At 44.3% G+C, this 109,324-nt stretch overlaps 1 protein-coding gene across 1 annotated transcript; it reads right to left on the minus strand.

Annotated features, from left to right (window-relative positions):
• Nucleotides 1-17,248: 17,248 nt before the first annotated feature.
• Nucleotides 17,249-67,553, minus strand: mideasb (mitotic deacetylase associated SANT domain protein b). Its single transcript, XM_041215034.1, has 12 exons — nucleotides 66,502-67,553; nucleotides 58,009-58,308; nucleotides 44,177-44,516; nucleotides 42,545-42,611; nucleotides 36,813-36,955; nucleotides 35,270-35,373; nucleotides 34,186-34,261; nucleotides 32,551-32,639; nucleotides 31,876-32,025; nucleotides 30,038-30,220; nucleotides 24,863-25,053; nucleotides 17,249-19,632 (listed from the first exon to the last, which is right to left on the minus strand). Exons 1-12 carry the CDS (start codon nucleotides 67,207-67,209, stop codon nucleotides 19,467-19,469), a joined length of 2,517 nt encoding a protein of 838 aa, XP_041070968.1. The 5' UTR covers nucleotides 67,210-67,553; the 3' UTR covers nucleotides 17,249-19,466.
• Nucleotides 67,554-109,324: the final 41,771 nt, after the last annotated feature.

Raw genomic sequence — 109,324 nt, forward strand, 5'->3', positions numbered from 1 at the left:
AGAAGCCCAACGAAATCTACAATGTAGAAGAGCCTGAAACAACAAACTCAGACATTTACCTGTTGTTTAATCTGAAAGTTGGAAAGACAGAACCAATATTTGTCAGTGAAAGTAAATGGCAAACCTGCTAGAATGGAAGTGGACATGGGAGCTTCCACTACAGTAACTGGGGAACATACCTTCAGATGTTTGAAAAATGGTGAACATCAATTAAGTTTAGAAGAAGCAACCGCCAAGCTAAAATCATATACGGGTGAAGACATTCAAATAAAAGGCACAAGCAGAGTAACTGTCCATTATAGAAGCCAATCAGCAAAGCTACCCTTGATGGTGGCAGCAGGTGAAGGGCCAAACCTCCAGGGGCAAAATTGGTTAACGGAGATTAATTTAGAATGGGCCGAAATTTTCCAGTTGAGAGCAAGTGGGCTACCAGAGCTGCTTAGAAAGTACAAGACCATTTTTAAGGATGAACTGAGGAAAACCCAGGGCCTGCAGGCCAAGATTCATGTGGATCCGGAAGCAGCCCCTCGCTTCATGAAGGCGAGACTGGTGCCATTTGCCCTGTGAGAAAAAGTCAGCATTGAACTGAACAGATTAGAGAAACTAGGTGTAATACAATCTGTTCAGTTCTCAGAATGGGCAGCGCCCATAGTCCTCCGTCCTTAAACTAGACCAAAGCATTCAAATTTTTGGAGACTACAAACTGATAGTTAATAAAGTAGCTAAGCTAGACAGGCGCTCCATTCCAAAAATCAAAGACCTGTATGCCAAGCTGGCAGGAGGGATAATGTACACAAAAGTTGATATGAGTCATGCTTATCAACAACTAGAGTTGGATAATGCCTCCTGGGAATTTGTCACAATTAATACCCACAAAGGGTTGTACCAATGTACATGATTGCCTTTTGGTTTCTCCTCTACTTGTGCCATATTTCAGAGAACAATGGAAAGCTTACTGCAGGGACTGCACCAGGTTGTAGTCTATTTAGGCGATGTAGTCTATTTAGGCGATGTATTGGTGACAGGATTCACTGAAAAAGAGCATTTGGCCACCTTAGCAGAAGTCTTAAAATGTTTCTTGCAGGTAGGAGTGCATTGTAAAAAAAGAAAAGTGCACGTTTCAAGTGAGGGAGGTAATCTATTTGGGTCACCGGGTAGATTCACAGGCTCTCCACTCGGTTGAGGAGAAAGCAAGAGCCATAAGAGAGGCACCTGCACCAAAGAACACCTCAGAACTCAAATCATTCCTAGAAACGATCAATTATTATGGGTGGTTCTTACCCAATTTGTCTACAGAAAGAATTGGTGTTCACATGTGATGCAGTGTTCTCTCATCGGATGGACGATGGCACGGAACAGCCAACAGGTTACGTATCAAGAACGCTCTCCATTGTGGAAAAGGGATACTCGCAAATAGAAAAATAAGGCCTGTCCATCATCATTGGTGTCAAGAAATTTCACCAGCACTACACAGCTGCCATTTTACAATCGTTTCAGGCGAGAAACTATTGCTAGGATTGTTTAGTGAGGACAGAGCTATACCACCCATAGCCTCAGCAAGAATACAACCATAGAACCATAGAACCATAGAACCCTACAGCACAGAAAACAGGCCATTTGGCCCTTCTAGTCTGTGCCGCAATATTATTCCACTAGTCCCATTGAACTGCACCTAACCCATAACCCTCCAGTCCTCTCCCATCCATGTATCTATCCAATTTATTCTTAAAACTTAAGAGTGAGCCCTCATTTACCATGTCAGATGGTACCTCGTTCCACACTCTCACCACTCTCTGAGTGAAGAAGTTCCCCCTAATGTTCCCCCTAAACCTTTCCCCTTTCACCCTAAAGCCATGTCCTCTCATGTTTATCTCTCCTAATCTAAGTGGAAAGAGCCTAGTCGCATTTACTCTGTCTATACCCCTCAGAATTTTGTAATCTTCTATCAAATCTCCCCTCATTCTTCTACGCTCCAAGGAATAAAGTCCTAACCTATTTAATCTTTCCCTGTAACTCAACTCCTTAAGACCCGGCAACATCCTAGTAAATCTTCTCTGCACTGTCTCAATCTTAATGATATCCTTCCTGTAGTTAGGCGACCAGAACTGCACACAATACTCCAAAGATAAAAACAAAAAAACTGCGGATGCTGGAAATCCAAAACAAAAACAGAATTACCTGGAAAAACTCAGCAGGTCTGGCAGCATCGGCGGAGAAGAAAAGAGTTGACGTTTCGAGTCCTCATGACCCTTCGACAGAACTTGAGTTCGAGTCCAGGAAAGAGCTGAAATATAAGCTGGTTTAAGGTGTGTGTGTGGGGGGCGGAGAGATAGAGAGACAGAGAGGTGGAGGGGGTTGGTGTGGTTGTAGCGACAAACAAGCAGTGATAGAAGCAGATCATCAAAAGATGTCAACAACAATAGTACAATAGAACACATAGGTGTTAAAGTTAAAGTTGGTGATATTATCTAAACGAATGTGCTAATTAAGAGTGGATGGTAGGGCACTCAAGGTATAGCTCTAGTGGGTTTTTTTTTATTTTATATAATGGAAATAGGTGGGAAAAGGAAAATCTTTATAATTTATTGGGAAAAAAAAAAAGAAGGGGGAAACAGAAAGGGGGTGGGGATGGGGGAGGGGACTCACGACCTAAAGTTGTTGAATTCAATATTCAGTCCGGAAGGCTGTAAAGTCCCTAGTCGGAAGATGAGGTGTTGTTCCTCCAGTTTGCGTTGGGCTTCACTGGAACAATGCAGCAAGCCAAGGACAGACATGTGGGCAAGAGAGCAGGGTGGAGTGTTAAAATGGCAAGCGACAGGGAGGTTTGGGTCATTCTTGCGGACAGACCGCAGGTGTTCTGCAAAGCGGTCGCCCAGTTTACGTTTGGTCTCTCCAATGTAGAGGAGACCACATTGGGAGCAACGAATGCAGTAGACTAAGTTGGGGGAAATGCAAGTGAAATGCTGCTTCACTTGAAAGGAGTGTTTGGGTCCTTGGACGGTGAGGAGAGAGGAAGTGAAGGGGCAGGTGTTGCATCTTTTGCGTGGGCAAGGGGTTGTGCCATAGGAGGGGGTTGAGGAGTAGGGGGTGATGGAGGAGTGGACCAGGGTGTCCCGGAGGGAGCGATCCCTACGGAATGCCGATAAGGGGGGTGAAGGGAAGATGTGTTTGGTAGTGGCATCATGCTGGAGTTGGCGGAAATGGCGGAGGATGATCCTTTGAATGCGGAGGCTGGTGGGGTGATAAGTGAGGACAAGGGGGACCCTATCATGTTTCTGGGAGGGAGGAGAAGGAGTGAGGGCGGATGCGCGGGAGATGGGCCGGACACGGTTGAGGGCCCTGTCAACGACCGTGGGTGGAAAACCTCGGTTAAGGAAGAAGGAGGACATGTCAGAGGAACTGTTTTTGAATGTAGCATCATCGGAACAGATGCGACGGAGGCGAAGGAACTGAGAGAATGGGATGGAGTCCTTACAGGAAGTGGGGTGTGAGGAGCTGTAGTCGAGATAGCTGTGGGTGTCGGTGGGTTTGTAATGGATATTGGTGGACAGTCTATCACCAGAGATTGAGACAGAGAGGTCAAGGAAGGGAAGGGAAGTGTCAGAGATGGACCACGTGAAAATGATGGAGGGGTGGAGATTGGAAGCAAAATTAATAAATTTTTCCAAGTCCTGACGAGAGCATGAAGCAGCACCGAAATAATCATCGATGTACCGGAGAAAGAGTTGTGGAAGGGGGCCGGAGTAGGACTGCAACAAGGAATGTTCCACATACCCCATAAAGAGACAGGCATAGCTGGGGCCCATGCGGGTACCCATAGCCACACCTTTTATTTGGAGGAAGTGAGAGGAGTTGAAGGAGAAATTGTTCAGCGTGAGAACAAGTTCAGCCAGACGGAGGAGAGTAGTGGTGGATGGGGATTGTTCGGGCCTCTGTTCGAGGAAGAAGCTAAGGGCCCTCAGACCATCCTGGTGGGGGATGGAGGTGTAGAGGGATTGGACGTCCATGGTGAAGAGGAAGCGGTAGGGGCCAGGGAACTGGAAATTGTTGATGTGACGTAAGGTGTCAGAGGAATCACGGATGTAGGTGGGAAGGGACTGGACAAGGGGAGAGAGAAGGGAGTCAAGATAACGAGAAATGAGTTCTGTGGGGCAGGAGCAAGCTGAGACGATCGGTCTACCGGGGCAGTTCTGTTTGTGGATTTTGGGTAGGAGATAGAAGCGGGCCGTCCGAGGTTGGGCAACTATCAGGTTGGAAGCTGTGGGAGGGAGATCCCCAGAGGAGATGAGGTCAGTGACAGTCCTGGAAACAATGGCTTGATGTTCAGTGGTGGGGTCATGGTCCAGGGAGAGGTAGGAGGAAGTGTCTGCGAGTTGACGCTCAGCCTCCGCGTGGTAGAGGTCAGTGCGCCAGACAACAACAGCACCACCCTTGTCAGCGGGTTTGATGACAATGTCAGGGTTGGACCTGAGAGAATGGAGTGCAGTAAGTTCAGAGAGAGACAGGTTAGAATGGGTGAGAGGAGCAGAGAAATTGAGACGACTAATGTCGCGCCGACAGTTCTCAATGAAAAGATCGAGAGAAGGTAAGAATCCAGAGGGAGGGGTCCAGGTAGAGGGAGAATATTGAAGATGGGTAAAAGGATCCGTTGAACTGGGAGAGGACTCCTGCCCAAAGAAGTGAGCCCGGAGACGAAGACGGCGGAAGAAGAGTTCAGTATCATGCCGAGCCCGAAATTCATTGAGGTGAGGGCGTAAGGGTATGAAACTAAGTCCTTTGCTGAGCACTGAACGTTCAGCATCGGAGAGGGGAAGGTCAGGGGGTATAGTGAATACACGGCTGGGGTTGGGATTGGAAGATGGGGTGGGGACGGAGGGACAGGCAGGGGTGGAGGGTCCTAGATGGGTGTTGGTGTCGATGAGTTGTTGGAGCTTGCGTTCCTTAGCACTTGAGAGAAAGAGAAAAAGTTTCTTGTTGAGGCGTCGGATGAGCCGAAGGATAAAATGAAACTGGGGGCACGCGCAGCTTTGAAAAAGGGTACGGCGGTGCTGCTGGAGGGAGAGGTCGAGTGTGTTCATATGGCGGCGCATGGCACTGAGAGTTTCGAACCCACCCAGGATTACAGGTATCTCCGGGACATAAAACGTTTCTCGGACTGCTGTTCCCGTCACATTCTGAAATCCACTCTCAGTGCCATGCGCCGCCATATGAACACACTCGACCTCTCCCTCCAGCAGCACCGCCGTACCCTTTTTCAAAGCTGCGCGTGCCCCCAGTTTCATTTTATCCTTCGGCTCATCCGACGCCTCAACAAGAAACTTTTTCTCTTTCTCTCAAGTGCTAAGGAACGCAAGCTCCAACAACTCATCGACACCAACACCCATCTAGGACCCTCCACCCCTGCCTGTCCCTCCGTCCCCACCCCATCTTCCAATCCCAACCCCAGCCGTGTATTCACTATACCCCCTGACCTTCCCCTCTCCGATGCTGAACGTTCAGTGCTCAGCAAAGGACTTAGTTTCATACCCTTACGCCCTCACCTCAATGAATTTCGGGCTCGGCATGATACTGAACTCTTCTTCCGCCGTCTTCGTCTCCGGGCTCACTTCTTTGGGCAGGAGTCCTCTCCCAGTTCAACGGATCCTTTTACCCATCTTCAATATTCTCCCTCTACCTGGACCCCTCCCTCTGGATTCTTACCTTCTCTCGATCTTTTCATTGAGAACTGTCGGCGCGACATTAGTCGTCTCAATTTCTCTGCTCCTCTCACCCATTCTAACCTGTCTCTCTCTGAACTTACTGCACTCCATTCTCTCAGGTCCAACCCTGACATTGTCATCAAACCCGCTGACAAGGGTGGTGCTGTTGTTGTCTGGCGCACTGACCTCTACCACGCGGAGGCTGAGCGTCAACTCGCAGACACTTCCTCCTACCTCTCCCTGGACCATGACCCCACCACTGAACATCAAGCCATTGTTTCCAGGACTGTCACTGACCTCATCTCCTCTGGGGATCTCCCTCCCACAGCTTCCAACCTGATAGTTGCCCAACCTCGGACGGCCCGCTTCTATCTCCTACCCAAAATCCACAAACAGAACTGCCCCGGTAGACCGATCGTCTCAGCTTGCTCCTGCCCCACAGAACTCATTTCTCGTTATCTTGACTCCCTTCTCTCTCCCCTTGTCCAGTCCCTTCCCACCTACATCCGTGATTCCTCTGACACCTTACGTCACATCAACAATTTCCAGTTCCCTGGCCCCTACCGCTTCCTCTTCACCATGGACGTCCAATCCCTCTACACCTCCATCCCCCACCAGGATGGTCTGAGGGCCCTTAGCTTCTTCCTCGAACAGAGGCCCGAACAATCCCCATCCACCACTACTCTCCTCCGTCTGGCTGAACTTGTGATCACGCTGAACAATTTCTCCTTCAACTCCTCTCACTTCCTCCAAATAAAAGGTGTGGCTATGGGTACCCGCATGGGCCCCAGCTATGCCTGTCTCTTTATGGGGTATGTGGAACATTCCTTGTTGCAGTCCTACTCCGGCCCCCTTCCACAACTCTTTCTCCGGTACATCGATGATTATTTCGGTGCTGCTTCATGCTCTCGTCAGGACTTGGAAAAATTTATTAATTTTGCTTCCAATCTCCACCCCTCCATCATTTTCACGTGGTCCATCTCTGACACTTCCCTTCCCTTCCTTGACCTCTCTGTCTCAATCTCTGGTGATAGACTGTCCACCAATATCCATTACAAACCCACCGACACCCACAGCTATCTCGACTACAGCTCCTCACACCCAGCTTCCTGTAAGGACTCCATCCCATTCTCTCAGTTCCTTCGCCTCCGTCGCATCTGTTCCGATGATGCTACATTCAAAAACAGTTCCTCTGACATGTCCTCCTTCTTCCTTAACCGAGGTTTTCCACCCACGGTCGTTGACAGGGCCCTCAACCGTGTCCGGCCCATCTCCCGCGCATCCGCCCTCACTCCTTCTCCTCCCTCCCAGAAACATGATAGGGTCCCCCTTGTCCTCACTTATCACCCCACCAGCCTCCGCATTCAAAGGATCATCCTCCGCCATTTCCGCCAACTCCAGCATGATGCCACTACCAAACACATCTTCCCTTCACCCCCCTTATCGGCATTCCGTAGGGATCGCTCCCTCCGGGACACCCTGGTCCACTCCTCCATCACCCCCTACTCCTCAACCCCCTCCTATGGCACAACCCCTTGCCCACGCAAAAGATGCAACACCTGCCCCTTCACTTCCTCTCTCCTCACCGTCCAAGGACCCAAACACTCCTTTCAAGTGAAGCAGCATTTCACTTGCATTTCCCCCAACTTAGTCTACTGCATTCGTTGCTCCCAATGTGGTCTCCTCTACATTGGAGAGACCAAACGTAAACTGGGCGACCGCTTTGCAGAACACCTGCGGTCTGTCCGCAAGAATGACCCAAACCTCCCTGTCGCTTGCCATTTTAACACTCCACCCTGCTCTCTTGCCCACATGTCTGTCCTTGGCTTGCTGCATTGTTCCAGTGAAGCCCAACGCAAACTGGAGGAACAACACCTCATCTTCCGACTAGGGACTTTACAGCCTTCCGGACTGAATATTGAATTCAACAACTTTAGGTCGTGAGTCCCCTCCCCCATCCCCACCCCCTTTCTGTTTCCCCCTTCTTTTTTTTTTCCCAATAAATTATAAAGATTTTCCTTTTCCCACCTATTTCCATTATATAAAATAAAAAAAAACCCACTAGAGCTATACCTTGAGTGCCCTACCATCCATTCTTAATTAGCACATTCGTTTAGATAATATCACCAACTTTAACTTTAACACCTATGTGTTCTATTGTACTATTGTTGTTGACATCTTTTGATGATCTGCTTCTATCACTGCTTGTTTGTCGCTACAACCACACCAACCCCCTCCACCTCTCTGTCTCTCTATCTCTCCGCCCCCCACACACACACCTTAAACCAGCTTATATTTCAGCTCTTTCCTGGACTCGAACTCAAGTTCTGTCGAAGGGTCATGAGGACTCGAAACGTCAACTCTTTTCTTCTCCGACAATACTCCAAAGTTGGCCTCACCAATGTCTTATACAACCTCACCATTACATCCCAACTCCTATATTCAATACAAAAACAGAATTACCTGGAAAAACTCAGCAGGTCTGGCAGCATCGGCGGAGAAGAAAAGAGTTGACGTTTCGAGTCCTCATGACCCTTCGACAGTTCTGTCGAAGGGTCATGAGGACTCGAAACGTCAACTCTTTTCTTCTCCGCCGATGCTGCCAGACCTGCTGAGTTTTTCCAGGTAATTCTGTTTTTGTTTTGGATTTCCAGCATCCGCAGTTTTTTTGTTTTTATTCCTATATTCAATACTTTGATTTATGAAGGCCAGTGTGCCAAAAGCTTTCTTTACAACCTTGTCTACCTGTGAGGCCACTTTCAGGGAACTATGTATCTGAACTCCCAGATCCCTTTGTTCCTCCGCACTCCTCAGTGCCCTACCATTTACTGTGTATGTCCTACCTTGGTTTGATCTTCCAAAATGTAACACCTCACACTTTTCTGCCTTAAATTCCATCTGCCATTGTCTGGCCCATTTTTCCAGTTGGTCCAGATCTCTCTGCAAGCTTTGAAAGCCTTTCTCGCTGTCCACAATGCCTCCAATCTTAGTGTCATCAGCAAACTTGCTGATCCAATTCACCAAATTATCATCCAAATCATTGATATAGACATCAAACAACAATGGTCCCAGCACAGATCCCTGAGGCACACCACTAGTCACAGACCTCCAGTCTGAGAAGCAATCATCCACTACCACCCTCTGTCTTCTCCCACACAGCCAATTTCGAATCCAGTTTACAACCTTTCCATGGATACCAAGTGTCTGAACCTTCTGAACTAACCTCCCATGTGGGACCTTGTCAAAAGCCTTACTAAAGTCCATGTAGACAACATCCACAGCCTTTCCTTCATCTACTTTCTTGGTAACCTCCTCGAAAAACTCTACAAGGTTTGTTAAACATGACCTATCACGCACAAAGCCATGCTGACTATCCTTAATCAGCCCTTGGCTGTCCAAATAATTATATATCTGATCTCTCAGAACACCTTCCAATAATTTACCTACTACTGACGTCAGGCTCACTGGCCTGTAATTACCTGGTTTACTTTTGGAGCCTTTTTTAAATAATGAAGGGCTTTAATTCAAATACACTTAAGAATACACTTTCGTGCATAGGCCGGACAATCAAATCGCAAATGCCGATGCCCTTAGTCATTTGCCTTTACAAGAAAGTGATGAGCATGTCCCAGTTCCACAGGAACTTGTTTCTCTGTAAAATTTCTTGGATTCCTCACCAGTATGTACTCGACAGATCAGAGACTGGACAAGTCGGGACCCAGTCCTATTTCAGGTATGAGAACAAGTGCTTCATAGTGGGTCACAGGAGACCGTATCTGATGAAATGAAACCGTACTTCAACAGAGGACATGAAATAACCAGCCAGGATGGCATCTTATTGTAGGGAGCACGAGTGATAGTTCCTCTAAAGGGAAGGGAGCCACTTTTAATTGAACTACACAGTGCCCAACCAGGAATTTTCTGAATGAAGACCATAGCACGCAACTATCTATGGTGGCCTGGGATGGATGGCAAAGTCGCGAGCTTATTAAAGCACTGTGTGCAATGTCAGCAACTGCCAGTGACAGCTCCGTTAAGGGAGTGGCCAGGTAGACCCTAGGTGCGGTTACACATCGACCACTTTGGACCTTTCCTGGGAACAATGTTTCTGCTCATCGCCAAAGGGGGGAAGGTGGAAAGGAATCAGGGAAGCCAGAAAACTAGACATGACTGGAACAGGCACGAGAGGAAATTTACCATAGGAGAGCCAGTATACTTGAAAAACTTTGGGGAAGGACCAAAGTGGTTACCAAGTGGAATAAGTGCAGTGACTAGACCTCTATCTTACCACATGGAGGGGGAAGGCCGGATTATCTATAAACATGTGGACCATTTAAGGAAAGAGAGACAAATCACAAAGATATGGTTCCCCCAGTGATCATGGCCATGTCTGCGTTTCCTGTAGAAGATATTCAACCCATGACTGACATGTCTGATGTTCCTGTAAGAGTTGAGGATACAGAACTGCAAGTATCCACCGAAACACCTGATGTTCAGGCAACTCCAGAAAAGGAGGTTACTGAAAAAGAATCTGAAGATGTGGAGTTGCGACATTCCACACGTATGAGGAAACCACCTGAAAGACTGAACTTGTAAATTCCTTACCCAGTGTAAATATTATGTTGTCTTGAAAAATATGTACTTGTAAATATAACATGTATAGCTGAGTTAAAAAGGGAGGAATGTAGTAATTATGGTTTTATTTAGTGTGCAATATACCTTTAAGAATAATACTTGTTAGAGAAGATCACATGATCTGTAGTAACCAATAGGAGAGTAGCTTGGGCTATCTCACCTGTCAGTGTATGGTTAGAGTTGGAGTTGAAAGTACATGTGTTGTTGCTGCTGAGTATATTGTAAATAAACTTAATGTTTCCACTCAAGAAGTGTCTGCTGGTGAACTCTATCTTTAATAGCACAACTCGGCCACCCCACAACAGTGGGGCACTTGAGGGAAATAAACTTGCAGGGCTACTGGGTTTTGGGGGATGGGGAATGGGACTGAGTGGATTGGTCTACAGGGCGCCAAGGCACTCCTACCAAAATAAATCACATTACACATTTCTGCATTAAATTTCATCTGCTATGTTTCTACCCATTTCTCTAATCGGTCTTCTCCTGAAGTCTGTTACTATCCTCCTCACTGTTTGTGTCACATGCAAACTTTGAAATTCTGCTGGGCATTAATATATATCAAAAATAGCAATGACCCCAACACAGCCCCTGGAAACATCACTGCACATTTCCCTCCAATTTAAAAACAACCATTCACCACTACTCTTGGCTTTCTGCCTTAGCCAATTTTATATCCACGGAACCACTGTTCCTTTAATCCTATGGCTTCAATTTTGCTAACAAGTCTATTTTGTAGTATTTTATGAAGTGGCTTTTCAAAGTCCATATTCACCACATCAACCACACTACTCTCATCAACTGTTACTTCATCAAAGAACTCAAATCAAGTTAGTTAAACAGGACTTGCTTTTAGCAATTACTGTAATCTAGGATAATACCTCTGAAAGTTTCCCCTTCACCATTGGACTGGTTGGCCTGTAGTTACTGGATTTATCATCATTCCATTTTGTCTTGTCCCAGTTCTTTGACACCAACCTCGTATTGAGGGAGGTTTGGAAGATTGTGACCAGAACCTCCATTATTTCCACCCACATTTCCCTCAGCAACCTAGGATGCATCCCATCTGGACCAAGCAACTTTGCGACTTTGAGTGATACCAATGTTTTAAATGCATCCTCTATTTTTATCCGAGCCTGTTTTTCTACTGCCTCTTCTGTTATTGTGATATTGGCAGCATCCTTTTCAGTGAAGACAAATGCAAAATACTAATTTAGCCCCTCAGCCATGCCTTCTATGTACATAATAGGCCTATTGAAGGTCAGCCTTCCTCTGACTGCTTGGGTTTATACAAGACTTTTGGTTTCACTCTTATGTTATCCACTAATCTATTCTTATACTCTCTTACTTCCCTTTTCAGGTTTTCCCCTATTCCTTGTGTATCCAGCTTACTTCTCATCTAAATTATGAACCAAACATTTTATCATAGATATTTTTCTGTTTAATTTTAACTTCTATATCCTTCGAAACAGGGAGCTCTAACTTTGGGTTCCCTTCCTATCCCCCCTTGTAACTAATCTGTACTTGAACTAGTTCCTCTTTGAAACCTCCCCATTATTAATTTACTGTTTTACCTGCTAATCTTTGATTCCAATTTACCGGGGCTAGATCCATTTCCAACTCACTGAAATCAGATACCCTCCAGTTGAATAATTCCACATTTGATCTCCCCTTGTCCTTTATCATAACTACTCTAATCCTATTACTCTGATGGCTATTTCTACACTACTGTTACTATAGGGATAGTGGATGCACTGGTAGTAATCTTCCAATAATCCTTAGATTCTGGGAAAGTTCCAGAGGATTGGAAAACTGCCAATGTAACACTGTTATTCAAAAAGGGAAGGAAACAAAAAACAGGTAACTATAGGTCAGTTAGCTTGACATCTGTCATTGGGAAAATGTTTATTTTCTATTATAAAGGATGTTATATTATAAAGGATGTTAAAGCAGAGCATTTAGAAATACATAATATAATCAAAGAGTCAGCATGGCTTCTTGAAGGGGAAATCATGCCTCACAAATTTATTAGAATTCTTTGAGGAGGTAATAAGCAGGGTAGATAAAGGGAAACCAGTAGATGTAATATATTTGGATTTCCAAAAGGTGTTCGATAAGGTACCACACATAAGGCTACTTAATAAGATAAGAGCCCATGATGTTTGGGGTAGTATATTAGCATGGATAGAGGATTGGCTAACTAATAGAAGACAGAGAGTTAGGATAAGGGGGACATTTTCAGGATGGTAAACTGTAACTAATGGAGTGCCACAGGGATCAATGCTAGGGCCACAATTATTTTCAATATATATTAATGACTTAGTACATTAACTTCTCTCATCTATTGCCATGCTTGTGGATGACACAAAAATAGGTGGGAAGGCAAGTGGTGAGGATGACACAAAGAATCTGCATAGGGATATGGACAGGTTAAGCGAGTGGACAAAAACTTGGCAAATGGAATATAATGTGGGAAAATGTGAGGTTATGCAATTTGGTAAGAAGAATAAAGGAGCTGAGTATTATTTAAATTGAGAAAGACTACAGAAGAGATTTGGGGGCTCCTCGTACATGAATCCAAAAAAGCTAACATACAAGTTCAGCAGGTAATAGGGAAGGCAAACGGAATGTTGGCCTTTATTTCAAAGGGAATGGAGTATAAAAATAGGGAAGTCTTGCTAAAACTATAAAGGCACTAGTTAGACCACACCCAGAATACTGTGAACAGTTTTGGTCCCCTTATCTAAAAGATATTCTGGCATTGGAGGCAGTCCAGAGAAGGTTCACTAGGTTGATCCCAGGGATGGAGGGATTTTCTTATGAGGAAAGGTTGAGTAGGTTGGGCCTGTACTCATTGGAGTTTAGAAGAATGAGAGGCGACCTTATTGAAACATATAAGGTTGTTAGGGGGCTTGACAGAGTAGAAGCTGAGAGGTATTTTCCTCTTGTGGGAGCATCTAGGACCAGAGGGCACAATCTCAGAGTAATGAGTTGCCCATTTAAGACAGAGATGAGGAGGAATTTCTTCTCTCAGAGGTTAGTGAATCTGTGGAATCCTTTACCATAGAGGGCTGTAGAGGCTGGGTCAAGGCTGAGATTGACAGATTTTTAATCAGTCAGGGAATTAAGACAGGAAAGTGGAATTGAGGATTATCAGATCAGCCATGATCTCATTGAATGGTGGAGCAGACTCGATGGACCAAATGGCCTACTTCTGCTATGTCTTATGGTCATCCCAAAAGCCCTCCCAATGTAACATGCCCCACTTCATTCCATGGAACTAGATAGCTTCCTTCAGCACATACTCTTGCAGTGAAAATTCACTTCTACATGTCAGGAATTCCTCCTTTTTCTCCTTTATTCTTTTATGGGATGTGGATGTCGCTGGCAAGTCCAACATTTGTTGCCCATCCCTAATTGCCTATGAGCTGGGCCATTTCAGAGAGCAGTTAAGAGTCAACCACATTGTAGTGGAGTCAGACGTAGGCCAGGCTGGGTAAGGACAGCAGATTAATGAACCAGATGGGTTTTTATGACAATTGACAATGGTTTTATGGTCACTGTTATTGAGAGTAGATTTTTAGTTCCAGATTTATTAATTAATTGAATTTTAAATTCCACTAGCTGTCATGGTGGGATTTGAGCCCATGTCCCTGCAACATTAGCCTGGGCCCTGGATTGCTAGTCCAATGACAGTACCATTATGTTACTGTCTCCCCTTTGCGATGTTATTTTCCCAATTCATATTGGGATAATTGAATCCCCCATTATCACTATTGTAAAGCTCATGTACCTGTCTGCAATTTACCTGCAAATTTTCCCTTCTATCTCCTTCCCACTATTTGGCAGCCTTTAGTATACATTCAACAGCTTAATAGTTTCTCTATTGTTCCTTAATTTTAACCAAATAGATTATGTCTTTGAACTTTCGAGTATATCATCCCCTTGTAGTGCTATAATAGAAGAATTTGGAGCTTGGTACCACACAGTATAATTAAGGTGAATAAGGGGAAGTTGGATAAACACTTGGCAGAGAAAGGTGTGATTCTGTGATATGATAAAGGTGGGATGAAGTACAGTGGGAGGAGGCTTGTGTGCAGCACAGACAAAAAGCACAGGCCACTTGAGCTGAGTAGTCTGTTTCTGTGCTTGTACAGTTCCTAATAATGTGGGAAATTTGCAGTCTTAAAAATACTTAACGTTGCAAAATCCTTCAGGTTAGTTAGGGAATATTTAGGATCTAAATGTTCTACAGCAGAGTACCTAGTTCAAACAGCTACACCCTTCTCTAAAGCTTTATTCTGCTGAACACTCTGGAGTGTCTCCTGAAGACTCTCCTTAATCAATGGTTTATTTGGTTGAGATGTAGAGTCATAGAGATCTACAGCACAGAAAAAGGTCCTTCGGCCCATCGAGTCTGTGCCAGTCAAAAAAGTACCTAACTATTCTAACCCCATTTTCCAGCACTAGGCCCATAGCCTTGATGCCATGGCAGCACAAGTGCACATCCAAATACTTCTTAATGTTATGAGAGTTTCTGTCTCTACCACCCTTTCAGGCAGTGAGCTGTAGATCCCCACCACCCTCTGGGTGAAAAAATTCTTCCTCACAGCCCCTCTAAACCTTCTGCCCCTTACCTTAAATCTATGCACCCTGGTTATTGATCCTTCCACCAAGGGAAAAAGTTCCTTCCTGTCTACCCTATCTATGCACCTCATAATTTTATACAACTCAATCATGTACACCCCCCTCAATCTCCTCTGCTCCAAGGAAAATAACCCCAGTCTATCCAATCTCTTCTCTTAACTAAAACTCTCCAGCCCAGGCAACAACCTGGTAAATCGCCTCTGCACTTTCTCTACTACAATCACATCCTTCCTATAATGCGAATTCCAGAACTGCACACAATACTCTAGCTGTGGCCTAACCATCATTTTATACAGTTCCTGCCTAACCTCCCTGCTCTTATATTCTATGCCTTGGCTAATAAAGGCAAGTATCCCATATGCCTTCTTAACCACCTTATCTACCTATCCCGCTACCTTAAGGGACTGGCGGACATAGACACCAAGGACCCTCTGATCCTTAGTACTCCCCAGGGTCCTACCATTCATCGTGTATTCCTGTGCCTTGTTTGTTCTGCCCAAGTGCATTGCCTCATGCTTATCCGGATTAAATTCCATTTGCCACTGATCAGTCCATAGCTCCATACCTGGACAAAGAAAACTCTTCTCTTCTGGATAAAAGGGATCACTTTCAAAAAAAATGTTCATGGGACGTGAGCATTGCTGGGAAGGCCAGCATTTATTGCCCAACCCTAGTGGCCACCTTTGAGAAGGTGGTGAGCTTTCTGCATATATGTCTAGTCATTTCTTTACTATGCGGGACATGCTTCATTTATTGCCTCCAGAAGTTTGAGACCAAAAACCTTGTTAGTTTTTTCTTCCCACTGGTTCAGGAGAGTTCTGTGAAATGACCTGCAGGAAATCAAAGCTGCAAGGAACTTTTCCTGTGCTTCCAGTGCTGCTAGGTGGATACAAATAATAAAGGCTTGCAAAATCCTTCAGCTTAGTTAGGTAATTATCCAAATGTCAGAGTAGGAGAATTACATATAATTTTATGTAGAAATGACACAGGCTGAGGAAGATTAACCTTCCTCATAATTACATAGAATTTACAGCATAGAAACAGACCATTTGGCCCAACTGGTTGATGATGGTGCTTATGCTCCACACAAGCCTCTTTCCATGCTACTTCATTTAACTCCATCAACTATCCCTTTCTTCCTCATGTGCTTATCAATGTTATTGGGGAAGATGGTGGTGTAATGGTAATGTCATTGGGCTAGTAATCCAGAAGCCCAGGCTAATGCTCTGGGGTCACAGGTTCAAAAGGAGTTTAAATTCAATTAATAAAATCTGGAATTGAAAACTAGTCTCAGCAATGGTGATCATGAAACTTTCATTGATTGTCATAAACCCATCTGGTTCACTAATTTCCTTTAGGGAAGGAAATCTGCCATCCATACATGGTCTGGCCTACATGTGACTGCAGGCCCACATCAATGTGGTTGACTCTTAACTGTCCTCTGAAATGGCCTAGCAAACCACTCAGTTCAAGAGAATGAGCGATGGGCAACACATACTGGCCTTGCCAGTGACACCCACATCCCCTGAAAGAATAAAAGAAAAAATTCATTACCCCATGGAGTAGCTGAGGCAAGTTCCACATTCTAGCCATTCTCTGGGTGAAAGGGTGCTCTTCTCCTTTGTAGACAGTTAAGAGCAAATTGTCGTCATATTTTATGATGCTTGTACATCCTTACAAGTCAGTAATGTGTTTTTTCTCTTCCAAACATTGCATTGTTTTGACTGCAGTGTCAAAATTCTTTTGGTTCAACGCTTCAACAAAATTATTTGTTTAAAATTACAGAGTAGGCTTATCATAGGGAGAACTACTTGAAGCTGAGTTGCTCTCCTCTTTCCCGCAGCTGCCAGCTGTGGCTCAGTGGGTAGGATTGTCACTTGAGTCAGAAAGTTGCGTGTTTAGTCCCAATCCAGGCCTTGAGTGCAAATTTTAGGCTAAAGCTCCCAGTATAGTAGTGAGAGTGTGCTGCACTGTCAGAGGTGCTGTCTTTTGGGTGAGGTATTAAACGGAGGCCCCGTCTTCTTTCTCAGGAGGATATAAAAGATCAAATTATTTGAAGAAGAGCGGGGAGTGTCCTGGTCAATATTAATCCCTCAATCATCACCAAAACAGATTGTCTGGTCATCAACACATTATTGTTGTGGATCTTGCTGTGCACAAATTGGCGATAAAGCAGCTTGGGACATTCTGAGGTCGCCAACAACTATAAAACTTCTTTACTTTTCTTGATTGGAATAGAAAACAACTTTTTAAAAAAAATCCAACTGCAGTTACATTTAATAATGGTATATTTACAATTTCTTTCTTTTGTAAAACAAAGCTTTGAATCATTGATATAAAACAAAATACAAATATTACATTGTGGAAAGACTGATGTGTTCAGTGGGTGGTGAGCGGTCCCGACCCACTGCTGCCTGGTTTAAACTAGCGTTAAAAGGGCAGGGGTAGAGGGGTTGTTGAAAAGAAACAAAAAAATGTACAAAACCATTCACAGGAAACATTGTACAGGCCAGCCTTACTAAAATCAATCACATTATAAATCTTATGAAGTTTATACAGAAATCAAATAAGCATAGTAAGAATAAATAATGTAATCTTTTAATATATTTACAAGGCCCATGGTAAAACAGGCTGGTAAATTCAGTGCCAACAACGTTAGCTGTAGCTCTGGATTAGATAGTTACTCACTCCTTGTGCTGTATATACAGTGGCAGAATAAGCAAAAGCAGCTTTAAGTTGAAGAAATTGTAAGGTTAAGAGGATCACAGTTTCCCAGTTTCGGGGCTGAACACCCAGGAATCTCAAAAGTGATCCTATATAATTTTTTTTAATATTAAATAACAAAAATTGTACACTCGTGCTAGTGTCAGTCTCTCATACAACGCATGGACCAAGGCCCTTCAGGATTGTCCTGAACTCTCCAGAAATTAATCTCGTAGGTGCTGCTGCTATAACTCTGGGAGAAAACTCCTAGGGGCACTAAAAAAAGTGGATTATTTCCCCATTTTTTGAGCACTTTTATTTACAGTTATAAAAATATGGGTGGAGGGGATATTTGACATGCGATGAATTCGCCAGGAACACGCCCAACCAGAATTGACAATGGTACCGGAGCACAGCCGCTGCTGTAATTTTTTGTAATTCACTTCAAATAAATTCAGGAAATGTGATTTAAAAGAGGTGGTGGCATGGTAAATTCAGTATCTTCTGTGGCTTTTGACAGGGATAGGGCCAGCCTGAAGATTTCCAACTTGCAGTAACTGCAATGGGCACAGACACAATAGACAGAATGCCCACCATCTGTGCTGTAAGATTCTCTGACAATGGCATGGTGCAGGCCAGGACAAGGCAGCCACATGGTTGATGACATCTGTGGAGCTGTCTCATGGCAAGTCGTCAGAATGGCAGGCAGGCAAGCCCTGAGCAAATAGCTATGAGTAATTTCCTGGATGAAGTTACAAGTCCAGGACACTTCCTCTGCAAACTTTACAAAGTGTTTGGAGAGGAAAGGATGTAACAAGATTCAGGGCCTCAGCATTTTATCACATATGGCAAACTGATGTCTCGCACACTGCCACATTCTGCATTCCTAGGGTGACACTTCACAGTTAGAGAGGACAGCAGTGTTGATTTGGACTGTCCTGTGCCTGGGCACTATTGGAGCTGAATGATTTGAGTCCATATACTATAATATAACCATATTCTATGAGTCAAAAGTGTTGCAATCAAAATACATCCACAATCGGAAGAGTTCCAGTGTGTTTCATAAACACTGACGAGCGCATATAAACAACGGGATAGATAATTGGAGACAGCTTAGTGATGAGCAAGGCAGCTCTCAAGACACCAGAACCCAGGTCAATGTGTCAGAACATGATTTCACATGACATACCAAACTCAAACAGCCCAACTGTGTAAATGAGGTTGTATTAAACTGACAAACAGTTTATCATGTCCAATTTTAATACTGCAGCCCAAAGTCATGCAATGGAATTCTATCTAGTGTGATGTAAAGATACAATCCTTTAAGTTGAATATATGTTTAAAGCCTGTTTCTGCTGAACAACAATAAGATTTGCCTATCAACACAATGAATGTGCAACACTTTGTTCCCGAGCAATCTTTGCATCTGTGCAGGAAATCTTGTTGTGCAACTGTAAATAAAAAAAAAGGGGAAAGGTGAGTGACCAAAATAGAGAAAAAAAAGTGCATGCTATTTTCCAACATGTAACCTCCGTTTGCTAGTATCGCTGCTGCTTTAGTCCACCATCCATTGTGCAATCAGCCTGGGATGAAAAACCACCCAAAAACCCTCTACACCCCTCAATTATCCGTTTGAGGGGCTGAGGGTGGGGAAGAGATGATGATACAGAAACGCTGTCAGCACTTCCCAGAGGAGTTTTGTCCAGCACCGTCCATGTTGACACTCATAGCTGAGTCCAGTCAAGACGGCAGATTGTGAAGGGGAGCCTGATCTCTTCACCTACTCTACACGTCCTGGTAGCAATAGGAATAGTCATTGTACTTCTCATGCTCTTCAGCTTGCTCTTCCTCTGCTGTAATACGGCTCTTTAGTTCCGCCTCCCGTTGCTTCTTTTCTTGGACACTGTGACTCTTCATGTGCGCACTCCGACTCTTCACTTTGGAGAAAACCCTGGAATGGAAAGATCAGGTCGGAGGTCAGACTCAGATAGTGCTCCTGACCAAGTTGCATCATTTCTTTGGGGCTCCCTTTAGAGTCAGCCAGGAATCCCCCAGACTTTTTCCAAAAGGAAAATCTGGAACACTCACCCTCAAAAGGCAGTGGATCAATTGGAATTTTCAAGACAGACCAATGGATTCTTGTTAGGTAGAGCAAAGGCAGATAAATTGAGGGGAGGTATAGATCAGCCATGAGCTAACTCAACAACAGAACAGACTCGAGGGGCTGAATGGCCTTCTGTTCCTGCGTTTCTATTATGATCGATAATTTGTTTTTCCTTTTTTCTCATGTCTGAGAAGACCGTGTTCTGAGGTAAACCTTGTTGCTCTTGCCCTTTCTGAATATTCTTAATCAGGGATTCACACAAGGTAATAGAAGAAGTGCACCGGCATGAAGTGAAGGGGTGGGGTGGGGGAGGGGAGGGAACAAAATACATGCTATCTTGAATTAAAGGGGGAGAGGGAGAGAGAAGAATGCCAGTGTCGAACTAAGGGGGAGATAGATCAAAGGGCCAGCATCAGGGGAGGGGTAGAGTTCCTCCAATTTAACAATGGTTAAACAATTTCGAACAATTTATCTGACCTAATAAGACAAAATACATCATATATCCACAACAGCCAACAATTTCTCTGGATGAAAGAAGAGTGAATCCCACAATCTTTTTCCATACAAGCAGTGGCATGTTGACGTACACCTGCATTTTAACTTAAATTTGACACTGTGGCGCTGCATTTTCAGTGTTACTCTGTGAGCTGGGCTGATACTCAGGCTTCTTTGTTTCAGAAGAATTAAAAATCTGAAAATCGATAAGAGAGCTAGATGTCCACCCCGGAGGTCCTCAGGGAAATAGGACACATGTTGTACAAGCCCCTAACCAATATTTTTAAGAGCTCACTGCCCCCTGGGATGGTACTTGACACTGGAAGGTTGCTAATGTAGCCCTCATCTTTAAAAAGGATGACAAGATGGACCTAGCTAAGTATAGCCCATTAGTTTGACATCAGTAATAGGAACAATGTTTGAGGGAATTATTAGGGACGCAATTTATGATTGCAATAGAGGAACATATTAGGGACACACAACATGGTTTCAAAAAAAGACAATGGCTTACTAATCTAATCATATTTATGGAGTCATAGAGTCATGATGGCACAGGGGGCCATTTGACACATCAGGTCCATGCCAGGTTCTGAAGACCAATCCAGTCAGTCCCATTCCACCTCCCACAATCCCGGTAGCCTTGCATGTTTATTTCCCGCAAGTGCCCACCAAATTTCCTTTAGAAATCATTCATCATCACCACTTCCCTCCAGGGTAGCAAATTCCAGGACATTGCCACTCGCTACATAAAAACGTTGTTCCTCACATCACCACCCCCCGCCCCCCCCCCCCCCCCCCCCCCCCCCACCCCCACTTTCTTCACAAGATAACCCCTTCATCCCAGGAATCAATCACGTGAACCTTCTCTAAACTGCTTCTAATGCAATTATATCCTTTCTTGAGCAAGGATACCAAAACTATGCACAGTACTCCAGAAGTGGCCCTATACAATTGGAGCAATTTACATTCCATTCCCCCTGCAATAAAGAGCAACATTCCATTGCCTTCCAAATCACTTGCTGTACCTGCATGCCAACTTTGTGATTCATGTACCAGGACACCCAGGTCCCTCTGTACCGCAGAGTTTTGCGATCTCTCTCCATTTAAAGAATTTATTGCTATCCTATTCTTCCTGCCAAAGTGGACAAGTTCACATTTTCTCACATTATATTCCATCCACCAATTTCTTTTCCCATTCACAAGTATTTATATAGATTGTAAATAGTTGAGGCCCCTTTGGCACTCCATTGGTTATAGCTTGCCAACCTGAAAATTATCCATTTATCCTTACTCTGTGCTTCCTGTTAGCTAACCCATCCTTCATCCATGAAAATACGTTACCCCCTATATCATGACCTCTTAATTTGTGTTGTAAACTTTGATGAGGCGCCTTATCAAACATCTTTTAGAAACCCAAGTACACCACATTTACAAATTCTCCTTTATCCATGTGACTTGTTACTTTCTCAAAGAACTCAAATACATTAGTCAATCATGATTTCCCTTCCCCAAAATCATGTTGACTCTGCCTAATTGCACTATGTTTTTCTAAGTGCCCTGCTAGAACCTCCTTAATAATAGATTCTAGCATTTTCCCCATGACAGATGTTAGGATAACTGGCATGGAGCTACCTGTTTTCTGTCTCCCTCCTTTCTTTAACAAAACTCTTTGATAAAAGGGTTGCAGTTGCTATTTTCCTTTGATATCAGTATTGAGCTGGATTGAAACTGGCTAGCAGCACTTAGGCAGAAAGTAGTTATAGATGTATTTGGATCTGTTTGGAGACAGGTCACCAGTGGTATCAGTTATCAGTGATAGGACTGTTGCTTCAGTTATATTGATGTAGGTATAGGGGCACAATCTCAACAATGCTCAATGGTCATGCATCCTTCAGGGAAAGGCATTAAAGAGGGTGTGGGGAGAAAGATCTGGACATTCTAAAGCAGAAATGATTCATGAGCAATGCCGTGAAATATCAGATGGAGTGAATACAGTTTTGGTATGCATTCTTAGTTTAGGACAACTGAGTATAAGACAAAGCATGTTATTTTATCCTTGTACAAGACCTTGAGCATCCCAGTTGGAATGTTCTCAGTTTTGGTCATCTCACATGGTGGGTGATATTGAAGCTTTGGAAGCACAGGGCTAATTTGCACTTTAAAGCATCTTATTGTCAATACAGGGTTAAATGGCTGTGACTCTACACTTTAGAAAAATATATACCTACAGGTGATCTGAGGTTAGTGAGGATCAGGGTCACAATTTTAAAGTTGTGTAAAATCAAATCTGGGTTAGACATCAGGAGGTGGTCTTTTCCCAGGTCCAGGCTGTAGGCTTATGTAGTGGATGCTGATTTCCTGAATTGCTCTAGGTGAGAGCTGGCCCTTTTATATAGCAGCAATAGATATCACCTCTTACAAAAGGTAGTGGCTGCAGGGAATCAGCAGGGGCTAGAGAGATCTCCTGGTCAAAGGTCAATCATCTAAGACAGGTCAGAGAGGAACTTCAGATTTATTTTCTCCCCCAATTTGGTCTGGGCTTTTCTCCCTTCTCAGGAGATTACCTAGTTTTGGCTGGGCTGGGGCTCTACATATTGAGAGACACAAAGTTTCACAATTGTGTGCAACAGGCTGGATGGAAGAGGATCTTTACCCCGTCCATCATTGCTCATATGTTCATAGGCTTATTGTTAAGTGGTCAGCTTTTATGAGTCTGTGCCAGCTCTGTAGTTAGACCCTGCATTCTGCTCTGGACACTTCACCTCAAAGGATACACTGGCTTTGTAGAGGATGCAGCACACAGATTCAGAAAAATGATGCCTGTCTTAAAGTGTTAAATTATGAGGATCGATTGCATAAACTTAGCTTGTATTCCCGAGCTTAGAATATTATGGTTTTCTCACTGAGGTATTTAAAATGATGAAAGTTCTCAATAGAGTAGATACAGAGAAATGGTTTCTTCTGAAATCCAGAATGAGGGGGCACAGTCTTAAAATTAAAGCAAGGTTATTTAGGAGTGAATTCAGGGTGGGCAAGTGGAAATCAAAAGCGTGTGGATGCTGGGCATCAACTGAAGTTTTCAAGACAGATTGATCAATTTTTGTTGAGTATGGGTATTAAGGGATATGGAGCAAAGGTAAATGGAGTTGAAGAACAAATCAGCCATCACCTAATTGAACAGTGGAGCTGGCTCGAAGGGCTGAATGGCCTCCTCCAGTCACATGTCATAACCTATGTCTACCACATGGGGGCACTGTGACTACAAGTCAGGAAACTGGAGTATCCAGTTTACCACTGCAGGATATCAAATTCTGTGATATATTTTTCCAGTGTACCAAGTGTATATATTTAGGATTTATACAAAATGCATTTTAAATAACACATTTTTAAAAACTGTGTCCTTCTATGCATTGCAGCTCTCTGTTAAAACCAAGTGAACATAGTATCATGCAACAACACGCATTTATATGGTGCCCTTAACACAGTAGAACACCTTGAGGTGCTTCACAGGAGAGTTTTCAAACAGAAGTTCACACTGAACCAAATGAGGGTACTTTAGGATATAGAACCAAAAGTTTGGTCAAAGAGTTAGGTTTATCAGGACCCGAGGCAGCACCAATGGTGGAGTGATTAAAATTGGGGATTTGCAAGAGTCCAGAACTGGTGGGGCACAGGGACCTTGGAGAGTTATAAGGGTGGAGAAAATCACAGAAATAGGGAAGAAGCACAGGAGGAGATGTTTCAGTCCATTTTGCCTGTGCCAGTTCTCCGAAAGGGTGCAGTTCTGGGCATAACACTACAGGAAAGATATTCGAGTCACAGAAAGGGTGCAGCAATGATATTCTCGCAATGGTATCAGAAAGGAACAGGTATAATTATAAAGAATAGGACTTTTTAATTCATAAAAGAGAGAAGATTAATGAAGGGGGATATAAAGAACTTGTGAAAAATTATGAAAGTTCAGTTCTACACTTTGCCAAATTTGTCAGAAGGGTGCACAGAATGGTAGGATCATCAGTTGAAGAATGAAGAGGGAAGTCAAGATAACTTCGGAATATTTTAACATAAACAAATGCTGAGACAAGAGATAAAATTTGGAACTGAGGAGATTGAAACTGAGCTGGGAAAGTTAAGGTTAGATCACCCTCCCTTTCTGCCTAAGGCAGACTTGTGCCAAGAGTATGGCAATTGGCCTTAGTAACTGTGGCCAATAAAGGAAACCGTGGTTGATAACCAAAGGCCAATTTAATCTCAGACAAGCTTCAGCAAATCATCAAATTTATAGCAGATGAGGCCATTTGACCCATCAATCTGCTGCTGGTGCTAGCTCTTCCATTGGAGCCACCTACCTTCCAGTTGCTGGAATGGTGCATATGAACAATGAAAGGGGACGGGGCCATAATTAGCTGTAATGCAACATGCAGTTGATTAGTTCACCAGCATGTATTGGCAAAATGACCACTTGACTGAAGTGCCAAGTGAAACCCAGTCTCAGCACAACTATATCCCGCCTTCAGGGAGCGAGGATTGCCAAGTGTGTGCCACCAAAGCCTCAGCCTTCAACCCGTAAACCTCCACTTACTTTCCACACTTCTTGCAAGGGAAGATGTTTTCTTGACTCTGCTTGGCATGTTTGGCCGAGGTGCCCGACTGTGTCTGCTCGCTCCTGGATGGCATGCGGGGCGCTGCCGTGCCCACTGCAGGTTGTCGTGGTTTGTAGCTGCATCGGTATGTGGGGTCATGATTCTTACGCGGGTGAACACCTTGGGAATGCTTCAAACAAAAAAAAAAAGAGTAGGGTAAGGTTAATCAGCATGGTGTAATTCTCCTGGAAAATATGTAAAGAAAAGGACTTCCATCCTTTCACGACTTCAGGAAGTAAATATAATTTTGTCTATTACATAAAAGCACTTCACAACTAACAAAGCACATTTCTGAAAGGTAGTTATTACTATGTAGGAAACGCGGCAGTGAATTTACTTATAGCAAGGTATCATAAACAGGTACCAGAATGTGAAAAGGGCCAGATAATCTGTTTTAGTGAAATTGGTCAAGGGATGTTTATTTGCCAGTGCACTGGGGACAGTTCCTCTGCTCTTTTTCCAATAGTGCCTTAGACCTTTTGCTTTCACCCAAGAGGACACGAAGTCTCAGGTTTGCAGCACACCCAAAACATGACACCTCTGACAATGCAGCACCTCCTCAGTACTGGAGTGTCAACATTGATTTTGTGCTCAAGTCTCTGGACTGGAACCAGAACCCACAACCTCCTAACTCAGGGACAAGACTTTAATGTAGATCTTGATGCTGAAAACTGCACATAAGACCTTGTAAAAATCAGTTCCAGGTCAACATGAAATGTAGTTAGATAGGTTAACATGGCCAATCTGACATTCAGAAGGTGCAGACATACACAGAGTAGATAGATCAAGCTGGATATTTAATAGCTATGCAGTGCACATAAATTCAACTGTAAATAATAATGCAAATGATCTTATGCTTGACAGTGGAACCTGTTCCATTTCAGACATCATGTCTCACTGCCAGGTGAGATATTTAGGACAGGCCAAATGTAGATTGCACTCTCAACCACAATCTGTAACCTCATGGCCCAGCATATCCCCTACTCTACCATTACCAGCAAGCCAGGGGATCAACCCTGGTTCAGTGAAGAGTGTAGGAGAGCATGCCAGGAGCAGCACCAGGTATACCTAAAAATGAGATGTCAACCTGGTGAAGTTACAACATAGGACTACTCGTGTGCCAAACAACATAAGCAGTGAGTGATTGACAGGGCTAAGCAATCCCACAACCAATGGATCAGATCTAAGCTTTGCAGTCCTGCCACACCCAATCGTGAATGGTGGTGGACAATTAAACAACTCACTGGGAAGGGGGCTCCACAAATATCCCCATCCTCACTGATGGAGGAGCCCAGCACATCAGTGCAAAAGATAAAGCTGAAGGATTCGCAACAATCTTCAGCCACAAGTGCCAATTCAATTCACTCCATGTGATATCAAGAAACAGCTAAAGGGACTGGATATTGCAAAGGCTATGGGTGTTGACAATATTCCAGCAATAGTACTGAAGACTTGTGCTCCAGAACTTGCTGCGCCCCTAGTCAAGCTGTTCCAGTACAGCTGCAGCACCAGCATCTACCCGGAAATGTGGAAAATTGCCCAGGTATGTCCTGTACACAAAAACCAGGACAAATCCAACTTGGCCAATTACCGCCCCATCTGTCTGCTCTTCATCATCAGTAAAGTAATGGAAGGGGTCATCAACAGTGCTGTCAAGCAGCACTTGCTTAGCAATAACCTGCTCACTGACACTCAGTCTGGGTTCCATCAGGGCCACTCAGCTCCTGACCTCATTACAGCCTTGGTTTGAACATGGACAAATGAACCAAACTCCAGAAATGAGGTGAGAGTGACTGCCCTTGACACCATGTCCGCATTTGACTGAGTGTGGCATCGAGGACCCATAGCAAAACTGGAGTCAATGGGAATCAGGGGCAAAACTCTTTGCTGGTTGGAGTCATACTTAGCACAAAGGAAGATGGTTGTGGCTGTAGGAGGTCAGTCATCTCAGCTCCAGGGCATCACTGCAGGAGTTCCTCAGGGTAGTGTCCTCGGCCCAACCATCTTCAGCTGCTTCATCAATGACCTTCCCTCCATCATAAGGTCAGAAGTGGGGATATTCACTGATGATTGCACAATGTTCAGCAGCATTCATGACTCCTCAGATACTGAAGCAGTCCATGTTCAAATGCAGCAAGACCTGGACAATATCCAGGCTTGGGCTGACAAGTGGCAAGTAACATTCACACCACAGAAGCATCAGGGAATGACCATCTCCAAGAGAGAATCTGACCATCGCCCCTGGAAATTCAATGACATTACTGTCACAGAAACTGAGCTGGACTAGCCATATAAATACTGTGGCTACAAGAGCAGGTCAGACGTTATGAATCCTGCATGAGTAACTCACCTCCTGACTCCCCAAAGCCTGTCCACCATCTGCAAGGCACAGGTCAGGAGTGTGATGGAATACTCACCACTTGCCTAGATGAGTGCAGATCCAGCGACACTCGAGAAGCTCGACAGCGTCCAGGACAAAGCAGCCCTCTTGATTGGCACCACATCCACAAACATTCACTCCCTCCACACACAGTAGCAGCAGTATGTACCATCTACAAGATGGATTGCAGAAGCTCACCTTAGGCAGCACCTTCCAAACCCATGACCACTATCACCTAGAAGGACCAGGGCAGCATGAGCCACTCACCATCCTGACTTGGAAACATATTGTTGTTTCTTTACTGGTCACTGGGTCAAAATCCTGGAATCCCTCCCTAACAGCATTGTGGGCGTACCTACACCACATGGACTGCAATGGTTCAAGAAGGCAGCTCACCACCACCTTCTCAAGGGCAACTAGGGATGGGCAACAAATGCTGGCCCAGCAAGTGATGACCACATCAATTAATTAAAAAAAGATTCTCTCTTCTCCTCTTCCACCAATGGACCTTAGCCCCAGTAAAAATATATGAGGAGCAGGAGGAGGCATTCAACCCCTTGAGCCCATTCCTCCCTTCAGTTAGACCCTAACTAAGTTGTGTCTCTACCCACCTGAGCTCCCATACCCTTAATACCCTAGACAACAAAAATGTGTCCATCAGTTTTGAAAACTCCAACTGATCCCCAGAATCCACTGCCTTTTGGCATAGAGTCTTCCAGATGTGTGTGGCCTTCAGGAGTCAGTGGACCATGTATATATTTAATGAGAGAGGTTGCAGCCTCTGAAGGGGCTGCTCCTTAACATTTGGTTAAACTTGACTCCCTGGTGTAGAGTGGGTTGGACAAGTCAGAGGATCTTCTTGAGGGCCTGCCTGAAACAGTAGGTTGCGGCTGCATTTCATATATAATAAAAGGATCATTACGTTGTGGAAGCCTTTTATGGATACAGGGAAAAGCTAAGCTTATAAATAATGTTAAATAGTAACTGTAAGGCTAACATAGGCTAACTTCTGCAAATTAATTAATGGAGAAACTTCATGCTGTGTTCATGGTTTTGTGCTAATATTAGGAAGGTGACTCGTTAAAGGCCAGGCAACAATTGTTCTTTTTCTCCCAGTTTGAGACATTTTTGATTACAAATATAGCATAAAGTTGCTTGCTTAAAACTCAAAGTAAGGTCAAAAAGGTATTGTCTTAATGTAATGCAACTGATGATTACTGTTTGTTTAGAATATCATTGAAAAAGTAGAAATACAGCAGTTTGTAATCATCCTTATGCAATGGTTGCTTGGTGGAACCGGGGACAGGTGGGGGAGGTGCTGAAGCAGATCTAGGAGGAGATTGACCAGACTTGCTGAAGGGACCTTCCTGCTCTAGGGAGGGTTGCAGGGGTGAAAATGAGCCAATCATGGACCAGCGCTATCAGAGAAAGGAGCCAATTAGGAAGTGTGTACATGACAGGGCAGGAAGCAGAGGCCTATTTAAGCAGAGTGTTCGTTAAGCTCGAGGCCATTGCTGCAGCCAGACGAGGAAGAGGATAGTCTGGTCAGCTATCTGAACAGAGAATGCACAAGGACGGATCAACCACCCCATCCTGTCAGTATCTCAGGGAAACCAAGCAACTAAAGTAGGCACTGGTATAAGTACTATTGAATTATCTGTAACAAAAATCAAATAACAAAGTGCGGTTGTTCTGGGCGAAGTCTCGAGTTTTGGGTCATTGATAGCCAGAGTAAACCTCCGAACCCAGGTGGCAGGAATAGCCTACAGGTCCAGGATGGGTGGAGTGCATTGGAGGTCACTCTGGCTGCCCTTAGCAGTCTTGTCCGTGATGTGATGGAGAGGGAACATGTGCTGTCCACTTGATATCTCCCATTACCAGTGGACACCTCAGGACATATATAGTGTCTCAGACTCGGAACACTATGACTTAGATGAGAAGATTTCCTTTGCTTTTGTTGAGACTTTATTGCTCATTTTATTCAATTAACCAGATAGTGGTGCTTTAGAAGGGGCACTTGCATTGATGTTTGATGACTTTGGGGCAACCTGATTGTCACTGGGCTCCTCCACAGATCGGAGCAGATAATCAGGGCAGCCATTCCAGTACTGAGTAAATGCTGCACTGTCAGAGGTGTTGTCTTTCAGATGAGACGTAAAACCAAAGCCTTGTCTGCCCTCTCAGGTGGACATCAAAGATCCCATGGCACCATTTTGAAGAAGAGCTGGGGAGTTCTCCCTGGAGAACTGACTGATACTTATCCCCCAAATCAACATCAGAAAAGCAGATTATCTGGTCATTTATCTTGCTGCTGTTTTTGGGATCTTGCTGTGCACAAATTGTCTGCCACGTTTCCCACAATGCAACAGTGAGTACATTTCAAAAGTACTTCTTTGGTTGTAAAGGGCTTTGAGAGATTGGAGGTTGCGAAAGGTATGCAAATCTTTTGTCTCTATTTTATCACACCAGTGTAACAATTTCCCTTCTCACCACATTATCCATCATAGATCCATCCCCAGAATCCCAAGGATGATCCTTATCTTTATCACCTCAAGGCATCACAGTCATTAACTGAAATGAGGGCAATATAAATAAAGGCTTCTTTATAAAACACTGTTTAACCACAACTGATAAGTGCCATCTAATCTAACACTCCAAAACTCCCTCAAACCAGAATTAATAAACGCCCTCTTAGTCTAACACTCCATAACTCACAGGAACCAGGTTAACTTACAACTGCTGCGTCCTGTTCATTCTTCACAACCTTAGCCTGGGTCAGGATCTGTTTCTTGTGATCTGGGCTGTACTCCTCCTCCTCCTCCTCCTGCTCCTCCTCCTCTTCCTCATCCTCCTCCTCAACCTCCTCCTTCTTAACTTCTGTTATGAAAGGTACTCGGGCTCTACGAGGGAGAGAATCCTGCAAAATAAAAAAGTGCAGTATTAAGGAGCCTGTAGAGGCACTGAGTCTGTGTGCAGATGAGCTGGAGTTTCTGAATTCACATCTGTGTCATCCCCAAGATCAACTTACTTCAACCTCCATAATATTGTCCACCTCCATCCTTGCCTCAGCTCATTTGCTGCTGAAACCCTCATCCATGCCTGTGTTATCTCCAGACTCGACTATTCCAATGCTGTCCTGGTCAGCCTCCCCTCATTTAACCTCCAAAAACTTGAGCTCATCCAAAACCTAGCTGCTCATGTCCTAACTCACACCAACTGTTTACCCATCAACCCCTGTGCCCAGTGACTCCTCATCTCCCCACACCTTGATTTTAAAATTCTCAATTTTGTGTTCAAATCCCTCCACGACATTGTCCCTCCCTACCTCTATAACCTTGTCCAGCTCTACAACCCTCTGAGACCTCTGCATTCTTACAATTCTGGCCTCTCCCACAATTTCCATTGGCCCACTACCAGTGGCCATGCCTTCAGCTGCCTAGACACTAAGATCTAGAATTCTCACCCTAAATCTCTTTCCTACTTTGAGAGATTCCTTAAAATGTACCACCCTGACCATGTCACGTAGCACTTTGACCACGTGTCCTAATGTCAGCTTCTTTAACTCAAAGTCAGTTTTTGTCTGATTAAAACCTGTTTGCAAACTGGCTGCCAGGTTTCAAACATTACAAAACTTCACAGTCCTTCATTGGCTGAAAAGCACTTTGGAATATCCCAAGGTCATGAAAGGTGTTATATAAATGCATGGCTTTAATGGCAAATGTAGTGATCACAATTTATGCCTCATCTTAGCCCCAAGAGAACCAAAGGTAACTGTTGTTGCTTCACGGTGCGAGCTGAGATCAAAGGCTGGAATCTTTTGCCTGGTGTGGCTTAATATATTTTCACTTTAGCTGCTAGCTCATAAGAGGAAGTCAAGCCCATTCACTGGTTTCTATGTAGCCCATGCCTCCATGCAGCAAGACATGGACAACATTCAGGCTTGGGCTGATTAGTGGTGGGAATATCCATCCCACCACAAGTGCCAGGTTATGAGCATCTCTAACAAGGGAAAGTCTAACTGTCTCCCTTTGACACGTAATGACATTACCATCATCAAATCCCTCACCAACATTCTAGGGGTCACCAGTGACCATAAACTTAACTAGGTCAACCACATAAATACTGTGACACTAAGAGCAGGTCAGAGGCTGGGAATTCTGTGGCAAGTAACTTGCCTCCTGACTCCCTAAAGCCTGTCCAGCTACAAGGCACAAGTCAGGAGTGTGATGGAATAGTCCCCACTTGCCTGGATGAGTGCAGCTCCAACAACTTACAAGAAGCTCAACACCATGCAGGACAAAGCAGTCTGCTTAACTGGTACCCAATCTACCACCTTAAATATCAACTCTCTCCACTGCCAACACGCAGTGGCCCTGCCCTGGCCCCATTTAGACTCGTTTTACAAGAAGCACATAGCCCCCTTATTTAACCTAACAAAATACATCATGGAGACCAGAACTGTCCACAATATTTTCAATGTGGTCGAGACAAGAAATAATTGTATTCCTTTAGTGCCTTTCACAACCTCGAAGTTCCAAACCCTACACATCCAATGGGGTAATCAGGCCTTACCTTTCTGTCAATTTCGACCGGCTCATCCTCACTCTTGCCATTGTTGTCAGAAGCATCGCCAAATATTAGCACTCCATTCCTGCCGATTTTGACCTGTTTCTTGTATGTGTAGTAAAACTCAACACACTGGGCCACTGTCTTTGTCTTCACCTGCAACATACAAGGCGGCATTTCATATAGTCTCCCAGCACAGAAAAGACAGCCATTGTGTCTTCTAACTTTTTAAAAGAGCTATCCAAATAGAGCCGCTCTCTTGCTCTTTCCCCAGAGCCCTGTAACTTTTGTCATTTCAACTATGTATTCCCTTTTGAAAAATATTTTTGAACCTGCTTCGATTTGCTTTCAGGCAGTGCATTCCAGAGCACAAGTCATTGTATAAAAAAAAATCTCCTGTCACCTCTGGTTCTTTGGTCAATTATATTATATTTGTGTTGTCTGATTACTGATACTCCTGCCACTACTTACTTCAGCAAAACCCTGCATGATTTTGAAAAATCTTTTCAAATCTCAACTTAACCTTCACTTCTCTAAGAACAATCCCAGTTCTCCAGTCTCTCCACATAACTGAAGCTCCTGGTACCATGTTGGTAATCCCCACTTAACCATCTCTGTACACTCTACCAGCAGCATCTCCACATATCCTCTGTAGTTGGCATGCAGCGCATTGGGTCTTACCAATTTCTGAACAAGAAAGAAATCCTTCTTGTGTGCTGCCAGCCCTTTGTTGAACATCTTCCTCTCTGTAGATGTCCATTTATCTGATCCTGTTAATGATAAAAGGAGAGTCAGACATGTTGTGTTTAGTTGAAAGGCTTTGGTTGCTCACTGGGGCACGATTTCATCTGCACAGTTGATCCTCTCACTCTGAGTGACCGTTTCCACACACGCAGTCACCGAGTGCCTTGAGAGTCATTGCAAACTGGAGCGGACCCCTCCCCCTCCTTCCAGCAGGTACCGGCACTCAGGGGAGCTTGAGGGGGCACCACCCCCCACCATGGGGGAATCCTGGCTAGTATTGTTCACCAGCCTCCTCCTTTTCCCCAGCTGAAGCCAATTGCTGTGACCATGGATAACCCAGCACTGCATCCAGGTGATTGTGGACAGGTCATTGCCCAGGTGATCTCACACTCCTCCCTATCTCTGTAATCCCTTCCAGCCCTACAACCCTCATCCCACACACAGATCTCTACGCTCCTCTGAATCCTTGATTTTAACTTCTCCGCCATTGGCGACCATGCCTTAATCTGCCAAGTCTTAAACTCTGGAATTCCCTCTCTAAGCCGCTCTACCTCCTCTCAGATGCTCCTTAAAATCTACCTTTTTGTTCAAACTTTTGATCACCTGTCCTAATATCTCCTTATGCGGCAGTGTCAAATTTCTTTCATAATGCTCCTATGAAGTGCCTTGGGACGTTTGCTATTTTAAAGATATATGAGGGGAGACCTCAAGATCAAGAAGGCAGTGAAGCATCAGAAAAGCCAGAATGTCCTTTTTATTCCTAATGCCCTGCTAAAAAGGTTGGTCTGGGCCCTGCACTGATGAACTGGTATCAAATTCTGGCCACTACACCCTAGTGCTGACGAGAAAAAGATGAAAGGTTTGCATTCATTTGGCACCTTTCGCAACCTCAGGACATCCCAAAGGGCTTTAACGCCCAACTAAATACTTTCAAAGTGTAGTCATTATTGCAATGTAGGAAAAGGAGCAGCCAATTTGCACACAGCAAGCTCCCACAAACAGCAATGTGATAATGACCAGATAATCTGTTTAGTGATTGAGGGATAAAGATTAGCCAAGGCACCAGGCAGAGCTCCCCTGCTCGCCTTTGAAATGATATTGTGGGATCCTTTACATCCAACTGAGAGAGCAGAAGGGACCTTGGTTTAACATTAACTCCAGAAGGCCAACAGTGCAGCACTCCTTCAGTGTTGTAGTGGGAGTGTCAGCCTGGAACATGTGACCATGTCTCAGGAGTTGGCCCTGAGCCCAGTACCTTCCAACAGAGATATGAGCACTCACACAGGGCTGTGGTGACTTCTCTGTAACTGGATGCCAGATTGTAAGTAGTGCAGCATTGTCTAGTTGCTGAAGCCTCACAGTAACAATCAGTGACATCATTGTCTGATCCACAAGTATTACTGATCCTGCACACAACACAAAGGATGTCTGACATTTCCTAAGTTGCCTCTATGGTTTTGGTTTTCACCCAGAGTTCTCCCAGCTGGTTGGGAGTTACTGGACCCAAAAGAAGAGAATTGCAAAAGCAAACAAGTAGAGACTCAGAAGCTGAGGCTAAAGGCTCCCACTTACCTGCGTAGTGGTAATTCAGTAGCGCCCTACTCCTGCCCCGTGGAGTTCTTTTAATAAGAAGCATGTTTAGAGCTGCCTGATGGGGACAAGGAGAACAACATGAGTGGTAGGGACAGATATGGATGGACGGACACACGCACACAGACACACACACACACACTTGCGAACTGTGCAGAGGATGGCAATAGACTTCAAGAGGTCATAGACAAGCTAATGGAATGAGCAGATATGTGGCAGGTGCAATTCAATGCAGAGACATGAAGTGTGATGCGTGATACATGTTGGGAGGGAGAACGAGGAGAGGCAATGTAACATAATAGATACAATTCTACAAGGGCAGAGGGACCTGGGTGTATATGTGCATAAATCATTGCAGGCGACAGGACAGGTTGAAAAAGTAGTTGGTAAAGCATACAAGATCCTGGGCTTTATGTAGAGACAGAGAGCACAAAAGCAAAGAGGTTATGGTTCGGCCTCAGCTGAGGTTTTGTGTACAGTTCTGGGCACCGCACTTTAGAAAGGACATGGACACTTTGGAGATGGTGCAGAAAGGATTCACAAGAATGACTCTGGGGATGAGAGACTTTAGTTGCGTAGAATAAAATTGGAGACGTTAGGACTGTTCTCCTTGGAGAAGATCAAGATGAGATCTGACAGAGACATTAAAAATCATGGGGGCTCTGGGCAGAGTGGATAGGGAGAAGCTGCTCCCATTGGTGGAAGGGTCGAGTGCCAAGTGAAGGTGAATGGCAAAGGAAGTAGAAGTGACCAGAGGAAAAACTTTTTTCACGCAGCAAATCGCAAGGATCTGGACTGCACTGCCTGAGAGGGTGCTGGAAGCAGCTTCAATCATGGCTTTTAAAAGAGAATTGGATAACTATCTGAAAAGAAAAAATTTGCAGGATGACGGAGGAAGAGCCAGGGAGTGAGACTATTTGAGTTGCTCTTACAGAGAGCTGGCACAGACCGACAGACCTAATGGCTGTCTTCTATGATGTAACTGTTCTGAGATTCTATCTATTCCATACAGCTATACTATATATAAGATGTAAATATAAATTGAGAGAGATTTAGGATAGCTTACCAGCATGCTGCCCTTGGACTCATGCAGACAGTGTAAGGCGAGCTCCTGGTTTGTACCTCCTCCTGGTAAAATACTGGAACAGGCCAGCGTCATCAGGTCATCCACTGCAGGGGAAAACCAAACAAGAGTATGCGTCAGCTATGGGAAACAACGACACGCCACTAGGTGACTAGGCTTTCTCTCCTCCACTCCCCAACTTCATTGCCTCCTCTCCTGAAGATGGTGACTGGTTCTTGGGTGTTCAGCCCAGGTCACCTCAAGAGGTAGGTGAGGCCAGGAAGTGAATGGCAGAGGCTTATCCGACTATAAAAGAGCGTCAAAAGCTGGACCATTTCTCTCATCCATATATTTTCTATCTGGACATTGATCAGGAGCAAGTTGTCTTTCTTCCCCAGTAGACCTGGCCAAGCCTATTGTAGTGGGGCTATTTTTAGCCCCGCCACCCCACCCTACAATGCCAGGGGTGTGAAGTTCAGCTCAGTTTGGAGATTAAACAACAAGTTATATTTACAGAGGGCCTCAAACATGGTAAGAAGGTCTAAATGTGTTTCATAGGAGCGCAATCAGACAACAGGTCTGAAAATAGTAGGGGTGCTGAACAAATGCTTGATCAAATAGGTAGGTTTTAAGGAGCTTCTGAAGGAAAGAAAGAGAGATGGAGGGGTTTCGAGGAGATTCCAGAGCTAACGCTGAGGCAGCTGAAGGCACAGCTGCCAGTGGCAGAACAATTAAAATTGGGAGAATGCAGATTATCTCAGAAAGTTTTGGAGTTGGAAGAGGTTAAAGAGAAAGGGAGGGTGGAACATGGAGGGATTTGAAAATGAGGAGGAGGATTTTAAATCAATGAGATTGCGACCAGTGTAGGTCAGCACAGGGGTGATAGGGAATGGGGCTTGGTGTGAGTTAGGGTATGGGTGACCTCTTGTGGTCTGTTTGGCCTAACATCACTGATACAATGCTCAGTGTGTCATTATTAGCCTAACATCACATTTAGCCACTCCAGCTGCTGGGCGGCATCATCCCCAGAATACAAAATTCACTGGCAATTTAATGGCACCAGTATCTGAGGGTACAAAACACAAGAAATGGAGTAATTGTTGCAAAGTGGTACATTTAATAACAAAACAAGTATCTGCACACTACGCCAATTAATGAGGTGGGGGCAGGACAGCACTTACAGAAACAGAATTAGACAGTAAATAAAGTCTATTTTCTCTGCACTTAACAGCACAATAATCAAACTGTCTGTTTACTCAGGAAACAGAATCTATTTTTTAAAAAGTCTCTACGAACTACAGCAAATGGACATGATAACTGAAACTATAGCAATGTCTCCCTATAAAAGCAGGATTACTTCTTCAGCAAAAAGCAGTGAGTGGAGGATAGTTGTATCATATAAGTGGCGTGTGCCAAATCAATCCTAGTCATTTACAGCAAGGCAGGCACCAGGAATGATTGACAGGTCCATTCTGGCCAGGATTTGTTTTATAACTCAGATTTTATTTTTATGATTTGACTAAGTAAATTTAATGTATTGTCTCACCTCTCTGCTGGTTAAGCCGATTGGTTTTATGACCCTCCCATGGCTTGAACACCAGATCAGCGTGGTTGGCATCTAACGCAGCCAGAGGCCTGTCACGCAGCCCAGGTATTTCAGCCTGGAACTGTGGGCCGATGTTGATCCGCCTGAGGCACAAACAGGATGGAAAAAGCTGTAAAACGGCGAGACATCTCTCCACCCCCATTCCCCACCTTTCAACTCTGGCCAAATATTAAAGAAATCGAATCCTGGTAATTAGCAACCTGTTAGGAGTTTTCTTTTTAAACAGTGACTTTTAACAAAATTTCGCATTGATGGGTTTGTATTATAAACCGAATTCCTTGATGCTTTGGGAAAGAAAACATATTTGCTACCTAGGTACTTTACATAGGAACTGGAGTAGGACATTCAGCCCCCCAGGTTTGCTCTATTAGATCATGGCTGATCCATACTTCCACTCCATTTACCCACACTTCCTTAACATCCTTACTGACAAAAATCTACCACACTCAGTCTTGAAAACTCCAACTGACCCCCAGCATCCATAACATTTTGAGGGATAGAGTTCCAGCTTTTCACTACACTTTATGTGAAAAAATACTTCCCAACTTCAACCCTAAATGGGTTGGCTCTAATTTTAAGGTTGTCCCCCAGATTCCTCCACCAGAGAAAACCATTTCTTGTTATCTAACCAACTGAATCCTGCATAACTGCCGACATCAACAGGCCATCGGTTATGGGGTTACCAGTTCAATTCACATGAGGACTAGACCATGTTACTCCCTCATTCCTCTTCCCTCCTATCCACAGGATCCTGCCAGTTTCTGGGCTGGTCATACGCTCTCTTTCCTTACCCCCGCCAGTGGCCATCTTGCACATAGGGCAGAATTTTGTAGGCGGGAGCTGCCATAAAATTTGTCAAGTGGCCTTCCCAATGGTCGCCTGTCTGCCCCAATCTATCAGCAATTTTACGCAGGGGTGGGTGAGGCCTAGGTTGGCCTGCGCCTGCCCTTGCCCAAATTGAGGCCCTTAAGTGACTGGCAGGAGGCGTTCAGGGACAGTGGGGAGTGGAAAGTGCCTCCATCAGCAGCCTCCTTTTAACATTGGGGCCTCCCCCCCCGCCCCACCAAAAAGAACTGGTCCCTGTAGGCCCTCCCTCTCCTCCAGCCTCTCTACTGACACCCCACCCCCACCTCCCCAGATTGTCCTGGACCCCCAAAACATTACCTGGTCCTGGAATCCCAGGGCCTAGGCTCTGGGGACTGCTTGCAGTCCCAGTCCTGTCCACTACTGCTTCAGGCACTGCAGGAACTAGAGAGCTGCCGAGCAATCATATTGGCTGTTAGCTCTCTGAGGGGGGTCTTCCTCTCAAGTGAGGGGCAGAAGTCCCACCTGCAGCCAATTATTGTTTGTTGGAACGTTAAACTGCTGCGGATCAGGCAGTATCCACAGGGATGTGTTCTCCGCCAACTCCTCCGATAGCAGGAAGGCAAACCCTGCCATCCTAAAAATCCTGGCCATGAGCCTTTATGGCTGTCAACTTAACCACGAAAGGATATCAGCACCCAACATGTTTGCCTACACTGGGTGCGGAGTTGCCTGAATTCCTGCCCCCAACCCAGTGAGGCCAGGCTGTAGCTTGGCTCCCACTTTCCAGCCTGACAATATTCAGATCAGTATAGATGTTACGGAGCCTGCACCTGCGGCTGCTCATATGACGATGGTAGTCAGAGAATCAAAGCGGTTACAGCACAGAAGCAAGCCATTCAGCCTGTCATAGTTCTGCTAGCTCTCTGAAGGAGCAATTCACCTAGTGCCACTCCCCGAACTTCTGCCTAAAGCCCTGCACATTCTTGTTTTTCAGACAATAATCCAATTCCCTCTTGAAGCCTTGATTGAACCTGTTTCCACCACACTCACACAGCACATCCCAGGTCCTAACCACTTGCTACATGAGAAAGTTTCTCCTCAAGTCGCCATTGCTTCTTTTGTCAATTATCTTAAATTTGTGCCCTCTCGTTCTCAATTAGTTGGGCAAAGGTAGCCTAGGTGAGGTGTACATAGGGTGTTTTAGGTATAGTTTCTGAGAACAGCAAACAGGAACAACTGAGGAGCCAGAGAATAGGCTCTACTAGACCTGATATTGTGCAATGAGATGGGATTAATTAATGATCTTATAGTGAAGGCACCCCTAGGTAGCAGCAAACATAATATGACTGAATTTTACATTCAGTCTAAGGGTCAGAAGGGTGGGTCCAAGACTAGTATCTTAAACTTAAATAAGGGTAAATACAAGGGCATGAAAGCAGAACTGGCTAAAGTGAATTGGCAAATTAGGTTAAGGGATATGTCAATAGAGAGATGCAGTGACAGAAATTTAAAGGGATATTTCAGAATATACAGAATAGATACATTCCAAAGGGAAAGAAAAAATCCAAGGGGAGGAGCCACCATCGGTGGTTAACTAAAACAGTTAAATCAAACTTAAAGAAAAAGCATATAATTGTGCAAAGATGGTGGCAGGTCAGAAAACTGACAGAATATAAAGAATGACTAAAAGAGTAATAAGGAGGGAAAAATTAGAGTACAAGAGAAAGCTAGCCAGAAATATAAAGACAGATAGTCAGAGTTTTTATAGATATTTAAAAAAGAAAACACGAAACTACAGTTGGCTTAACATCTGCCATCGGGAAAATGTTAGAAGCTCTTATTGAAGAAGTTATAGCAAGGCACTTGGAAAAATTCAAGGTAATCAGACAGAGTCAACATAGTTTTGTGAAAGGGAAATTATGTTTAACCAATTTATTGGAGTTCTTTGAAGAAGTAGCATGTGCTGTGGATAAAGGGGAACCAGTGGATGTGCTGTACTTAGGATTTCCAGAAGGCATTTGATAAGGTGCCACATCAAAAGGTTATTGCGGAAAATAAGAGCTCATGGTATAGGGGGTAAAATATTGGCATGGATAGAAGACTGCTCAGCTAACAGGAAACAGAATACACATAAATGGATCATATTCTGGTTGGCAAAATGTAATGAGTTATGTGCCACAGGGATCAGTGCTGGGGCCTCAACTTTTTACTGGTTATAAATGACTCGAATGCAGAGACTGAAAGTATGGTTGCTAAATATGCTCACAACACAAAGATAGGTAGGAAAGTAAGTTGTGAAGAGGGTATAAGGGATATAGATAAACTAAGTGAGTGGGCAAAGATCTGGCAAATGGAGTAAAATGTGAGAAAATGTGAAATTGTCCATTTTAGCAGGAAGAATCAAAAAGCTTATTATCTAAATAGTGAGAGATTGCAGAGCTCTGAAACTTAAGAGGGATCAGGGTGTCCAAGTGCATGAATCACAAAAGGCTAGTATGCTGGTAAAGTAAGTAATTAGGAAAGCTAATAGAATGTCATCGTTTATTGTGAGGAGAATTAAATACAAAAGTAGGGAGGTTATGCTTCACTTGTACAAGGCACAGATGAGATCACATCTGGAGTACTGTGTACAGTATCAGTCTCCTTATTTAAAGAAAGATGTAAAAGCATCAACAGTTCAGAAAAGGTTTACCAGACTAATACCCACAATGGACTGGTTGTCTTATGAGGAAAGGTTGGACAGACTAGGCTTGTATCCACTGGAATTTAGAAGAGTAAGAGGTGATTTGATTGAAACATACAAGATCCTGAGGGGTGTTGACAGGGTGGATGTGGAAAGGATGTTTCCTCTTGAGAGAGAATCTCAAACTTGGGTCACTGTTTCAAAATAAGGGGTTGCCCATTTACTACAGAGATGAGGAGAAATGTTTTCTCTCAGAGGGTGGCGAGTCTTTGGAACTCTCTTCCTAAAAAAGGCAGTTGAAGCAGAGTCTTTTAATATTTTTAAGGCAGAGCTCAATGGATTCTTGATAAGGGGGTGAAAGGTTATCAGGGGTAGATGGGAGTGTGGAGTTGAGGTTACAATCATATCGGGCATGATCTTATTAGACGGCAGAGCAGGCTCGAGGGGCCAAGTGGCTTATTCCTGTATGTTTGTATATATGTTTGTATGATCCTTCCGCCAATGGGAACAGTTTCTTCCTATCTAATGTCAAGGCCCCTCATGATTTTGAATACCTCTATCAAGTCTCCTCTCAATTTTCTCTTCTCTAAGGAAAACAGTCCCAACTTCTCCCATTTATTCCATGTAACTGAAGTCCCTCATCCCTGGAGCCATTCTCGCAAATCTTCCCTGCACCCTCTCTAATGCCTTCACATTCTTCCTAAAGTGCGGCACCCAGAACTGGAAGCAATAGATGCCGAACTAGTGTTGAAACAGGTTTATCATAACCTCCTTGCTCCTGTACTCTATGCCCCTATTAATAAAGCCTAGGATACTGCAAGCTTCATTAACCGCACTCTTAATCTGTCCTGCCACCTTCAATGATTTATAAACATATACACCCAGGTCTTTCTGCTCCTTCACCTCCTTTAGAACTGTACCCTTTATCTTATATTGTCTACCCACATTCTTTCTGTCAAAATGAATCACTTCACACTTCTCTGCATTAAATTTCACCTGCCATTCGTCCACCCATGCCACCAAACTGTCTATGTCCTTTTGAAGTTCTACACTATTCTCCTCACAGTTCACAATACTTCCAAGTTTTATATGGTCTACAAAATGTGCTCTGTACACCAAGGTCTAGATCATTGATACATATCAGGAAGAGCTGGGGTCCTAACACTGACCCCTGGGGAACTTCACTGTAAACCTTCCTCCAGTCTGAAAAAGCAAAAATTAACCACTGCTCTGTTTCCTGTCACTTAGCCAATTTCATAACCATGTTGCCACCGTTCCTTTCATTCCATGAATTCTAACTTTGCTCAAAAGTCTGTTGTGTAGCACTTTATCAAATGCCTTCCGGAAGTCCAGGTACACCACATCAACCACATTACCCTCATCTACCATCTCTGTTACCTCATCAAAAAACTCAAGCAAGTTAGTTAAACACAATTTGCCCTAAACAAATCCATGCTGGCTTTCCTTAATTAACCCGCATTTGCCCAAGTGACTATTAATTTTGTCCCGAATTATTGTTCGGAGAAGATTCCCCACCACCAAAGTTAAACTGACTGGCCTGTAGTTGCTGGGCTTATCCTTGCGCCCATTTCTGAACAAGGATGTAACACTTGCAATTCTCCAGTACTCTGGCACCACCCCGCAGTCTAAGGAAGGTTGAAAAATCATGCCCAGTGCCTCCACAATTTCCGTTCTCTCTTCCCTCAGTATCCTTGGATGAATCCATCCGGTGTCTGGTAACCTTATCAACTTTTAAATACAGACAGCCTATCCAATACCTTCACCTTATCAATTTTAAACCTTCAAGTTTACCTTCTCTTTCACCATGACCTTCTTGTAAAGACAGATTAATTTAATGCTTCAGCAATTCCCCCTGCCTCCATGCATAGATCCCCTTTTTGATCTCTAATCAGCCCCGTTCCTCATTCTACTATTTACATGCCTATAAAAGCTTTAGGATTCCATTTTATGGTAGCAGCCAGTCTCTTCTCATACTCTCTCTTTGTTTCTTATTTGTTTTTTCAATTCCCCTCTTAACGTTCTGTATTCAGTCTGGTTCTTGGTTGTATAATCCACCTGACATTTATTATAGGCACGCTTGCTGGCTTGTTATTATGCCACCTTTCAACAGGAAACCTGTGTGTGTAAAAAGGAAAAGACAGCACCTTTTGCGGTTACTTACGGTTCAATGCTTGCCGGTGTGGCTTCACTCATGAGGGAGAGAACTGGAGGAGGGGTCTCTACACTATCTAGAGGAGAGAGAAAATAATACAATCGTCAGCCACCTTAAAGGCCCAGAGCAAGAGGCGGTAGGCGGGGGCAGCCACGTATGAAATCTCACAACCCTCTTCACCTTAAAAATGCAAGTTGAAGTCTGTATATAGTGCCTAGTAAAATGTCCCAAAGTGCTTCACAGGAGTGTAATTAGACAAAAATCAAAATGGAACTGCATAGAGCCTTGTCCCTTCCGAGCTCTGTGACAGTCTGTCACCCTACAAGCCTTTGAGATTTCTGCACCGCTCCGATTCTGGCCTCTTGCACACCTTCCCAATTTCCTTCACTCCAACATTGGTGGCTGTTCCTTTAGATTTCAGGAATTCCATCCCTAAGCCTCTACCCTCTCTCTCTTGCTTAAAGATTCGCCTTAAAATCTACATCTTTGACCAAGATTTTGGCCACCTGTCCTAATCCCTTCTCAGGTGGCTTAGTGTAAAATTTTGTTTGGCAATGTTCCTCGGGACATTTTACCACTTCAAAGACACCATATAATTGCAGATTGTTGTTGTAAGGCCGTGAAGGGATTTGAACACAAGGCTGTGAAACACACATTTCAGCAGATTGTATAGTCATTACCCTGTATACAATGAATCACTGCCGTTGTACCAAGTTTTGCACTGTGACTCCCTGTTGAGGGAGGAGGGGAAAGCGCCGAGAGAGCACAAGTGAGTTAAAGGGTGGAAAGAACACAAGAGGGGTGGGGAGAAAGGTTGGAAGAGGCAAGGAGGGGATAGAGAGGAAAGGAGAGAGAGAGGGAGGGCTGGGAGAAGAAAGAGCCAAAGGGGAGGGTAAAGAGAGGAGGGGATGCAGAAAGAGAGGAGGGGAAAGATTAGGAGAGAGAGAGAGAAAGAGAGATAAGGACAGAGATGGGATGAGAGCACAAGAGAATGTGAGAGAGAGAGAGAGAGAGAGAGAGAGAGAGAGAGAGAGAGAGAGTGTGACAGACAGAGAGAGAGAGAGAGAGAGAGAGAGAGAGAGAGAGAGAGAGAGAGAGAGAGAGAGAGTGTGTGTGTGACAGAGAGAGAGAGAGAGAGAGAGTGTGTGTGTGTGACACAGAGAGTGTGACAGAGAGTGTGACAGAGTGAGAGTGACCGGGAGACCGAGAGAGACCGAGAGAGACCGAGAGAGACCGAGAGAGACACAGAGACACCAAGGATCCAGAAATAGATTGTCTGGCCACTTTAAATTGGGATGTGGTTTATAAGGACATTCTGAGGTTGTATAAGGTACTATATAAATGCTAGTTCTTCTTTCTATACTATAGCTCTGACCCCCATTTCATCTCACTTTCTGCATAACACACAATTCAGTTTCAGATATACAAGAATCTAAAATAGTAACATGCTTCTGGGATATGGGGATATTTGTGCAGGTTTGATTTAAAAATTCCACACTGCCACAACCATGAGTCCCTAGAATATATGTGTCAACACAGTCATGGATAAGGAGAGCTTGTTTATGGGAGGTTTAATATATTGTGCATCTATCCACGTATCTCAGCAGGGGAAGGAGAAAAGTCAATTGACAAAGAACTCACTTGATTGGCTTAAACAGGTTTTAGGTGTAGACCTTGGGGTGACTGGTTGGGATGAATTGCTTGAAGAAGACAGGAAGGCATTGAAGTAGAGTCCTGAGCCCTCCCGCATGGGGCTGAGGATAGGTGGGGGAGTGTAGGGCGGAGGCTGGAAGTTCTTGTCCATGGGATGGTCCAGCAGCCTGACTGGCGAGCGCAGGTTGCTCTGGTAAAGGGTGCCAGGTGGGTAAGTGATGACAGAGACATGGTTGAGAGGCTTGGGTGGAATGAAGAGGGGCTCTGGTCTGGGCCGCCGTTTCAGTTTGGCTGTCAGGTTCACGTGACCTCTGGAGCTAGCATCCTCCTGCAAAGATAGGCATCATATTTTATTCATATACACAACAGACTGTACTGTGAAACCTGTAAACTATAGACATCTTAGGGACTGGCATCAGCTGTCTTTATTTTCAAAATGGTCACTATATAGACACTGTAAATTTCTCAGTAGAATGGAGAGGCTTTTATCAAGCACCGTTATCAGCAGAGAAAACGTCCTATGCCTGGGTGAGAGCCTTGCAAGCATTCAATCCCAGAGATAGGATGGTTTCTCTGCCACTGTGCATGCTGGGTAAAGAGCTCGCCATTCCACAAAAGGAGTTTCTTTTCCAAAACCAACTGCTGCCACACACTGACAGGCATACACTGATCTCATGAGAATATGGAAACAAAGAATAGGTGAGCTGCAAAAAGCGCCAATGTTCTCAACTTGGTGAAAAGTTCAGATCCAGTACCTTTGCAACACAATATGTTCTGTGCTTGAAGTAATTATATGGGACTTATGACATGGAAACAGGCCATTTGGCCCAACCAGTGAATGCTGGTATTTATCCTCTGCTCGAGCCTCTCCTTTCTTTATTTAAATCTACCATTGTTGCTCTCCATTTCCTTCGCCCTCACATGTTTGCCTAACTTCCCCTTAAATGCATCTATATTATTCACTTCAACCACTCCCTGTAGTATCGAGTTCCACATTCTCAGCACTCTTTGGAAAAAAAGAAGTTTCTCCTGAATTCCCCATTGGATGAATATCTTGGTGACAATCTCATATTGATTGCCTCTAGTTATGCTCTTCCCCACAACAGGAAACATTCTCTCTGTATCCACTCTTTCAAAACCTTGCATAATTGTAAAGAACTCTATCAGATCACCTTTCAGCCCTCTTTTTTTAAAGACGGGAAAAAGAGACCCACACATTTCCAGTATCATCCCTGTAAATCTTCTATGCACACTCTCCAATGTCTGTATATAATATGGTGACCAGAACAGCACACAGTACTCCAAGTGTCGTCTGAACAAGGGCTTGGTACATTTAAAACTGCCCATGGTTTCTAATTTGCAAATGTCTGTGGCATCAGACTCCCTTCACTATATAAGTTATTTGGGTCTCTCATTAAGTGTCTGTTCATACAGGTTGCACTGTACTTACTCCCTGCACGAACTCATCTGCAACACTTTCCAAACCTATGACCGCTACCAACGAGAAGGACAAAGGCAGCAGAGAGATGGGAACACCACCAGCTGGAAGTTCCCATCCAAGCAATCACCATCCTGACTTGGAAATATACTGCAGTTCTTTCACTGTTGCTGGATCAAAATCATGGAACTCTCTCCCTAACAGCATTGTGGGTGTACCTACATCAAATGGACTGCAGCGGTTCAAGAAAGCAGCTCACCACCACCTTCTCAAGGGCAATTATGTTCAATAAATGCTGGCCTCGCCAGTGATTCCCACATCCCATGAATGAATAAAAGAAAAAGCATAGCTCTGTCTGTAACTGAGCCATAGGTTTGTATTATTCTCTTGTACATGGAAGCTTAAGAGGCGATCTAATTAAGTGATTTAGATGAGTAAAGGATTTCATAGACTAGGTAGTAAGAAACTATTTCCCTGGTGGGGTAGTTCAGAACAAGAGGGTATAAAATTAGAGTTCAGGGGTAATGTCAAAAAGCATTCACACAAAGGGTAGTGGAAATTTGGAACTCTTCTCCAAAAAGCTGTTGAGGCTGGGGGTCAATGTGAAAATGTCAAACTGAGATTGACAGATTTTTGTTCATTAAGGGTGATAAGGGATATGAAGCAAAGGCTGGAAGTGGAGTTGGGATACAGATCAACCATAATCCAGTTGAATGACAGAACAGACTTAAAGGGGCCAAATTGCCTCCTCCTGTTCCTACATGCCAAGCAAACTTAATTAGCAAGGAACATGAAGGTGGATTGTAAAAGCTTCTTTAGGTACCTGAGAAGGAAAAAGATCAGCAAGGACAAATGTGTGCCCATTACAGGTAGGGACAGGAGAATTTATAGTGGAGAGCAGAGAATTGATAGAGAAACTAAACAGTTATTTTGCATTTGTCTTCACAGAAGAAGACATAGAAAATCTCCCAGAAATACTAGGCCACCAAGGGACTTGTGAAATTGAAGAACTAAAAGAGATTAGAATTAGTAAAGAGGTAGTACTTGAAAGGTTAACTGGGTTGATAAATCACCAGGACCAGATGAGCTTCATCCCAGAATGTTGATGGAGGTAGCTAGAGAGACAGTGAATGCATCGATGGTTATCTTTCAAAATTCAATAGATTTTGGAAAGGTTCCTGCAGACTGGAAAGTAGCAAATGTAACCCCATAGTTCAAGAAGGGAGAAAGAGGGAGAATAGATAACTACAGACGGGTTAGTTTGATGTTAGCAGTAGGGAAAATGTTAGAATGTATTAAAAAGGGTATGATAACTGGACATATAGAAAAGAAAGGTAAAATTAGGCAGAGTCACCATGGATTTATGAAAGGAAGTTGTATTTAACCAACTTGGAGATTTTTGAGGATGTTACTTGTAGCATAGATAAAGAAGAACTAGTGGATGTGGTGCATTTGGATTTTCAGAAGGTTAGTAAATAAAATTAGAGTGCATGGGATTGGGGGAAATATACTAGTATGGATTGAGAATTGGTTAACAGACAGAAAACAGAGAATAGGAATAAACAGATCATTCTCAGGATGGAAGGCTGTTACTAGTGGGGTACTGCAAGGATCAGTGCTAAGTCCACAGTGGTTCACAATCTATATAAATGATTTGGATGTGGGGATCAATCATAATATTTCCAAATTTGCCAATGACACCAAACTGGATGGGAATATAAGTTGTGAGGAGGATGCAAGGAGGCTTCAAAGGGACTTGGACAGGCTAAGTGCATGGGCTAGAACACGGCAGATGAAATATGATGTGAATAAGTGTGAAGTTATTCACTTTGGTAGGGAAAACAGAAAGGCAGAATATTTCTTAAATGGTGAGAGGCTGTGAAGTGCAGGTGTCCAAAGGGACCAGGGTGTCCTTGTTCATGAGTCACTAAAAGTTAGCCTGCAGGTGCAGCAAGTGATTAGGAAGGTGAATGGTATGTTGGCTTTCATTGCAAGGGAACTTGAGTACAGGAGTAAAGATGTCTTGCTGCAGTTGTGTGCTGCTTTGGTGAGACCTCACCTGGAGTATTGTGTACAGGTTTGATCCTCTTATCTAAGGAAGGGTATATTTGCCATAGAGAGGGTGCAATGGAGGTTCACCAGATTAATTCCTGGGATGGTGGGATTGTTTTATGAGGAGAGATTGGGGAGACTGAGTCTGTATTCTCTTGAGTTTCAAAGAATGAGGGGTGACCTCATTGAAACTTGCAAAATTCTTACAGGGTAGATGTAGATAAGATGCTTCCCCTGGCTGGTGAGTCTAAAACTAGGGGACAATATCAGGGTAAGGGGTAGCCCATTTGGGACTGAGAAGAGGAATTTCTTCATGCAGAGGATTCTCTATCCCAGAGGGCTGTGGAAGCTCAATCGTTGAGCATGTTCAAGACAGAAATCGATAAATTTCCGGAGACTAATGACATCAAGGAATATGGGATAATGCGGGAATGTGACATTGAGGTAGATGATCAGTCATGATGTAATTGAGTGGCAGAGCAGACTTGACAGGCCAAATGTCCTATGTTCCTAACTTCAATCTTCAGTTAGCGTTGAGTTAGCTGATCTCAACTAGGACAGAGCACAAGCATTATAACTGGCCTCACTACCCCCGAGCTAAGGAGGGGTAGGGGGAATCAGGGAGTGTTAACACCCAGAATCACTATGCAGTGATTGCCCACTGGAAAATGCATCATGTAAGGCCCAGGGAAAGAGAGGATGAGGCTCAAAGGTGATATCCCCGAGGGAGAATTAACTACTGGTGCTCGTCATCTAGGCTTCCACATAGAACAGTGGTCACAGAGACTAGGTACTGGAGTGTGCCTCAATCATCTGAATTCACTTTGGGCACTATGATTTGATGGCTATGGTACTTGACTAGAAGCCTGCACTAAAATCCAGAAAACAGGAGTTCAAATCCCACTGATTTGAAAACAGGGCAGAAATGGGGCAGAAATTTTAAAAAGGAACCACAGAGCTGTAAGCTTGGCAAAAAAGATTAACCTGGTTCACTAATTTTTTTTAGGGAAGGAAAACAGCCATCCTTACTTGTTCTGGCATGTGACTCCAGACACACAGGTGGTTGAAAATGTAGTTAGAAATAGGAGGAGTAGGCCATTCAGCCTGTTGAGGTTGCTCCACCATTCAATAAGATCATGGTTGATCTGATTGTGGCCTTAATTCTACCTTCCTTCCTGTCCCCCATAACCCTCAACTACTTTGTTGGTCAAAAATCTAACTCAGCAATGCTTTGAACAAATTCAGTGACCCAGCCTCCACTGCTCACTGGGGAAGAGAATTCCAGAGACCCTTGAGAAAATAAATTTCTCCTCATCACCGTCTTAAATACAAAACCCCTTATTTTTAGTACAAAAACAGAATTACCTGGAAAAACTCAGCAGGTCTGGCAGCATCGGCGGAGAAGAAAAGAGTTGATGTTTCGAGTCCTCATGAGCCTTCGACAGAACTTGAGTTCGAGTCCAAGAAAGAGTTGAAATATAAGCTGGTTTAAGGTGTGTGTGTGGGGGGCGGAGAGATAGAGAGACAGAGAGGTGGAGGGGGGTGGTGTGGATGTAAGGACAAACAAGCAGTGATAGAAGCAGATCATCAAAAGATGTCAACGACAATAGTACAATAGAACACATAGGTGTTAGAGTTAAAGTTGGTGATATTATCTAAACGAATGTGCTAATTAAGAATGGATGGTAGGGCACTCAAGGTATAGCTCTAGTGGGGGTTTTTTTTTATTATATAATGGAAATAGGTGGGAAAAGGAAAATCTTAATAATTTATTGGAAAAAAAAAGGGAAGGGGGAAACAGAAAGGGGGTGGGGATGGGGGAGGGAGCTCACGACCTAAAGTTGTTGAATTCAATATTCAGTCCGGAAGGCTGTAAAGTCCCTAGTCGGAAGATGAGGTGTTGTTCCTCCGGTTTGCGTTGGGCTTCACTGGAACAATGCAGCAAGCCAAGGACAGACATGTGGGCAAGAGAGCAGGGTGTGTTAAAATGGCAAGCGACAGGGAGGTTTGGGTCATTCTTGTGGACAGACCGCAGGTGTTCTGCAAAGCGGTCGCCCAGTTTACGTTTGGTCTCTCCAATGTAGAGGAGACCACATTGGGAGCAACGAATGCAGTAGACTAAGTTGGGGGAAATGGCGGAAGATGATCCTTTGAATGCGGAGGCTGGTGGGGTGATAAGTGAGGACAAGGGGGACCCTATCATCTTTCTGGGAGGGAGGAGAAGGCGTGAGGGCGGATGCGCGGGAGATGGGCCGGACATGGTTGAGGGCCCTGTCAACGACCGTGGGTGGAAAACCTCGGTTAAGGAAGAAGGAGGACATGTCAGAGGAACTGTTTTTGAATGTAGCATCATCGGAACAGATGCGACGGAGGCAAAGGAACTGAGAGAATGGGATGGAGTCCTTACAGGAAGCGGGGTGTGAGGAGCTGTAGTCGAGATAGCTGTGGGAGTCGGTGGGTTTGTAATGGATATTGGTGGACAGTCTATCACCAGAGATTGAGACAGAGAGGTCAAGGAAGGGAAGGGAAGTGTCAGAGATGGACCATGTGAAAATGATGGAGGGGTGGAGATTGGAAGCAAAATTAATAAATTTTTCCAAGTCCTGACGAGAGCATGAAGCAGCACCGAAGTAATCATCGATGTACCGGAGAAAGAGTTGTGGAAGGGGGCCGGAGTAGGACTGGAACAAGGAATGTTCCACATACCCCATAAAGAGACAGGCATAGCTGGGGCCCATGCGGGTACCCATAGCCACACCTTTTATTTGGAGGAAGTGAGACGAGTTGAAGGAGAAATTGTTCAGTGTGAGAACAAGTTCAGCCAGACGGAGGAGAGTAGTGGTGGATGGGGATTGTTCGGGCCTCTGTTCGAGGAAGAAGCTAAGGGCCCTCAGACCATCCTGGTGGGGGATGGAGGTGTAGAGGGATTGGACGTCCATGGTGAAGAGGAAGCGGTTGGGGCCAGGGAACTGGAAATTGTTGATGTGACGTAAGGTGTCAGAGGAATCACGGATGTAGGTGGGAAGGGACTGGACAAGGGGAGAGAGAAGGGAGTCAAGATAACGAGAAATGAGTTCTGTGGGGCAGGAGCAAGCTGAGACGATCGGTCTACCGGGGCAGTTCTGTTTGTGGATTTTGAGTAGGAGATAGAAGCGGGCCGTCCGAGGCGCACTGACCTCTACCTCGTGGAGGCTGAGCGTCAACTCGCAGACACTTCCTCCTACCTCTCCCTGGACCATGACCCCACCACTGAACATCAAGCCATTGTTTCCAGGACTGTCACTGACCTCATCTCCTCTGGGGATCTCCCTCCCACAGCTTCCAACCTGATAGTCGCCCAACCTCGGACGGCCCGCTTCTATCTCCTACCCAAAATCCACAAACAGAACTGCCCCGGTAGACCGATTGTCTCAGCTTGCTCCTGCCCCAAAGAACTCATTTCTCATTATCTTGACTCCCTTCTCTCTCCCCTTGTCCAGTCCCTTTCCACCTACATCCATGATTCCTGACGCCTTACGTCACATCAACAATTTCCAGTTCCCTGGCCCCAACCGCTTCCTCTTCATCATGGACGTCCAATCCCTCTACACCTCCATCCCCCACCAGGATGGTCTGAGGGCCCTTAGCTTCTTCCTCGAACAGAGGCCCGAACAATCCCCATCCACCACTACTCTCCTCCGTCTGGCTGAACTTGTTCTCACACTGAACAATTTCTCTTTCAACTCCTCTCACTTCCTCCAAATAAAAGGTGTGGCTATGGGTACCCGCATGGGCCCCAGCTATGCCTGTCTCTTTATGGGGTATGTGGAACATTCCTTGTTCCAGTCCTACTCCAGCCCCCTTCCACAACTCTTTCTCCGGTACATCGATGATTACTTCGGTGCCGCTTCATGCTCTCGTCGGGACTTGGAAAAAATTTATTAATTTTGCTTCCAATCTCCACCCCTCCATCATTTTCACGTGGTCCATCTCTGACACTTCCCTTCCCTTCCTTGACCTCTCTGTCTCAATCTCTGGTGATAGACTGTCCACCAATATCCATTACAAACCCACCGACTCCCACAGCTATCTCGACTACAGCTCCTCACACCCCGCTTCCTGTAAGGACTCCATCCCATTCTCTCAGTTCCTTCGCCTCCGTCGCATCTGTTCCGATGATGCTACATTCAAAAACAGTTCCTCTGACATGTCCTCCTTCTTCCTTAACCGAGGTTTTCCACCCACGGTCGTTGACAGGGCCCTCAACCATGTCCGGCCCATCTCCCGCGCATCCGCCCTCACGCCTTCTCCTCCCTCCCAGAAAGATGATAGGGTCCCCCTTGTCCTCACTTATCACCCCACCAGCCTCCGCATTCAAAGGATCATCCTCCGCCATTTCTGCCAACTCCAGCATGATGCCACCACCAAACACATCTTCCTTTCACCCCCTTTATCGGCATTCCGTAGGGATCGCTCCCTCCGGGACACCCTGGTCCACTCCTCCATCACCCCCCGCTCCTCAACCCCCTCCTATGGCACCACCCCATGCCCACGCAAAAGATGCAACACCTGCCCCTTCACTTCCTCTCTCCTCACCGTCCAAGGACCCAAACACTCCTTTCAAGTGAAGCAGCATTTCACTTGCATTTCCCCCAACTTAGTCTACTGCATTCGTTGCTCCCAATGCAGTCTCCTCTACATTGGAGAGACCAAACGTAAACTGGGCGACCGCTTTGCAGAACACCTGCGGTCTGTCCGCAAGAATGACCCAAACCTCCCTGTCGCTTGCCATTTTAACACTCCACCCTGCTCTCTTGCCCACATGTTGTCCTTGGCTTGCTGCATTGTTCCAGTGAAGCCCAACGCAAACTGGAGGAACAACATCTCATCTTCCGACTAGGGACTTTACAGCCTTCCGGACTGAATATTGAATTCAACAACTTTAGGTCGTGAGCTCCCTCCCCCATCCCCACCCCCTTTCTGTTTCCCCCTCCCCTTTTTTTTTCCAATAAATTATAAAGATTTTCCTTTTCCCACCTATTTCCATTATATAATAAAAAAAAAACCCCACTAGAGCTATACCTTGAGTGCCCTACCATCCATTCTTAATTAGCACATTCGTTTAGATAATATCACCAACTTTAACTCTAACACCTATGTGTTCTATTGTACTATTGTCGTTGACATCTTTTGATGATCTGCTTCTATCACTGCTTGTTTGTCCTTACATCCACACCACCCCCCTCCACCTCTCTGTCTCTCTATCTCTCCGCCCCCCACACACACACCTTAAACCAGCTTATATTTCAACTCTTTCTTGGACTCGAACTCAAGTTCTGTCGAAGGCTCATGAGGACTCGAAACGTCAACTCTTTTCTTCTCCACCGATGCTGCCAGACCTGCTGAGTTTTTCCAGGTAATTCTGTTTTTGTTTCTGTTTCCCATTAGTTAGCCATGCTAACATATTACCCCAACACCATGAGCTCTTATCTTATGCAGTAACCTTTTATGTTGCACCTTATTGAACGTCTTTTGGAAATCCAAGTACACCACATCTACTGGTTCCCCTTCGGTCTCATTACTTTTCCTAGTTCTTTTTCTCTAGTGATTGTGATTGTTTTAAGTTCCTCCCTCCCTTATGGCTTTTGATTTTCTACTATTCCTGAAATGCTTTCTAGATCTTGGACTGTGAAGACAGATAAAAATACTTGTTCATAGTCTCTGCCATTTCTTTGTTTCCCATTATTAACGCCCCTGCCTCACCCTCTAAAGGGCCAACGTTCACTTTAGCTACTCTCTTCCTTTTTATATACTTGTAAAAGCTTTTATCATCTGTTTTTATATTTCTTGCCAGTTTTCTCTCATATTTCAATTTCTTCCTCTTGATAAGAACAGAAAATGCTGGAAAAACTCAGCAAATCTGGCAGCATCTATGGAGAGAGAAACAGAGTTAATGTCTCAAGTCCATATGACTTTTTCAGAACAGGACTCTCATATGGACTCGAAACGTTAACTCTTTCTCTCTCCACAGATGCTGCTAGACCTGCGGAGTTTTTCCAGCATTTTCTGTTGTATTTCAGATTTCCAGCATCGAAGGTATTTGGCTTTCTTCTCTTGGTTTTTGTTTTAATCATCCTTTGCTGATTTCTAAAATTTTCCCTATCTTCTGATATCTTTTCTTTCAATTTGATACCATCTTTAATTTCCTTACTTAGCCATGGAAGGTGTATCCTTCTTGTAGTCTTTGCTGTTGGAATGTATCTTTGCTGAGAGTTATGAAACATTTCCTTAAATGTCTGTCACTGCTTCTCTACTGTCTTACCTTTTAAGCTATTTTCCCATTTCACATTAGCCAACTGTCTTTGTGTACTTGTAATTACCTCTAAGACAGTAGTTTCAGACTGAATTTTCTCACCCTCAACCTGAATGTGAATATCTATCATGCTATGATCACTTTTATCTGGGGAATCCTTTACTATTGAAGTCATTAATTAATCCTGATTCATTACACATTACCAGATCTAAAATAGTCAGTTTCCTGGTTGATTCCAGAACATATTTCTCTAAGAAAACATCCTGAACAGACTCTTTGAACTCATCCTCCAGGCTGCTTTTGTCAATTTGATTCATCCAATCTATATAAAAATGAAAATCTCTCACATATATTGCAGTACCTTCCTTATAAGCCCCCATTATTTATTGACTGATGCTCTGTTCTACAGTGTAAACCACTGTCAGAGAGCCTATAAACCACTCGTACCAGTGACTTCTCTCCTTTGTTATTTCTTACCTCCACCCAGACAATCAGAATCACTATATTTTGATCCTCAGAACCAAGATCGTTTCTCATCATTGCATTGATCTTACCCTCTATTAACAGAGCCACCCCACCTCCTTTTCCTTTCTTCCTGTCTTTCTGAATTGTCAAATGTCCACGAATATTCAAGACCCAGCCGTGGTCACTTTGCAAACATATCTCTGTGACGGCTGCCATATCGTACTCATTTATTTCTAATTGTGCTTTCAGTTCATCCACCTTGTTACAAATGCTGTGTGCATTCAGATAAAAAGCATTTAATTCTGTCTTTTTACTATTTTTTCCAATTCTGACCTTACTTGCTGGTGCGCTCTTACGTTTGTACGCTCTGTCCCTTCCTGTCACGCTTTGGTTATCATTACCCACATTGCTATGCTGCACTATTGCCTTGTCCTTTCTCTTAAACTTTCTAAATCTGTCTTCACATGAACCCTCCCCACTGCCACCACTCCCCCATTACTTAATTTAAAGCCCTCTCTGCAGCCATAGTTATATGATTCACCAAGACACAGTGGTTCAGGTGAAGGCAGTTGCAATGGTACAGCTCCTTCTTTCCACTATGCTGGGCCAGTGCCCAATGAATCAAAACCAATTTCTCCCACACATTCAGCTCTCTGATCTCATTTACCCTATGCCAATTTGCTTGTGGTTTATGTAGTAATCCAAAGATTATTACTTTTGTGGTTCTGCTTTTTAAATTTAGCTGCTAGCTACATATGTTCCCTCAGCAGAACCTCTTTCTTAGTCCTGTCTATATGCTTTTGGTACCCACATGGACCATGACAACTGGATCCTTCCCTTCCCGGTCCAAGTTCGTCTCTAGCCCTGAGGAAATATCTTTAATCTTGGCTCCAGGCAGGCAGCACAGCTTTCAGGACTTGTGCTGCAGAGAACAATATCTATTTCCTTAACTATACTGTCCCCCACTGTAACTACATTACTTATTACTCCCCCACTTGAATGGGTCCCTGCATCATACCGCTGTGGTCAGTTTGCTCATCCTCCCTACAGTCCTTGTTCTCATTCAGTTGCTAGAACCTTGAAACAGTTGGACTATTGCAAGGGCTGAGGCTCCTCCATTGTTACCTTCTGTAACCGCTTTCCTGCCTCACTCTTAGCCACACGCTTCTGTCCCGGACCATGGACCAAATCTGAAGTACCTGGTCTAAGGGTTGTGACTGCCTCCTGGAACCAAGCGTCCAAGTCACTTTCCCCCACCCAGATGTAGTGTGGTGTCTGAACCTCGGACTCTAGCTTATCAACTCTGAGCCAAAGTTCCTCGAGCTGCAGACACTTACTTCAGATGTGGTTGCTGTGAATCACACTGGTATTCACCAGCTTGCACATCACCTGCCCTGCCATCTTTATTGTGTCCAATTTAAATAATTGGGTTTCATGTTTAGAAATATTACTCAACTGCTACCTGTAGTTATACAGAGTAGTTTAACTATAGTTAAGCTATAAATAGTTGATCTATTTATAGTCAAGCTGTAAATTTAATGCAGTACTTAGATCCTCCAGTACCAGTTTAACCACTGCCTGTGTTTTAGAAGGATAAAATCTTAAAACTTGACTCTTAACTGCTCTCCGAAATGACCAAGTCAACCACTCAATCTACTGATTCAAGAAGCTGCCCAGCATCACCATCTAAAGGCAACTAAAGGATGGGCAACAAATGCTGGATTTGCCAATTGACCTGCAAAAAGAATATGATTGATAGGCCAAGTGGACTGTGTTTATTGCACTCCAGCAAGTGTTTACTGCTGATGAGGTTGTACACAACCAGTCTACCTTTGTTCTTTTAAGACTAGGCCTGATGTTTCAAACGGTTCATCCAAAACCCAGCATAGTGTCAAGTGAAGTAAATCAGGTCTTTACTGAAAAGATTAGGACAGTGTCAGATCAAATGTGGGGGAAATGAATTGCCTAAGTGAACCTCAAAGCATTTGGTCACTTTCCTGAAATCACTCGTCTCTGCCCCGGTTCAGCGCATCTGCTGTTGAGAACCCCATCCATGCCTTTGTTACCTTTAGACTAAACTATTCCAATGCTTCCCTGGCTAGTCTCTCACCTCACCCCCTTCATAAATTTGTGCTCATCCAAAAATGTGCTGCCCAATCCCTAACTTGCACCAAATCCCATTCCCCCATGACCCCTGTTTTCGCTGATCTACATTGGCCCCCATTCCAGCAATATCTTAGCATTAAAATTCTCATCCTCGTGCTTAAGTTCCTCCTTGGCCTCATCCTCCCTACATCAGTCTCCTCCATTTCTGGCCTATTGCACATCCCTGATTTTAATCGCTCCACCATTGGCCGCTGTGCCTTCAATTAAACAGTTCTGGAGTTCCTTCCCTAAACCCCTCTGCCTTGCTATCCTTTAAGACACTCCTTAAAGCCTACCTCTTCACCTATCCTAATATCTCCTCCTTTGGCTCAGTCAGATTTTTCTCTGAATAATCTCCTGTTAAGTTCCTTGGAGGAGTGGCAAACAATAAGGGTGATACCAATCGACTGCAATAGGACATAAATAGATTAGCAGAATGAGCAGACAAGTAACAGATGGAATTTCATACAAAGAATTGTGAGATAATATTCTGGTAAATCCCCTTTGCATCTTCTCAAGAACCCTCACCTCCTTCCTAAATTGTGGTAACCAGAACTAGTTGTGGCTTAACCAGAGTTTAAATGAATGTTTAGCATCACTTCCCTGTTTTTGCAGAAGAGATAGGGAGAGGCAATATATACTTAATGGTACTGTTCTAAAGAATGTGCAGGGCCAGAGGGATATAGGGATTCGCATGCAAACATTCCCGAAAGTGGCAGGACATATTGAAAGAGTAATTAGCAAAGCATTTGGGATTTTGGGTTTCATAATTAGAGTATCGAATACAAAAACAGGGAAATGATACTAAATATTCATTAAACTCTGGTTAGGCCACAACTAGGGTATTGTGCCCAGTTCTGGTCCCCACAATTTAGGAAGAAGGTGAGGGTTCTTGAGAAGATGCAAAGGGGATTTACCAGAATGATTCCAGGGGTGAGAGATTTTAGCTACAAGGTTAGGTTGGAAAAACTGGGATTATTCGCTTTGGGGCAAAGGAGATTGAGGGGAAGTTTGATAGAGATATATAAGATTATCTAGCTTATCTAAACCTGAGATAAAGTAAAGATGTTCCCATTAGCTGATGGTACAAGGACTAGGGGACACAGACTTAAGGCTTTGGGCAAGAGGTGCAGAGGGAATATTAGGAAGAACTTGTTTGCACAGCGAGTGGTAACAACCTGGAACTCGCTGTCTACGAGATGGAAGTGGGGACAATCAATGATTTCAAAAGGAAATTGGATGGGTAGTTGAGGGAAATAAACGTGCAGGGCTGTAGGGTTAGAGCGGGGAATGGGACTGACTGATTGCTCTAGACAGCCAGCATAGACTCGATGGGTAGAAAGGCCTCCTCCTGTGCCATAATGACTATGTCTCTCTGGTTACATTAAAAATTCTATATAGATGCATGTTGTTATAAAGGGACATTACCTGCACTGAGTGCTCTGCTCCTGAGCCTCTACTCAATCTACGCCGGCGGGTTGTTAATAAGGATAGATTCAGCTCAGATAGATCCTTTTCATTGGAGTTCATCTGGGATTCCCCATCCTCTGTCCTGTCAGTGTTTGTTTTAACAGAGTCCACCTTTCGAACTGGCACTGATACTGGTATTACAAGCGGCATTAGGCAGCTGTCATCAAGCCGAGCCCTAGGGACTGCGGGTTCCGCTGTGACCTGCGAGGGTCCAACAGTCCTTCTCTTCCTTTCTTCTTGGGAGTCATCTTCCTGAGTCTGAAAGAAAACAACAGCGTTGGATTTTCACCTTCTCTTCCCAAAAACACCATGCAGGAAAAAGGCTTAGATAAGAAGTACATCACACAAACAGGAAAATCAGTTAACTAGTCCACACTGATGTTTACACTCTTCTCGAACCACCTCCCACTCTACTCCATATTACCAAATACTCCGTTACTTTCTCTCTCATCTGTTTATCCAGCTTGCCTTTAAATGCCAGTTACCTCAACCATTCACTATAGCAGCAAGTTCCACATTGTAACCTAAAAGCAGAAAGTGCTGGAAATACTCAACAGGATTGGCAGCATCTGTGGAGAAAGAAACAAAGTCAATGCTTTGAGTTAAATATCACTCTTCTTCAGAACTGAAGGATGGGTTTTATGGTGCTGAAAAGCAGAGTAAGTGGAGGAAGAACAAAAGGGAAGGTCTGGATAGGTTAGAAGGCATGAAAGAATAAATGACAAACATGGAACAAAAGGCAGAGTGGTAATTGTTGTTGTAAAGAAACAAAGCATTTGTCCAGAGCAAGTGCAAATAGAATAATAAACAACTGTCCAAAAGCAAATTTAAGACCAGCATATGGCAAAAAGAATCAAAATGATGGACAGAGTTTATGGTCTGAAGTTGTTGAATTCCGCATTGAATACTGCAGGCTGTAAAGCGCCTAATCAGAAGATGAGATGCTGTTCCTCCAGCTTGCATTGGGCTTCACTGGAATATTGCAGCAGGCCAAGGACAGAAATGTGAGCATGCGAACAAATTGGTGAATTAAATACCAAGAAACCAAAAGTTTAGGGCCACACTTTCAGAACGTGGACTGAATGAAGGTGTTCCGTAAAGCGGTCACCCAATCTGCTTTGGTCTTTCAATGTAGAGGAGTACTCATTGTGAGCAATGAAGCTTGAAAGTAGTACAAATAAATTGCTGCTTCATCTGGAAAAAGTGTTTGGTATCTTGAATGGTGAGGAGATAGGGGCTAAAAAGGCAGGTGTTACATCTTCTGCAATTACACGGAAGATACTGTAGGAAGGGACAAGGTGTTGGGGGTGACTGAGAAATGGACCATGGTGTCACAGAGGAAACATTCCCATTCAAAATATTTAGTGGTGGCATCATGCTGGAGGTGGTGGAAATGTCACAGGATGATCCTTTGAATGTGGAGGCTTGTGGAATGGAAAGTGAGGGCAAGAGGAATCCTACTGTGGTTCTGGGAGGGAATGGGAAGGGATGAGAGCAGAAGTGCGAGAAATGGGTCAGGCATGGTTGAGGGCCCTGTCAACCAGAGTTTGGGGAGTCGTTAGTTGAGGAAAAAGGAAGACATATCAGAAGCGCATTGTGGATGGTTGCAGTATAACAGATGCGATGGAGATGGAAAAACTGGGAGTACGGAATAGAGCCCTTCCAGGAGGCAGGAAGAGAGGAAGCATAGCTGGTGGTAGCTCTGTGGGTCAGAGGAGTTATAATGAATATTATTAGACAGCCTATTCCCAGAAACAGAGACAGAGAAGTTAAAGAAAGGAAGTGTTGGAGATGAACCATATAAAAGGTGATAAGGGTGGAAATTGGAAGCAAAGTTGATGAATTTTTTCCGTTCCAGACGAGAACAGGAAGCGGTACAGATACAGTCATCAACATACCAGAAAAAGAGTTGACGCAGGGTTTGGGAGGGACTGGAACAAGGAATGTTCCACATATCTCAGCAAAAGACAGGCATAACTAAGACCCACCTGGGTATCCAGAGCAACACCTTTTATTTGGAGGAAGTGAGACAAGTTAAAGGAGAATTTTTTCAATGAAGTAGCTCATGTCCAAATGCAACAAGAACTGGACAACATCCAGGCTTGGGCTGATAACTGGCAAGTAACATTCACGCCACACAAGTGGCATGGTCATTGCCCCTTGACATTCAATAGCATTACCATCACTGAATCCCCCCCCACTATCAACATCCTGAGGGTTACCATTGACCAGAAACTGAACTGGACTAACCATTTAAATACTGTGGCTACAAGAGAAGGTCAGAGGCTAGGAATCCTGCGGCAAGGAACTCACCTCTCAACTCCCCAAAGCCTGTCTACCATCTATAAGACACAAATCAGGAGTGTGATGGATTACTCTCCCCTTGCCTGGATGAGTGCAGCTCCAAAAACGCTCAAGAAGCTTGACACCATCCAGGACAAAGCAGTATGCTTGACTGGCACCACATCCGCAAACAATCACTCTCTCCACCACCGACGCACAGTAGCAGCAGTGTGTACCATTTACAAGCTGCACTGCAGGAATTCACCAAGGCTCCTTAGGCTGCACCTTCCAAACCCATGCCCACTACCATCTAGAAGGGCAAGGGCAGCAGATAGATGGGAACACCACCACCTGGAAGTTCCTCTCCAAGCCTTTCATTATCCTAACTTGGGAATATATTTGCTGTTCCTTTGCTGTTGGTGGGTCAAAATCCTGGAACTCCCTCTCCAACAGCACAGTGGGTGTACCTACACCACATGGTCTGCAACAGTTCAAGAAAACGGCTCACCACCATCTTCTCAGGGGCAATAAATGCTGACCCAGCCAGCAATGCCCTCGTCCCATGAATGAATAAAAAAAAGAGACAACACATTCAGCCAGGCAGAGGTGGTGATGGTGGATGGGGACTGTTTGGGCCTCTGTTCAAGGAAGGACTAGAGAGTGGCAGGGGCGGGGTGGGGTCTTAGAGAGGTTGGAGAGGCGGCGGTTAGGGCCAGGAAACTGGAAATTGTTGAAATGACATGGATGTCAGAAAACTCACGGTTGGAGGTGGGAAGAGACTGGACAAGGGGGAAAGAAAGTCAAGATGAGAAGAAATAAGCTCAGTGGGGCAGGGTCAGGTTAAAACGATGGGCCTACCAGGACAGTCCTGCTTGTGGGTTTTAAGAAGGAGATAGAAGCTGTATGTTCAAGGTGGGAGACTGTGAGGTGAGAAGCTGTGGAGGGAAGATCTCCAGAGGAGATGAGGTCAGTGACAGTCCTGGAAACAATAATTTGTTGCCCTGTGGTGAGGTCATGGTCCAGGGCAGGTAGGAGTAGATGACCGAGAGTTGGTGCTCAGCCTTTGCAAGGTAGAGGTCAGTATGCCAGACAACAACAGTATCACCTTCGTCAGCAGGTTTAATAACAATGTCAGGGTTAGACCTAAGTGAACTGTTGTTCATAGTTGCAGATAGTGAAGAGGATTGTCAAAGGATACAATGGGATATAGATCGGTTAGAGACTTGGGCGGAGAAATGGCAGATGGAGTTTAATCCAGACAAATGCATTTTGGAAGGTCTACTACAGGTAGGAATTATACAGTAAATGGCAGAACCCTTAAGTGCATCGACGGGCAGAGGGATCTGGTTGTACAGGTCCACAGGTCACTGAAAGTGGCAACACAGGTGGATAAGGTAGTCAGGAAAGCATATGGCATGCTTGCCTTCATCGGCAGGGAAATTGAGTATAAAAGCTGGGAAGTTATGCTGCAGCTGTATAGAACCTTGGTTAGGCCACACTTGGAATATTGCGTGCAATTCTGGTCGCCACATTACCAGAAGGACATGGGGGCGTTGGAGAGGGTGCAGAGGAGGTTTACCAGGATGCTGCCTGGTCTGGAGGTTATTAGCTATGAGGAGAGGTTGGAGAAACTCAGATTATTCTCACTAGAGCAACGGAGATTGAGGGGCGACTTGATAGAAGTTTACAAAATTATAAGTGGCATGGACAGAGTAGATAGTCAGAAGCTTTTTTCCAGGGTGGAAGAGTCAATTACTAGGGGACATGGATTTAAGGTGAGAGGAGAAAACTATAGAGGAGATGTGCGGGACAAGTTTTTATGCAGAGGGTAGTGAGTGTCTGGAATTCGCTGCCAGAAGGGGTAGTGGAAGCAGGTACGATAGTGGTGTTTAAGAGGCAGCTTGACAAATACATGATTAGGATGGGAATAGAGGGATATGGACCTCGGAAGTGCAATGTGTTTTAGTTTGACAGGCAATATGATCGGCGTAAGCTTGGAGGGCTGAAGGGCCTGTTCCTGTGCTGTACTTTTCTTTGTTCTTTGAATAGAGTGCAGAAAATTCAGAGATAGGTTGTGGTGAAAGGAGCAGAGAAATTAAGATGGCCGATGTCACTCCGACAGTTCTCAACAATAAGATCAAGAGTGGATAAGAGGCTGGTGGGTTGGGCAGGGAGGTAGGTGAAAGGGTCTGCTGGTTTAGGATGGAGACAAATCATTCAGTGTCAGAGAGGGGAAGTCAGAGATATTGTGAATACACCGCAAGAGGTGGTATTAGAAGGGATGGGGTCCGAGAGAAGTGAAGAGAAAGAAAGATCTGGAGAGAGATTGGCACCCAGACCTTCCCTTTTATTTTTCCTCCCCCTCTCTCTTTTCAACAGCACAAAACCCATCACATTTCTATCTTCTTTCAAGAGTCAGATTCCACACAAACCATTAACTCTGTCTCCCTCTCCCTCCACAGATGCTGCCAGACTTGCTAAGTATTTTCAGCACCTTGCTTTTATTTCAGATTTCCATCATCTGTAGTATTTTGCTTTTATTTATCCACATTCTGATCATTCTCTGGGTAAAGAAATTCCTCCTGAATTGCCTATTGGATTTATTAGTGACTATCTTATATCTATGGCCCTTCATCTGGATTCCCCCACAAGTAAAAATATCTTCTCTACCCTAGCAAACCCTTTCATCATACTCTTAAACACCTCCATCAGTTTACCCCTCAGCCTCCTTTTTTACCTGAGAAAATATCCTCAGCCTGTTTAGTCTTTATTGATATGATCCCTCAATTCTGGTATCATCTTTCAAAATCTCCACACTTTCTCCAGTGCTATTTCATATTTTATTTTACAAGATGGAGACCAGAAAAGTGTCTCACACTCCAAATGCAGTTTAGCCAAGAGTTAACATCTTGCATTTCTACAGCATCTTTCACATCCTCAGGACACTTTCCAGCCAATTAAACACTTTTGAACTGTGGTCACTGTTGCATTGTAGGAAGTCAAAAGCCAATTTATGCACAGCAAGCTCCCACAATCAGCAATGTGACAATGGCCAAATAATCTGATTTAGTGATGTTGGTTGCGCAATAAATATTGGCCCAGGAATGACCACACAGAAAGTTAAGATTTCAACTTGTCAAACTGTTGAAAGAGAAGGAATCCATCGGTCAGAGTCACCTGAGACATCACAGGATGTTTTTCTTTGCAGGACTATACATACTTAAAGCCATAAAGAACCAGAAGAGCAGATGAGGAGATTTTTTTTTAATGCAGCAAGTGGCTATGATCCAGAATGCATCAATTGAAAGGGTGGTGGAAGCACATTCAATAGTAACTTTCAAAAGGGAGTTGGATAAATACTTGATAAAATAATAAGCTTCAGGGTCAAGGGGAAAGAGCAGGGGGAGTGGGACTAACTGGATAACTCTTTCAAAAAACCAGCAGGAGCATAAGCGGCTGAATGTCTTTCTTCTGTAAATGTAATATGTACACTGTACGTTGTGACTGCTGTGACACTGGAAGTTGTGCTTTGGGAATGGATGTGCCTGAACAGATGGCATTGAATGTTTTAATCCTCAAAAAATTTGGTTTTGGTCCTGGCATTTCAAAGAAGCAAAGGGGTCAGAAAGGGTTTTGTCTGCACCGATTACTGGTGTGGATCTGTTAGGCTTTGAATTACTGTGGATATCCTGAAGTCGCGAAAGGCTCTATATAAATTCCAGTTCTTTCTTCTTTGGTTGTGCCCCTTCAGACAGCAAGGTGGCAGAGGGCACCTCACTTACATCACTAAATCCTCTATAAGGCAAACCCATCCACCAGCCCCCACCTTGACAGACCACTGCCCTCTCTGGAGGAAGCCTATTGTTAACTCCAATAATTGTATCCAAGGGAAGAATGAGTCTGAAGCTGGTCTTTAGCCTCAAGCAGGTTTATTCTTCAGCCAGCTCAGAGTGACAGACTCACCAGTTCCTTTCCCTACTGGAGCTCTACAGCTGTACCCATTTATGGGTGCACCAATGCACATCACCCGTTTTAACAATGCAATTGTCTTAACAACGTTTGCTATAAAATGTAATTATTATTGGACCATGACAATGTAATTGCTCTCACATTAACACCAGTGGGTCATACAGTCAGGGGTCATCTCTTAATCCACAAGAGCAATGATCAGCCTACTGTTATCCAGAGCAGTATTCAAGGAGGTCCATTGTCCCTATCCAACACATCATTCCGCACCCCCCCCCCCCCCCCCCCCCCCCCCCGCCCCCCCCCCCCCCCGGCTCTCTCCAGCCAAGACAAAAAAGGGAAGAAGTTGTGGCTCAGTTAAATCTCACTCTCTCCTTACTCATAAGGTTGTGAGTTCAAGCCCCACTGCAGAAACTGGAGCATGTAGTCCAGCTTAACACTCCCAGTTCAGTACCAAGGCAGCAGTGCAGCGTCAGAGATGTCAACTTTCAGATGAGATATTAAACTAAGGTTCATCTCAGGTGGATGTAAAGGATCCAAGGGCACTATTCAAAGGAGAGCGAGAGAGTTAACAAATTGCCAACAGTAGGATCAGTTCATAAAGCCCCTTGATTCTGCTCCACCATTCAATATCATGGCTAATCTTCTAGCTCCACTCCGCTTGTTCACCCTATCCCAATATTCACTGATCCCCTCAGTGCCCAAAATCCTATCAATCTCAGCCTTGAAAATACTCAACAACTGAGTATCCAAAACCCTCTGGGATACAGAATTCCAAACATTCACAAACCTTAGTGAAGAAGTTTGTCTTCTCAGTCCTAAATGGCTGACTCCTTATCCTGATTACAACTTATAGCTCTTGGCTCTACAGCCACAGGAAACAACCTCTGAACATCTAAACTATCATGCTAATTTCTTCTCAGAATTTGAAACATTTCAATCACATCACCCCTCATTCTTCTAAACTCCAGAGATGATAGGCCCATTCTACTCAATTTCTCATCATAGGACAGCTCTCTCAAACCAGGTATCAATCTAGTGAACCTTTGATGTACCCCATCGTAGATCTTTCTTTAGGTAAGGAGACAAAACTGTGCATAATACTCCAGGTGGTCTCACCAAAGTCCTCCACAGTTCAAGCAAGACTTCCTTACTCTTGTACTCCAATCCATTTGTAATAAAGGTTAACATACCATTTACCTTCCTAATTGTTTGCTGTACCTGCATGGCAACTTTCTATGTTTTGTGTGCCCCTAGTTTCCTCTGAATGTTAACATTTACTAGTTTCTTGCCATTTTACCATTCACCAACTTTACCATTCTACCTAGCAAAGTGGATAGTTTTACACATCACTACATAATACCCTAGCTGCCACCTTATCCCTGGTATAAAAACAGAAAGTGCTAGAAAAACCCAGCAAGTCTGGCTGTATCTGTGGAAAAAGAGTTAACATTTCAAGTCCAATGTGACTCTGCTTTGGAACTGAAGAGACATAGGAATATGATGGGTTTTATGCTGTTGAAAGGGAGGGGGGGCAGGGACAGGTGGAGCAAAAGTGAAAGTCAGGGAGAGATTAGAGGGCAGGAGAGATTAAATGACAAAGATGTCAAGGAACACAAGGCAAAATGGAGTGGTAATGATAGTATTAAAGATGCAAAGCATTGGTCCAGAGTAGGTGTTCAGAGCAGAATAAAAAGGTCAGTGCTGTTTGAAAGCAAAAACATGAGAACAAGATACAGACTGGCACTTGGGGGACAAAAATTCAAAATGGAGGAGAGAGCTCCTGGTCTGAAATGTTGAACTCAATGAAGAGCCCAGAAGGCTAGTAAAGTGCCTAATTGAAAGGTCTTGTCCCTGGTACCCTGTCCAATATTAACCTTCAACTAACATCGTTACAACAGATTATCTCGTCATCGTGGAATCCTGCTGTGTGTGAACTTGCTGCTGTATTTCCTACGTTATAACAGTGATTATATTGCAAAATGTATTTAATTGGCCGCACAGCTTTTAGATTGTGAAAGGTGTTATTAGAAATGCAAGTTCTTTCTATGTAGATGGAGAGGTAGCGATCGGGAATTGTTGGCTTTTCAAAGCTTTCAAGAGAAAAATTGGAAGGCTGGAGGAGATGAAAGCAACACAGCTTTGAAGTGCTGAGAGAGGTCGAGTAGGAACTGGAATGTTCAGCAATAATTAAATGCTTACCTCAGCTGAGGAGTTCCAGCTGGACAGGGGCTCCATCGATACTTCTTGTGGCTCTGGTTCATTAGTTTCATTTGAAGTTCTCCCTTTTCTTGTTGTGCTTTGCATAACCCTAGAGGCTGGCTCTTCAACCTCTGAAGCAGTTTCTTGGGCAGGGACCTGAGCAGACTTTCTACTGTCTTGAGACAGCTGGGCCTTCTCCTGCTCTTTCTGACTCCAGTTGTCCATCTCAGTTGCCTGTGCATTTTTTGACTGAAGTGAATCCACCTCAAATAGTTTGAGCTGGTTCTGTGTGCAATGGTTCGATGGCACGTTCAGGAGCTTCTGGAGTTCTGGCCCATAGGCTTGCGGCCAGTGCTGCCTGACATTATCCCCAGGGCCCGGTGGATTCCCAATTCTCTGCAGCTCAAACAGAGAGGGCTTCGTCTTCCTTTCCTTGAAAGAGTATTGTGCCTGTTTTGCTGAGGGCGCTTGAAACTCAGTCACCAGCTGATGCGATGGGTGTTCTTGTTTGTGGCTGACCACAGTGGACCTCTGAAGAAGGCCTTTGCTGACCTGAGCCTCAGAAGGTTGCTGGAACTGAGCTGCAGTTGAAACCACATGATGCGTTGATGGATCTGACCCATGGCTCATCTGAACCCGTTGCAGACCTAGAGACTGTGGTGGCTGCTGGTGAGGGAAGAACTGCTGGAATATGTGTTGTTGGCACATGCTTTGTGCTTGATGACTGTAAAGGGGAAGGAGTGATGGCTGATGAGCTTGATGGAACACATTTAATACTGTTTTTGGAGGCAGCTCTTGCTTCTGACTTTGGCTATATGAGTACTGGAAGAACTGATGTTGAGGCAAAGCTTCATTACTTTGTTGCTGATGTTGGTGTTGATGCAGCAGTTGGGTCTGCTGGTGTTGGAGTTGATGCTGCAATTGGGTCTGTAGTTGGTGTTGGGGTTGATGCTGCTGTTGGGTCTGCTGGTGTTGCTGTTGGAGTTGATGCTGTAGCTGGTTCTGCTGTTGATGTTGGGGTTGATGTTGCTGTTGATGTTGTTGTTGCTGTTGCTGTTGCTGTTGCTGTTGCTGTTGTGGTTGATGTTGCTGTTGATGTTGCTGTTGATGTTGCTGTTGATGTTGCTGTTGATGTTGCTGTTGATGTTGCTGTTGATGTTGCTGTTGATGTTGCTGTTGATGTTGCTGTTGATGTTGCTGTTGATGTTGCTGTTGATGTTGCTGTTGATGTTGCTGTTGATGTTGGGGTTGGTTCTGCTGTTGATGTTGGGGTTGGTTCTGCTGTTGATGTTGGGGTTGGTTCTGCTGTTGATGTTGGGGTTGGTTCTGCTGTTGATGTTGGGGTTGATGTTGCTGTTGAAGTTGTTTATGTTGCAGCTGGTTCTGCTGTTGGCGGTGTTGATGCTGTGGTAGTTTCTGCTGTTGGTGTTGGGGTTGATGCTGCAGTGATGTCTGCTGGTGTTGCTGTTTCTGCAGCTGAGTCATGGCCCCTTGCTTTGTCAGAGTGTGAGAGAAGGGACCTGCGGCATTGGAATCGATGATGCTCATTGTCCCGACGCTAGCACCGAACGGGGTGGTGCTTTGAGTCCAAGAGCAGGGTGTCTGCCAGTTGAGGCCCCCCTTGGTGGGCAGATGGTCAATCAGAATGGAGGCAGCCCAGTTTGGGGGCATTGCACTCTCTGCGGCTGTACTACTCTCTCGATTCATTCCCAGATCAGAGGCGACAGACTGGCAGTGCCCACCCCTTGCAGGGGCCTCAGGTACCATAGGGGGCTGCGGGCCACCCGGGACCTCTACTTCACTGCGGATCATTCCGTTCTTCTTTTGGCGAGATGGGCTTGGTTGAATAATGCCAGTGTTCTCACCGAAGAACGAGATCTGCTTGCCTTTTCGTTTGGCTGAGCTTTTGCCCGGGGCCTGGACGTTCATGCTTAGAGCAGCATCTAGGGGAGTAATTGCTTTCCTGGCTCTTTTTCTTGTTTTGCTGTCCACCCCACCAACCACCAACCCACCCACCCCACCCACCTTTCACTTTGAAACTTGTCTCTTGTGAGAACCTCAGTGTTTCTGGTCTAAAAATAAGGTGTCAGAAAGCTGGGAATGAATCATGGATGTTTGCTCTCCACCAATATATCAGATGACCACACCACCAAGGCGAGCTGTGCTGTTGACTGATGGCCAAGCAGGCAATTTCACACTTGCTGTTCACACATAGCGGCCCAGAGCAATTGTGTCAACCTGGAAGAACAATCGAGGTTAAATATTAGCAAGAATCACCATCATCATCCTCACCAGCTTCATCCTGCTCTTTATGAACGAAAAGGGGCACCTTAACCAAAACAAATATTGATGGTGACTGCCCAGAGGCACAGTACAAAGCTATTAGTGATCTGTGTCATAATAAACATATAAGAACCATGCTCTTGCAAAATCTTTTCCAGATCACAAGCTCCATGACTTGTGCACTATAGTTTCACGTGTTCAGATCACCCCTCCTGTTACCACTGCAGTGCACCCAATTCCTGCCTGGGTATTCCAAAATATTGACGAGGAAATAAAAAAAATTGTCCTGTGGCTTAAGGCTCCCCCCCTCTCAGCATGTCCGCTTTCAGGCAGCCTTTGCAGTTAGCCAGTCTTGGGAGCTCTGAGCCTTGCTGAAAAAAGTTCCACCAGTCGAGAGCCAAATCAACAACTGCTGCCAGATCCTCTCCAACCTGCTCATTCAGCCAACAGATGGGAGGAGATTTCTGAGAGGCTAGTGTCGCTTGTGTGATTGCTCTGGCCTGTCACTGCATGTACTCTGGAATGTTTCACCATGCCACAGCACTGTTGTAATATCTTAAAAAGATAGTTCTAAACATTAAATGAAAGCAAGCTCACTTCCACCAAAGTTAAAGAGTTTGCAGTGTACTTAGAAAAATAAAACTGCAGCACAAAGAAGTCAGTGAGTGTAGCTGCAACTCTAAGCCACGATTTGGAAACCCAGGTTTGAGTCCTATTCTGACTTGTCATTTGCACTCAGCTTTCCCTCACATGATAAGGCACAATTCCATTCCATGGGAATGAAGGGGAGGGAACTGGTCATGGAGAGCAGGGATTCATTTCTTCTGGCCTTTGACCTCCACTTGGTTAGTCACCCAACCAACATTTAGTTAGTTAACGATATCTGCAATTTAACCCTCAGCTAATAGTATCTGCAGTGCAAAACAACTCTCAACTCATGGTATGTGTAGATTAACTCGGTTTACAGTACAGTGTGGAGATCTATTTCACTGCTGCAAAATACTGTAACACTTGCTTGAAAACTGCAGACTGAAATCATTGAAAAGATTGCACTCTCTTATTTCAATATTAAGCTTGCTAATGCCTCGTTATTTACATTAAGATTTGTTTATTTAAATTACATTGTTACAGTTAAGAGAAACAGCTGATGGGTCTTAATTGTCTTTGAGCAAATATAAATAGGAAATCCCTACCCAGGGCTGTCACCGCTCATTGATTTTAGTTTAATTTATTGATTTTGTTTTAAAAAAAGTCTATAAATAGGAGATGGCTAGGACACAGGGTGGAATGGGAGGAGAACTAAGAGACGGAGCAAGTCAATAAACTCAAACTCTGTCTCGGTTTCAGCAATCGGATTGGATCCTATAAACAAGAAGAAGTGATGTTCATATTACTACAGTAAATAATAAGTCTACAAGTTGTTGGCTCAGATCTGTGGTTAACATGCTATCACTCAGAGCAAACATTATTACAAAAACAGGTCATCTGACCATCTATCACACTGCTGTTTCGGGAGCTGGCTGTACGCAAAAAGCTGACCCCTTTCTGACAATAAAACAGTGGCAACTGCAAAAAGTACTTCACTGGCTGTAAAGCGCTTAGGATGTCCCAAGGTCGTGAAAGGCATGATAGAAATTAGTCTCTCTTTTTCTGAAGTGTAGATAAAGATAGGTGCAGTGCAATCATGGGATTTTGGTGCCTGTTTCAGAAACGGGTGCAGGATGTACTCACAAGCAGCTTTTAAAGAAAGGAAGAAAGACTTGTATTTAATGCCTTTCATGACCTCTAGATGTCCCAAAGTGCTCTGCAGCTAATGAAGCACTTATGAAGAGTAGTCATTGTTTTGATGTAGGAAATGCAGCAGCCAATTTGCACATAGCAAGCTCCCACAAATAGCACTGGAGTCTTTTATACCCACCAGAGGGAACGGGCAGGACCTCAGTTTAATGTCTAATCCAAAAGACAGGACCTCCGAGAGCCCAGCATTCCTTCAGTACTGCACTGGATTGTCAGCCTGGATTTTTGTACTCAAGACTAGTCCTGGAGTGGGACTTGAACCCATATCTTTATGATTGTTAGACAAGAGTGCTACCCACTGAGCCATGGCTATTTTACAATATGTTAGCACTGTAATATAAGAGTCTGGCACATATAGGGTTAATGTGGGACTGAGTACAATACTGCCCACACATTGATGTGAGAGAGCACATGAATCAGACCCAGGATTAGCTGAGTGTTGGACAGAGCTGTGTACCAGCAAGCATGGAGACAGCTTTGTGCTTATACCCTTTACTATATATTGTAAATAGTTCTAGGAGTCAGTTAACCTACATTATGACTACAAAGACTTCTTCAGACCTACCAAACTGTATCCAACACCCAAAACAAGCACTATCCTATCATTGCCAATATTTTCACCAGCATACAAACAGCACTTTTGACAAGTAACATGCTTCATACACACTGCTGATCAATTTTGTACACAATATACTTTTGTGAGACCTCTTATGAAGAGGACAATTATAGGCTGGTGCTTGGGGAAACAAAAAAATTACCACTGGCTAGTGGACATACCTGATAAGGAGCCGTTATGAGATAAGAAAGTCACATGGCCCATTTTAGTTAATTCATCTAGAAAAGCCTACTATTCTTCACCCCCATCCCCCTCAAACAAAACCCATTCCCAAATGATTCCAGGATTTTACAGTAATTTACCCAGAAATCCATACTGCTGGCAGACTGATAATGCTGGGAGAAAAACTTCAAGTGGGATTTTGACTTCCTGCGAACCATGACTTACAGTCATGGCAACTTATAAAACTATGGTCCACATCGGTCTTGTGTTCTACTCCACAGATACAGCACAATTTCTCACCAATGCACTTCGCCCGGAGCATTTTGCAATCTCTAGAAAGCCAAATAAAAATCAACACTTTTTAATCAAAGTATTTACCAATCACTAGGGAGAGAAAAAGCTCAATGTATCAATTTTACTTAATTTAATGCAAAACAAACCCAAGCTTTTATGCTCAGTTTTGTGAAGAAATACTTCAGCCAGTCCCACCCACTTCCAGCATTCCCCACCCCTCCACACAAATCACAATAGCTCAAGCCAGAAAAGCCAATAAAGATAATGGTAGAATCTCCAGCCATTATTAAGTTTGTTGAAAAGAAAGATTTGCATTTAAATAGCACCTTTCATATGCTTGGGCCATGCCAAAATGTTTTTCAGCCAATGAAAATCTTCTGAAGTGTAGACACTGTTGTTATGTAGGAAACGTGGCAGCTCATTTTGCACAGCAAGCTCCCACAAACAGCAATGAGGCAAACACCTAGATAATCTGTTTTATGCATGATTTAAAAGATAAAAATTGGCTAGGAGCCAGTGAGGTGGTTGGGAGGTGGGGGGAACTCCCCTGCTCCTTTACAATTAATGCCATGGAATCTTTTACATCCAACTGAAAGGATAGGTGGAACCATGGTTCAACAGCTCACCCAAAATATAGTATCTTTAACAGTGCAGCACTCCCTCAGTATTGCACTGGAGTGTCAGCCTGGATTATGCCCTCATCTCTGGATTGGGACTTGAATATATGACCTTCCGACTCAAAGGTCAGCAGAGTGCCTGACATTTTTAATTGCCTGTGTTGCTGCCCTAAGTTAATTCAAGTACACTGACATGGGAGGGTGGGAGAGAGATGGACTGAGAGAGATGGACAGATAGCAATCAACTAGGATTCTCCTTCCTGATAACCATCCAGCAATTCCTGCTGAACAGCTGATGGAAACAGGATCAGACTAAGCTGTGACTCCCACCTGGTCAATTAGCCAACACTCACTGCCTAAGCTCAGAGACAAAGTACAGCCACTTGGATGAGGTACCAGAGAGGAGCTGGTATTCATGGAATCTACAGGAGAGACTGGGAGAAAAGTTGCAGTGGTGAGGGGAGGGGAGGGAGTAGGTGGATGAAAATCAGAAATAGACAATAACTTGCATTCATATGGCACCTTTAACTTATCAAACTTCTCAAGGCACTGCACAGGAGAGCTATCAAGCGACATTCAACACTGAACCACATAAAGTGATATTAGAATATTGAACCAAAAGTTTGGTCAAAAAAGTGTGTTTTAATGAGCTTTTTAAAAAAATGAGGCGCTGGATTTGGAGAGGTTTAGAGTGGAAATTCCAGGGCCTGAGGCCTAGGTGGCTGAATGCATAGCCACCAACTTTGAGACAAAAGAAATATCAGAGACCAAAGTTAGAAGAAGGGTTGTCAGAGTAGGTGACAGAGATAGGGAAGGGCGAGACCATGTAAGGATTGGAACACAAATGGGCATTGTCCTACATCGTCGCTAAGGGTTTAAAATTACCCAGAATTGCTACACTTTTATTTTCAAATTACCCTTTTACAAGGTCACCACCAGGTGACTCCCCAGTACTGCAAAACAGCCACGTTCAAAACTCCATGGGATGAATTGTGAATGATTGAGCGGGAGGGATAATACCAGTAATTCTTTCATGCACAACATGCAAAGTTTGGCTGTTTAATAAATGCTTTTCATATCACAGAAAGGTATAGAGGCCCTGGAGAATGCAAAAAAAATTTGAGGATGCACCCAGAACTGAGAGGTTATACCTATCTGGAAAGAATAAACAGGCTTGGGTTATTTACAAAAGAGATAACAGAGAAGACCTGATAGACATCTTAAAACTTATGAAGGGATTTGATAGAGTAGAAGAAAGAGATGTTTCCACCTGTGGGGAAATAAAAATTAGGGGTCATAAATATAAGGTGGGCACTAATAAATTCAATCAGAGTTTGTGAGAAATTGTTTATCCATAGGATGGTTAGAAAATAGAGCTCACCACCACAGGGAGTTGTTGAGGTGAATAATATTGATGCCTTTAAATGAACCTGAATTAACGCAAGGGAAAAAAGGAATAGGAGGATATGCTGATACAGTGAGATGAAGTAGAGCAGGAGGAGGCTCGTGTGGATTATAAACACCAGCATTGGATACTTGGGCAAAATGGCCTTTTTCTGTTAAATCCTATTTAAAATGTCTCAAGGCTCTTCACAGAAGGGCAATACTACAAAATTTGACATCAGCCACACTAGCAGATATTAGGATGCTTGGTCAAAGAGGTAGGTTTTAACCTGCATCTGAGAGGATAAAGAGAGGTTTAAGATAGGTTATTTCATCACCTAGGACCTCGAAATCTGAAGGAACATCCACCAATGTTGGGTCAAAAAATGTGGAGGGTGAACAAGAGGCCAGAGTTGGTGGAACACAAGGTTTTAGTGACAAGTATGATTAACAATGCGAGTGAAAGTAAACGCCCTGCTTGCACCAGCTGTAACCAGTCCAACATTACAATCCAAAATATCTGACGCAATATTATTGGATAATCAATAACCTTCATGCCGTTTGACATACACATTCATCAATGAATGCACTGGTCAGCTTGTTGGGTCAGCAGGTCAAAAGGTTAAAGTCCACACTGTTGTGTGGCAAAGTTGAAACCAATGTGTGTCCTTTCAAGCAGTTTACAGGGAGCAGGAGGGACGAAAGGTGAAGGAGCACAGCACAATGTGGATATTAGTGAGGGACTGCCAAATCCAGAAAAAAAAAACCTGATCCCATTCCAGCAATCTCAACCATTTCCCGGCACTCCCAGCATACAATATTTCTGATTCGAACACCAAGAACATGAGAAACCTGCCCTGAGAATCTTACACAATTAGCTGCTGCTCCAATTTAAATTTAAGTGCTTGTTGCAATCAGGCCTGTCAAGCTAGGACAGCAGAATTTTTTTTTGCCCCAGGCTAATTGCTTCTGTAGAACTCCAATGCTCCTGTTTAGTGTTTAATGCTGTTATTTGGGCTGCTTCATTCAGTGAATGATTTAAGAGTGAGAGCGTGAGAGAGCTGATGCCTCTGATTTTCTCCACACAGTCCTCTCTCCCACTCTTCAGAAAGCTCTAACATCATGGGTAGCAGCAGCCCTATGGTGCCCAATCTTCATGCATGAGCCTTGTTAGTGAATGTCACCAAGCTATTTGACCATAGGGGCCTCACAACTGCACACAAACTTGCTTGTAAATGGGAAACACGGGGCAGAAGTTTTCACTCAGCGTATGGGTGGGTGCCCGACACACACGAGTTTAAAATAGCGTGCGATAACGTCAGGCGAGTGTCCCGATGTCACGTGCACTCGTGCGGTATTTTGGTCGGCAGGCGCATGCCAAACTCGGAAGCGTGCCCACCAACAATTAAGAGGGCTATTAAACCCATGAACGGCGCAATTAACTGGGATTTTTCACTGCCATCCAACCTTATAGATGGCGGGTGGGCAAATTGGCCAAGCAATCTTTTCATTTCTCAGGAAACCTCATCCAAGGGCAGGATGAGGTTTCCATTGAGGTTTCCATCATTAAATTAAAACATAAATAAAAATGTTTGGACAGAATTTTCATGTTATATACATTCAGGTGACACCTTTTCCCGGTTTTTAAAATTTTCATTTTTTGTATTTAAATTCTTCAGCTTCCTGCCTTCAGGGAGTTTTCATTCAATGCTTCCCTGTGCCAACTTCAGCACACACCCTCCTCCCGCCCCCAACCCAGGCAGTGCTGATCATATCAGCGCACACTTCACACTGGCTGGCCGTTAATTGGCCCACCAGAATGAAATGGTGTTCGGGGGCCGATCACAGTCAGCGCTCTGCTCCTGGGCCCGCCTGCCAAGCTGAAAATTCAGGCTATGAAGTTTTTACTGAAATGTTTTCTCCTCCAGGCTTGAGGAGATGCGGTTGTGGCCCCTTCATTCTTATTTACCTCTGTCTGATTAAAGACAGTTCCTCAGTTGAGTATCCCATCCAAATACATTGCCACCATTAATATTCATCTCTTGATAAGGAATAAAGAAACAAACTTCTGCAAATACTCAGCAGGTCAGTCAGCTGTATGGCAGTAGCTGTTTTTCAATGTTTCCCCTCTTAGGTGGATGTAAAAGATCCATGGCATTATTTTTAAAAAAAGTACAGGAGAGTTCTCTCTGGAGAGCTGGCCAATATTTTTCACTCAACCAACATCACTAAAACAGGTTATCTATATTATCACATTGCTGTTTGTGGGGGCTTGCTGTGCACAAAATGGCTGACACATTACAACAGTAAGTGCTTTGAGAGGTCCCAAGATTGTTAAAGGTGCTACATAAATAGCTAAATTCTTTCCGTGTATCTGAATGGAAGTTAACTTTTTGGGGTTCAAGGGCCGTAACTTTGAGCGGCAATCAGCATCGGATTGCCACTTCATGTCCACTTACCTATGCCAAATTTCTTCTGTACCTGTCTAACCCAACCTTCCAGCTCAGGCTGGGTGAGATCCGGGCAACGCAGATGTCTCCAAGGTCCAGCACCGTCAAATTGAAGGAGGGTACGCCCTCTTTTTTACGCACTAGCTGCCGTAAAGCAGGTCAGTTTAAAGGTCCCATTGAAATTGACAGGCCAGGGAGAAGGTAAGTGCCTAAGGTAAGTGGAAAGGATTTGAGGGGTGGGAGTATTTGGAGGTCAGGTGGGGATGGGGGGGGGGAGTCGGACATTGGGTATGGATGCAGTGGGCCAGGCAGTCAAGGGGCTGGAGGTATTGGAATTTTGGGGGGAGGTGTGTGGTTAGTCAAGGGTGGGAAAGTCCCCTGGAGGGAAAATCAGCCTGGGTCTTTACAATAGTTACCAGAAGTTAGAAGAGCATTTAATTCTTCTCATTTTTTTTTCTAGGTAACAATTGGTATAACCCCAACAGAGCCATTCGAAGATTGTGATTTAAACCACATTTTCAGATGGTTCCCAGCCCAGTGCAATTGTCCAGAGGAAGTGTGCACTTCTGGGCAATTGCATTGAGATTCCTCAGCGCACCTTTGGATACCCCCCAAATCCGACACTGGGGAGCTCGGAGGTTATGGTCCAACACCTCTGGTCGAGTTCTGCTGAAGGTTTACACCAGAGACGTTAACCCCTCATTTTTGTTAACAAACTTGATGCATGTTTCTGGCAGCTTTTGAATTTGTTGCAGAATTCCTACATTTCTTTGTATTTTTAAAAACTATGTTGTGTTAGATTTTTAAAAATCTTGTGTGCACAGTTTTAAAACTTACCAATTGAAGGGTCAACCCATCTCACCTACATTTTCTTTAATTATTTCTGGGAAGCCTTTCAGCCCTTCCATTGATCAGCAGCACCATGTGTCCTTTCTTGGACAGTATTTGTTTGTGTAAAATCTATTTTAAATGCACTGCTGTTTGGAGCAGTTGGCAGTCAGCAACAGACCAGTGATTCTCAGAGGAGCCTGCAGTCAAATCCACTCATAGAACTCTCTCTCTCTCTCTGTTGCCAGAGATAGGCACACACGCAGACAGGCACACAGTGGGGATCAGGCTGACTGAGTCATATCCCCTCACCTCACCAATTTGCCAACTGCAGTGACCCTCAAGCTCAATGGCTGAACTAACTCAGCACAGGTAGGAATTGAAACAGGGGCTTTCCAGACCTATATAGTTGAACTGCTTGATAAACTAAACTTTCTGAGCTGCCAGCCTAGTTTTTGCAAAATCCCCAACAAACTTAGCAGTTTGATGAAGTCATGAAAACTGGCCTGCTCCTCTTTGATGTTCTCCCCAGTGGCCAGGCCAACAGTTAACTCTCAACAATCACAGAGTGGTTACAGCAAAAGAGGCAGCCATTCGGCCTATCATGTCTATGCTGGCTCTCTGAAGAAACAATTTACTCAGTGCCACTCCTCACTTTCTCCCCATTGCCCTGCACATTCGGCCTTTTCTGATAATAATCCAATTACCTCTTGAATCCCTCGACTGAACCTGCCTCCACCACAATCTCAGGCAGTGCATCCCAGAACCCAACCACCCAGTGCATGAAAAAAGTTCTCCCTCATGACATCATTGCTTCTTTACCAATTAACTTAAATCTGCGCTCTCTGGTCCTTGATCCTTCCAGCAATGGGAACAGTTTCTCTCCATCTACTCTGTCCAGATCCCTCATGATTTTGAATACCTCTATCAAATCTCCTCTCAACCTTTTCTTTTCAAAGGAAACAGTTCCAACCTTTCCAATCTATGTAACTGGAGTTCCTCATCCTTGAAACCATTCTCGTGAATCTTCTCTGCACTCTCTCTAATGCCTTCACATCCTCCCTGAAGAGAGTGACTCCCAGAACTGGATGCAATACTCCATTTATCTCATGTTGTTTGAGAGCTTACTGTGCATATCGGCTGCCACACTTCAGTAGTGCTTGGCTATACATTCACTCAATGAGGGTTGATGACCACAGATACAGTTTAGATCATTGGTAAAAATACCAGAGAGGGGATGGGGGAGGCGGGATTGGTGGCCGTGGCATGTAAAAGTATTTAAATTGCAATTTGCTGTGATCTGCAATGCACTGCCGAAAGGGTGGTAGAAACTGACTGTTGATTCTGTTTCTGAAAGGAAAAAAGCAAAACACTGCAGATGCTGGAGAAAATGCTGGAAAAACTCAGCAGGTCTGACAGCATCTGTGGAGAGAGAAACAGAGTTAACATTTCGAGCCTGTATGACCCTTCCTCAGAGCTAAAGCTCAAAACTTTAACTCTTTTTCTCTCCACAGATCCCATCAGACCTGCTGAGCTTTTCCAGCATTTTCCGTTTCAAAAGGGAATTGGCTATCTACATCAAAAGAAAAAATATTGCAAAGCTATAGGGAAAGATCATGGGGAATAGGACTAATTGGATACTGTTTCAAAGAGCCCTTCCCTATCTCGAAAACCTCCTCAAGCCCAACAGGTCTTGGAGGCATGTAGAGATCTCAAAGTTAAGCCATTTCCCAATTTTCGTCACTCCACCATTGGTGCCAGTTGAGGTTGCCAACTGGGATTAAATGTATTCCTGGGGGTTTCGTCACATGACTTGCCCCAATGTTCCAGCCATTAATCTGCCAACACACCCAGCCTCGTGACGCACTGCCCTCCAAACTAATTAGAAAGCAAAAAGACTCAATATCTCAATTAGATGATGCTTCACTGGCAGCCACACAGCCTCTTCTCACCTGTTTTCAATATTTTTTATATCTGGTAAGAAGAAGTTTTCAAAGAAAATGACCAAAAAAATAGTATTTTTAATGTTCTTATGATTTTTCTCCAGGGTTGCATACAGCAGTGTTCTGGAGATTGATGTTCAATTCCTGGAGACTCCAGACCAAACCTGGAGGGTTGGCAATCTTAGTGGCATGTGCCTTCAGCTAGCTGCCTTGGTCTTAAACTCTGGAATTCCCACCCTAAAGCTCCGCCTTTCTACCTCTCTCCCCCTTTAAGACGTTCCTTAAAATCTGCCACTTTGACCAAACTTTTGGTGACCTTAACTTTGGCCTGGTGTCAATCTTGTCATATTTCTGTGATCTGTCTTGGGATGTTTTACTATACTGAAGATGCTATAGATGGGGAGACAGTGGCATGGTGTTAATGTTGCTGGACTAGTATCCCAGAGGCCCAGGCTAATGCTTTGGAGTCATGAGTTCAAATCCCACCACAGCAGCTGGTGGAATTTGAATTCAGTTAATAAATCTGGAATTGAAAGCTAGTCTAAGTGATGGTGACCATGACAATTTTCATCATGTTTTTAAAAACCCATCTAGCCCTTTAAGGAATGAAATCTGTCTCCTTGCCTGGTCTGGCCTACATGTGACTCCAGACCCAGAACAATGTGGTTGACTCTTAAATGGCCTCTGAAGTATTCAGTTCAAAGGCAGTTAGATATATGGAATAAATGCTGGCCTTGCCTGCGAGGCCCACAACCCATGAAAGAATAAAGAAAAAAAAACTGGAAATGCCAAAATGTATTCCTTAACCAACTTTATTTAAAAAATGATTATCCACTGCTATTCACAAATCAGCTTCCGTGTTTCCTATGTTACAACATGGATACCATTCAAACGTACATCATAAAGCACTTTGAGACATCCTGTGGTTGCGAAAGGTGTTATAGAGATCCATGTCAGTCTTTCTTTAATGGCATCTACCCACTGAATCACCTATTCAATAAGTTTCACATCGGAGGGAGTTGCAAAATAACACACTGAGCAATGAATTCAGTCTTAAGGCCCACAACAATTTGCACAGAGTGTACTCATTACATTCCTGGACTCAGACCTGTTCCTGCTTCCAAGGCGACACACTGTGGAAACAAGGCATCACAAAGTTGCTATGGTACCGGCTGTAACCACTTCAGATGCTTCTCCAATTGCAAGAATTCTATTTCCCCGTTCTCGCTTGCCTGATACAGGGTATCAGGAGAAACTGGCATGTGGATTATTTTGCAGCCACAGACAATAGTAACTTGAGAAGCGCTTCAGACAGACAGGTAGGACTACTGTTAGTTTCTCTTTTTAACGTTACCACTCCCACCCCTACCGCTCAAATTAATAGCGCAGGAACAATAGAGACCTGAGTGAGCTGTGGGGTCAGGTGGAATCAACAGCTGACGATAGAATTGAAACCCATGAATATCTGATCAGAAATCAAGTGTCTAAAGTCCCACTATATGCACCACCCCCCCCACTTATCTCATTCTACATTACAGCAGTAACTAACTTCTAAAGCACTTCATTGGATGGAAAACAAAAATATTAATATTTTTATAGCACTTTTAACGTAGGAAATATCCCAAAGTGCTTCAGAGGAGCATTATAAAAGTATGACACTGAGCTGCATAAGGAGGTATTAGGTCAGACGATCAAAAAATTGGTCAGAGAGATAGGTTTTTTGTTTAAGGAGGAAATTGAGGTCACGGCGTGGAAAGATGTATGGAGGGAATTCCAGCGCTTAGGGCTGGAGCAACTGAAGGCACGGCCACCAATGGTGGAGCAATTAAAGTCAGGGATGCTCAAAATGCCAGAATTAGATGAGTGCAGATATCTTGGAGGAATGTGGAGCTGGAAGAGATTACAAAGCTAGGGACGGGGTGAGGCCATGGAGGGATTTGGAAATAAATGAGAATTATAAAAGCAAGATGTTGTTTGACCAGGTGCCAAGGTCAGTGAGCACAGGGGAGATAGGTATACAGGACTTTGGAATGTTCCAAGGTCAGAAAAAGCACGGTATAAGTGCAAGCTCTTTCTTCATTACCTCAACTGCGTGGGCTAGAAATTTATCTTGGGCGGTGGTGCAGAATGGGATGGGTTTGACTGCCTGTTCTAGACAGCTCCTGACAGTCAGTCAATGGATTTAAATATAAGGCACTGGGTATAACGGGCACCAGATCCTATATCACATGCCGAGATGGCTTTCTATCGTTGTAGCTCTTATCTCAGTCAGTATTAGAAACATAGAAACAAGGAGCACGAGTAGGCCATTCGGACCTTCGAGCCTGCTCTGCCATTCATTATGATCATGGCTGGTCATCCAACTCAATAACCTGCTCCAGCTTTCTCCCCATACCCTTTGATCCCTTTTGTCCCAAGAGCTATATCTAACTCCTTCTTGAAAACATACAATGTTTTGGTCTCAACTACTTTCTGTGGTAACGAATTCCACAGGCTCATCATTCTCTGGGTGAAGAAATTGCTCCTCATCTCAGTCCTAAATGGTCAACCCCATATCCTCAGACTGTGACCCCTGGGTCTGGACTCCCCCACCATCGGGAACATCCTTCCTGCATCTACCCTGTCTAGTCCTGTTAGAATTTTATTGGTTTCTATGAGATCCACCCTCATTCTTCTGAACTCCAGCAAATATAATCCTAATCGACTCAGTCTCTCCTCATATGTCAGTCCCGCCATCCCAGGAATCAGTCTGGTAAACCTTCGCTGCACTCCCTCTATACATCCTTCCTCAGATAAGGAGACCAAAGCTGCACACAGTATTCCAGGTGTGGAATCACCAAGGCCCTGTACAATTGCAGCAAGACATCCCTGTTCCTGTACTCGAATCCTCTGGCTGTGAAGACCAACATACCATTTGCCTTATTTACCGCCTGCAGCTCCTGCATGCTTACCTTCAGCTTTGTTCCTATCATCTCTAAGCTTCTTAAACCTATTTACTTCTCCTCATCTCTACCTCTTGATCTACACGACCTCTCCTCTTACTCATTTCATCATTGGTGATGTTACTTACTGTGGCTCATTACCAAACATTTTTCCTGGTGTATTTACAACCTTGACTTTGTACTAATGATTAATGGTATTTTGTAAACCTAGTGTCAAGGCCCAACCTGACTCCAGAGTGAGGTAGAGGAAGTAGTCAGTCTTGCCTGTCTTCTTTTTAATATTCTCCCTCCTCTGCCTAAAAGTACTAGCTCACGTGGGAGAAGATACACTGGACGGGTGTCAGGAGTCCATGAATTTTATAGCACAGACAGAGGATATTTGGCCTGCCACGTCTTTGCCGGCTCTTTCAAAGAGTGGACCAATTTAGTCCCACATCCAAACTCTTTCCCTTACTCTGCAAATTAGTTCTTTTCAAGTCTATGTTCAATTGCCTTTGAAAGTTCATATGGAATCTGAATCCACCACCCTTTCAGGCAATATGTTCCAGATCTAAACAAACCACAGTGTGGAATAATTTCTCTTTAGCTAGAATGATTTTAAATCGGTGACCTCTGGTTATTAACCCATTTGCCAGAGGAAACAGTTTATCCCTACTTGCTTTACAAACCACCAGCCCCAGATCTCTATTAAATCTCCTCTTAACCTTCTCTGCTCTAAAAGGGAAACAATCCCAGCTTCTACAATCTCTAAAGTCATATAACTGAAGTCCCTCATCCCTGCATCATTGTGGTAAAACCTCCTCAATAACCTCTCCAAGGCCTTGATGTTCTTCCTGAACAGTGGTGCCCAGAATTGTACACAATATGAGGACTAACCAGAAATTTGTAAAGCTTCAGTTTGACTTCCTTGCTTTTGTATTCAATGTCTCTACTTATAAAATTAAGTATCTCATACACTTTCTTAACCAACTTATCAACCTGTCCTGCCAGAGTCATGGATTTATACATATACGCATCAGGTTCACGACCTTCACCCATCCCAACACCCCCACCACCTAAAAATTGGATTTTTTGCCATTTGAATTACACTGCCTCTCCATATTGTTTCACACAAAGTGCACCACTTCACCCTTATCCACATTTAATTGCATTTGCCTTATGTCTGCCATTTCACCAGTCTACGTTCATGCTCTCGTCAGGACCTGGAAAAATTTATTAATTTTGCTTCCAATCTCCACCCCTCCATCATTTTCACATGGTCCATCTCTGACACTTCCTTTCCCTTCCTTGACCTCTCTGTCTCAATTTCTGGTGACAGACTGTCCACCAATATCCATTCCAGTGAAGCCCAACGCAAACTGGAGGAACAACTTCTCATCTTCCGACTAGGCACTTTACAGCCTTCCGGACTGAATATTGAATTCAACAACTTTAGGTCTTGAGCTCCCTCCCCCATCCCCACCCCCTTTCTGTTTCCCCCTTCCTTTTGTTTTTTTCCAATAAATTATATAGATTTTTCTTTTCCCACCTATTTCTATTATTTTTAAATATTTTAAAATCTTTTATGCTCTCCCCACCCCCACTAGAGCTATACCTTGAGTGCCCTACCATCCATTCTTAATTAGCACATTCGTTTAGATAATATCACCAACTTTAACACCTATGTGTTCTTTTGTTCTATTATTGTTGACATCTTTTGATGATCTGCTTCTATCACTGCTTGTTTGTCCCTACAACCACACCAACCCCCTCCACTTCTCTCTCTCTCTCTCTCCGCTCCCCCCCCCCCCCCACACACCTTAAACCAGCTTATATTTCAACTCGTTCTTGGACTCGAACTCAAGTTCTGTCGAAAGGTCATGAGGACTCGAAACGTCAACTCTTTTCTTCTCCGCCGATGCTGCCATACCTGCTGAGTTTTTCCAGGTAATTCTGTTTTTGTTTTGAATATCCATTACAAGCCCATCAACTCCCACAGCTACCTCGACTACAGCTCCTCACACCCCGCTTCCTGTAAGGACTCCATCCCATTCTCTCAGTTCCTTTCCCTCCGTCGCCTCTGTTCTGATGATGCTACCTTCAAAAACAGTTCCTCTGACATGTCCTCCTCCTTCCTTAACCGAGGATTTCCACCCACGGTCGTTGACAGGGCCCTCAACCGTGTCCGGCCCATCTCCCGCGCATCCGCCCTCATGCCTTCTCCTCCGTCCCAGAAACATGATAGGGTCCCCCTTGTCCTCACTTATCACCCCACCAGCCTCCGCATTCAAAGGATCATCCTCCACCATTTCCGCCTACTCTAGCATGATGCCACCACCAAACACATCATCCTTTCACCCCCCCGGCAGCATTCCGTAGGGATCGTTCCCTCCGGGACACCCTGGTCCACTCCTCCATCACCCCCTACTCCTCAACCCCCACCTGCGGCACCTCCCCATGCCCACACAAAAGATGCAACACCTGCCCCTTCACTTCCTCTCTTCTCACCATCCAAGGGCCCAAACACTCCTTTCAAGTGAAGCAGCATTTCACTTGCGTTTCCCCCAACTTAGTCTACTGCATTTGTTGTTCCCAATGCGGTCTCCTCTACATTGGAGAGACCAAACGCAAACTGGGCGACCGCTTTGCAGAACACCTTCGGTCTGTCCGCAAGAAAGACCCAAACCTCCCTGTCGCTTGCCATTTTAACACTCCACCCTGCTCTCTTGCCCACATGCCTGTCCTTGGCTTGCTGCATTGTTCCAGTGAAGCCCAATGCAAACTGGAGGAACAGCACCTCATCTTCCGACTAGGCACTTTACAGCCTTCCGGACTGAATATTGAATTCAACAACTTTAGATCTTGAACTCCCTCCTCCATCCCCACCCCCTTTCCGTTTCTTCCCCCTCCCTTTTGTTTTTTCCAATAATTTATATCGATTTTTCTTTTCCCACCTATTTCCATTATTTTTAAATCTATACCTTTTATGCCCTGTTAGTCTTATTCCACCCCACCCCCACTAGAGATGTACCTTGTGTGTCCTGCCATCCATTCTTAATTAGCCCATTCGTTTAGATATCACCACCTTCAACACCTCTTTGTTCTTTTGCCTGTGACATCTTTTGATTATCTGCTCCTATCACTGCTTGCTTGTCCCTACAACCACCACCCCCACCACTTCTCTCCCCCCAACCTTAAACCAACTTATATTTCACCCCTCTCCTAATTTTACTCAGTTCTGTCGAAGGGTCATGAGGACTCGAAACGTCAATTTTGTTCTTCTCCGCTGATGCTGCCAGACCTGAGTTTTTCCAGGTCATTGTTTTTGTTATGTCCATTTGGAGTCTGCTACTCTCTTTACTCACTGTTATTTTAATATCATGTGCTTCTATTTTCCAGATATGTCTGTTATGTGATACTTGAAGTTCATATATACATCTGCTGCACTACCTTCATCAACTTGCACTACCTTCAACAACCTGCTCTGTTACATCAAAGAATTCGATCAGATATAGTCAAGACGTGATTTGCCGTTAGCAAATCTATGCTGTCTGCCTGCCCCTTATTAACTCATACTTCCCCAGGTGAAAATTAATGTTGTCCTTAATAATAGCCTCTAGTGATCTTCCCAGCACTGAAGGTAGACTGACTTGATGGTTCAGGTTTATCCTTTTTCCCCTTTTTTTTTTGAACATGAATGTAACATTTGCAATTTTTCAGTCCTCTGGCACCACTCCGCTCCCTCGACAGGTTCTCTTTTCACAGCTCTCCATTGGCCAACATTCAAAGAACAGCCAAAGGAAAAGGTAAAAGGGTACATACAAGGCCGCCCTAAAGCACAGAGGCATTAACACCACTAACCAGGAGGAGAATGCTGCGCCGATCGCTCGGCATAGCACCACCTGGTTCATCAAGATGCAAGCCACTTTGAGACTCCAACTCGACAGCGAGGCAGAACGACAGCAGCAGAGGAAGAAGGAAGCCAACCCAGGGCTGCGATTTCCACAACAACGTGTCCCCACTGTGGAAGAACATGTAGATCCAGGATTGGGCTCCTCAGTCATCTGAAGTCTCACCATGCCTGAAGGACATCATCCTCAATCCCAAGGGACTGCTGATGATGACAACTATCCAAGGAGGATTGAAAGATTGTGGTCAGAGTTTCTGCTATCTCCATTCCCTCAGTATCCCACCTGGACAGGGTGCTTGTTAACTTTGAGTGATGCCAATGTATTTAGACCCTCCTTTCTATCTACTTATATCCAAAATCACTACTCCCCATCCTCTACTATGACGTTAACTTCATCCTCTCCTTTTGTGAAGACAGATAACAAAGTATTCATTCAGTATCTCAGTCATGTCCGCTATCTCCACAATATTTCCTTTTCTGTCCCCAGTTGGCCCATCATTTTAATTTTTATATTATTATAAAATATTTCTGGGTTCCTTTTTACGTTACTTGCTAATCTTTTCTCATACTCTCTCTTTGCTGCTCTAGTATCCTTTTTCAGTTTTGCCCTGCACACTTTGCAATCTGCCTAGTTTTCGATAGCATTCTGTACCTAACATCTCGCAAACTTTTCCATGGAATATTTTAACCTTTATCTACCAGGATTCCCCATCTTTTTTACTTTTGAGAACATGCTTGGTTTGTACCTGAATCATCTCTGCCTTGAAGGCCTGGCTTTTCTCATTTACTGTCTTCCTGGCCAACCTTTGTTTCCAGTCCACTTGTGTTATATTCACCTTCTCATGTCATTGAAATTGGCTCTCTATTTTCACCATTGCTTTTTCTTCATCCCTTTCCAGAGTTACTTTAAAAAAAATGATATTATGGTTACCGTTATCTAGATGTTCTCCCACTGAAACACATTCCACTTGTCTTTGGTACCTCTCATGGGTATTAGTAGCCCTGTGATAAATTCCCCAGATGGACTGTTCTTTATGTTGAGCTCTAGGGTTACATTATCCTGTACAATAGCCTGCTTGTGCCTAAATGATACCAGAACAGAGAGGCTATAACGGTCAGGAAAGGCTGGTCAGGCTGGGGTTCTTTTCTCTGGACCTGATACAGGTCCTTAAAATTATGATTCAATAGGCTAAACACAGAGAAGATATTTCCATTTGAGGGGAAGCCACATCTAGGGGCCATAAATGTAAGGTGTCACTAACAAATCCACAAAGGAGAAACTTCTTTATTCAGAGAGTGGTTAGGATGTAGAGCTCACCAACACAAGGAAGTGACAAGGAAGCTTGATAAGTATACGAGGGAGAAAGGAATACAAGGTTATGCTGATAGGATTAAATGAACTAGGGAGAGAGAAGGTTCATGTATAGCATGAATACCAGCAAAAGACCTATTGGACCAAATGGCCTGTTTTTTGTGCTGTAGATTATATGTAAAGCCTCCCAAAGCACTTCACAGGAGTGTTGCCAGACAAAGTTTTACACTGAGCCATGTAACAGAATCTTAGAACCAAGACCAAAACTTTGTTAAAGAGGCAAGTTTTAAATGAGCCTCTTAAAAAGGAGAGTAGGCGTAGTTTAGGGTGGAATTCCAGGTTATAGTCTAGACAGCTGAAATATGGCTGCCAATGGCACAGCAAAGAAACTGGGGATTGCACAAGAGGCCAGATTTGAAGAAATGTAATCATCTTAAGACGGCTGGAGCTGAATCAAAAAAAATAATGGGGGAGGTGCACGGAGGAGGGGTGCGAGGCCATGGAGGGATTTGAAAATAAAGTATGAAACTTTTAAAATGGAGGTGCTGTCAAACAGGGGGCCAGTGAAGGTCAGCAAGCACAGGGGTAATGGGTGAATGAGATTAGGGGTAAGCTAAGGTAAAGGCAGCAGAGTTTTTGGATAAATTCAACTTTACAATGAGCCCACAGTGGGAGGCCAGCCAGGGGAGCATTGGAATAATCAAGCTGAGTAAGCATGGATGAGGGTTTCAACAACAAATGAGCTGAGATGGCAGGGGTGGTGGTGGGAGGGGAGACAGACTTCAACTGGAATATTAACATCCTTCCTAAAATGGATATAAAACCTTGGAGAGGAAGCAGAGATTCACTAGAATGGTACCAGAAACGAGACTTCAGTTATGTGGAGAGACTGGAGAAGCCGGGATTGTTCTCCTTGGAGCAGAGAAGGATAAAGGGAGATTTTTGTAAATCTGCTCAAAATCTTGCAGGGTTTTGTTAGCATAAATAAGAAGAAACTATTTCCACGGCAGAAGGGTTGGTAGCCAGAGGGCACAGATTGAAGAAAATTGGCAAAAGGACTAGAGGGGAGATAAGTAAAAAAATGTTTTTATGCAAGTGTGATCTGGAACACATTGCCTGAAAAGAAACAGATTCAATAGTAACTTTCAAAAGGGAATTGGATAAATACTGGTAAAAGGAAAATGTGCAGGGAAAAGAACTATTTGAATTGTTCTTTCAAAGAGCTGGCACAAGCACAATGGGCTGAATAGCTTTCTATTTTTTTTTTAAACCTTATACTTTCATGGGATGTGGACATCACTGGCAAAGCAGTTGTCCACCCTAATTGCCCTTGAGCCGAGTGGTTTGCTAGGCCATTACAGATGGCAATTAAGAGTCAACCACATTGCTGTGGGTCTGGAGTCACATGTGGGCCAGACCAGGTAAGCTTGGCAGATAAAGGGCATTAGTGAACCAGATGGGGTTTTACAACAATCGATGATAGTTGTCATGGTCACTGAGGCTAGTTTTATAGTTCAGATTTATGAATTGACTTTAAATTCCTCCAGCTGCCGTGATAGGATTTGAGCCCATCTCCCCAGAGAATGAGTTTGGGCCCCTGGATTACTAATCCAGTGGCATTGTCACCACGCCATCATCTCCCCGCAATGTATGATTCTATTTATACAATATAGACATACAGCCATGCACATGGAAGCATACAAGTGTACACATAAATACATAGAGATCCATAAATACACAGACACTATGCCTCTGTTCCTTTAACAACAACTTGCAATTATATAGCGCCTTTAACTTGTTAAAACGTCACAAGACGCTTCACAGGAGTGTAATCAGACAAAAAATTATATACTCCTTCAGAGTAATAAATGCGGGTTTCCTGCTACATAAATTAAGGAGATGGTGTATTGGAAATCACGATCCCTTCAATGAATAGTGCCAGTGCCAAATTAATACTGCGATATACAAAATGTTGTCAATTTTCTTGTGATCGTGCAACAGAACAGGGATTTCTTAGAACCTTACTGCACCAAAGGAGGCCACTCAGCCTTTGGTGCCAGCTTTTTGAAAGAGCCAATTAGTCTCACACCCTGCTTCGGCCCCGCAGCCCTGCAAGTTTTACCTTTACAAGTATTTATCCAATTCCCTTTTGAAAGTTGCCACTGAATCTGCTTCTTCCACCCTTTCCGGCAGAGCACTCCAAAATCACAACAACTCGCTGCTTAAATCTTTCTCCCCCCATTCATCTCCCCTCTGGTTCTTCTAAAATTATCTATATCTGTGTCATGTGGTTATGACTCTCCCGACAGTGGAAGTATCGTCAAGTACTTTAGATGTGTACCCATTGTTGGAATGTGGAATGTAGTAGCCAATTTGTACATAGTAATCTCCCTCAAACAGCAATTTAACCAGATAATCTGTTTTAGTGTTGTTAGTTGAGACACAAATATTGGTCAGGACACCAAGGAGAAATTTCCTGCTCTTCTTCAAATAGTGCCATTAGATCTTTCACCTTTACCTGAGGGGGCAGATGAGGCCTTGGTTTAACCTTTCATCCAAAAGGCATCACCACCAACCAAGTGGTGCTCCCTCAGTACTGCATTAACATGTCAGCCTGGATAAATGTTCAAATCTCTGAATTGGAACTTGAACCTATGTCCCTCTGACCCAGAGTCAAGAATGTTAGCCAGTGAGTCACACCTGATGACTCACTGTACTAACTGAGGAAGCCTATTATGTCAAGTTGCATGGCTCTTAATACATCTGGGGAAGTTTATCCCATTAAGACCATAAGACCATAAGACAAAGGAGCAGAAATTAGGCCATTCAGCCCATCAAGTCTGCTCCGCCATTCAATCATGGCTGATAAGTTTCTCAACCCCATTCTCCTGCCTTATCCCCGTAACCTTTGATTCTCTTACCAACCAAGAACCTATCTATCTCGGTCTTAAATACACTCAATGACCTGGCCTCCACAGCTTTCTGTGGCAATGAATTCCTTAGATTCACCACTCTCTGGCTAAAGAACTTTCTCCTCATCTCTGTTCTAAAAGGTCTTCCCTTTACTCTGAGGCTGTGCCCTTGGGTCCTAGTCTCTCCTACTAATGGAAACATCTTCCCCACGTCCACTCTATCCAGGCCTTTCAGTATTCTGTAATTTTCAATCAGATCCCCCCTCATCCTTCTAAACTCCATCGAGTATAGACCCAGAGTCCTCAAACGTTCCTCATATGTTAAGCCTTTCATTCCTGGGATCGTTCTCGTGAACCTCCTCTGGATCCTCTCCAGGGCCAGCACATCCTTCATGAGATATGAGGCCCAAAATTGGTCACAATATTCTAAATATGGTCTGACCAGAGCCTTATAAAGCCTCAGCAGCACATCCCTGCTTTTATATTCTAATCCTTTCGAAATAAATGCCAACATTGCATTTGCCTTCCTAACTATCGACTCAACCTGCAAGTTAACCTTAAGAGAATCCTGGACTAGGATTCCCAAGTCCCTTTGCACTCCAGATTTATGAATTCTCTCCCCTTTTAGAAAATAGTCCATGCCTCAATTCTTCTTACCAAAGTGCATGACCTCACACTTTCCCACGTTGTATTCCATCTGCCACTTCTTTGCCCATTCTCCTAACCTGTCCAAATCCTTCTGCAGCCTCCCCACCTCCTCAATACTACCTGTCCCTCCACCGATCTTTGTATCATCTGCAAACTTAGCCAGGATGCCCTCAGTTCCTTCATCTAGATCATTAATGTATAAAGTGAAAAGTTGTGGTCCCAACACTGAACCCTGCGGAACTCCACCAGTCGCCATCCTGAGAAGGACCCCCTTATCCCCACTCTCTGCTTCCTGCCAGACAGCCAATCTTCTATCCATGCTAGTACCTTGCCTCTAACACCATGGGCTCTTACCTTACTGAGCAGCCTCCTGTGCGGCGCCTTGTCAAAGGCCTTCTGGAAGTCCAAGTAGATAACATCCATTAGCTCCCCTTTGTCTAACCTACTCGTTACCTCCTCAAAGAATTCTAACAGATTTGTCAGGCATGATCTCCCCTTGATGAAACCATGCTGACTTTGACCTATTTTACCATGCACTTCCAAGTATTCTGAAATCTCATCCTTAATAATGGACTCTAAAATTTTACCAACGACCGAGGTCAGGCTAATCGGCCTGTAATTTCCCATCTTTTGCCTCACTCCCTTCTTAAACAGGGGGGTTACATTAGCTATTTTCCAGTCCTCTGGGACCCCTCCCTGACTCGAGTGATTCCTGAAAGATCACCACTAACGCCTCCACTATCTCTTCAGCTATCTCCTTCAGAACTCTGGGGTGTAATCCATCTGGTCTAGGTGATTTATCCACCTTCAGACCTTTCAGTTTTCCTAGCACCTTCTCCTTGGTAATGGCCACCTTACTCACCTCTGCCTCCTGACTCTCTTGAACTTTGGGGATGTCACTCGTGTCTTCCACTGTGAAGACTGACGCAAAGTACCTATTCAGTTCCTTCGCCATTTCTTTGTTCCCCACTACTACTTCTCCAGCGTCATTTTCCAGCGGCCCAATGTCCACTTTTGCCTCTCTCTTACCCTTTATATATCTAAAAAAACTCTTGCAATCTTCTTTTATATTACTGGCTAGTTTATCCTAATATTTAATCTTCTCCCTCCTTATTTCTATTTTAGTTGTCCTCTGTTGGTCTTTGTAGGCTTCCCAATCCACTGGTTTCCCACTGCTCTTCGCTGCATTGTATGATTTCTCTTTAGCTTTTATACTGTCCCTGACTTCCCTTGTCAGCCATGGTTGCCTCCTCCTCCCTTTAGTATGCTTCTTCTTCCTAGGGATGAATTTTTGCTGTGTCTCCCAAATTACTCCCAGAAACTCCTGCCACTGCTGTTCCACTGTCTTTCCTGCTAGGCTCACCTCCTAGTCAATTCTGGCCAGCTCCTCCCTCATGCCTCTGCAGTTGCCTTTATTCAACTGTAACACCATTACATCTGATTCCAGCTTTTACCTCTCAAATTGCAGGGTAAATTCTATCATATTAATGGTCACTTCCTCCTAAAGGTTCCTTCACCTTAAGCTCCCTTATCAAATCTGCCTCATTACACATCACTAAATCTGGAATTGCCTGTTCCCTAGTGGGCTCCACCACAAGCTGCTCCAAAAAGCCATCTCATAGACATTCCACAAATTCCTTTTCTTGGGATCCACTACCAACCTGATTTTTCCAGTCTACCTGCATATTGAAATCCCCCATGATCACTGTAACCTTGCCTTTCTTACACAGCTTTTCTATCTCCTGGTGTATCTTGTGCCCCACATCCTGACTACTGTTCAGAGGCCTGTACATAACTCCCATTATGGTTTTTTTACCTTTGCGGTTCAACTCTACCCACACAGATTCTACATCACCTGACCCAATGTCGTTTCTTGCTATCGATTTAATTAAATTTCTTACTAACAAAGCAACCCCACCCCCTCTGCCAGCCTGCCTATCTTTTCGATAGGATGTATATACTTGGATATTTAGCTCCCAGTCCTGATCCCCTTGCAGCCATGTCTCCGTAATGCCCACCACATCATACCTGCCAATTTCAATCTGCACCACAAGCTCATTTACCTTATTTTGTATACTGCGTGCATTCAAATACAACACCTTCAGTCCTGTATTTCCTGTCCCCTTTCTCATTGTTGTCACTTTATCCGATGTGCTTGAAGTTAGATTCCTAGCCCTTTCCAAACACTCTGTTCTATTTTGTGTTCTGGAGACTTTAATAGCCTCTCCTGGGCTCTCCTTTCCTTTCAGTTTTTTCATAATTTTCCATGAAGTTGAATCCACTCCACTCCACTCCACTCCCCCCCCCCCCCCCCCCCCCCCCCCCCCCCCCCCCCCCCCGCTAACCTGCTGCTTTGTTTCCCATAGGTCATACTTCTTGGAGTTTTACCCTTCCCTCCCCCCCCAACTTTCTAGTCCTGTTGACCACCCTATTTACCCTTTTCGCTAGAACATTGGTTCCAGATCGGTTCAGGTGGAGACCATCCCAGCAGTACAGATCCCTCCTGTTCCAATACTGATGCCAGTACCCCACGAAATGGAACTCCTCTTTCTCACACAACTTCTTCAGCCATGTGTTTACTTCCCTTATTCTCGTGTCCCTATGCCAATTTGCATATGGCTCGGGTAGTAATCCGGGAGATTATAACCCTTGAGTACTTGTTCTTTAATTTAGTTCATGATAATCCCCAAACAGGTCTCTTTCCTAATCTTACCTATGTTATTTGTCCCGACGTGAACCACAACAACTGGATCCTCCCCCTCCCTCTCCAATATCCTTTCAAGCTGGTCAGAGATGTCCCTCACCCTGGCACCGGGCAGGCAACATATCATGCAGGACTCTCGATCCTGCTTACAAATGAAGCTATCAATTCCCCTAATTATAGAATCCACTACAACTACCACTTTTTGCTCCCCCCTCTTGAATGGCCTCCTGTATCACGGTGCCGTGGTCAGCTGGCTCATCCTCCCTACAGCCCTCTTCCTCATCCACACAGGGAGCAAGTACCTCGTACCTGTTGGACAAGGTCAAGAGCTGAGGCTCCTCTGTTCCTGAACACAGGATCCCTCTACATGCCTCACTTGCAGTCACACCCTGCTGACCCTGACCGGACTTGAGGTACTTAATCTACCGGGTGCGACCGCCTCCTGAAACAAAGCGTCCAGGTAACTCTCCCCCTCCCGGATGTGCCGCAGCGTCCGGACCTCGGACTCCAGCTCATCAATTCTGAGCCAGAGTTCCTCCAGCAACCAACACTTGCTGCAGATGTGGTCACTGCGGCTCACAATGGGATCTGTCAGCTCCCACATCATACAGCTACAGCACATCACCACTTAGATAATTAAGTAATTAGCTTTGCAGTGTTTTTTTTTCCAATTTGGTGCAGATTTCCTACCAACCAATCAGGTCACAGCTTTCCTGTGACGTCACTTTTTCAGTTTTGGCTTCAATTACTCTGTGCCCTGAGGTCACCGCTCCAGTGCTCCTCCCTCTGAGTCTGCTCCCTAGAGACTAGGCTGCGAATCCCCGAGGTAAGCTAGATTTATACTCACCGCTCCGGTGCTCCTCCCTCCAAGTCTGCTCCCAGGATTTACTCACCAATCAGCTGCTTTTTCTTTAAAATCCACTTTCAGAAGGCACATCTGGTGCACCTCTGAAGGCACTGCCTCTTCCTCTCTTTTTTTTAGGTTTGAGGAGGAGGGAGGGATAGAAACACTACAGCAATGTAATGTTTGGGGCTATTTCGTTCTTTGACAGTGGGTCCTCCTCGATTCCCTCCTGAGTCGCGGTGGCTGCGATGACTTCTCACAGAATGCTTCAGTCACTTCTCACTAGCACCCTCTGTTGGATGTTCTTCCTCCTGTTGAATGCAAGAGTCCTTCTCCTCAATTCCCTCCTGAGTCGCAGTGGCTGCGACGACTTCTCCCAGAATGCTTCAGTCACTTCTCACTAGCACCCTCTGTTGGATCTGCCCAGTCCCCCTCTCTGGTAATCTGAGAATCAACAACCCACCTCCTCAATCCCGAGACTCCATTACTCCCAGACCCACCTCACCTCTCCAATGGTCTCCATCCCAGCATCATCCACTCAAGATTACCCAGTGCCGCTAAACCCAAGGCCTGCAATCCTATCTAACCTGCCATCTGCCTCTTAACTATGTAAAAATATAAAGTTAACTGCATAGTTAAACAAATATGTAATAATCATTCAGGCCACTGATGTACGGTTTCCCTGCAAATGGAAACATATCTGGGTAACTCAAAAGCGAGAAATACCACAAACATTTCCACAATACTATGCTATAAAAAGACAGTTTCTCCTGTCACTCATCATGAGTCAGTGAGCCACTGTACATATTGTACAATAAAACAAAGCATCTTCCATCTCACTGTGAACCAACCACAGGAGATCACAGGCATTACATAACGTTACACATGCATCTTGTAATGCTGGGTGCTGCTGACCCACACTTCTGAATTCCACCTTGAAACAGACAAGCAGAGTCGAAGCTGTGAAGCTTCCTGACAAAGCAACAACTGAACTCTGAGTAGCCTCTGCCTCTTTTCACTTAATGACAATAAGACTCTGAATGGCCTTAAAGGGACATAGTGCAACCTCAGTGGCAAAATAATAAATCATGCATGACATGGTATAACACTCCTGTCATTGTAAAACAGTAGATAATCCAATGAGTAAATACCATTAGTAATATCTAAAAAAGTACATGTCATAGATGCTTGTTACAGATGCAAAGCAATAGTAACAGACTAGGTCCTTCTGAAATTCAGCTTGAAACTGACAGACATCTTCAAATTTGTAAAGTTGACTCACCAACACCAGCTAAACTCAGAATAACCTCAGGTTGTTTACTTATTGCCTTACTTGCACCAAGTCATGTTCACTCATCACTCCTGTGCTCACTGACCTACGTTGGCTCCTGGTTAAGCAACGCCTCGATTTTAAAATTCTATTCTTCATTTTCAATTCCCTCCATGGCCTCGCACCCCCCCCTCCCTATCTCTGTAATCTCCCCCAGCCCCACCACCCTCCGAGATATCTGCACTCATCTAAATCTGGTCTCTTGAGCATCCTGGATTTTAATTGTCCAACCACTGACCACCAAGCTGTCAGCTGCCTAGGCCTTAAACTCTGGAATTCCCTCTCTAGCCTTTAAGACACTCCTTAAAGCCTAACTTTTACAATGTTTTTGGTCATCTACCCAAATATTTCCTTATGAGCTTTATATGCTTTTTAATGCTCTTGTGAAGCACTTTGGGGACATTTTATTACATTACTGGCACTATACCAGTACAAAATTGATGTTTTTGCTGCAATTAAGGGCTTGCATCCTCAAGAGAGGGACAGTTGTCACCTTAGCAGCAGAATAATATCGTACAATACATGGTGCAAAGCCCCATCCTTAGGCCAGTGCTAATCACATGATGCATGAGCAAGGCCACTGGAGATCTGCATTTGTCTTGCATCTAGCCACCTCCAGGTATCACACATGCAAGTGTCTCACTTGTACATGCCATTTTAGAGCTGCTAATAGATGGTTCAGTTGCTAAGTCAGAAGGATGTGACTTCAATTTTGGAATTTAGTATGTAATCTTGTCTAACAGTTCAGTATTTAGGGATTGCAGCATTGGCACGTACCACCACGTTTCCAATGAAACAATGAAACCAAGGCCTAGCCTGCCTGTTCCAATTGGTTGGGTGGATGTAACTATTCCTCAGTACTTTGTATCTGTCTCTCAACTACCACCCAAATTAAAACTGATTAACTGTTGTTTGTAAGGCCTTGCTGTGCACAACAAGATCACTCACATTTGCCTACCTTTCAATGCTATGAGATTTGTGTGAAATGCATTTAAATCATTTCCAAGGAAGGTGGTATAGTGCTATGTAAGGGTAAGTCTGACATTCCTTTTTCATTATCATAAAATTCGAGTTAGGATATTCAGGCGTGAAATCAGGAAGCACTTATTCACACAATCATAAACTCTCTCCCCAAAAAGCTGTGTGCACTGAGGGTCAACTAGAGTTTTCAAGGCTACAGTCGATCAATGTTGGGTAAGTTTAGCAATGGATGTGGAGCAAAAGGTGGGTAAATGGAATTGAGGCACAAATCAGGCATGCTAATTGAATGGTGCAATAGGCGCGATAGTCTACAAGTTACTAAATTACTAACAAACAACCTTAAAAACACAAAAAATCTATAAATAAAACCTTCTGATCTTGCTAACCTGAGCTGCACTCCAGATTTATAAGGAATTGCCAACCTAAACAAATTTCCCTCAACAGGAATTAATCTCTGATTGACATCAGGATGTGACCTTTTACAACAAGGCCCTGAGCAATAGCCTTATAGCGATGGGCCAGTTAAACAACTCCACACACAGCAGCTAAATATCACAATTGTGCTCCAGCTTGACTTACTAAGAGCAACCAAAAAAAGGAGACATATTTATACCTCCTTTCACAACCTCAGGATGTATTTTACAGCCAATATAATACTTTTAAAGTGCAGTCACACATGTAGCCAACTCCCACAAACAAAGAACAATATGACTAGATCATCTGATTCTAGTGATGTTGGTTGAGGGATGAGGACACTGGAGATGGGGGGTGGGGGGAATTTACCCTGCTGCTCTTCAAAATCATGCCATACCAACTCTTAGGTCCACCTGAGAGGACAGTTGGGGGTCTTGGTTTAACACCTCACTTGAAAGTGGGGACCATCAACATTGCAGTACTCCCCCAGTACCGCACTGGGAGGTTCAGCTTAGATTGTTCTCCTCAAGTGTCTGGAGTAACACTAAAGCCACAACCTTTTGACTCAGGAGGTGTTACCTGCCGAGCCATGGCTAAGACTATCAGAGCAAGCATAAACAAAGATTAATACTTAAAAGACTGAAATTAAAAACAATGCAACAAAAATAGCCTTGCACTCCTACAGAGGGTTGTCAACACTGGATGGGTGTATTCCTGAAGATGTATTTATCACATGACCTCTTGCCTTCAACCACTCCAACTTAAAAGAGCCTTTTGAAAAAGATTCTCTATATTTTTATATATATATGTAAAAATATTCAAAGAAAATGACAAAAATACATTAAAAAATTCATCATTTTTTTCTCCTGGGCTGCTCACAGTAGCCAGAAGATTCATTTTTAATTACTGGAGAACCCAAGGTAATTTTGGCGAGCTGCCAACACTACAATTCTCCTCTGTGAATTGACGTATGGACACAAGGCCTGATGTTTAACTCTAGTCCAGTTTTTAAGCAGGTAAGTAACCGTGTTAAGTTAGAAATTTGCCTGTTGCTCCAGAAATGAAGCCTTGGCAATCTTAACTCCTCCTTCACCTGACCTCGCTGGGCACCAGCGATACACAAAAGCTCCATTCAGAGCCAGGAAGGGATGTGCTGGCAGAAGTCCCCTAACAAGTCATTCTAAGAAATGAAGAAAAGTTCACAGACCATCTCTAGAAACTTATAAAAACATGATCAAGTGCCCTTTGTTTCTGCCAGTCTTCTGCCAAACTTTCAGTAAGGTGCCATTAGAAGCCTAATGGAATTTCAGGGATCAGGTCCTGGGATGGGGCTTGAACCTCCAACCTGTGGTTCAAAAGATAAGAGAGTGTGACCACTAAATCTCGACTCACTTGGTCACAGTAGCAGAGGCCATAGCTCTCAAAAAAAAAAGGAACATACAATTATATAGAACCTTTCACAATCTCAAGTCATCCCAAAGCACTTTACAGTCAATAAAGTACTTCTGAAGTGCGGTCACTGTTGTATTGCAGGAAACAGGGCAGCCAATTTGCACACAGCAAACTCCTACCAACAGCAATGTGATAAATGAGTGGATAATCTGTCTCAGTGATGTTGGTCGAGGGATAAATATTATCCAGAACACAGGGGCGAACTCCTCTACATAGAGTGCCACATAGGGTCACTTAAGTTCAACTGAGAGGTAGACGGGGCCTCAGTTTAAGTTCTCATCCAAAAAGACCACACCCACGAGTGTGCAATGCTTCCTCAGTATATGTGACTTGAGAAATTGAATAATCTTCCCCTCAAGCAAGTACAGCCAGAACCCAGTCAAAGGCAAAACCAAAGGCTTCGGATTGGCGGAATTCTATTCAGAAAAGCCTCACTACTGCCTTTGTGTAAAGAATAAGCACATCTTATGAAAATGTGAAGCAGCAGAAAGAGAAACAGACGTAATAAAGCAGTATGACACAGTGAAACACTTCAACACTAGATAACCCTTTTAAGCTGCTTATGCGATTCTGTCCACATGTATCTATTACAGTTCCATTGCTTTTAGGCTGACCAACTATTACACTAATGCTGCCAGTATTTGTTTCTGAGCCTAGAGTACAAAACAGGAATGAGTTACTCTTCCAGCTCCTGCATCATAAAGGCCAGATGCATTCATACAGCTGATGTTTACACTCCTGACTTATTACAGAGAAGTTATGACAAACTTGCATTGTACCTTGGTTTGACCACACTTGGAATACTGTGCACAGTTCTGCTCTCCACATTATTAAAAAATAGCACTGGAGGAGGTGCAGAAAAGATTCAAATGGGTGGCAGCAGAAGTGAAAGGATATATTTATCAACAAAGGCTGAACAGACTGAGACTCCTTCCTTTAGATAAGAGAAGGCTGAGGAGTGACCTGAATTATGAAAGGACTTTATGGGGTTGACATAAAAAATATTTTTCCACTTGTGAGAAAGACTAAAACTAAAGGCCTGTCATATAAAAGAGCCACTAATAAATCCAATAAAGAACTCTAGAGCTTTGTTTTATCCAAATCATTGGATGTTACAGCACAAAAGATCATTTAGTTCACTTTGCCTGTGCTGACCAGTTAGAAGAGCTACCAATTAGCCTCAAACCCTGGTCGCTTCCCATAGCTATGCAAATCTCTTTCCTTCAAAGAATTTACCCAATTCTTTTTGGTAGTTGCTGTTGAATCTGCTTCCACCACCTTTTCGGGCAATATATTCCAGATCATAGTGATACGCTGCGTAAATTGGTGTTTTCCTATTCTCAAGTTCTTTTGCCAATTATCTAAATTGCCATTTTAATACCAAACTGTGCCAAATTCATTCCATTGACAACCCATACAGCTGACAGTACAGCAGCATTCATTCTGCTTTGGATCAAAGCAAAATCCAACTACCAGGGCTAAAGAGTCAGTGTTTTGTAATTGGTACAAGGATAACGAATACTGTATTTCTACTAAAGCCAGGCCTAAAATTTGGTGCTGTGGTGAGGACGTGCTGCGTGTGCGAGATGCTGTCTTTCAGTCGATGCATTAAACTGGGACAGACGGCACTGTGCATATTTTGTTCTAGGGTGGGCAGCACTATGTCAGGGTGGGGACACAACATGTATTATAGGCAATGGTGGCATAGTGGTAATATCACTGAATTGGTTCTCCAAAGGCTCAGGGTAATGCTCTGTGGACACAGGTTCAAATTCCACCATGGCAGCTGGTGGAATTTAAATTCAATTAATAAAATTTGGAATTGAAAACTAATCTCAGTAATGGTGACCATGAAACTATCATCGATTGTCATAACAAGCCATCTGGTTCACTAACGTCCTTTAGGGAAGGAAATCTACCATCCTTGGAAAAACTCAGCAGGTCTAGCAGCATCGGCAGAGAAGAAAAGAGTTGACGTTTTGAGTCCTCATGACCCTTCAGCAGAATAAGTGAATATTAGGAGAGGGGTGAAATATAAGCTGGTTTAAGGAGTGAGGGGGGGTGGGTGGTGTGGTTGTAGGGACAAGCAAGCAGTGATAGGAGCAGATAATCAAAAGATGTCACAGACAAAAGAACACAGAGGTGTTGAAGGTGGTGATATTATCTAAACGAATGTGCTAATTAAGATGGATGGTAGGGCATTCAAGGTACAGCTCTAGTGGGGGTGGGGTGGAAAGACTAGCAGGGCATAAAAGATTTAAAAATAATGGAAATAGGTGAGAAAAGAAAAATCTATATAAATTATTGGAAAAAACAAAAGGAAGGGGGAAGAAACAGAAAGGGGGTGGGGATGGAGGAGGGAGTTCAAAATCTAAAGTTGTTGAATTCAATATTCAGTCCGGAAGGCTGTAAAGTGCCTAGTCGGAAGATGAGGTGCTGTTCCTCCAGTTTGCGTTGGGCTTCACTGAAACAATGCAGCAAGCCAAGGACAGACATGTGGGCAAGAGAGCAGGGTGGACTGTTAAAATGGCAAGCGACAGGGAGGTTTGGGTCATTAAAAAAAAAGGCTCCAACAACTCATCGACACCAACACCCATCTAGGACTCTCCACCCCTGCCTGTCACTCTGTCCCCACCCCATCTTCCAATCCCAGCCCCGGACGTGTATTCCTATCCCCTGACCTTCCCCCCTCCAACGCTGAACGTTCAGTGCTCAGCAAAGGACTTAATTTCATACCCTTACACCTTCATCTCAATGAATATCGGGCTCGGCACGATGCTGAACTCTTCTTCCGCCATCTTGGTCTCCGTGCTCACTTCTTTGGGCAGGAGTCATCTCCCCGTTCAAGGGATCCTTTTACCCACCTCCAATATTCTCCTTCCACCTGGACCCCTCCCTCTGGATTCTTACCTTCTCTTGATCTTTTCATTGAGAACTGTCAGCGTGACATTAGTCGTCTCAATTTCTCTGCTCCTCTCACCCAATCTAATCTGTCTCTCTCTGAACTTACTGCACTCCGTTCTCTCAGGTCCAACCCCAACATTGTCATCAAACCCGCTGACAAGGGTGGTGCTGTTGTTGTCTGGCGCACTGACCTCTACCTCTCAGAGGCTGAGCGTCAACTCGCAGACAATTCCTCCTATCTCTCCCTGGACCATGACCCCACCACTGAACATCAAGCCATTGTTTCCAGGACTGTCACTGATCTCATCCTCTCTCTGGAGATCTTCCTCCCACAGCTTCCAACCTGATAGTCGCCCAACCTCGGACAGCCCGCTTCTACCTCCTACCCAAAATCCACAAACAGAACTGTCCCGGTAGACCGATCGTGTCAGCCTGTTCCTGCCCCACGGAACTCATTTCTCATTATCTTGACTCCCTTCTCTCTCCCCTTGTCCAGTCCCTTCCCACCTACATCCGTGATTCCTCTGACACCTTACGTCACATCAACAATTTCCAGTTCCCTGGCCCCAACTGCTTCCTCTTCACCATGGACATCCAATCACTCTACACCTCCATCCCCCACCAGGATGGTCTGAGGGCCCTTAGCTTCTTCCTCGAACAGAGGCCCGAACAATCCCCATCCACCACTACTCTCCTCCGTCTGGCTGAACTTGTTCTCACACTGAACAATTTCTCCTTCAACTCGTCTCACTTCCTCCAAATAAAAGGTGTGGCTATGGGTACCCGCATGGGCCCCAGCTATGCTTGTCTCTTTATGGGGCATGTGGGACATTCCTTGTTCCAGTCCTACTCCGGCCCCCTCCCACAACTCTTTCCCCGGTACATCAATGATTACTTCGGTGCTGCTTCATGCTCTCGTCGGGTCCTGGAAAAATTTATTAATTTTGTTTCCAATCTCCACCCCTCTATCATTTTCACATGGTCCATCTCTGACACTTCCCTTCCCTTCCTTGACCTCTCTGTCTCAATCTCTGGTGATAGACTGTCCACCAATATCCATTACAAGCCTACCGACTCCCACAGCTACCTTGACTACAGCTCCTCACGCCCTGCTTCCTGTAAGGACTCCATTCCATTCTCTCAGTTCCTTCGCCTCTGTCACATCTGTTCTGATGATGCTACCTTCAAAAGCAGTTCCTCTGACATGTCCTCCTTCCTCCTTAACCGAGGTTTTCCACCCACCGTCGTTGATAGGGCCCTCAACCATGTCCGGCCCATCTCCCGTGCGTCCGCCCTCATGCCTTCTCCTCCATCCCACAAACATGATAGGGTCCCCCTTGTCCTCACTTATCACCCCACCAGCCTCTGCATTCAAAGGATCATCCTCCGCCATTTCCGCCAACTCCAGCATGATGCCACCACCAAACACATCTTCCCTTCACACTCCCGAAGGCATTCTGTAGCGATCGTTCTCTCTGGGATACCCTGGTCCTCTCCTCCATTACTCCCTACTCCTCAACCCCCACCTATGGCACATCCCCATGCCCACGCAAAAGATGCAACACCTGCCCCTTCACTTCCTCTCTCCTCACCGGCCAAGGGCCCAAACACTCCTTTCAAGCGAAGCAGCATTTCACTTGCATTTCCCCCAACATTTGTTGCTCCCAATGCGGTCTCCTCTACATTGGAGAGACAAAACATAAACTGGGCGGCCGCATTACAGAACACCTGCAGTCTATCTGCAAGGAAGACCCAAACCTCCCTGTCGCTTGCCATTTTAACACTCCACCCTGCTCTCCTGCCCACATGTCTGTCCTTGGCTTGCTGCATTGTTCCGGTGAAGCCCAATGCAAACTGGAGGAACAGCACCTCATCTTCTGACTAGGCACTTTACAGCCTTCCGGACTGAATATTGAATTCAACAACTTTAGGTCTTGAAGTCCTTCCTCCATCCCCACCCCCTTTCTGTTTCTTCCCCCTTTCTTTTGTTTTTTTCCAATAATTTATATAGATTTTTCTTTTCTCACCTATTTCCATTATTTTTAAATCTTTTATGCCCCCCCACCCCCACTAGAGCTATACCTTGAGTGCCCTACCATCCATTCTTAATTAGCACATTCGTTTAGATAATATCACAAACTTCAACAACTCTGTGTTCTTTTGTCTGTGACATCTTTTGATTATCTGCTCCTATCAATGCTTGCTTGTCCCTACAACCACATCCCCCCTCCACTTCTCTCCCACCACCCCCCCCCCCACCTTAAACTAGCTTATATTTCACTCCTCTCCTTGCATTCACCTAGTTCTGTTGAAGGGTCATGAGGGCTCGAAATGTCAACTCTTTTCTTCTCTGCCGATGCTGCCAGACCTGCTGAGTTTTTCCAGGTAATTCTGTTTTTGTTTTGGATTTCCAGCATCCAGTTTTTTGTTTTTACATCTTTTGATTATCTGCTCCTATCACTGCTTGTTTGTCCCCACAACCACACCACCCCCCCCCACCTTAAACCAGCTTATATTTCACCCCTCTCCTAATATTCACTCAGTTCTGTTGAAGGGTTATGAGGACCTAGAACGTCAACTCTTTTCTTCTCTGCCGATGCTGCCAGACCTACTGAGTTTTTCCAGGTAATTCTGTTTTTGTTTTGGATTTCCAGCATCCACAGTTTTTTGTTCTTAATCTACCATCCTTACCAGGCTTGGCCTACATGTGACTCCAGACCCACAGCAATGTGGTTTACTCTTAACTGCCCTCTGAAATGGCCGAGCGATTCACTCGGTTCAAGGACAATTAGGGATGCATACTGGACTTGGCAGCAACACTCGCATCCCATAACAGGACAAATAAGCACCCGCGTGCCAGAGTGGCCGCACTGTTGTAATGCTCGATTACAATGGAGTTTAAATAAATAAACAAGACAGAAGCAAACTCCACGTGATCCAGCCCAACACAAGAGGAAGTTGTAAACCACACTGGAACTAGTTCCCCAGTGTTCAGACTCTCCCTCCTTGCACTGACCTAAATACACTAAATCCTTCAACAAAATAATGCAGCATCGAGAAAAAGCAAAACAGCAGCGCACACAGATTTTAATATTAATTCTGCGCGGTATTAACGCGCCTGCATCACAGTAGGGAACTTTTTTTTATTTTGCAATGCAACACATAGAAACCACTTCCTCCGCCCCCTCCCCCCCAATTAAAATCTCAATACCACGTTCAACACGAATGCAGCCACCCACATGCAACTGTACCGTGAGCCCAGAAAGAGCTTTGTCTGTGTGTAAAAGGGCATTGATGAAGTGCTGGGGTATTGCTTGTAAAAGGCAATGAGGATGGTTCAAACTACCCGTAGTGGCAAAGGGTCTGTGTAACTTGGGTGCACGAATACGCCAGCTCAGCTCATCAGGTGGATTCGAGCTCACTTAAAACGTGGCTCCGCTTTTTGATATGATGGTGTCAATTGCCATTTTAAGCGAAGGTTACAGCACATTATTTAAAGCAATATTACTCCGTATATTAAAACCAATGTTTTGTATCATAAAATATACCTGAGTGATGTAATCGTTCCAGTTTACTTAAAATAGCAAAACGAGAAGCTACTCGGATAATACCAATGTGTGTGGATCAAAATTTGCTTTTACAAGCTATAGATGAAGATGCATTGATCCTATGTGGGAGCTCGTTACCTGTTACCTGTGTGCAACCCAGAGCTACGCATCGGCTGCATGCAGTCTTCCCTCTCAGCTGAATAATACTTTGGAAATGCCACCAGCCCCCTCAGATAGTCGCTGCATCCGCCTCTTACCATCGCAATGCTGTGGTGAGCTTGCAGGCTGACAGGCTGAGTCATAGAGTTTACCTCATCGAGGGCTGAGCAAACACAACTGCAAGGTTCCTTCTGGGCTCTGGGGGAAAGCGACATGACAATTGCACAATACCTGTCCACAGAACAATACAAGCTCCTTGCACTCAGTGCCTGTTTCTCCAAATTAATCTACCCCCACCCAGCTCTTTTGCGTGCTGATCAATGCAACAAGAAGACCAGATTCCTCCCACAACTCCCAAGTACAAATGATCTTTACTTCCTGCTGCCGACAAAAAAAACTATGGCACAGAGCCCCTTTAAATCCCGTAAGTGCACCGGGACTTTCCGCTCGGTGACTTGCACGGGTTCTCCTGCCGTTACACCCTAACAGGAAGAGCGAGTTTGGTACGGTTAAATGAAACAGCAAAAGCGACATGTTGAAAATGAAAGCGTTCAGGATTTCTGCTACAGAAACTACAATCATCTTGCTTTTACATAAAACATGACTGCATGTCATTTTAACCAACAAAACTTATACAGCCTAGCTTTTTTTTGCAAACATTTTTTAACCCAGTACATGCCTAGGGTTGAAATTTACTAGAATATCTCCGATGAAATGTTAAGCAATTATTTTACCACCCCGCCCAAACAATCCCAACTTGGTTCTGCAGACGTGGGGCTCACCTGCTCGCGTCAGTTTCAGCCCGATGAAACTGACCCAAAGTGAAACACCCAAATCAATCCGTGCCAGTAAAAACTGGCATCACTCAGTGTCCAGGGAGAAGGCTTCAAAATCAAACTTCCGCAACTTACACACATGGGCGCCAGCGTTCCCTGCAAATCGCCAGAAGTTTCTTAATCCAGAAGTTCTCCCGCAAACAGTGATGGCTCACTTCCTAGTTAAGAAACTACGTCTTAATAAAAGTTATTTAGTGACGTCAGGACCCAGCCTGTCAGCAAATCATCATCGCCGTCTATGAGATTTCGCTTGTTGCTTTAATTTTTTGTTCTCCTTGATTTAGTGCATCTTATTTTCGCCCCGCGACTGTATCTCTATCCTCTCCACAACTAAAAATAAAGGACTATTTTCTGGGCTGTTTGCATTGGCTCACGCAGATTTGTCTCGAGGGAGCTGCAGTTTGCTATTTCACAACTCGGACTTGCCCACGTTTCATAAAAGGCTGAAATTGTAAATTGCTGCATTGGTGTGGCGGCGTGACTGCCTAATACCCTGCATGGTACTTGTTGGCTTAGATTCAGCGGGGTTTGAAGTTGCACGGGGCTTTGTTACATAACGTTGTATTGGGTTTGAAATTTCATGGCGTTTATTATACCAAGCTTGAAATTTCATATTTGTTACTTTCAGCTGCACTGGGTTTGAACTTCCACGGGGTTTCTTAGGACAAGTCGCACATCAATAACAACGCTAGAAAATCGTCATGTTTTGGTTGGAACGAATGCAAAAATCAGTTGAGGGAAAACGGAGTGGGGATAACTTCTTTTAAACGGGGGAGGGGATAATTCCAATGGAAATACTGACAGCAGGACGCGACCTGTCGGTTGCATTGAGATTGCAGCTGCTCCTTGTGTTTATCTGCCTGTCTCTCTCTCTCTCTCGATACATAACGAATTTTAATTATAGGACTGCAGTATTGGAAATATTGGAAATACTCGGCAGGCCTGGCAGCACATGTGAAGCGAGAGACAGTTAGCATTTCAGGTCGATGATTTTTCGTTAGAACTGGGCAGAAATTGCAGGCCTGCCCCGTGAGAACCCGGGGCAATGCTCTGTATATTTCTCCTTTAAAAGGCTTGTTGTGCTTTATTTGGTTTGTTTGCTTCCTCCATGGACTGGGAACGTGTGGACTCTCAAAGGGGGAGTTTTAGTTCAGCCCACGATTATGACGAACAAATATTGTAAGGGATTTTCAGTCTAAAATGCACAGGCGTGCCACACTCTGCCTTTTTATGCCATTGCACTTTTGTTTTCAATAGCATACAGACATAGCTAATAAAATGGATCTGCCTAGGTGGCACTGCACTAACCAGTAGGATAGCATTTGTTGTACACCCTGTGTTACCTGTTAGGGATTGGCCATCAATGACATTACTTTCAAAATTGTTTTTTGGTGATGGTGGCCGTGTGTTCTTATAACGTTATAAAGGCACCAATCACTCATAAGGGATTGGGTAAACATGTTGTGGGTTCATATTTTGAGACTAGGCACATGAAAACAGATATACATAGATAAGCTTGAAGAGATCAGAGTACAGAGTTGTGTGTGTGCTCTGCTGAACAGCAAAAGTGCAACTAAAACTGGATGGCAAGACACACTTCATTTCTAGTGCTAAAGACAAAAAACTGCGGATGCTGGAAATCCAAAACAAAAACAGAAACAAAAATACCTGGAAAAACTCAGCAGGTCTGGCAGCATCGGCGGAGAAGAGTACAGTTGACGTTTCGAGTCCTCATGACCCTTCAACAGAACTAAGTAAAATTAGGAAAGGGGTGAAATATAAGCTGGTTTGGTGGGGGGGGGGGGGGGGGGGGGCAGTTGTTGGGACAAGCAGCCAGTGATAGCTGGAGATAACCAAAAGCTGTCACAGACAAAAGAACAGAGATGTGTTGAAGGTGGTGATGTTATCTAAAGGAATGTGCTAATTAAGAGTATAAGACAGGACAGATAAGGTACAGATAGCTCTAGTGGGGGTGGGGGAATATTAAAAGGTAGAAATAAACAATGGTGGAAATACATTTAAAAATAATGGAAATAGGTGGGAAAAGAAAAAAATATATAAATTATTGGAAAAAAACAAAAAGGAGGGGGAAGAAATGGGAAGGGGGTGGGGATGGAGGAGAGAGTTCAATATCTAAAATTGTTGAACTCAATATTCAGTCTGGAAGGCTGTAAATTGCCTAGTCGGAAGATGAGGTGCTGTTCCTCCAGTTTGTGTTGAGCTGCATTGGAACAATACAGCAAGCCAAGAACAGACATGTGGGCAAGAGAGCAGGATGGAGTGTTGAAATGGCCAGCGACAGGGAGATCTGGGTCATGCTTGCGGACAGACCAAAGGTGTTCTGCAAAGCGGTCACCCAGTCTGTGTTTGGTCTCTCCAATGTAGAGGAAACCGCATTGGGAGCAGTGAATGCAGTAGACTAAGTTGAGGGAAGTGCAAGTGAAATGCTGCTTCACTTGAAAAGAGTGTTTGGGCACTTGGATGGTGAGGAGAGGGGAAGTGAAGGGGCAGGCGTTGCATCTTCTGCGTTTGCATGGGGAGGTGCTGTGGGAGGAGGAGTAGGGGGTGATGGAGGAGTGGACCAGGGTGTCACGGAGGGAACGATCCTTATGGAATGCCGCCGGGGGGGTGTGGTGAAGGGAAGATGTGTTTGGTGGTGGCATCGTGCTGGAGTTGGCGTAAATGGCAGAGGATGATCCTTTGAATGTGGAGGCTGGTGGGGTGATAAGTGAGGACAAGGGGGACCCTATCATGTTTCTGGGAGGGAGGAGAAGGCATGAGGGCGGATGCGCGGGAGATGGGCCGGACACGGTTGAGGGCCCTGTCAACAACTGTGGGTGGAAATCCTTGGTTAGGGAAGAAGGAGAGCATGTCAGAGGAACTGTTTTTGAAGGTAGCATCATCAGAACAGATACGACAGAGGCGAAGGAACTGAGAGAATGGGATGGAGTCCTTACAGGAAGCAGGGTGTGAGGAGCTGTAGTCGAGGTAGCTGTGGGAGTCGGTAGGCTTGTAATGGATATTGGTGGACAGTCTATCACCAGAAATTGAGACAGAGAGGTCAAGGAAGGGAAGGGAAGTGTCAGAGATGGACCATGTGAAAATGATGAAGGGGTGGAGATTGGAAGCAAAATTAACAAATTTTTCCAGGTCCTGACGAGAGCTTGAAGCAGCACAGAAGTAATCATTGATGTTCTGGAGAAAGAGTTGTGGGAGGGGGCCGGAGTAGGACTGGTACAAGGAATGTTCCACATACCCCATAAAGAGACAGGCCTAGCTGGAGCCCATGTGGGTACCCATAGCCACACCTTTTATCTGGAGGAAGTGAGAGGAGTTAAAGGAGAAATTGTTCAGTGTGAGAACAAGTTCAGCCAGACGGAGGAGAGTAGTGGTGGATGGGGATTGTTCGGGCCTCTGTTTGAGGGAGAAGCAGAGAGCCCTTAGAGAATCCTGATGGGGGATGGAGGTGTAGAGGGATTGGACGTCCATGGTGAAGAGGAGGCGGTTGGGGCCAGGGAACTGGAAATTGTTGATGTGACATAAGGCGTCAGAGGAATCACGGATGTAGGTGGGAA

The sequence above is a fragment of the Carcharodon carcharias genome, chromosome 20 (assembly GCF_017639515.1).
Source record: "Carcharodon carcharias isolate sCarCar2 chromosome 20, sCarCar2.pri, whole genome shotgun sequence".
NCBI classification, from domain to species: domain Eukaryota; kingdom Metazoa; phylum Chordata; class Chondrichthyes; order Lamniformes; family Lamnidae; genus Carcharodon; species Carcharodon carcharias.

Excerpts from the sequence above, each read along its gene's own strand:
- mideasb (XM_041215034.1), bottom strand. The coding sequence starts at position 67,209 with ATGTGCCAACAACACATATTCCAGCAGTTCTTCCCTCACCAGCAGCCA. Across the intron at positions 42,612-44,176 it reads AACCTGTTTAAGCCAATCAA|ATAGTGTAGAGACCCCTCCT; the intron begins GTGAGTTCTTTG and ends TCTCTCCTCTAG. Across the intron at positions 19,633-24,862 it reads CCTTGCAAGAAGTGTGGAAA|GGTTTTCTCCAAAGTGAAGA; the intron begins GTAAGTGGAGGT and ends TTTCCATTCCAG.